At 49.0% G+C, this 144,179-nt stretch overlaps 1 protein-coding gene across 1 annotated transcript; it reads left to right on the plus strand.

Moving 5' to 3' along the window:
- Positions 1 to 52,643: 52,643 nt before the first annotated feature.
- On the plus strand, positions 52,644 to 115,187 carry TMEM86A (transmembrane protein 86A). Its single transcript, XM_063946356.1, has 3 exons — positions 52,644 to 52,733; positions 99,575 to 99,839; positions 105,990 to 115,187. Exons 1-3 carry the CDS (start codon positions 52,713 to 52,715, stop codon positions 106,415 to 106,417), a joined length of 714 nt encoding a protein of 237 aa, XP_063802426.1. The 5' UTR covers positions 52,644 to 52,712; the 3' UTR covers positions 106,418 to 115,187.
- Positions 115,188 to 144,179: the final 28,992 nt, after the last annotated feature.

Here is a 144,179-nt window from a genome sequence, read left to right on the forward strand (position 1 = left end):
AAGAAAAAAAAAACACCACAGGTATACAATGTAGATGGATGGATAGTATAGTATTATATTACTTATGGACGACGAGTGACGACACAGAGGTAGGTACAGCCGTGGCCTACCGTACTGCTGCTTATATATATAATATACTGTATAACGGACCTGGTGGACACTGTCAGCAGACTGCTAAGCTAGTATGAAGAAAAAAACAACAACACAGGTATACAATGTAGATGGATGGATAGTATAGTATTATATTACTTATGGACAACGAGTGCACTGACGACACAGAGGTAGGTACAGCCGTGGCCTACCGTACTGCTGCTTATATATATAATATACTGTATAACGGATCTGGTGGACACTGTCAGCAGACTGCTAAACTAGTATGAAGAAAAAAAAAACACCACAGGTATACAATGTAGATGGATGGATAGTATAGTATTATATTACTTATGGACGACGAGTGCACTGACGACACAGAGGTAGGTACAGCCGTGGCCTACCGTACTGCTGCTTATATATATAATATACTGTATAACGGACCTGGTGGACACTGTCAGCAGACTGCTAAACTAGTATGAAGAAAAAAACAAAACACAGGAGTGTTTTTCAGGCAGACAAACGTATACTGGACTGGTGGTCACTGTCAGCAAAACTGTGCACTGTACTCCTGCTATAACTGCTCCCTAGTCCCCACAATTAGGCAGTGTGAGCAGAGCAGTGCACTCAGCACAGATATATCATGCAGCAGTGCAGGACACTGAGTGAGCACAGATATGGTGGTCGGAGCGTTTTTTTCAGGCAGAGAAACAAAGGATTAAACTCACTGGTGGTATAATCAAAACCCTGCACTGTACTCCCTAACAGCTGCTCCCCGTCCCCAATCCTCCCCACAATTATAACTAAATAAGTCACTCTGTGTTCTACTATAACGGAGAGGACGCCAGCCACGTCCTCTACCTATCAATCTCAATGCACGTGTGAAAATGGCGGCGACGCGCGGCTCCTTATATAGAATCCGAGTCTCGCGAGAATCCGACAGCGGGATGATGACGTTCGGGCGCGCTCGGGTTAACCGAGCAAGGCGGGAGGATCCGAGTCGCTCAGACCCGTGTAAAAAAAAGGTGAAGTTCGGGCGGGTTGGATTCCGAGGATCCGAACCCGCTCATCACTAATAGAAACTAGGACCAACAGCTTAAACACTGCATCTCGGAATGCTGTACTGTAGGCTCTTTGTGGCCTTGTTGCCAACCAGTTTTAGGGTGCTGAGACCCCACCGTCAGGGTGAGATACATTATGATATATCTGCTGGTATAGCTTTCTTGACACTAAAACAGGGGTGGGGAACCTCAGGTCCGCGGGCCATGTAAGGCACGCAGAGCCACTTGATCCGGCCCAGCCAGGCTCACCTAACCGAGGGAGATGCCGGGTGCCAGCTGAGATTTTGTTACTAGCGGGTGCCTGGCTTCTTCCCCTCAGCAGCAGCCGGAGGTAGGAGCTTACACCTGAGCTCCGGCTTCCGGCTCTGGCAGTGTGCGTGTGTGGCCGTGCGGTGCTATGGAAGAGATGTCATGACGTCTCTCCCATAGTTCTGAGGAGCGGGCGGCCAAGTGGAGGGCAACGGTCCGGAAGCAGGAGCGGGGCTGGTGAGTATTGTGTTTTTTTTTTTCTTTTAATGGATGTGTGTAAGCGGCGCTACTAAGCGGCATATCTAATGGGGCATAACAAGTGACTGGGGGCATATCTAATGGGGCATAACAAGTGACTGGGGGCATATGTACTGGGGGCATATCTACTGGGGCATAACAACTGACGGGGTATATCTACTGGGGGCATAACTACTGACTGGAGGCATAACTACTGACTTGGGGCATAACTACTGGGGGCAGGCTAATTTTTAAGTTGATAATTTTTGTATGGCCCCCGAAGGATTTTATAAATATCCAAATGGCCCTTGGTAGAAAAAAGGTTCCCCGCCCCTGCACTAAAATAATAAAGAATCAATTGGTATACATTGGTCAGTTCTTCACACTTAGGGCCTAATTCAGACCTGATTGCAGTTGTGCGATTTCACGCGACGGGCGATTATCGAATGACTGCGCATGCGTATGGATTGCAATGCGCCAGGCAAAACTGCAAAAGAATGGTGTGAAATTTTGATCGCTAGGCGTACGCAAGGTGATTGACAGGAAGCGGATGTTTTTGTGGGTGGTAACCAGACGTTTTCTGGGAGTGTCAGGAAAAACGCAGGCGTTCCCAAGCGTTCTCCGGGTGAGTGTCTGACGTCATCTCCGGCCCCGATCAGCCTGATTCTCTCGCACTGGAGGAGTAAGTCCTGGGCTGCGCACCAACTGCACAGACTGGAAAAATCATTCGATGGTGAGTTGTGAACGGATTTGCAGCTGTCCGCTGTCTGGCGAAGTTTTTGCATGGTGTACGCATACATTCCACACTTGCACGGGGCGCGTTTTCACTCTCTATGGGCGGCGGCTGTCTGGTCGCAGTTTTTGCACTTATTCAGTCTTCTGCCTTGTGCTCCTGCAATACACCATTAGTGGCGCAGACCATTGCTACGAATCACCAGTAATGTAACACATATGGTACGGCGCCCTCGCTGCCGATGCCGGCTCTCCGTGTCAGCACATGTCCACTTCCCTTCTTGATTATCCTGTTGTGTATTCCGAGCGTATGGTCGATCATTGGCATTTAGATTCTTTACAGGAATACACAAGTCATGCACTGGCATCTCCTTCTAAAGACACAACTATCGACCTTCTGTTACCTCCCAAACCAAAACTCATTTGTTGATAGAAAAGAATCAAATCTATGCATCTAGCCAATAGCAATCTCCTGGTCATGTGTATCACCCATAAAGATGGGCTGAAGAAATCACAAGGTATTTACTAAAGAAGTGATGCAGAAATAGTGCGCCGCAGTGTGGTGAGCGCAGATTATGGAATCAACACCTTCAGGATTTGAAAAACTATTTATTAACCATTGAAAGGGTTAAAGCTCGTCTCTGCTTCACATGTCATAGAATTGTTTGTGTTACAGAACTGTTTGTTCCAGCACATTTTTGCTACTGTCTTTGTCTGTTATCTTTTTATACCGTGTGAATAACTTTTCTATTTGAGTACAAACTCGCCCATATATGTATATCCTTCCGCTGCGGCAGTTCCTAGCCAATCATGTTATGTTAACCCCCTTTTGTGTTCTGTCCAATTAGTTATTGACTTGGGACATACACGCCCTAAATCCTTTCTTTTATATACTTTTGTTAAACAAACAATAAACAGTGTGAATCTTTACTGCTTGTGTTTTGCATGTTACTTGTAGCATAAGGTTTACACTCACGGACGTCTAAGAGACTATCACATCGAGGGTTAAAGAATAGAGGAGTAATCCTTACAAGTGGGGGCTCGCCCGGGATTCAGTTGATCGTCCCCGGATCGGTAAGATAGAGAATTTATTGTCTGTCTTTGCCATACGGGATTGCGGTCATACACTGAAGCTGAATCCGTGTCAGTGTTCTGGGAACACGTGACCTAACATCTTTAATGTCTGGGACTTAAAGATACGTCTGAGAAGTGACCAGGGGTCCAAGCGCAATTCTCCAAAGACGTTAGTATCTGGGATACTTAAAATAGACCTGGGAGTCTATACATAACGTAGATTTTACCTCGATTTGATTGTCTACTTATTATGTTATGGCCATAACAGATATTAGAGTATAAGTTTCATGTATTCAGCTTGACGGGTGGTAAGTGCACGTCTGTTGAATACCCTTATAACTTTCTTGCTTCCTATCACAATACGCTGCATTTCCAAGTCCCTGTACGAGTGGTGAGTAAACGTACAGATTATTACTATCGATTGTTTTGTTAAAGTACTATGCAGATGATATTGTGATATTGTCAATAACTAATTAACTGGTTAGCTGATGCATGCATAGAAAGTTGTTGGAAACTGTGTTTTTACTATGGGCTCTGGTCAGAGTAAGAAAACTGTATACCCCCCTCCCCTACCCGGGGAGACATGTAAAGAATACGTGGCCCGTAATTCTACCTCTGATTATTATTTGATTGATCCCTGGGTGGATAATTTAGCAGGGTGGACAGAGAAAGCAGGACAGGACCCATTCCCACGGAAAGGCAGTAATTACCCTTTCTATATGGATATGGTTAAAGGTCTTTGTTTAGGGGACAGGGAAGCCTGGCCGTGGTATGATCATGATCCACAATGGGATATGACATATATGCGGGCCGGGGGTGAGCAGTGGCTGACCATAGCACCCTATTGGTATGATAAATCCATCAATAAGAAACAAAGGAGGATTAAAAATATCAGTTCCCAACAGCACAGAAAGGAGGAAGTGAGAACCTGTAAATCTTTGAAAACCCTCTCGCCTCCCCCTTACAGCCCAGTATATCCTGCTCTTAAAGACACAGATCTCTTAGCAGCAGTAACCCTTTCACAACAGATGGGATCGCCTCCACCTCCACTGCTAGAAAATGCGTCCACTAGCTCTATCCCTAACGCACCAGTAACCCAGAGTTTAGATAATAGTATAATAACCTCCCAGCCCACATCCCTTAAACAACCAGCCACCCGCCGCACAGCCGATTCCACTATCGCTGCCGAGGGCTCCTTCTCCCCCCATGTCACTCGAGGAGGAACTGAATTCTCTGACGGCGGTGAAGCTTCTTCCACCACCGTTGCCCTCCACTTACCCTTTATGACAGTGGGAGACCAAATGTTAATAAAACCCATTGAAATAGAAGATTTAGACAGGATAGTAAAACACTGTCCCAAGCCTACCGTTACCCCCGCTGGCTGTATATCTTATTTGCGCAAAGCTTGCAAAGGACGCAGCTATACACAAGAAGACATGAGGCTGATTATAGATGGTGTAACCGACCACTATAATGGATGGGATTGGACAAAGGTCCCTGCCATCCACACACCTGCTGCACAAAATAGTGCCGCTACCTACACCCTCAACACACAGACAGGTATCGAGAATATGTGGAAGGAAATTGATACACATATGAAGGAAGTCTTTAAAACCCGTGCTTCTTTGCCTGTCGCTGTAGCTTGTAAACAGAAGCCTTCAGAGTCTGTTACTGAGTTTTGGAAAAGGTTTAAGGACTGTTGGACAGATGACGCTGGCTTACCTTTGCTTAACTCGGAAAGCTTACTCATTTCCACCTTCATTAACAACCTTTTACCTTCTGTCATAGTTTCTGTTAAGCAAAGCGTCTCTTCCTGGACTTCTGATAGTACGAAAGATTTTGAAAAACATCTATATGAGAAAGAGGCTGCAGGGTGTTTTGATGTAAAGAAACCTGCACCCACTCATAACTATCAGAACTCCAGACGCTTTGACAGACAGAACCAACCTCGCAGTCAGGGAAGATTCCAAAGACCCCAACATAAATCACCTACAGGAGACATGGCCGGCAAACGGCACACCTCCTGTTACAACTGTGGCCAGGATGGTCACTGGGCAAGAGATTGCCCCCAGCCCCCTCAGACACCTCGACAGCCTGCTCTGAATCCTGCCCCCCAACAACACCCCCGCCCACGCCATGACAACCCTCTCTCTGATCATGTACGTTTCAGAGTTGACTGGCAAGACCCCGCGCACTGACGGGGCCCGGAGGAGGGTATCCCAGCCTTTATTCAACTCACCCGTCATTGGAAAGATTCACCTCTGCTGCCACTTATTATAAATGGAAGTAAAATTCCCTTTTTAGTGGACAGCGGTGCAACAACCAGTGTTTTGTGTTCTGACCTATATGATGGTGATTTGGAAAAGACTGCTCCTTCAATGGGAATCAATGGGATACCCACCAATGCCTACCTAACCAAGGCCCTCTCTGTCTCCACAACAAAGGGGTTGCGCATGGGCAAACATAGGTTCACAGTCATACCTGAGTGCCCCATCAACCTACTAGGTAGGGACCTGCTTAGCAAACTTTCCATCTCTATTCTGCCCTCACCTACTGGTACTGGGTTGGATATTGAATCCCCTCATTTTCCAATTTGGGAAATGACTACCAACATGCCAGACCTCGCCCAAGTAAACCCCGCTCTTTGGTCAGAAGGTCCATATGACACTGGCCTAATCTCATGCACACCATATAAGGCCAATCTCAAACCCGACTCACAACCTGTTTATCAAAAGCAGTATCCCCTCTCACCAGAAAAGATAGAAGGTCTCCGCCCCATGATACAGCAATTCTTACAACAGGGTATTCTCAGACATATTGTATCACCATACTGTACTCCTGTGAACCCTGTTGCCAAAGCTGATGGCAGTATAAGATTTGTACAGGATCTCAGAGCGATCAATCAGCTAATAGTCCCAATTGCACCAATTGTTCCAGACGTAAACTCACTCATTTCTGCAATCCCTGCAGATGCTGCGTTCTTCTCTGTAATTGATTTGAAGAATGCCTTTTTCAGCATACCTGTAGATTCACAGACACAATTACTTTTTGCCTTTTCTTTTGAGGGTAAACAACTTACCTGGTGCAGATTACCCATGGGCTATATTGACTCACCCGTTGTCTATAGCATTGTACTCCAGGCCACATTGAGGCCCTGGCAACCTCACCATGGTTCAGTCCTGCTACAGTATGCAGATGATCTGCTGCTCTGTAGTCAAACTGAGGAGGCCTGCCGAGAGGATGGTGTTTCATTACTAAACTGGCTTTGTGAATGTGGACACAAGGTGTCCAAAACAAAAATGCAATGGTGTAAAAAGCATGTTGATTACTTAGGTTTTGTGCTCACTCAGGGAGAGAGGAAAATCAGTCCACAACGCATACAGTCTGTATTGGGCCTGGTCACCCCAACTACCCAGAAGGAACTGCTGTCCTTCCTGGGTATGGTAAATTACTGCAGACAGTGGATATCTGATTGCTCCTATTATGATAACATTTTGAGACAAGCCACACTGAAGGACAAACCTAAAACTGTACAATGGTCACAAGAAATGTTAACTGCATATGAAAGTTTAAAATGTATATTGATAAAAAGTCCGGCACTTGGCCTCCCCAATTATGTACTACCTTTCCATCTATATGCAAGGGACAATTGTAAAACCATGGCGGGGGTGCTCACACAGTTTCATGGAGGGAAGTTGCGCCCCGTGGCATTTTTTTCCAAAGTCATGCCAGTGTCTGTGCAAGGTATGCCTGCCTGCCTCAGGGCTTTGGCAGCCTGTGCAATGGTTGCAGAAATGGCCACTACCCTCACTTTAGGCCACACCACAGTACTCCACACCACCCATGATGTCCTGGCAATACTTAAAGGCTTACACACACAGCACATGTCAGCACAACGCCTTAGTGGATATGAAGTACTTCTTTTGGGTAACCCTACCCTTACCATCAAGTACACTGCTAGTTCTTCTGGCCCTGCACCCATTCTCAATGCCCTTTTAGGCTTGAAAGGTCCCGAGGATGAACCACCCGACCTGCATGACTGTGCTGCTTCCATTGAAGCTGAAACCTCTCCCAGACTTGACATGTCTCCCGTTCCCATACCAGGCGCAGACATAGTTTTTGTTGACGGCTCCTGTAGTAGGCCCAATGACAATACATACCAAGCTGGCTATGCCATTGTCACCCTCCCTGACACTGTGTTGGAAGCCCTACCAATACCTTATCAGTCCGCGCAAGCTGCAGAACTCATTGCACTCACTAGAGCATGTCAGCTCTACCAGAACAAGCCTGTTACCATTTACACTGACTCCAGATACGCCCACGGCGTTGTTCATGACCATGGGGTCATTTGGCAACGCCGTGGCTTTCTCGGGGCAGATGGTAAGGGTATCTCGCATGCGCAGCTCATCTCTGATCTGTTACATGCCATTACCCTCCCTTCTGACATTGCCATTATCCACTGCAAGGCACATACTGGCGGCAAGGATAATATCTCCCTTGGCAACGCCCTTGCAGACACTACTGCTAAACAAGCGGCCCTACAGCCTACTGCCCATTCTCACATGGCAGTCATGGCCCCTCCCTCCCTTGACAACGTCCATCTGCTCACTCAACTTCAAGCTGCTGCGACTAATACTGATCTCTCCGACTGGACTTACCCAATTCTGCAGAAAAATCCTAAATCAGGATTAATCTGCAAAGAGGGGAAACCCTGTATACCCCAGTCCAGTGCCCCTTTGCTCATTGCCCATTACCATGGTGTTGGTCACCATAGTAAAGCCACAACACTCCTCCTACTAACCAAGGATTTTTATGTTACTAAGGCCAAAACACTTGTGGACCAATATGTTAACAGATGCATCACCTGCCTCAGGAACAACCCTAACAACCCTAATAAAGCGAAACACCAGCATCTTGAATACCCCACCACCCCTTTTACACACTTACAAATTGATTTTACCCATATCCCTGGCATAGGCAAACAAGAATATGCCCTGGTCATTGTAGATATGTTCTCTCGCTGGCCAGAAGTATTCCCAACTAAGTCAGAGGATGCTAAGACAGTAGCTAGAATCCTAACACAGGAAATCATCCCGAGATGGGGATGCCCATTGCAGATAAATAGCGACAAAGGCACAGCCTTTACAGCCAAAGTCACACAGGCCCTAGTGAAGGCCTTGCAAATAGAATGGAAGTTTCACATCCCGTACCACCCGCAGAGTTCAGGGGTCGTAGAAAGAATGAATAGGACCCTCAAAGACAAACTAAGGAAGGCCACAGGAGGTACCTTCCACAAATGGAAGCAAGTCCTCCCTATCATCCTAGCAGAAATTAGGATGACCCCACAGAAAACCCTAGGGTACTCCCCTTTTGAGATATTGATGGGTAGGCCTTTTCCCACCCCATGGGCAAAAAAACCGTTGATAATACAGGAAGGAGATCTAGAACTTATAAGGGAAGAGTATGTCAGGGCCCTCATAACCAAACTTGATGAGATTGAACATGATGTTGTTTGTAAAAATCCTTTGAACCCACAGGAACCAACACATCCTTTCAAAGTTGGAGACAGAGTCGTGGTAAAAGTACTCCCAAGGAACAAGAGCCCAGGAGACTTCACCTATGGTCCCGAGACAGAAGTCGTAGCAGTGACCAGAACAGCAGTCCTGACTGACGAGGGGCCCACTTGGATTCATGCATCCCGAGTAAAGAAAGTTCCCAGACCAGACCTTGAAGAAGAAGCAAGTGATTCCCGCGAGGTACTAACGGGGGCAGACAGCCCTGACCTCCAACAAGGAGAAGATGGAGGTCTAGAAGGAAACAATTAAATGAGAATCATATTATATAGATTAATGATTCTAAGAGGGGAATGAAAGGGTTAAAGCTCGTCTCTGCTTCACATGTCATAGAATTGTTTGTGTTACAGAACTGTTTGTTCCAGCACATTTTTGCTACTGTCTTTGTCTGTTATCTTTTTATACCGTGTGAATAACTTTTCTATTTGAGTACAAACTCGCCCATATATGTATATCCTTCCGCTGCGGCAGTTCCTAGCCAATCATGTTATGTTAACCCCCTTTTGTGTTCTGTCCAATTAGTTATTGACTTGGGACATACACGCCCTAAATCCTTTCTTTTATATACTTTTGTTAAACAAACAATAAACAGTGTGAATCTTTACTGCTTGTGTTTTGCATGTTACTTGTAGCATAAGGTTTACACTCACGGACGTCTAAGAGACTATCACATCGAGGGTTAAAGAATAGAGGAGTAATCCTTACAACCATCTTGCAGCAGAACCTTTGATGTTAGGCTTATGTGGAACTCCTTGGCCTTCAAGCAGAATTAAATCACTTTGTCTCTGGGGCTGAGCTGCCAAGACCCTCTTCTGGCTACACCACAAATTTTAAGAGATAGGCGACAAGGCTAAAACTAAATTACCTCACTCAAAAATTTAGCGGGCTCCCTAACATTCAATCCCCAGACCAGGGCTGATTGCCTTCTTGACTACTATTCTGATCTATAGAATCTCACCACCCCACCAATTTAACTCCAAAATATGAACGTACATATCCTTCTGTAATCTCCCCCAGCTCTAGAGTATGAGCGGAGTTCCTAAACAAAGTCATTTCCCCAGCAGAACTTTCTTCTCCCCAGGCCATGGTGTAATGTCAGTCACGTGCTACAAAAATTTGGACCCATTGTCTAGCCGATGCTCTTGGACCTTTTTAACACAATCTTATGGGACTATGCGTTTCCTGTGGTCACCACCGGAGCTTACATCATTGTAATTCCCCAAGAGGGACGTGACCATATATGGGGTATATTCAATTACAGTCGAAACTGCCGTCTTGTCGGAAAGACGGCAGTTATTGACTTTTATAGGTCGGAAGGGGTTCCGACCTATTCAATATACCCCATTTTTTTCCAACAAGTCGGGAAATTCGACCTGTCGGAAAGCACGTGGATCGGCGGAATAACCGCCGATCCGCGTGCTTCTGTTGGAAACGGGGCCAAATTCGACAGTTTTGGTCCCGTTTCCAACAATCTCAATCCGGCTGTAAAAAAAAGTCAGATTGAGGAGATGAGACGGGGGAGTGGTGTGGCGAGTTGTAGGGGCAGCAGGGCACAGGTACCTCTATAGCAGGGCATCCCCCCAGCCAGGCTCCTCACTCCCAGCAGCACACCCCGGACGCCGCTGACAGCAGCAGGACGGACACCGGGAACGGCCTAATCTAACAGTCGGATCTGGCTCAATTCTGACAGTCGGATTGGGTCGCTCATTGAATAGGGCTTGTCGGATCCATTCCGACAAATGCATGTCGGGAATGGATCCGACTTTAATTGAATATACCCCATAATGAAATAAACTGTACAGATGTTGTATGTTGTGAAGCATAAGGGGGTAATACATTTTAATACAGAGATACTGTAGCCATCACTAAATGCAAGCTAAAAATAAAGATCGTGAAACACATTTATAAGATAAAATATTGCCTCATACCATCATAAAAATCCCTCCCAAATAAACCTTAGAGGCACATTCCTAGCAAAAGATCATGGAGAGGAGGCGAAATGCGTTGGAATTTTACCCATAGATTTAGAAGCTTCTGTGGGGTTTGCCTGGGTGCTGCAACTTGTTGGTATCTTGCAGCAAATCTCATAAGTTCATTGTGGTGGCAGAATGCGGGGAATATGCGTCAAAGGGAGATTTTTTTGAGGATCGAGTCAGAATAAAGTTAAACCAGTCTAAGAGGGACATTTACTAAGCAGTGATTAGAGCGGAGAAGTGAGCCAGTGGAGAAGTTGCCCACGGCAACCAATCAGCACTGAAGTAACATCTATAATTTGCATACTATAGAATGATACAGAGCTGCTGATTGGTGATTGATGGGGCAACTTCTCTACTGGCTCACTTCTCCGCTCTTATCACTGCTTAGTAAATGTCCTCCTAAATATGATTTGAACAAAAGTGCTGAATAATAATTTGCATATTATAGCATTATCTACTGGGGAATATGTGGACTTGAAAGTTCTTTGAGGTTGCTGTAAATGTGTTTTCCTCAAAGCATCAGATTTTTGTTTTAAATGGTGCTGTGGAAATACCAGAATGTATTAGAAGACAAATGGTTTGGAAGCTGTTTTACCCCTGTGAGTTTTGGCCTTCTCAGAAGAATCATAAGTTTAAAAAAATAAAGTAATTGTTCTACACAAAGCATTGTTACTGTGCTCCGAGCCGACCTTCCAGCGCCCGCCGCCTGGCCCTGGAGACTTCCCTGTGCCCAGCTAATGTAATGTGTTTTGCCAATGAAAAGATGCAATGTGTGAAAACGGCACATTTGTCCCCACACATAGTGAAACATAACTGTGTACAGGGGCTGACTAGGCCTAAACCTAGCCGGGAGTTTCCCCAGTGGGCCGACCGACCACGGGGCCATTAAGACGTTTTATTTTCACCTAAAACATTTTTTTGTCTGGTTTCTCTTGAAAGGTGGTGACTCTGTCGGTGTGGGGCCAGGTCGATAAGGGGCTGACCCTACTTGATATTGCTTTGCTATCTGGTGGCACTTCTTGGTGGCTTGCACCTCCCCACAAGCTACCAACCTTATGACAAGTGTCATCTGGATCTACTTATCCGTTCCTCCCTCTCCCCGTCTCTGTCGCCCCATCTTCCCCACCCCACACAACATAAGGTTTGCATGCAAAGTGCCGCTTCTCATAACATGTTTTCTTAGCTCTGCTAGTGCAGATGGAACTCAGGCTGAGCTACACGCTAATCCCCAATGCAGTCAGCATGCAGCCTAGCTATTATAATGGGCAAAACCATGTGCACTGCAGGTGTGGCAGATGTAACGTGCAGAAAGAGTTCGATTTGTGTGGGTTATTTTGTTTCTGTGCAGGGTAAATACTGGCTGCTTTATTTTTACATTGCAATTTAGATTTCAGTTTGAACACACCCCACTCAAATCTAAAGGCCAGTACTGACGGGAGAGATGTGTGCTGAGCTATCTTAACACAGACCACTCAGCACACATCTCTCCCCCCCGCTCAGCACAGCGCAATGTGTGCTGAGCGAGGGGGGGGGGGGGGATACACGGGTGGCCGCTCACTTCACACAGTGCTGAAGTGAGCGACCTGCTAGATTGAGCCTGCATGCACGTGTGAGAGGGCAGCGGGACGCGGGGACGGGGGAAGTCGCTGGCCCCCGTTTCCCCCGGTCAGCGGCGGCGTTGCGGCGGGTCCCCAGTGCGGAGGGGCTTGCATCCGGTGGGATTCAAGCCCCTCCAATCGCGGGCGAGGATGGCGCCGGGCGGGAGCCAATCAGGGCTCGCGCCCGGTCAGCCAATCAGAGCATGCCGCGACGAGCCAATCAGGGCTCGCCGCGTCATAGCGCCGCCCCCTCCCAGCGTCTTATAACAGACGCGGCGGAGCGGGAGCGGCCAGTCGGCGCCGGGGACGGAGCAGAGAAGAGCTCCAGAAGAAGAAGAAGAAGAAGGAACAGAAGAAAGAAGGCGGCGGTGGTCCAGGAGAAGAGGCGGCGGCGACGGGAGCGGCCAGGAGGCAGAAGACAGAAGACGTCCCAGCGCGGAGAGCCTGTCGACGGCCGGGAAGAAGACGTCGGGACGACCGCGGAAGAGGAGCCCACCGGAAGTCCCGGAGGAGAGTGCCACGGTGTGTGGGAGGCAAAAGAGCTAACGAAGCTCCCCACCGCGGCCTCTCCCTACGGCCCGGTAAGCGGCCTCGTGCCGAGTCTCCAGCTTCCTCCTAGACCACCGGGTGATCGGGCGCTAGGCCCGTGGGCGTAGTCAGGCCCTCTCGGCCTGTGGGCAATTAGTCGGGCCCTTCCGGCCCGTGGACAATTAGATCGGGGCGTCTGGGCCTGTGAGGCCGCGTGCAGTCGGGGCTCCACCCGGCCCGCGGCCTGTAAGGCCAGACCCGGCCATTCTAAACTGTGGGGTGTTGGGCGTTAGGCCCGCACTCCTATCAGCCACCCAGTCAGGCTGGCATTAGGCCCGGGGCATAACGGGCCGTAGGCCTGCGGGCCATAGGAGCACCTAGCAAACCACGGGGGTAGGAGATCATAAGGTGACCCAGGGCATTACGTTCGGGTCATCCCACGGTACCCACTAAGGAGGGAAAGACCATCGGGGTGTTCTCAAACCAAGCGGGGCCCTGTCCTTTTGTGTACCTCTGCGAGCGAGCTGTGCGGCCGCTCGGGCGGGGTACATTGTAGGCTGGGCACGGAGGGTCGGCTGACCCTCACGCCTTGGGTACACTCCCAGGGTGGGGGAAGAGCCGTGGAGAGTTGGTCACCACTAGGGCGAGGTGGCAGAACCTGCGTCGGATCGGATGGTAAGGTACTCTCCATTTATATTGTACTCACATTACTTTTGTGCTTGCTTGACCTGTTGTTAGTGATTAGGTGAAGTAGCCGTCCCAGTAAATTGTTGCAGTTCATCATAGTAGTTAGGCTCCGTTTGTTGTTAGCCGTTGTTTAGTTGTAGGGAGGCTGCTGTCATTCTTTTCCCCAGGAGCGGAGTGGCGTATCAAGCAAGTTGACAAGAGTACCAACGTGAGTATTATTTGTGAGTGTGTGTCCTTGTCCGTGTTGAGCACCGGTCGCGGGATCCCGCTAGGCCTAGCGGGCTCGCTCCCACCTCGGTGCGCAAGTGCCAAATAGGTGACGATTGGGTAGCTGAGGCCCACGGGCCGATGATGACATTCACCTAATCGGTGAACGTCGCAGCCACCCCCGGTGTGCCCCTTATTCCCCAGGCAAAGAGGGAAGTGGGCCCGCAGTGAGAGCTTTTCTTGTCCCCTTTAGCCGGCAAGTTCCGAAGACACGTCCTCTGAAATCAACGCTGAGCGGGCGGAGTGTGTGCGCAGACGGAGGTAAGCAGTGATTCACTTACACGGCCGCTGGCTTCATACCACTTCAGCATCCTTACATTTGGCGTAGTCGGCAGGATCCTTAGAGAAGATGGATCGAGAAGTGGACAAGCCGGAGGACGACGGTAACGAGTCCCCCGAGGAGGTGAAGGACGCGACCAGCAATCCGCCTCGGGACAGGATACCCATCGGGGCGGCCCTCAACCACCTTGACAAGTTCGACGGGCAGAATATGCCCTTGACGGAGTGGATCGAGCAGTTGGAAACCACGATCGACCTCTACCAGATTCCGAGGCGGGTACAGGTGAATTTGGCGTTGAAAGTCCTGACTGGCGACGCCCGGAAGACCGTAAGAGTACGCCCCGAGCGGCTTCGTAAAAGCCTGGCTGACGTCTTCACCATCCTGAGGGGCGTGTATGGGGAGAAGGCCACCACCACCACGCTGAAGAAGCGTGTGTTCGCGCGGGTTCAAAGGGAAGATGAGACGATTTCTCAGTTCGCGAACGCGATCCAGGAATACATGGGTGAGATCCAAACGAGGGAAGATGAGGAGCTGATGACAGGAGACCCGGATTCCACCTTGAGAGGTATTTTGATTGGTGGACTGAGGAGCAGGTCCCTGCGGAACTACCTCCAGGATAAGGTCGATGGGGATGGCGAGCTCACCTTCTTCGAAGTGTTGGAGATGGCGCTGAAGAAAGAAGAAAACGCGGAGCTCAGTTCCAGCGCCGTGTCCACACCACCCACTCAACCGATAGATAGGGTCCGGGCGCCAGAAGTTAGTCCCTTGGAGGGATGCATCAAGGAGCTGACCACCACGCTTCTTCTTGTCCAGGACGAAGTGTCCCAGTTAAGGCAGAGGGTGGAACGGGCCGAAAGCCGTGACGCCGACCCCGAAAGGAGGGGTTGGGACAACGAGGATCGGGCCAAAGAAAAGAACCCTCGGAGGAAAAAGGAGACGGAGACCGCTGGACGTCGGGGAGGTGCGACCGAGGGGACCCCGCGAGTTGGTGTGTTGGGAATGTGAGGAGCCTGGACATTTCGCTCGGGATTGCCCGGGGCGCCGCTCCGGACGGGAGGGGCGTAGGAGACCTTTAAACTAAGGTCCCTCGCGGTAACGGGACAAACCGCGGGGGAAGGCGGCGCCCAAGTAGACGTCGTCAACTCATCGGACTTATTCGGTGAGTGTCCCACGGTAGTGGCGAGGTTAGGAGGGAGGGATCAACGTTGCCTTTTGGATACCGGATCGCAAGTGTCCACCATGTCCGAGAAGCGATTTAGGGAAGATTATGCCCATCTCACGACCACCAGTGTCGGGAATTGGGTAACCCTAGTGGCTGCAAACAACCTTCCCATTCCCGTAACAGGGGTCGTGTGGATTGAGGTGGAGGTGTATGGGCAGTCCCTTGGAAAGACGGGACCATCCGATTCTGCGTGGACTACCGGAGGTTGAACAGCTGCACCGTCCGGGACGCTTATCCGTTACCCCGCATTGAAGAGTCACTGGCGGCTTTAGGGAAGTCGCGCTTCTTCTCCACGTTGGATCTGGCCAGTGGGTACTGGCAGGTGCCCGTCGCGGAGAAGGATCAGGCGAAGACGGCATTCGTTACGCCCATGGGGCTTTTTGATTTCTGTCGAATGCCCTTCGGGCTCTCCAATGCACCGGCCACGTTCCAGCGCTTAATGGAGCGCTGTCTCGGGGACTTGAACTTCGAGGCAATCCTCATCTATTTGGACGACATCATAGTGTTCGCCCCCACCCTGGAGGAACACTTGCTTAGGTTGGAACAAGTGCTCCAGCGATTGGAACAATACGGCCTCAAATTGAAACCACGGAAGTGCCACCTCTTGAAGTCCAGCTTGGAATACCTGGGCCATGTAGTCTCAGAGGAAGGGGTGCGGCCCACTCCCGATAAGATTGCCGCAGTCCAGGAATGGAGGACCCCGGGCAATGTGACGGAGTTGAGGGCATTTCTGGGATTGGTAGGCTACTATCGGCGGTTCATTCGAGACTTTGCCAAGATTGCAGGCCCCCTGCATGGACTGTTGCGAGGTGTTGCCACAGATGTGCGGAATCGGGCAGTGGCGTGGGACCAAGCACAGGAGGTTGCCTTCACGGGGCTTAAACAAGCCCTCACCCAGGCCCCCGTGCTGGCTTATGCTGACTTTGACAAGCCATTTATATTGTACACCGACGGGAGCCACCAAGGCCTGGGGGCTGTACTCTCCCAGCTGCAGGAGGGCCAGGAGCGAGTTATCGCATATGGGAGTCGGAGTCTCCGAGAGTCGGAGCGGAACCCTGACAACTACAGCTCGTTCAAGCTGGAGTTGCTGGCAGTCGTCTGGGCGGTCACCGAGAAGTTTGCAGAGTACCTGACCGCCACCGACTTCGAAGTGGTCACAGATAACAATCCCCTGTCGCACCTGCATACGGCTAAGTTGGGCGCCCTGGAGCAGCGTTGGGTAGCACGCTTGGCCAAGTTCTCCATTAAGATCCGGTACCGGCCGGGTAAGGCGAATACCAATGCAGACGCCCTGTCCCGCTACCCGGTAGGGCTACCTACGGGGCCCACGGACGAAGAGAGAGAGGGTCAGGAGATCCCTGACCTTACCAGGATGACCCCCAGCCCGACCGGGCCCAGGGCAGCACGCGGGATCCTACTACAGAAGGCCTTGCCGGATTGGGCTGCGGCACAAGGGCAAGACCAGGAGGTGTGGTGTGTGCGAGGGTGGAAGGAGCGGGACCACTGGCCGTCCGCCGCGGAGAGACTGCAGCTTAGCCCGTGGGGCAAGAGGCTGGTACATCAGTGGGAATGATTGGCCGTACGAGGAGGGGTATTGTGCCGCCAGGCTTATCTCGAGCATGAGCTCCGGAAGGTGTGGCAGGTTGTTCTCCCCAGAGAGTTGGCCCGTGGTCTGGTGACAGAGGCCCACGAAGAAGGCGCACATTTTGGTACAGAGAAGACCCTGCAATGGGTCCGCCGGCAGTACTTCTTCCCGGGTTTACAGACCCTGGTGGAGAACGTGTGTCAGACATGTAGGAGGTGTGCTGTTACCAAAAGTGGCGAACAACGGGCACCAGTGCAGACCATTCGGACCACCAGACCCCTGGAGATCCTCATGGTGGACTATGTCTTGGTAGGGGAGTCGGTGCGTGGGTACCAGTATGCCATCGTGATGACCGACCATTTCACCAAATTTACAGTGGTTGTCCCTACCATGGACCAGACTGCCGACATGGCGGCTAAGGCCATTGTGGAGCACTTTATCCGAAGGTACGGCTGCCCGGAGCGCCTCCATTCGGATCAAGGTGCATGCTTCCAAGGTCGGGTGATGGAGCGGCTGTGTCGCACCTATGGCATGAATAAATCAAGGACCACCCCGTACCACCCCCAGGGGAATGGAGCCTGCGAGCGATTCAACCGGACGTTGCTACAAATGCTGAGGGTCTTGGAGGCTGACAAGAAGCGGCGCTGGCCCGACTTTGTTCCGGAGTTGGTGTGGGTATACAACAACAGAGTACACCGGACCACGGGGTTCTCGCCTTATTTTCTGCTGTTCGGCCGACCAGAGAAAGACCTACAGGACCTCGATCTGTCCCTACCGGCGGAGGAGGAAGAGTGGACGCACAGTGGGTGGATTGAGGAGCAGAGACGCCGACTGACGTTCGCCCGGGAGGTGGCAGCGGGGAACATCGGGTCCAACCTGCACCCTAGCCCCGGGAGGTCGTTAGGAGGACCATTCGCGGAGGGACAAAGAGTGTTAGTCCGAGAGAAACGTCCTGGAAACAAATTGAGCGAACGATGGGAGGTGATGCCATACATCGTGCAGCGGCGAGTGTCTCCTGACAACCCCGTTTACGAAGTAAAGGCGGAAGACGGGAGTGGGCGTGCCCGCACTTTACATAGGAACATGCTGCGTCCCTGCCTATTTGAGGACCTGCTCCCCATGGAGACAGTCCCAGGGGATACTCCGGGAACGGAGGAGGATGATTGGTGGATTCCGCCGCCTGAAGAGGCCTCGGACCCTCCGCCATCGGGAGAGTCAGCCGAGAGTGGTGAACTGGTGACTTCTGTGCCAGAGGTTCCCGTCCCCACCTCAGCAGCCCTACCCAGGCGTTCAACGCGAACTACCCTTGGGGTGCCGTCCCCCCGTTTCGCGGACCCAAACTTCGAGTGGGCCGCAGCTCGCATCTTTGTAGGGTCTACAAAGGAAACAGGGGGGGGAAATGTGAGAGGGCAGCGGGACGCGGGGACGGGGGAAGTCACTGGCCCCCGTTTCCCCCGGTCAGCGGCGGCGTTGCGGCGGGTCCTCAGTGCGGAGGGGCTTGCATCCGGTGGGATTCAAGCCCCTCCAATCGCGGGCGAGGATGGCGCCGGGCGGGAGCCAATCAGGGCTCGCGCCCGGTCAGCCAATCAGAGCATGCCGCGACGAGCCAATCAGGGCTCGCCGCGTCATAGCGCCGCCCCCTCCCAGCGTCTTATAACAGACGCGGCGGAGCGGGAGCGGCCAGTCGGCGCCGGGGACGGAGCAGAGACGAGCTCCAGAAGAAGAAGAAGAAGAAGGAACAGAAGAAAGAAGGCGGCGGTGGTCCAGGAGAAGAGGCGGCGGCGACGGGAGCGGCCAGGAGGCAGAAGACAGAAGACGTCCCAGCGCGGAGAGCCTGTCGACGGCCGGGAAGAAGACGTCGGGACGACCGCGGAAGAGGAGCCCACCGGAAGTCCCGGAGGAGAGTGCCACGGTGTGTGGGAGGCAAAAGAGCTAACGAAGCTCCCCACCGCGGCCTCTCCCTACGGCCCGGTAAGCGGCCTCGTGCCGAGTCTCCAGCTTCCTCCTAGACCACCGGGTGATCGGGCGCTAGGCCCGTGGGCGTAGTCAGGCCCTCTCGGCCTGTGGGCAATTAGTCGGGCCCTTCCGGTCCGTGGGCAATTAGATCGGGGCGTCTGGGCCTGTGAGGCCGCGTGCAGTCGGGGCTCCACCCGGCCCGCGGCCTGTAAGGCCAGACCCGGCCATTCTAAACTGTGGGGTGTTGGGCGTTAGGCCCGCACTCCTATCAGCCACCCAGTCAGGCGGGCATTAGGCCCGGGGCATAACGGGCCGTAGGCCTGCGGGCCATAGGAGCACCTAGCAAACCACGGGGGTAGGAGATCATAAGGTGACCCAGGGCATTACGTTCGGGTCATCCCACGGTACCCACTAAGGAGGGAAAGACCATCGGGGTGTTCTCAAACCAAGCGGGGCCCTGTCCTTTTGTGTACCTCTGCGAGCGAGCTGTGCGGCCGCTCGGGCGGGGTACATTGTAGGCTGGGCACGGAGGGTCGGCTGACCCTCACGCCTTGGGTATACTCCCAGGGTGGGGGAAGAGCCGTGGAGAGTTGGTCACCACTAGGGCGAGGTGGCAGAACCTGCGTCGGATCGGATGGTAAGGTACTCTCCATTTATATTGTACTCACATTACTTTTGTGCTTGCTTGACCTGTTGTTAGTGATTAGGTGAAGTAGCCGTCCCAGTAAATTGTTGCAGTTCATAGTAGTTAGGCTCAGTTTGTTGTTAGCCGTTGTTTAGTTGTAGGGAGGCTGCTGTCATTCTTTTCCCCAGGAGCGGAGTGGCGTATCAAGCAAGTTGACAAGAGTACCAACGTGAGTATTATTTGTGAGTGTGTGTCCTTGTCCGTGTTGAGCACCGGTCGCGGGATCCCGCTAGGCCTAGCGGGCTCGCTCCCACCTCGGTGCGCAAGTGCCAAATAGGTGACGATTGGGTAGCTGAGGCCCACGGGCCGATGATGACATTCACCTAATCGGTGAACGTCGCAGCCACCCCCGGTGTGCCCCTTATTCCCCAGGCAAAGAGGGAAGTGGGCCCGCAGTGAGAGCTTTTCTTGTCCCCTTTAGCCGGCAAGTTCCGGGCGGAGGTCCCGAAGACACGTCCTCTGAAATCAACGCTGAGCGGGCGGAGTGTGTGCGCAGACGGAGGTAAGCAGTGATTCACTTACACGGCCGCTGGCTTCATACCACTTCAGCATCCTTACACACGCTCAATCTAACACCGGCGATAGCGATGCGCGGGGCGGCGCATCACTATCGCTGTGGGGCATATACACGACAGATCTGTGCTTAAAATCTAAGCAATCTAGTCAGATTGTTTAGATTCTAAACACGGATCTCTCCGTGTGTACCCCCCTTAACTCTCTCTGCACATGTTATATCTTCCCCACCTGCACTGCACAGGTTTTTGCCCATTAGGGGAAAATTTTATTTTGCAATCAACTATGAATTAGGCCCTATGTGCGCAATGGACTGATTTAGGTGGTCATTCCGAGTTGTTCGCTCGCTAGCAGTTTTTAGCAGCCGTGCAAATGCTATGCCGCCTCCCACTGGGAGTGTGTTTTAGCTTAGCAGAAGTGCGAACGAAAGGATCGCAGAGAGGCTACAAAGTTTTTTTGTGCAGTTTCAGAGTAGCTCAAAACCTACTCAGCGCTTGCGATCACTTCAGACCATTAAGTTCTGGATTTGACGTCACAAACACGCCCTGCGTTCGCCAGCCACGCCTGCGTTTTTCCGAACACTCCCTGAAAACGGTCAGTTGACACCCAGAAACGCCCACTTCATGTCAATCACTCTGCGGCCAGCAGTGCGACTGAAATGCATCGTTCATTGTAACAGTACGTCGCGTGTGCGCATTGCGCCGCATACGCATGCGCAGAAGTACCTTTTTTTGCCTCAACGCTGCACAGCAAACGATTGCAGCTAGCGAACAACTCGGAATGACCACCTTATTTACTAAGGTATGGGCCACCTGGCTCTTTTGGGAGGGTCCTTCTTGCCCAGCCCCTGATTGGCTGCTGGAGTTCAGAGCACGGATGGAAATGACGCCATCCTCCGATAGAGACATGACTGCGTCCTCCGGTATAGCAGAGCAGCTGAACAGCACGTTCTATCACTATTGATTTTAATATATTCTCCCTCTCAGCTATATATAGTCATTAGTGTCTTGCCACAAACTATTTTTACAATGAGAGATCGGTGACCTGGAACATACTAAATAATGGATACATTCAATTTAAGTATGGACCAACTTCCTGGTGAATGAGGAGCGTTCGTATACTGCTTTCTCGTACAGGGAAGCTGAACCTGGGCAGGCGGATGAGTGGGAGGTAATCACACCATGGAGGGGCTTCTGTGTCATCTCAGTATCTCTATTGGAGGGTCACTGAGGAGATGGGCGCTGCCCCGGGGTTTGTGAACAGATTTGCCCTTAATTAGTGTAACCGTCTATTTGCCCACGGGTTACCCAGCTGGCTGTAGCCCAGTCCCTCACGCCTTAGGGCTGGAATCAGGAGGAGATGTACTAAGCAGTGATAAAAGTGGAGAAGTGAGCCAGTGGAGAAGTTGACCATGGCAACCAACCAGCATTGACGTAACATTTAGAATTTGCATAGTATAAAAGTATACAGAGCAGCTGATTGGTTGCCATGGACAACTTCTCCACTGTCTCACTTCTCCACTTTTATCATTGCTTACTACATGTCCCCCTCAGAATTGCACACTTGTCAGTATTCATGCAAATAGCCCGGATTTTTTTCTTCTGCGCTTGTGTCGGAGTTACACCGTGCATGCTTCCTGATTTTCGACCTGATTCATACCTGAATGCTGCTGTGCACAATGTACAAGGTGCACGTGCGTCGGACAACAACAAAGGGCGTCGCCGGTCACCGACAGGATGGTGCAAAAATCTGATTGCACGGGTGTTTGCAAGGTGATTGGCAGGAAGAGGCCGTTTGTGGGTGGTAACTGACCGTTTACTGGGAGTGTCTGGGAAAACGCAGGCGTGCCTAAGCGTTTTTAAGGACGGTGTCTGATGTCAGCTCCAGCCCCGATCAGCCTCTTCTCATCGCACTGGAGGATTAAGTCCTGGGCTGCGCACAGACTGCACAAAGTGGATTTTTGCAGCTCGGCGTACACATGCAATCGCACACTTACACAGCGAATTTACACTCCCCCTGGGGGTGGTGACTATCTGAACGCAGGACAGCAAATATTGGTGTCACAGCCAATGTGCGGTAGAAGAGCATATTGGCTGTATTAAATGGCAGGACTACTGGAAACCTGGCCTAGACAACGGTCCTGTAAGGATTCCCGTCTCTTGGATTGGGTTATTATTCCTTAGTTATGGCTGTCACTGGGACAGAGCGATAAGTGAGCGCTTAATTGGGGTTGGTGTACGTGACCCTTGCAATTTGGTTATCCATAAACTCTGGATTTTTGGAGCACTAATACCCCTTTTCCACTTCTGTAGCACGGGTCGCAGCCGTGTCGCCTGACACGGCTGCGACCCGTGCTACAGCCCCCTGCAGACAGCGCTCACCAACCCGCCAATTGCCGGGTTGGTGACGCGCTAGTGACGCGGCAGGGGTGGCGCTGGGAGATCAAATGATCTCCCAGCGCCGCCCTCCCTATACACTGTGAACTGGAGCCGTGTCGCCTCGACACGGCTCCCGTTCACACTGGACAGCTAGCCGGGTTGAACACGTGTTCAACCCGGCTAGCTACTAGGGTAGGATTCCCGGATCACTTGATCCGGGAATTTGCCGGGGGACCCGTTTCCACTAGGGAAAAACACGGGTAAATGCGCGCTCCTGCGCATTTACCCGTGTTTAAAAAAGCTAGTGGAAAAGGGGTATTAGTTACTCGTTATACCCCTCTCAAGGATAACATAAATACAGTCTGCGGTCATATTCTCAAAACTACAATGAAGCAGCGCTTAGCATAAATCCAATAAAAATGAATATCTAATTTCAATAAAAATGGCAAATGGAGATGGAAGGATTGAAAGGTCACATATAACAACCAAATTTATATAAAAAAAAACTCAGTAAAATGTATGCATGAAACTACACATAAATTAAAAATAAAAACAAACTCCGCCGCTGGAGGTGAAAGGTGAGTCACCTTTGAAAAAGCTGCAGGACCTGCAGCGAAACGCGTTATCTGCCACTTCAGATCACCCATTTTCCATTGGAAGCTGCTCATTGTCTGCCCGGACCTTTATTGGACTCCAACACGACTGTGCAGAATCAGCTGGTGAACGGATTTGCCATTGACAGCCATTTGCTTCCCTTTCCACTGAGGACACCGCACTCTAGTGAGGATTGAGGACCCAGCATCATCACCCATTTTAAGGGACTTTACTCAGCGGACTTTCATCTCCAGCGGCGGCTCTGTAGTAACGTTACATCAGGACTGTGCCATCAACCCTTACTATCCAATCCCCACACCTATCTGTAGTCCATGTTAAATAAGGAACGGACACCATTATTTAAGCAGCCCTATTGGTGATTCTGAAATGTTTTTATTTTTAATTTATGTGTAGTTTCATGCATACATTTTACTGGTTTTTTTTTAAATTAAATTTGGTGGTTATATTTGACCTTTCAATCCTTCCATCTCCATTTGAAATTTTTATTGAAATTACATATTAATTTTTATTGGATTTATGCTAAGTGCTGCGTCATTGTAGTCTTGTGCATTATTTCCATTATACAGGTGTGACTAATCCTGTCTTCATTGCAGCAGCTAAATTAGAACAGACCACTTTTGCGCCTGATCTTAACCTTGGTTAATCTTTTTCTGCGGTCATATTCTGTCCACTGCGCGGCGTCGTTCATTATGGGCTGACACTATGAGGATAACATTCAGTGCAGACGGGTGTGCTGGATCTGCAGGAGGCGCAGAATCATTTACAAACTGTCCTGATCAAAGCACTTTATCCAAGTACATGACCAGAAATCTCCCAGACTCTGCTGCTGATCTTTGTATAGATGGGAGTTCAAGGCACATTAGATTAGATTACATTTTCCATATGCTCTGTTTTTCATAGCTGATTTCTAGGTCTTATCCAACTACCATAGAACATGGTTTTGTTTTATTTTATCGTAGCCTGGATTGTGGCTGTCACAGAACACCGGAGCCCGGTGTTCCCCTACTAGGTCCACCGGCACTGATCCCCGCAGCCTGCCACTACCAAGCCAGAACCTTCCTCCCCTTGGCGCCATCCTACACACTCTGTTTCATGGACCTGGCACCTGGCTTCACATCTTGTACTCCTGCTCTCCATGTAACCTTGCCTATTAGTGGTTCCTCTGGACAGTTTCTGTCTACTCTCGTTGCTACCTTGGCACTGCTACAATGACGGCAACGCATGAAAGATGAGCTGGCATCCAAGGACCTACCGATCTGTGCTCAAGCATCTCTCTGTGCTCAAGTGGACTTTGGCTTCAAGGAATGGCCTCAATAAAATAAAGGAACACGCTCATCCGACCACTTTTAGACTAGCTCTGAGCGCTGGCAGGGAGCTACCGTCACCGCGGCCTGCCCCTCGCACGGTCCAGGCACGCCTGCGTTCCCCGAACCGTGCCAGCAAAATGGTGGCCAAACGCCGCCAGCCCGCCCTCTCCCGCCCAGCGACCACCTATGCCTGTCAATCAGGCAGAAGCGATCGCTGGGCTGAGATGCCGATCGTATCTCTGGCATGCGCCGGCGCACTGCGGCGCCTGCGCATGTGCAGTCCAGACATGATCGCCCGCTGTGAGAAAATGCACACCAGCGATCAGGTCTGGATTAGCCCCTATGTACTTTGTCTGCATGGCTCATATCTGACAATTGATGGTGTCTCCTTGACCCATGGGACCCCAGCACCCATCGTAAAACCGTGAGGGACACGGACAGGGCGCCATCATTGCGTTCACTATCAGAACAAATGTAACATTTTTTGCCTGTGCTCATGATATGGTTGGGGGCCCCTGTATCTGGACTAGCCACATTGGCAACTAGTCCTGGACTGGATACATTGCCTGACACTAGTAACTTAATATATGGGCGTAATTACACTACGTGTGTGTGTGTGTGTGTGTGTGTTGTATACAATGTCGGACTGGGGCGTGAAGGGCCCACCGGGGGAATGCAGTTATAGGGGCCCATGCTTAGGGGTGTGGCCAGCCTACAAAGAAGGGGGTGTGGCCAGCCTCCACAGAGGCTTGAAATGCACAATAGTCTAGTCAGGGCCGTTTCTAGCCAATTTGGCTCCCAGTGCGATTAAAAAATGCGCGCCCCCCCCCCATATTCACATAAGAAAAAATGCCCCCCCCCCCCATAGATATAAAGAGGAAAACCATGCGCGCGCCGAAGGCGCGTGCACTCCCGGCAAGGGGGCGTGGCCTCGTTAAAATGGGCATGGCTTTAAGATGGACGTGGCCTCATCTGATCTCATCATCATGGCCACCACAGGATTTAAAAAAAAAAAAGGCCTCATTTTACACAGCACGGCAGGCAAGTGTCCTTATTTTACACATTGCGGCAGGAAAGTGTCCCCATTTTACACATTGCGGCAGGCAAGTGTCCCCATTTTACACATTGCGGCAGGAAAGTGTCCCCATTTTACACATTGCGGCAGGAAAGTGCCCCCATTTTACACATTGCGGCAGGCACATGTCCCTATTTTACACATTGCGGCAGGAAAGTGTCCCCATTTTACACATTGCGGCAGGCACATGTCCCCATTTTACACATTGCGGCAGGCACGTGTCCCCATTTTACACATTGCGGCAGGAAAGTGTCCCCATTTTACACATTGCGGCAGGAAAGTGCCCCCATTTTACACATTGCGGCAGGCACATGTCCCCATTTTACACATTGCGGCAGGCACATGTCCCCATTTTACACATTGCGGCAGGAAAGTGTCCCCATTTTACACATTGCGGCAGGCACGTGTCCCCATTTTACACATTGCGGCAGGAAAGTGTCCCCATTTTACACATTGCGGCAGGAAAGTGCCCCCATTTTACACATTGCGGCAGGAAAGTGTCCCCATTTTACACATTGCGGCAGGAAAGTGCCCCCATTTTACACATTGCGGCAGGCACATGTCCCCATTTTACACATTGCGGCAGGAAAGTGTCCCCATTTTACACATTGCGGCAGGCACGTGTCCCCATTTTACACATTGCGGCAGGAAAGTGTCCCCATTTTACACATTGCGGCAGGAAAGTGCCCCCATTTTACACATTGCGGCAGGAAAGTGCCCCCATTTTACACATTGCGGCAGGCACATGTCCCCATTTTACACGGTACGGCAGGCAAGTGTCCCCATTTTACACATTGCGGCAGGCAAGTCTCCCCATTTTACACATTGCGGCAGGAAAGTGCCCCCATTTTACACATTGCGCAGGCACGTGTCCCCATTTTACACATCACGGCAAGCAAGAGTCCCCAATTTACACATTCCGGCAGACTGCGTCCCCATTTTACATATTACGGCAGGCAAGTGTCCCCATTTTACACATTCCGAAGACAGGTGTCCCCAATTTACACAGTACGGCAGGTGGTGGTGGTGAGGGGGGAGGGAGGGAGGGAGAGAGAGAGAGAGAGAGGGAGAGGGGCTGACTTACATTTGAAGCGGTTCTTCCCGCTCTTCAGCCGCCTCTCCCTCATCTGCGCGGCGCCGGCCGGCTTGGCTCCCCCTTCTCCCTCCTCCCGAGCGCCCAGCTCAGGGGGCGGGGTTTCGCGGAATGACGCAAGAAACGGCACTGAGTCTATTGCAGTGTAATGCAACATATCTACCATGTATAATACAAGTGCACAGTCTGGAACCTGATCCCTAGAGGAAGGAGTGGGCACTCAGGCAGTGGGGCCTACCGGTGGTTTCCCTGGTACCCCTGTGAGCCAGTCCCAGAGGCGTATCTAGGGTAGGGCGAGTGGGGCACGTGCCCTGGGCGCCTTGGCAGGCCCAGGAGAGGGGGGCACCGCCGGCGGCCAGGGCATCATGCCCCACTCGCCCCTGTCAACCCTAAATGTGAGCGGAGGAGAGCACAGCGTCTCTCCCTCCCCTCACCGCCGCTGCCAGCACTAGCAGCGCTGCCAGCAGCGCTGCTGTGTCCGGTCTCCGGCGTTAGCCAATCAGAGCTTGCGGACCGGCTCCTGATTAGCTGCCGGTCCGCGAGCTCTGATTGGCTAACGAACCGGCGCCAGACACAGCCGCCGGAGACGGGACGGGAGACCTGGACGGAGCGGTGAGGGGAAGGAGGCGCTGCACTCTCCTCCCCTCACATAAGCGGCCGGTGAGTGAGCGGGGGGGTGGGGGGGCACGGGCACAGTGGGGCATGTATCTGGCACATGTAACTGGCACTGTGGGGCATTGTATCTGACACTGTGGGGCAATGTAACTGGCACTGTGGGGCAATGTATCTGGAACTGTGGGGCAATGTAACTGGCACTGTGGGGCATGTATCCGGCACTGTGGGGCATTGTATCTGGCACAGTGGGGCAATGTAACTGGCACTGTGGGGCATGTATCTGGCACTGTGGGGCAATGTAACTGGCACTGTGGGACATGTATCTGGCACAGTGGGGCAATGTAACTGGCACTGTGGGGCATGTATCTGACACTGTGGGGCAATGTAACTGGCACTGTGGGGTAATGTATCTGGCACTGTGGGGCAATGTAACTGGCACTGTGGGGCATTGTATCTGGCACTGTGGGGTAATGTATCTGGCACTGTGGGGCAATGTAACTGGCACTGTGGGGCATTGTATCTGGCACTGTGGGGCATTGTATCTGGCACTGTGGGGTAATGTATCTGGCACTGTGGGGCAATGTAACTGGCACTGTGGGGCATTGTATCTGACACTGTGGGGCAATGTAACTGGCACTGTGGGGTAATGTATCTGGCACTGTGGGGCAATGTAACTGGCACTGTGGGGCATTGTATCTGGCACTGTGGGGTAATGTATCTGGCACTGTGGGGTAATGTATCTGGCACTGTGGGGCAATGTAACTGGCACTGTGGGGCATTGTATCTGGCACTGTGGGGCATTGTATCTGGCACTGTGGGGTAATGTATCTGGCACTGTGGGGCAATGTAACTGGCACTGTGGGGCATTGTATCTGGCACTGTGGGGCAATGTAACTGGCACTGTGGGCCATTTTCAGTGACCACACCCCTTCTGGAGTGCGGCCACACCCCTTCTGGAGTGTGGCCACGCCCATTTTTTCGCACGTGCACATGCTTCTTTTAGTGTGCTTTTTTTGGAGGGGGGGCGCCATTTTACATAGAATAGTCACTTTATTTAAAAGTTAAACGTTGAATACATATACATAAGTATATTCATTGAAAATCAGTAATGTCACTTTGTATTTTTCATTTAAGCTCTGTTAAGGGCCAGCCATACCCATTGTGCTATATGAAAGTAGGCGCTACATGATCTAGAGCCTAATTCAGACCTGATTGCTCCTCTGGGAATTTGCAGAGGTCTGGGATCGGATAGTCGCCGCCCGGTCAGAGTGAATAACCCCCCCGTGCACGTCTGTGTACGCCGTGCGAAAAGCTTTGCATACGCCTGTCAGCTACAAATCCGTTCGCCACTCACTCACCATCTAATGATTTTTCCAGTCTGTGCGCAGCCAGGACTTACTCCTCCAGTGCGATAGAAACAGGCTGATCGGGGCCGGAGCTGACGTCACACACCCGCTTGGGCACGCCTGCGTTTTTTCTGACACTCCCAGAAAACGACCAGTTACCACCCACAAACACCCGCTTTTTGTCTATCAACCTGCGTTTGCCTAACGATCAAAAAGGATCAGGATTTTTTCGCAGTTTGGACTTGCGCCGGCGCATTACGATCCGTACACATGCACAGTTGTTTGATAATCGCCCACTTTGCGATCAGGTCTAAATTAGGCCCCTAGACCAATACTGATGTCCCAGCTACAACTCAGAGGGAGATAACAAATAAACACATTCACAAGGCTGCGTGTTTCCCGGTGTAATCTGTAGCTATGTTCCGACACGCAGAGGAATGCAATGTATTGTCACACTATTTGCAACAAACGAGGTAAAGACACAAAGCAGCCGCTATGGTATTACTGACTAATTCAGATGCGGTTACAAAGCGGCTATTGTACGCAAATCCGTCCATGTTTTCTTATGGCGCATGCATCTGAGCCGCAGTGCGCACGCACAGTGAGTGAATTGTGATGGCGGTCACACCTGTAGTGTCAGGAAGACAGCGTTTGGGGGTGGTAACGGGGAGTGGTTGGGTAAACGCAGGCGTGTCATGGACGTTCAAATTTTTTTTATAAGTCTTCATAGGGTTGATTGCAAATTTCTCCTCACCATCTCTGAGCTGGGAATAAGTAGTGCAGAATCTCTATTTTAAGGTAAAAATGTTGGGACTTAGGTCCTAATTCAGACCTGATGGCTAGGGTGCGTTTATTGCATCCCTGCGATCAGGTAGTTGCCGCCTACAGAGGGAGGGGGAATTCGGGGTGCGATCGCATGTGCAGGAGAGCTGCACAAACATCAGTTTCTAATTTAAAAAACCTTATTTAGATCCCAACTGCATGACCAACCACAGACCGGTATCAAACCTTCCTTTTCTAGGAAAGGTTATTGAGAAAGTGGTTGCAAATCAACTGGAAACCTGCCTGACAACCCATGATATCTATGGGGGTCATTCCGAGTTGTTCGCTCGCAAGCTGCTTTTAGCAGCTTTGCACACGCTAAGCCGCCGCCTACTGGCAGTGAATCTTAGCTTCTTAAAATTGCGAACGAAAGATTCGCAATTTTGCGATAAGACATCTCTGTGCAGTTTCTGAGTAACTCGAGACTTACTCTGCATCTGCGATCAGTTCAGTGCTTGTCGTTCCTGGTTTGAAGTCACAAACACACCCAGCGTTCGCCCAGACACTCCTCCGTTTCTCCAGCCACTCCCGCGTTTTTCCCGGAAACGGTAGCGTTTTTTCACACACTCCCATAAAACGTCCAGTTTCCGCCCAGATACACCCACTTCCTGTCAATCACATTACGATCACCAGAACGAAGAAAAAACCGTGAGTAAAATTCCTAACTGCATAGCAAATTTACTTGGCGCAGTCGCAGTGCGGACATTGCGCATGCGCACTAAGCGGAAAATCGCTGCGATGCAAAGAAATTTACCAAGCGAACAACTCGGAATGACCCCCTATGATCCATTCCAATCAGGATTCAGGAGAAGACATAGCACTGACCAGCCCTGGTGTGTGTGTTAAATGATCTTCTGAGGGAAAGAGACAGAGGTGACTGTTCAATATTAATCCTTCTGGATCTCTCTGCAGCATTTGATGCCGTGGACCATGGGCTTCTGATTGAGCGACTGATACATTTCTGTGGTCTGGATGGCACAGTCCTAAGCTGGTTCAAATAATTTCTCACAGGCAGGTCACAGAGAGTATCGTCTGGAGTATACTCATCACCACCAGTGCCATTGCCATGTGGTGTCCCACAAGGTTCTATACTATCCCCCATGCTTTTTGCAGTATACATGCTCCCATTGGGTGAAATAATCAGGCGCCATGGCCTGGTCTTCCACTGCTATGCAGATGATACACAACTGTACTTGTCCTTTGCTCCGGGCACTGATAACCCAATAGCAACCCTAAATGGCTGTCTAGCTGAGCTCCAGGAGTGGATGAGCGCCAGTTGGCTGCGACTGAACCCGGATAAATCAGAGGTCCTTATGATAGGACCGCAACATCAAAGGACAAGACTGCAGCATAGCCAACCAACTGGACTTACACTCGGGGATTCAGAATTACAAACCACTGATCGTGTGCGGAATCTTGGCGTTGTCCTGGATGTTGGCATCTGACACTTAAACATCAGATATCAGCCACAATCAAATCCTCATTCACCTGAGGAACATAGCCAGAATCAAGCACTTAATTCCCTCAGATGATCTGCCAAAAGTCATACATGCATTTGTTTCATCTCAATTAGACTACTGTAATGCCCTCTACCTTGGTCTCCCAGCAAAAGAATTGCACCGCTTACAGCTGGTGCAAAACACAGCTGCCAGGCTATTAACCAACCAGCCCCGTTCAGGCCACATATCACCCATCCTCTACTCCCTTCACTGGCTGCCTGTACGATGGCGAATCATCTTCAAGATTGGCTTACTGAGTTTCAAAGCATTACATGACCAGGGCCCAAGGTACCTGAAACAGCTTCTGATCCCATACTGCCCCACTCGATTACTGCGATCTGTAGATGAAGGACTTTTAGCAGTACCTAGAATCTCCCGTAATTCATCTGGGGGTCGAGCTTTTAGTCATGCGGCTCCGACTCTATGGAACTCACTTCCCCGCACAGTGCGAGAGGCCCCAACTATAGAATCCTTCACACAGACTCAGGACTTTCCTGTTACTCAGCATTTCCATAATGTCCCTTTAGTAGCCACATGTTTCTGTATTTTATGAAAAGCTTAATTATATTCTGTACTATATTATGCTATGTATCTGTTACGCACCTTGAGTCCTACTGGAGAAAGAGCGCTATATAAATAAAATTATTATTATTATTATTATTATTGAGCTTGTGTAGTCTCTGCACAGCCCAGGACTTACTCTTCCAGTGTGATGATCGGGGCCGGAGCTGACGTCAGAAACCCTCCCTCCAAACGCCTGGTCCCTCCTGCATTTTTCCAGACACTCCCTGAAAACGGTCAGTTGCCACCCACAAACGCCTTCTTCCTGTCAATCTTCTTGCGATCGCCATTGCGATCGCTTTTCTCACACCATCCCGTTGCTGACCGGCGCTCCCCATCGCTGCGGACCAACGCGCCTGTGCATTGCGGTGCATACGCATGCGCAGTTCAGAGCTGATCGCAGGCTGTACAAAAACGCAGCCTAGCGATCAGGTCTGAATTAGGCCCTTAGTTCTGAACCCCTGGGACACCCCCCTGATGACTAATTAGGCACTTTGAAGTCTTTATTTTTAATTGACCAATAATGACGTGATTTGTGGGGTAAAAAAATGCAAAGTGATGGAAATTGGGGTACAAGGTGTGGGACAGGTATATTGGGGTGATTTACAAGTGGGGCAAGTGTTTTTAGACTTGCAGGTGGGAATAATCAATCTGTTTCCACTAAAATGACCCAAATATATACTTAATTACTTATACCCATTTTTATGTACCCCGAGTTTAATGAGAGCATTTACTTTGCTGGAAAAAAATAGCTTTCTAACATTTTTTGCACGTTTAAAAAAAAAAATGCATATAACAGCCATTTGACCCGATTTAATGACACCAAATAGTTTTATTATGGCCACTAATAAACTTCTGAAATGTTTACCTACATTAGTCTGGCTTTTTGGGGGTACAGGCAGATTTCCCCATTGTCTCCTATACTTATCTCTGGTTTTGCCTGCTACAATTATCGCGCAAATTCCTTTACCGCCATTTTGGAATAGGATAGGTGCGATAAACAGGGGCACGCAGGCTGCGATAAGCGGATTTTTCGGGAGATAGGTGCGATAACCTTAGCCGCGATAAGGCCAGAGAGGATTGGCGCACGTGGAGCCTACGCACCGTCCCTCTGCTCTCTTAACATGCCCCAGATACAAGGGAGAACAGCGTGTACGATTTATGGAAAGAACAGATAGGCGTCATCGAGCAGTGCATCGGTAGCAGGGTGGGTCTGGTACAGAAAAATGACCGAAGAGGAAGAATAGATATAAATCCAGTCTGGAGACTATGGGGGTCATTCCGAGTTGTTCGCTCGCAAGCGGATTTTAGCAGATTTGCTCATGCTAAGCCGCCGCCTACTGGGAGTGAATCTTAGCATCTTAAAATTGCTAACGATGTATTCGCAATATTGCGATTACACACCTCGTAGCAGTTTCTGAGTAGCTTCAGACTTACTCGGCATCTGCGATCAGTTCAGTGCTTGTCGTTCCTGGTTTGACGTCACAAACACACCCAGCGTTCGCCCAGACACTCCCCCGTTTCTCCGGCCACTCCTGCGTTTTTTCCGGAAACGGTAGCGTTTTTTCCCACACGCCCATAAAACGGCCTGTTTCCGCCCAGTAACACCCATTTCCTGTCAATCACATTACGATCGCCAGAACGATGAAAAAGCCGTGAGTAAAAATCCTAACTGCATAGCAAATTTACTTGGCGCAGTCGCAGTGCGGACATTGCGCATGCGCATTAAGCGGAAAATCGCTGCAATGCGAAGATTTTTACCGAGCGAACAACTCGGAATGACCCCCTTTATTTCTGCATTTTGTTCACTAGTGCCACAGTGTCACAATCCCATCACAAAGACGGATGTCATCGCAGACCTTAGCATCATCTGCGGCAGAGCGCACAGGTATAAAATGAGATGACAGACTTCTGCACCTGTGCCTTATACCTGCCAACGACTTTCCTGCAAAATAAGGATTTCCATTCCAAAAGACAACAGTAAAAATAATGACATCCTTTAGGTGAGACGGCGCAGACCCTGCAGTCAGCGCTCATCAAGGCTTTGCCGCGTCTGTGCCTCTTTGTTCTGTGTAACAGTAACGGAATCTGCAGATGAAAGATCAGAAAAAGGCCGAGTGTTAGATTTCAGCTGAACGCTGCTGTGAGAGGAACCTGCTAACACATAATGGGCCCTTGTTCTGCAGTCAGCGCACATTAATATCGCAGCCAACCGCTGTCATACGGGTGCAGAGAGACTCAAAGGGCAACTCCTGCAAATTGCACCTATTTGACTTTGAGCAGCATAAAAGTGGCAACAAGTCCGCCAATTGCTTGCGCTTTGCATTGGACATGAAGCTACAAAAGAAGCGTGCAGTGGCTGGTGCGGAGTAGTAAGTGTGCATGCAGAGTGGTAAAAGCTTGCAGGAAGCATGCATGTCTGCACCGGGTTATGTCACACGTACTGTATGTCGGATACAATTACAGCCAGGCTTTAAAATATTGGTTTTGAAATACAGATTTGCTATATGGAGTTCTGGGCCTGGTTACAATCAGATTGTGCCACAATACTAAGACCCTGAATTGTTATGCTGACAGGTGTAACAGCATCTCTGTGCTGGTCTGTATTTGTCCATAAATACCCTGCAGGTGGGGCAGATGTAACCTGTGCACCTGGGATACCCCATGCTACGATGCAGGTGGGGCAGATGTAACCTGTGCACCTGGGTAACACCATGCTACGCTGCAGGTGGGGCAGATGTTACCTGTGCACCTGGGTAACACCGTTCTGTGCTACAGGTGGGGCAGATGTAACCTGTGCACCTGGGTAACACCATGCTACGATGCAGGTGGGGCAGATGTAACCTGTGCACCTGGGATACACCATGCTACGCTGCAGGTGGGGCAGATGTAACCTGTGCACCTGGGTAACACCATGCTACGATGCAGGTGGGGCAGATGTAACCTGTGCACCTGGGATACACCATGCTACGCTGCAGGTGGGGCAGATGTAACCTGTGCACCTGGGTAACACCGTTCTGTGCTACAGGTGGGGCAGATGAAACCTGTGCACCTGGGATACACCATGCTACGCTGCAGGTGGGGCAGATGTAACCTGTGCACCTGGGTAACACCGTTCTGTGCTACAGGTGGGGCAGATGAAACCTGTGCACCTGGGATACACCATGCTACGCTGCAGGTGGGGCAGATGTAACCTGTGCACCTGGGTAACACCGTTCTGTGCTACAGGTGGGGCAGATGAAACCTGTGCACCTGGGTAACACCATGCTACGATGCAGGTGGGGCAGATAGAACCTGTGCATCTGGGTAACACCATGCTGCGCTACAGTTGGGCCCGGGGTAACCTGTGCACCTGGGTAACACCATGCTGGGCCGCAGGCGGGGCAGATGTCACATGTGCAGAGAGTTAGATGTGGGAGGGGTATGTCCAAACTCAGATCTAAATTGCAGTGTTAATATAAAGCTGTTCAGTATGTGTGGGCTACATGCAAAAGCAGACAGTATTTACCCTGCATGCAGAATAATAAATGTATTTGCTCCCCTTGCAGTGCAAGTGGTTTGTCCAGCTGCACAGTGACTTGCTGTTTTTTTCCCCAGTGGCTCCCACCTCAAATCAGCCCCTTAGCTGGCAGCTTTTATCATTGTGCCTTCAGCACAGTGCTCACTGAGCAGCCTAGGTGTGACCGCCTCATTGCTGGGCAGTTATGCCTCTTTAATCACAGGTGGAGTTGCAGCTGCGATGAATACTACTCGGAATTGCCCGTAGATGTGCTCACTCGGCTATGGAGCTTGCAAGATCCGTCTACAGAATGGCCATGCTTGCCACACCATATCAGCCCTCTAGGTGCATCATATAATCATACAGTATACAGCTGAAACTAACTGATATCTGTCCATCCTTTACCACTATTATAACTTAATCAAGTCTGCAATAGGAGGGGAGGTGCTCCAGCCAATCAGCTCCTAACTGTCATTTTTTCAAACACATGACAGTTAGGAGCTGAGCACATGACAGTTGGGAGCTGAGCACATGACAGTTGGGGGCTGATTGGCTGGAGAACCATTTCTCATACGCAGCGAGTTTCATCACTCGTTGATAAATTAGCCCCATAATTTCTTATTGCGGTGATAGGAAATTATTATCGGACCCTAAAGCCTGATAACAAATAAATATGCCCCATAATACAGTCTTGCTTGGTTGGTGATAATGCTCTTGCAATGCCAATCAGTGCTAGGCATACGATGGGCCGATGAGGGTAGCAGGAGATTGAGTTCTGTCGGCATGTTTATTTTGGGGGTGGTTGTGCTTATAAATAGCCTTATCTGTGTATTGTGACCAAATAAAACCCTTGACATTCCCCTCGCTATCATTGCTCCATGGGACGGTGACGGAAGCATACTGTAGTCTGTACTGTAGTCTGTAACCTGTGCAATGACTGTGCTTCCTATACTGGTGTGACTGGTACGTATTGGAAAGGAAACATCAGCAGAAAAGGTAGGAGACGAGTAACATATAGACATAGAAAAAATGCTGCAAGGATTATAGGGGCAGATGTATTAAGCCTGGAGAAGGGATAAGGAAGTGATAAGTGGAAGGTGATAACGCACCAGCCAATCAGCTCCTAACTGTCATTTTTCAAATCCGTAATGATTGGCTGGTGCGTTATCACCTTGCACTCATCACTGCTTTTTCACTTCTTTATGCCTTCTCCAGGTTAATACATCTGCCCCATAATTAGCTGCTGGGCCCAGGGCATACTTACCGACAATCTGGCTGCCCCTTCCGGGAGGAGACAGCCTGGTCGGAGCAGCAGGGGCGTGGCAATGCGGCTGGATGACGTTTAGGGGCGGGGTTGGGGGCGTGGCTGCACAATCACGTCATCGTGGCCCCGCCACCTGTCTAGCAATGCCGTTAATATTGACATTGCAAGGCAGGGGTCGGGGCCAGGATGATGCAAATCGCATCACCTGACTCCCAGACCGCGCACTTTGAACTGCGCCGCCGGGGGTTTGGTAGGTGATGCCGGTGGGGGGGGTGGGGGGTTTGCGGGTGGTGGTTTCGGGAGCCTCCCGGCCATTCCGGGAGAGTAGGCAAGTATGATGGCCCAGGGTTCTCTGCTGTTCGTAGCTGGATGTTACTGTGCATCGTTCTGTACTGTTGTAATGTAATGTATTGTTTTGCTGTATCCTGTGTGTGGTGCTGTGTGTGTTTTGCTGTATCCTCTGTGTGTGGTGCTGTGTGTGTTTTGCTGTATCCTCTGTGTGTGGTGCTGTGTGAGTTTTGCTGTATCCTCTGTGTGGTGCTGTGTGTGTTTTGCTGTATCCTCTGTGTGTGGTGCTGTGTGTGTTTTGCCGTATCCTCTGTGTGGTGCTGTGTGTGTGTTGCTGTATCCTCTGTGTGTGGTGCTGTGTGTGTTTTGCTGTATCCTCTGTGTGTGGTGCTGTGTGTGTTTTGCTGTATCCTCTGTGTGTGGTGCTGTGTGTGTTTTGCTGTATCCTCTGTGTGTGGTGCTGTGTGTGTTTTGCTGTATCCTCTGTGCGTGGTGCTGTGTGTGTTTTGCTGTATCCTCTGTGTGTGGTGCTGTGTGTGTTTTGCTGTATCCTCTGTGTGTGGTGCTGTGTGTGTTTTGCTGTATCCTCTGTGTGTGGTGCTGTGTGTTTTGCTGTATCCTCTGTGTGTGGTGCTGTGTGTGTTTTGCTGTATCCTCTGTGTGTGGTGCTGTGTGTGTTTTGCTGTATCCTCTGTGTGTGGTGCTGTATGTGTTTTGCTGTATCCTCTGTGTGTGGTGCTGTGTGTGTTTTGCTGTATCCTCTGTGTTTGGTGCTGTGTGTGTTTTGCTGTATCCTCTGTGTGGTGCTGTGTGTGTTTTGCTGTATCCTCTGTGTGTGGTGCTGTGTGTGTGTTTTGCTGTATCCTCTGTGTGTGGTGCTGTGTGTGTTTTGCTGTATCCTCTGTGTGTGGTGCTGTGTGTGTTTTGCTGTATCCTCTGTGTGTGGTGCTGTGTGTGTTTTGCTGTATCCTCTGTGTGTGGTGCTGTGTGTGTTTTGCTGTATCCTCTGTGTGTGGTGCTGTGTGTGTTTTGCTGTATCCTCTGTGTGTGGTGCTGTGTGTGTTTTGCTGTATCCTCTGTGTGTGGTGCTGTGTGTGTTTTGCTGTATCCTCTGTGTTTGGTGCTGTGTGTGTTTTGCTGTATCCTCTGTGTGGTGCTGTGTGTGTTTTGCTGTATCCTCTGTGTGTGGTGCTGTGTGTGTTTTGCTGTATCCTCTGTGTGTGGTGCTGTGTGTGTTTTGCTGTATCCTCTGTGTGTGGTGCTGTGTGTGTTTTGCTGTATCCTCTGTGTGTGGTGCTGTGTGTGTTTTGCTGTATCCTCTGTGTGTGGTGCTGTGTGTGTTTTGCTGTATCCTCTGTGTGTGGTGCTGTGTGTGTTTTCTGTATCCTCTGTGTGTGGTGCTGTATGTGTTTTGCTGTATCCTCTGTGTGTGGTGCTGTGTGTGTTTTGCTGTATCCTCTGTGTTTGGTGCTGTGTGTGTTTTGCTGTATCCTCTGTGTGGTGCTGTGTGTGTTTTGCTGTATCCTCTGTGTGTGGTGCTGTGTGTGTTTTGCTGTATCCTCTGTGTGTGGTGCTGTGTGTGTTTTGCTGTATCCTCTGTGTGTGGTGCTGTATGTGTTTTGCTGTATCCTCTGTGTGTGGTGCTGTGTGTGTTTTGCTGTATCCTCTGTGTTTGGTGCTGTGTGTGTTTTGCTGTATCCTCTGTGTGGTGCTGTGTGTGTTTTGCTGTATCCTCTGTGTGTGGTGCTGTGTGTGTTTTGCTGTATCCTCTGTGTGTGGTGCTGTGTGTGTTTTGCTGTATCCTCTGTGTGTGGTGCTGTGTGTGTTTTGCTGTATCCTCTGTGTGTGGTGCTGTGTGTGTTTTGCTGTATCCTCTGTGTGTGGTGCTGTGTGTGTTTTGCTGTATCCTCTGTGTGTGGTGCTGTGTGTGTTTTGCTGTATCCTCTGTGTGTGGTGCTGTGTGTGTTTTCTGTATCCTCTGTGTGTGGTGCTGTATGTGTTTTGCTGTATCCTCTGTGTGTGGTGCTGTGTGTGTTTTGCTGTATCCTCTGTGTTTGGTGCTGTGTGTGTTTTGCTGTATCCTCTGTGTGGTGCTGTGTGTGTTTTGCTGTATCCTCTGTGTGTGGTGCTGTGTGTGTTTTGCTGTATCCTCTGTGTGTGGTGCTGTGTGTGTTTTGCTGTATCCTCTGTGTGTGGTGCTGTGTGTGTTTTGCTGTATCCTCTGTGTGTGGTGCTGTGGACCCTTTTGTAAGTAAATATGGGGGTCATTCCGAGTTGATCACTAGCTGCATTTGTTCGCAGCGCAGCGTTCAGGCTAAAAAATGGCAGTTCTGCGCATGCGTATGCGGCGCAATGCGCACGCACGACGTATGGGTACAAAGCCCTTTGTGGTTGTGCTCAGGTTCTAGCGAAGTTTTTCTTCGCACTGGCGGCCGCAAGAAGATTGACAGGAAGGGGGCGTTTCTGGGTGTCAACTGGCCGTTTTCAGGGAGTGTTTGGAAAAACGCAGGCGTGTCTGAAAAAACGCAGGCGTGTCCGGGCGTTCGCTGGGCGGGTGTATGACGTCAAATCCGGACACGAATAGGCTGAAGTGATCGCAAGCGCTGAGTAGGTTCCAAGCTACTCTGAAACTGCACAAACTGTTTTTGCAGAGCTTGACTGCACAGGCGTTCGCACTTCTGCTAAGCTAAAATACACTCCCCAGTGGGCGGCGGCATAGCGTTTGCACGACTGCTAAAAACTGCTAGCGAGCGAATAACTCGGAATGACCCCCTATATCATTTCTGCAAATATCAAATGAAATCACTCAAAAAGCAAAACAGATTTTACCTGCAGCATAACAGGCATATACAGGCATACCTCCCAACTGTCCCGATTTTGGCGGGACAGTCCCGTTTTTCACGGTCTGTCCCGCTGTCCCACCCGCGGGTCGCAGTGTCCCGCGGGTGGGGGGGGGCAGTTGGGAGATCCCCCCCCTCGTCACTCGCTGTTCTGAGCAGAGCAGCGGTGAATAGATGCTGTGCGCATGCACTCAGCGTCTATTCACAGCAGAAAGGGACAGGGGGCATGACCAGCAGCTCTCACAGCGCTGTTCATGCCCCCATAATGACGAAAACAGGGGCGTGGCCTTTTCGTTAGGCCACGTCCCCTAAAATCGGGCGCGCGCCTTACGCTGGAGGCTGTACAGGTGTCAGGGAAGCACAATAATTATTCTTCCACCCCTGTCTCTATCCAACCCATGGTGCTTTCGTGCCTACTTTTGAAAAAGCATGTCAGGGAGATTGTGAAAGTAACACCTATCAGTGTGGACGTGTACTGCTACATCTCAGAGGCGTGTCATGAACATGACTTACATCCAAATGTAAATGAGCCCCAAAGCTTGTAAGATCTACTTGTTGAAGAAAAGACTCTTATATTTTTCAGGAATTGTTTGTGTATTGTGTTTTACAAGAGGTTCCATATTCTGTAAGTGGCCAAGAGAAACCTTATTTAAAATGCATGTAGCCATAGGGATCATTGTGCCTTATACTCAATGCAGGGAAATGGCGCTGATGATACCATTTGAATGTACAGTATATATCTCTGATTTATTTTTTTACCCCAAGAATGTAAAGTAAAATCAAGGAGATTGCTGATCTATTCAGGGAGTGAGGGAGATTGCTGCTATTTCAGGGGGTGTAGTACGGGGATCCCGGCAGCATACCGACACCGGGATCTCGGCGGGGAGGGGCGAGTACAGCAAGCCCCTTGCGGGCTCGCTGCGCTCGCCACGCTGCGGGCTCGGTGGCGACCTGCGGTCCCCACGGGTTCTATTCCCACTCTATGGGTGTCGTGGACACCCACGAGTGAAAATAGTCCCTGTTGGTCGGCATGCCGACCATCGGGATAGTGAGCCATCGGGCTCACGGAGGAGGTCATGTGACTGTCGGTCAGCCGACCGGCGGTCACATGACTACCACCCATTTCAGGAAGTCTCCTGCAGAATGAGGGAGTGTAGGCAACTCTGCCATGGTGTCATCACCAAGTTCTGCAACACAATACCTGGGGTGCAGAAAGAAGCAGTGATTCGCCCTGATCACTGGCTCTTCCTCCTGCAGTCGCTGTATTAGGAATGGGAGTCTGTAAGACTTGCCTACTCTCCCGGAATGGCCGGGAGGCTCCCGAAAATCGGGTGACCCTCCCGGCCCCCCGGAAGAGCAGGCAAGTCTCCTGATTACAGGGGTCCCCCCCTGCCCGGCCGCCCACTTAGCGAGTAAAGTGGGCGGTCCGGGCAGGCGATGACGCGATTCTCGTTGAATCGCGTCATCATAGCCACGCCCCCTGCTGTATAATGCCGGTAATAGCGGCATTACACAGCGGGGGGCGGGGCTTACACGGGACGATCCCGTAGTCACGCCCCCGGCCCGCATCCGACACACCCCTGGCCCGCCTATGCCACGCCTCCAGTCCGCCCCCCTCTGTACTCACATCGCAGCCCGCCTTCCTGCCGAACCGACCTGGCTGCTCTCTCCCGGAGAGAGCAGCCAAAAAGTCGGTAAGTATGGAGTCTGTACAGGTGTCAGGGAAGTACAATCATTGGGTGTGGTTCATCAAATCGACAGTGTCTAGGTCGACAATGTTTAGGTCGACCACTATAGGTCGACAGTCACTAGGTCGACATGGATGGAAGGTCGACAGGGTTTCTAGGTCGACATGTGCTAGGTCGACAGGTCTAAAGGTCGACATGAGGATTTTTTTTTTTTTTGGTGTCGTTTTCTTCGTAGAGTGACCGGGATCCCAAATTAGTGCACCGCGTCCCCTCGCATGGCTCGCTTCGCTCGCCATGCTTCGGGCATGGTGCCTTCGCTCCGCTACCGCTTCGCTCGGCACACTTTACCGTTCCAATCGTAGTCCACGTGGATCGTTAAGTATGAAAAAATAAAAAAAAATAAAAAAAATGTGAAAAACTCATGTCGACCTTTAGATCTGTCGACCTAGAAACCATGTCGACCTTCCATCCATGTCGACCTAGTGACTGTCGACCTATAGTAGTCGACCTAAACATTGTCGACCTAGACACTGTCGATCTTCAGACCGGATCCCCAATCATTATCCTTCCTCTCCTGTCTCTTCCAATACCACGATGCCATCACCAAGCCCCTAATTACTGCAGAGTGCAGTAACTGGAGGTACAGGGGTGAGGCTGGAGGTGGAGGGAGTGCTGGTGAAATGGGGCCTGCCTGGCATGGAAAGCACCAACTTGGAACATACTCTAGAAAGACCACCCATTACAATGATAGCTACCATTGCCACCTGGCTTCTGGTATTCATCAGGGTTTGGGTTTGGCAGAGAAAGCAATGTTTTCAGATATGTTGGGAAGTAACTCATGTACTGTACGCTCTGAGTCTCTCTCCTGATATGGCGGGCTGACAAAAGAAAATATGGAATTATCACAGGATGCCGCTAGAGCAGGGTTAGAATTTTAGGCTTCTCTGGCACCAATCAGGCACTAATAGAAACTATAATGATGTGCAATATACTACAATATACTCTCTCTCTCTCTCTCTCTCTCTCTCTGCCATATAACTATAGTGACTAGACAACGGCCCCTTGTTGAGCTGTCCCAGTACTGGGGGGTCCTAAAGTCTGTCTGATCCTTTCTATAAGGAAGCAACTATGGCGATTGTTACATAGATATAACATTGATGTCTCAGACAACTGCCTTAGCTTACCTCATTATAGGAGCACCCCTGTAGTCACCTATACACATAGGAACACCCCTATAGGCACCTATACACAATCAGCACACCTGAAGGAACCGCTGCAGAGCTGTATGTATGTTTATGTGCAGAGCGCACTGTCTCACATAGGCAGGGAGGGTGCGTTGATGGATCTGCGGGCTATGCAAAGTTGGACATAAACATAAATATACATTTCGAGGCAGGGCTGGCTCTACCATAGTGTTATACGGCGCCTAGGTGCACCAGCCCCTGGAGGGCGCCACTGAATTCATCTAGCAAAAAACTGAAGGATATATCTGTATTCTGCCTCCTCCTATTACACTGTACTGCTGCGGGTCTAATCAGGCTGTACCACATAGTGCCACAGCGCTTCCTCCGTGCTGACATGTGTAACCAGTGCCGTAACTAGACATTTTAGCGCTGTGTGCAAGAAACAGCATCGGCACCCCCCCCCCCCTTAACGTAAACCAACGGCAGTGAGCGCCGTAGGCGTGTGAGGAAAAAATAGGGGCGTGGCTTCACAGGAAAGGGGTGTGGCCACAAAATAATACCAATTCATACAATGGTGCACAGTAGTCTCCATTATTCAAATTACGCCGCACAGTAGCGCCACTACACCAGCTAGTGCCCCTTTCTCACATTACGGCAGACAGATTCCCCTTTTTACACATTACGGCAGACAGTGTCCCCTTTTTTACACATTACGGCAGACAGCGTCCCCTTTTTACACATTACGGCAGATAGCGTCCACCTTTTACACGTTACGGCAGGCAGAGTCCCTCTTTTACACGTTACGGCAGGATAGGTCCCCCTTTAACACAGTACGGCAGCCAGATTCCCCCTTACACCCCCTACCCTTAGAGTGTAGTGTAGTGTAGTGAAGTGTACTGTGGTGTACTGTAGTGAAGTGTAGTGTAATATAGTGTAGTGTAGTGTAGTGTCTGTGTAGGCACTTACGTGATGCGTACGCTCTTCCAGCGCTGTTGCCGGCTCCTGACTCCTGACAGAGTCAACTTCACAGGCAGAACTCAGCCGCAGCGCTGCCGGACCTCAGCAGCAGCGGCGGCTTCAGCGGGACACAGGTGCGCGGGCGGCCGCTTCAGATGGGGCGAGCGGGCGGCAGCGGCTTGGCTGGAAGAGGAGGCGAGCCAAATCCGTGCCTGAAAAGGGGGCATGGCCTCAGGGAAAGGGGCATGGCTTAGCGGGGGTGAGTCGTCCACAAGCCACGCCTCCCAGTTTTGTCAGTTAGGGGGCATGCCCAGCGCTCGGTGAGCTACTGGCCTGCCCCCAGCTCCTCTGTCTCCTGTGAATAGACGCTGTGCCTTCAAACTGCCCCCCTCCCCCCCACCGCGGGACACTTGGGAATGTCCCGCAAAAATCGGGACAGTTAGGAGGTGCGGGGTTCTGCGGGACCACAGACAGTACAGATCTTACAGCCCAATGCAGCATGATAAGGAAAATTCAGGCACTGGGGCACAATACAGTACATATGGAGGAGGGGGTCAGTCATGAACTTACAGATGGGGGGATGGAACACAATAAGGAGCATACAAATATATTAGAGATGAGCGGATTCGGTTTTACTCGGTTTTACTCGGTTCTCAAAACCGAATCTTATTGGCTATCCAAAACACATGACATCCGTGAGCCAATAAGATTCGGTTTTGAGAACCGAGTAAAACCGAGTAAAACCGAATCCGCTCATCTCTAAAATATATGTCTGTGCGTATATACGTTTATATACACATATAATTAAACTAGGTGCTTCATCGCGCCCTACGGGCGCTCTTCACACCGTGGCAAGGGGCTACGCCCCCTTAACCCTTGTGTAATATCTCTATAAAAGGGTTCGTACCTGAAACTCTGTCGGTCTCGTAATCGGCCGTATCCACTCTTCAACGATGTCTTGGCCAGCGTCTATTCTTCTCCTCACCTGTAAGGCTGGGGCAGAAGGACCAGGAGAACCCCGGAAGGGCAACCCAAACCCAATGTGCTCAAGGACCACGACACATGGAGACGGTGACAACCATTTATTGCACTGACGATATCAGTCACCGCTGTAACTCAATTTTCATTAAACACAGTTGCATAGGTTGAACATTATTACAATATCCTGAGTCTTTCCCTGTCTTATAACAGCATTCACAGTTTTAACACCTCGAAGGTATAACTTTGACCAAATCAAACAATCAAATACTTCACCCGTACTACCAATCATTTGGAGAATAATGTCCTATTAGGGTAAAGTATGTCCTGGCAGTAACGCGGGAGCCCTCCCTAAACTGTCCACGAGGGGGGCGTTTGCAGCCAATGTCTCTCTAATAGACTGCTTATACTGAAACAGAGGACTTCTAAGGAGGCGTCAGTGGACGCAAGGTAAACAGTTGTAAACAGGCATGCAAAACCACTTTCTCCATAATACAGAACAGCAGTAATGTCTCACGGTACCAACCGCATTTGTATCCACAGAAAGGTAAGTCAGTTATCATCCAGTGATATAAACTAGTAAACAGACCAGTTCTGGCTTGCACAGTAAGAACAGGGGTTTGCACAGTAAGAACAGGGGTTTGCACAGTCCTGTTACCTTTTGTTGAACTGTGTTGTAACAACCGGGTGCAGTATAAGTGTGAAGGTCATAACATGGACCCGTTAGGAGGCGCTATTACATAGGGCGAGTCTTTGACGGAGCTGTTTAGGGTTAGGGGCGTCCCCCTTTCTGACAGGCGGCAGTTAATGATAACCCTCTACTTTACGTGGAAACATCTATGAAGACCCAGGTACAGTACTTCTGTACTTGGGGTTCCTGTAACCCGGATAGCTGGGATATTGGGGATAAGTGAGAGTACCTGCGGTATATTCGTTGCTCCTGCTGTCTGCAGCCGTGCTCCCAGTCACTGCAGCCTCTCCCGTATGACTGTTATTAGGGGAATCCTCTTCCCACGCGATCTCCCCCCTTCCGGATCTCGAGCCCTTGTGCCGCGGCGTCTTTGATGTTGGGCAGGTGTCAGGAAGCCTCCGTGACCTGAGCCACCTCCCTCTCTTGTCCACGCGGCGGTGTTGTTCCTTCTCTCCGGCCGTGGCAGGCAGCAGCGATTCCAGCGGGTGGGCGCGCTCTCTTCGTTCCCCTCACACCGCGGTCCTCTCTCTCTCCGTCTTCCCGCCTCTGCCCCGATCTCCTCAGCTCACTGTTCTCTCAGTCTCCTCACTGCCTGCTCACTCTCCTCAGCTCACTGTTCTCCAGGCTGCTGCAGGACAACCCTTTTATAACTTTGCATTCCCAGGAACACATTCTATCTGGGATTTCCCGCTCTTAGTCTGCAAATGGGTGAGTCATGCACTTTGCATTTTGCAGACTGATCTGTATTGCTATGAGCTGTGCTGTTAACTCCCTCTGTGCTGCAAGCTGTATGCTGCTGGCACAGTGCTATGCAACTCCAGCAAACATTTTTTTTTTTTAAGTCATGCTGGCACCTGTAGTCAGAGCCGGCCCTAACCAATATGATGCCCTAGGCAAGATTTTGTCTGGTGCCCCCTAGCACCACCGCTAGTTCCGCCTCTGACCCTGCACCCCTTTCCCAGCACCATCACCCCCCACCCATAGCAGTCCTTTTTTTTCCCCTACCCCCTTTAATTTAAATAGGAACAGTGAGCACATTCGGCGCACAGCCCAAAAAGGTATGTGTTTTTGCTGGCAAGGGGCATGGCCACACAATAGTACCCCCAATTCAAATTATGCCTCACAGTAGTGCAACTTTATTCACAATTTATTATGCGATAGTGTCCCTTATTCACATTACATCACACAGTAGTACCACTTTACCTTATATACGTTACTCCTCACAGTAGTCTCCCTCATTCACATAACATCATACTGAATTGCTCCTTATTCACATTACACCACACCATATTGCTCTTTATTCGCATTAGACCACACAGTAGTGCCCTTTCTATACATTACGCCACAAAGTAGTGTCCTTTCTATTATTTCCTTATACACATAATGATACACATAATGTCCCTTACACATATGCCGCACATTATTAGTGCCCTTGTACACACAATGACACACAAAGTGCCCCTTCCACATATGTTACACATTATAAATGACCTTATACACATAATGACACATATAGTTACTGGCGTAAGTCAACTGGCAGCTCTGCTAATGTCAGGTGCCTGTTTTTTTTATGAAAATGCATCTTATTTGCATTGCTATGTGGCTAGGATGCACAAGCAGCTTCTGCTGATTAAGATGATATGCGGCATGCCTATATACTGTGTGCGACTGTGGCTGTATCTGCATACGAAATGCTATACACAGAATATAGGCATGCCGCATATCATTTGAATCAGCAGAAGCTGCTTGTGCCCCTAAGCATACCAGATGCCCTAGGCAATTGCCTAGTTTGCCTATGCCTAGGGCCGGCTCTGCCTGTAGTGCCACAGTTGATTTGGGCTGCAGTTTCAGGGTATCACATGCACCCCAGCTAAAATCTTGCGTGTCCTCACGCCTATGGCAGCAGGCCAAAGTCTCTAATATAAATCTCAATTTAAGCATAACAATAAACAGGTGTAAACAAATCGGATATAAGTATACAGTGGAAACGGTTAACAGTTTACTCCCTATACCTTAAAGGCGGGACGCCCTGGGTGCTGTGTCCCGACCTTCTGGTCTCAACCCCAGGGATGTCGCTCTCGTCAGGAGCGGTAATTAGGCTAGGCCGATCCTGGTCTTCAACAGGCCCATTGAACACCGGGTTTGGCGTTATGGGTGGGGCTGAATGCGGTGGTGGTAGTCCACCCATAAACACTAAGAGCTCCATGGGGTTCCTGTAACCCGGATAGCTGGGATATTGGGGATAAGTGAGAGTACCTGCGGTATATTCGTTGCTCCTGCTGTCTGCAGCCGTGCTCCCAATCACTGCAGCCTCTCCCGTATGACTGTTATTAGGGGAATCCTCTTCCCACGCGATCTCCCCCCTTCCGGATCTCGAGCCCTTGTGCCGCGGCGTCTTTGATGTTGGGCAGGTGTCAGGAAGCCTCCGTGACCTGAGCCACCTCCCTCTCTTGTCCACGCGGCGGTGTTGTTCCTTCTCTCCGGCCGTGGCAGGCAGCAGCGATTCCAGCGGGTGGGCGCGCTCTCTTCGTTCCCCTCACACCGCGGTCCTCTCTCTCTCCGTCTTCCCGCCTCTGCCCCGATCTCCTCAGCTCACTGTTCTCTCAGTCTCCTCACTGCCTGCTCACTCTCCTCAGCTCACTCTTCTCCAGGCTGCTGCAGGACAACCCTTTTATAACTTTGCATTCCCAGGAACACATTCTATCTGGGATTTCCCGCTCTTAGTCTGCAAATGGGTGAGTCATGCACTTTGCATTTTGCAGACTGATCTGTATTGCTATGAGCTGTGCTGTTAACTCCCTCTGTGCTGCAAGCTGTAGGCTGCTGGCACAGTGCTATGCAACTCCAGCAAACATTTTTTTTTTTTAAGTCATGCTGGCACCTGTAGTGCCACAGTTGATTTGGGCTGCAGTTTCAGGGTATCACACTTGCACGCCTTTCTGGGGTTCAATATTTGTATTATATGGAGTATTATCGGCATTCCTTTGTTAGTGGGTAAATATTGCACAATGAAAAGGCGTGCAATGGTGAAGGCCTCCCCATCTGCAGCCCCTTGCGACAGCGTGAAGTGCAGGGCACAATGTACAGAATGTAGCGGGTGCGGGGGGGAATGCGGATGGGGGAGGGTGTCTGTAGATGCTGCGGGTGGAGGAGGGGGCGGATGGGGAAGGGTCGGGAGGTGCTGTGGGTGGGGGAGGGGCAGAGGAGTGGGGGCTGCAGATGGGGGAGGGGTCCGGAGGCACTGCAGGTGGGGGAGGGGCAGGGGTTCCACGGGTGGGGCAGGTGCGAAGATGTTGCGGATGGGTGAAGGGTTCCGGAGGTGCTGTGGGATGGGAAGGGGCGGGGGTGCCGGGGGTGGGGTAGGGGTCCGGAGGTGCCGCGGGTGGGAGAGGGGCAGGTGCAGGTGGTGCGGCGGATGGGGAAGGGGGTCCGGAGGTGCTGCAGGTGGTGGAGGGGCGGATGCGGGGGTGCCGTGGGTGGGTGATGGGGGGGACCACAGATGGAGGAGGGCAAGCACAGGGGTGACAGGGCCAGGATAAGGGTGACAGGGCTAGGATAACGGTGACAGGGCTAGGATAAGGGTGACAGGGCAAGGCCAGGGGTGACAGGGACATGACAGAACACAGGGCACGGGAGAGATTGGTATTAGGGACAGAACAGTGGTGACAGACAGATGTGTCTTACCGGAGTCACTGCTGCTGGCTGCTGCTGTTCTACTCCAACCTGTTGGAATCTGCAGCTGGTGAGACTTGGCATGGCTGACTCTCTTAGGCTGGAGTCCTGCTTCCTCTGCCCGTCCGCATCCCTCCCCCCCTCCTCAGTCACACACCGGGCACTGTGGTAAGGGGAGACTGGGAGTGACTGGTTAGCCCCCAGGAGACGCTGCGGCTGGAGGGAGGAGGGGGTCATAGCATGCACGCGGCGCGGATCTCGCGGCTGCCGGGCACTGTGGTAAGGGGAGACTGGGAGTGACTGGTTAGCCCCCAGGAGACGCTGCGGCTGGAGGGAGGAGGGGGTCATAGCATGCACGCGGCGCGGACCTCACGGCTGCTGGGCACTGTAATAAGGGGAGACTGGCAGTGACTGGTTAGCCCCCAGGAGATGCTGCGGCTGGAGGGAGGAGGGGGTCTGAGCCTGCAAGCAGCGCGGACTTCTGCAGCGCTGCCCGCCGGCTAAAGTGTGTGAAGGAGCTGGGCGCACCTCACTGCGGGCGCAAGCGCTGCAGCTAGCGGTGGGGTTGCTGGGGCTGGAGATAACAGAGGCAGTACGGAACCTGCACAGCGGCAGGTGCCCCACAAAACTGCAGCTAAGAAGCGTGGAGTGTGCCAGAAAGTGACGCTCCTCCGCGCCAGAGAGACCCTGCTGAGTATGCTGATGTGGGGGGTCAAGCACGCAGTGAGCCGGTGCCTGTCTGTCTGTACGGCATACCCCCTCACACACCCCATACCTCCCAACTGTCCCGATTTTCGCGGGACAGTCCCATTTTTTCAGGTCTGTCCCACTGTCCCACCCTTGGGCCGCAGCGTCCCGCGGTGTGGGGGGGGGGGGGGGGGCAGTTGGGAAGCTCCTGTACTCACTGTTCTGCTTAGCACTATTTAGTGGAGACAGAGGGAGAGGGGGCATCAGGGGGTATGGATTAATGGGGGTCCACCAGCAGAGCCGGATTAAGGGGGGGCCCAGGGGGGATTAAGGGGGGGCTGGAGTAGCTCTGTCCCAGCTCTGAAGCTCCCCCGTACTGCCAGCAACAGCAGCAGCATTGTGCTACAGTCAGCACACGCTGCTGCATATTGGCAGGTCTGTGGTGTTGCAGGGAGGCAGCAGTCTCCCTGCTTTCTTCTGCCTGTGCGGGTGTGTAGGGGGGAGCGACCACCCCCTCTGGATTTAGCCCTAGCTGAGGGGCCAAAATCCCATTAAAAAAACCCAATTCCCGGAATTTGCATAAGGGGGCGTGGCCACACGTCCCACGATGAGGCCACGCCCCCAAACCCACAGCAGGCACAGCAATGAGATAGGGCCCCCCTGTCTCAAGTGCCCTGGGCCCCTCGGACTCATAATCCACCCCTGGGGGCATGCCAGCAGCTCACAGAGCGCTGGGCATGCCCCCTCACTGATGAAAACGGGGGCGTGGCTCGCATTAGCGGGTCCTCCCGCGAAACCACGCCCCTTTTCGTTGGACACGCCCCCTTTTCACCGCACGTGTGTCCCTCCTTCTGCCTGAAGAAAGCTGGGAGGTACGCACCCCTGTCTGCCTGAAGAAAGCTGGGAGGTATGCACCCCTGTCTGTGCCATGCCCATACAATCTGCTTCTGCTCCTAGATTTGCCCAGATCTGTGACTCATTTGACTAACTCCGCCCAGTGTTGTGACTCCCCCCAGCGTTAGCAAATGAGGTACAAAGTCACAGATCTGGGCTAATATATAGGAGATATCCCTACCAGACCCCATATGCAGATGCAGTATATATATATTATGGGTATGGGACTCAGGGTCGACAGTGTCTAGGTCGACACACATTAGGTCAACACCTGTTGGTCGACAGTGACTAGGTCGACACAGGAAATAGGTGGACACGACCATTATGTAGACCTAATGTGTGTCAACCTAGACAGTGTCGACCTAGAGTCCGGATACCATATATTATCCCGGCACTCAGCAACAATGTGAAATTGGCCTCAGTGTCCTATACAATTCCTAACATGCCAGCTAGCGGGTGTGGTATGGAAGGTAGATAGTAACTAGGTCGACAGGGTCTCTAGGTCAACAGGGTCTTTAGGTCGACATGGTCTAGGTCAACAGGTCAAAAGGTCGACATGAGTTTTTTATGTTTTTTTGGTGTTGTTTTCTTCGTGTGAGTGACCGGGAACCCCAATTAGTGCACCGTGTCCCCTCGCATGGCTCGTTTCGCTCGGCACAGATTACCGTTCCAATCGTAGTCCACGCGGATCGTTAAGTCTGAAAAGGTTCAAAAAGAAAAAAATCGTGAAAAACTCATGTTGACCTTTTGACCTGCTGACCTAGAACATGTCGACCTAGTTACTGTCGACCAATAGTGGTCGACCTAGTTACTGTCGACCTAGAGACCGGATCCCCCAGCTAGCGTGCATACATAGAGTGAAAGAATGGTCGTCCCTCAAGGATTTGAAAGTGGAAGAATATTGTGAACAAAGTTGCAAAATTTTGTGACTTTGTTTATAATATTCTTTTTCACTTTAAAAGTCCCTGAGAGTTGTCCCTTTTCTCTGTTTATGTATAATGACGCAATTCACCACCGCCCACCTAGTGGCCACCTGCATCTCCCCTCCGAGAGAGGGGGCGGTGGGATTGCAGTTTAGGGGGTGGTAGGGTGAACCTTTGCTAGGGTGCAGAGAGACCTAGCACCGGCCCTGATTCCACGTGTAACATTGGCACATATTATTGGTGGGTGTGTCAGGGCCATCTTAATGTATGGGCTTATTGGGCAGCTGACCAGGGCCTCACAATTCTAGGGGCCTTAAAGCAGGGCCAGGGTGGGATGGGGGACATCCCCCATCAGGTTGGTACATCCAGAGCTTCTTGGCCTTAGAGAATACCACCTAGTCCCTCTGGTTGTGAATTACACACAATCAGAGCAGCCAGGCAGCGTTTTCTACCTGGAGCCAGACAGTGAATGGCAGTCAGCATGCTGATTGGTGGATGGCTGGAACCATGTGGATGGATGGTGCAGGACCACAAGAGGGGTAAGTTATGTTTTTATTTTACTGTGAATTGGGGTATAGGGGCCCCAGTGCATTACTTTGCCCAGGGCGCTCAATGCTGTTAAGACGGCCCTGGTTGGCGTAAGTGTGCGCTGATCTAGATTAGTAGCAGCAAACCAATGGATCTATTCAATTATTATTATTATTATTATTATCAGGCGCAAATGATGTGCCTGACCACAATTCCACATCCTGGATTCTCGTTTCCTCCCCTGAAGGGGCCACATAAATCCCCAATTTTGCTGCAAGGCCTGGGAGTCCCATACATGGCAAATTTACGTGCACCTTGGCATCGCACCTTGTAATCGGATAGACCCCCAAATGTACACGTGGGGGCAGGTGAACCACAAGATGCGAACAATCCTATATAATAAAAGGCTAACGCTGCTCCTCGTCTCTATGGGGGGAATTCAAGTGTTCTGCGCGCTGGCGGACACTAGATGCCGCCTGACGGAGCAAATCAAATGTTGACCCGTTCGGGCACGCACAGCCGTCGGCGCTGACACTACTGTTACGATGTTCCGTCATTTTGATGGACTGGCAACTAGTTCTGCCTAATAGGCGTGAACATACATATTTGTTTCTATATTCAACAATAATAATAATAATAATAACAAGTAGTAATAATAATAATAATAATAATAATAATAACAAGTAGTAATAATAATAATAATAATAATAATAGTAGTAATAGTAGTAAGAATACTAATCCATTAGGCGCTGCAGGAAGAGTGCTGGCTCAGCAGAACACCATGGTAAGCCGCCTGTATCACTGCAGAGGCAGATGCGATCCAGCTGCAGAACACGAGGGGTTAAGCTAAAGGCTCTGCAGCTGGTGAGCTGAAGCAGCAAGCCCCGCCCCCAGTGACACCTAGCCCCGCCCGCCCTGACGTCACAGCATTCTGAAAGCAGATACAATAACAATCAGCCGTGGTCACAGGGATACATTGTGCGGGATCTGCAGACATGGTGTCACCCGTCACAGTGGTGAGTGGAGGCAATATGCATATATATATACATATATACATACATACATACATACATATATAACATGCGTGTCCTGTACATAGCTGTAGTGTGCTTCCTGTGCCTGTACACAGCTCTGTATAATATATATAATATACACTGTAACGGGGCTTACACCCCTATCCCCCCACCCCCTTCCATGGCACAGTGATAGCTGTACACTGTTGTTACATTGTTTATCTTGTGTGTTATGCTGTATGTGTGTCATATTGTACATCTTTGTGTTATATAGTATATCTGGTTTGTTGCATTGTACGTCTGGTGTGTTACTGTACACTGTGCATCTGGTGTGTTACTGTACATTGTCTATCTGAGTTATAGTGTATATCTGGTGTGTTACTGTACATTGTCTGTGTGTTACATTGTATATCTTGGGTGTTGCATTGTACATCTGGTGTGTTACTGTACATTGTACGTCTGGTGTGTTACTGTACATTGTACGTCTGGTGTGTTGCTGTACATTGTTCATCTGGTGTGTTACTGAACATTGTCTATCTGTGAGTTATAGTGTATATCTGGTGTGTTACTGTACATTGTCTGTGTGTTACATTGTATATCGTGGGTGTTGCATTGTACATCTAGTGTGTTATTGTACATTGTACATCTGGTGTGTTACTGTACATTGTCTATCTGAGTTATAGTGTATATCTGGTGTGTTACTGTACATTGTCTGTGTGTTACATTGTATATCGTGGGTGTTGCATTGTACATCTAGTGTGTTATTGTACATTGTACATCTGGTGTGTTACTGTACATTGTACGTCTCATGTGTTACATTGTACATCTGTGTGCTACATTGTATATCTGTGTGTACTACTTCTGTGTGTTACATTGTACATCTGTGTGTTACATTGTATATCTGTGTAGTACATTGTACATCTGGTGTGTTACTGTACATTGTCTATCTGTGAGTTATAGTGTATATCTTGTGTGTTACTGTACATTGTTTGTTACATTGTATAACTGGCGTGTTGCATTGTATGTCTTGTGTGTTACATTGTATATCTGTGTTTTACATTGTATATCTGTGTGTACATCTGTGTGTTACATTGTACATCTGTGTGTTACATTGTATATCTGTGTTTTACATTGTATATCTGGGTGTACATCTGTGTGTTACATTGTATATCTGTGTGTACATCTGTGTGTTACATTGTACATCTGTGTGTTACATTGTATATCTGTGTTTTACATTGTATATCTGTGTGTACATCTGTTTGTTACATTGTACATCTGTGTGTTACATTGTATATCTGGGTTTTACATTGTATATCTGGGTGTACATCTGTGTGTTACATTGTATATCTGTGTGTACATCTGTGTGTTACATTGTACATCTGTGTGTTACATTGTATATCTGTGTTTTACATTGTATATCTGTGTGTACATCTGTGTGTTACATTGTACATCTGTGTGTTACATTGTATATCTGTGTTTTACATTGTATATCTGTGTGTACATCTGTGTGTTACATTGCATATCTGTGTGTACATCTGTGTGTTACATTGTATATCTGTGTTTTACATTGTATATCTGTGTGTACATCTGTGTGTTACATTGTACATCTGTGTGTTACATTGTATATCTGTGTTTTACATTGTATATCTGTGTGTACATCTGTGTGTTACATTGCATATCTGTGTGTACATCTGTGTGTTACATTGTACATCTGTGTGTTACATTGTATATCTGTGTTTTACATTGTATATCTGTGTAGTACATTGTACATATGCAGGTTGTGTATTGTGTGTCACAGGACGGTGCTGTGAGCTTCGGGGGTGGTGTGTCTGTGTGTGTGTGTGTGGGGGAAGGGGGCTCTAATCCCCCCCCCCCCCCCCCCCAATCCCTGTACTCTACAACCCAACCACAGCTGCCACCGCAGTGCCCCCACCATTAACCCCAGCAGTGCCAGCCAGGCTGTCAGAGCACAGCCCCCCCCCCAGGTGGTGACACAGTTACAGAGCTGCACCATTGCTGCAACACACAGTGTTTACCATCCAGGGCAGGGGCTGTGTGTACTACTCTGGCTGCACTGCTCTGGCACCCAAACACAGGGCTCAGCTTCCTTGTGTGACACATTGCACAATACGCTCCCCTGAGGACATGGTGTATATATATATATTCCCAGCAGCATGTGTGCTTGTCGGCTATTGTCAGCTCTCCGTCTCATTCATCACATCCTGGGAGCTCTGAGGACTGTAGGCCAGGATGTGTACAGGGATGGCTGACAGTCATAATGCAGCTGCCGGTGTTTGCTGGAGTGGATGAGCGTTATATGCACAATACACAACGGGGTCTATTTACTAAGCTTTGGATGGAGATAAAGTGGACGGAGATAAAGTACCAGCTAATCAGCTCCTAACTGTCATGTCACAGGCTGGGTTTGAAAAATGACAATTAGGAGCTTAGTAAATAGACCCCACAGTCAGTCTGTGTGATAACGCTAGATACTGTATCATGCAATCACTGTAACCATTGCCGACGGTGTAACGTGTGTCGGCTGCCTCTGCTTGCTGCCGATTGCGCCGGGTAGCCAGAATATCAGGCTGGGGGTCAGTATTCTTACACCGGCTACAGAGTCATCATCTGAATTTCATAATCAGATTTAAAAAGAACGCTAGTAAAAACTATGACTGTAAGGCTGAGCTGCATTGCCGAGTGCAGCGCCCCCATTAGGCAGGTTGGCGCTACTGACGCAGGGCTCTGGGCTGCTGCCTGTGCTGTAGAGAATGGGCCATTATCTGTGATTTACTCTGGGACTGCGGCAAAGGAGGTAACAGATTTAGATGCAATCCTGATATAAGTGGACTGGTGCCAGCACCCACCACATCCACTGTCTGTGCGGAGGTCTATTTACTAAGCCCTGGATGGATATAAAGCACACTGGAGATAAAGTACCAGCCAACCAGCTCCTAACGGTCATGTCACAGGCTGTGTTTGATAAATGACAGTTAGGAGCTGATTGGCTTCTACTTTATTTCCGGCCACTTTTTCTCCATCCAGGGCTTAGTAAATAGATCCCTAACTTACTAATATACCTGCGGAAGTCACCTGTAATGAGTCCCAGCCACTGTTGGGTTTACAAAGTAGATTGTAAGCTCTTGTGAGCAGGGCCCTCCTCAACTCATGCGCAAGAGCACCAGAGCTTTGTGTTCTGCTAGCCCTGCTGCTGATTTGGGCGATATGACGGCTGCTGCAGTGATGTTTATACCGTGTCCTGCAGTGCTCTGTGCTGTAAGTCACTTTTTCCTTGTTCCGCTCATAGGCCCTCATTCCGAGTTGTTCGCTCGTTCTTTTTCTTCGCATCGCAGCGATTTTCCGCAAACTGCGCATGCGCAATGTTCGCACCGCGCCTGCGTCAAGTAAATTTGCTAAGAAGTTTGGTATTTTACTCACGGCTTAACGAAGAAATTTCTTCGTTCTGGTGATCGTAGTGTGATTGACAGGAAGTGGGTGTTTCTGGGCGGAAACTGGCCGTTTTATGGGTGTGTGTGAGAAAACGCTGCCGTTTCTGGGAAAAACGCGGGAGTGTCTGGAGAAATGGGGGAGTGTCTGGGCGAACGCTGGGCGTGTGTGTGACGTCAAACCAGGAACGAAAAGGACTGAACTGATCGCAGTGGCAGAGTAAGTGTCGAGCTACTCAGAAACTGCAAAGAAATTTCTGATCGCTATTCTATTCGCAATTTTGCGAATCTTTCGTTCGCTGTTCTGCAAAGCTAAGATTCACTCCCAGTAGGCGGCGGCTTAGCGTGTGCAATGCTGCTAAAAGCAGCTAGCGAGCGAACAACTCGGAATGAGGGCCATAGGTGGTCATTCCGAATTGATCGCTAGCTGCATTTGTTCGCAGCGCAGCGATCAGGCAAAAAAACGGCTGTTCTGCGCATGCGTATGCGGTGCAATGCGCACACGCGTCATACAAACACAACGAACGATGTGGTTTTGCACAGGGTCTAGCGAAGCTTTTCAGTCGCACTGGTGGCTGCAGAGTGATTGACATGAAGTGGGCGTTTCTGGGTGTCAACTGACCGTTTTCAGGGAGTGTTCGGAAAAACGCAGACGTGCCAGGAAAAACGCAGGCGTGGCTGGGCGAACTCAGGGCGAGTTTGTGACGTCAAATCAGGAACTGAACAGTCTGAAGTGATCGCAAGCGCTGAGTAGGTTTTTCAGCTACTCTGGAACTGCATGAAAAAAAATTTGCCGCCACTCTGCGATCCTTTCGTTCGCACTTCTGCTAAGCTAAAATACACTCCCAGTGGGCGGCGGCATAGCGTTTGCACGGCTGCTAAAAACAGCTAGCGAGCGAACAACTCGGAGTGACCACCATACTGTCTCTGTTTACGTTCTCTGTAAGGCGCTGCAGACCCCTTGTGGCGCCATGTGCATAACGGCGAATGATGATATAATACAGCTGGAAATAATGTGTAGTGACCCAGCTGTCCCTAATTTCCAGGAACATTCCCGGATTTGAAATACGTGACCCTGGAAATATTTATGGCACATGATGTCCCTGTTTTTTTTTTTTTTTAATTTATGACCAACTCTACTGTGCAGCTTCTATTATTCTGTATATATGTTACGCTACTGATATTGTATTCTGATTCTCTGGGTGTTAAGGCTAACACTCTATACATCAGCTTCCAACTGTTATGTCGCCCCAATATAGATGTTTGGGTGGCAGTTTCATACAGAGCTTATCCCTCATCCAGCAGTCTCTATAGGAGGAATGGGGCCACTAGGATAGATACAAGGGTATGGTGTCACCCTTCAGCCCGGTTAGGGCGATACCATGGCCAACCATACATGTTCTGCTCTCACTTTGGGCTAGTGGGGGTACAGAGACCCCGTAAGAGTATTCTGAGTATTGTATTTACAAGTGATGACTGTGAGTGATGTAGAGTTGGGCGCCAGTCAGTTTTGCAGATGTACTTTGCGCACGTGCTCCTGACCCCAGCGTATGCAACTACAGGCGATGATGAGTCGTACCCAACTCCGACATGTCTCTGCTTGTGGCTGTAGGGGTGTAGCTGGGCGGTATTGGGCCGGCACACGCAGACAGAGCTTAGTGATGGCGCGTAGATGATTTGCGGCCTATGCAGAGCGAAGGATAAAAGTTTACACCGAGGAAAGGGAGGTGAAGGCAGTCTCTGATACTGGCGACGGGTGTCCAATAATGTGTTCAGATAGATGTGTGGCGCTCCGCATGCTCTGCAATACCTGCATTCAGCTCTCTGCGCTCGATGCGCGTGCAGTTACGTCGAAATTGCGTTTTACTCTGCATCATCTCCTCTGTAAGTCACCCCAAATCCTAGTGTGCCCTCTCGTGTCCTCTTCCTCAGATTATAGCAGATTTAGGGGGTTAATCAGGTCGCATCGCTAATCGATGAGACCGCAATAACTGCGGCTGCAGTGCGCATCGCAGCTCCCGTCCTGCGCCTGCACTACCATCCAATGCGATGTGATCGCATTGATTGTGAATGCCTCTGCCTGTTGACAGGCAGAGGCATTTGCGGGGGGTGGCAATGGAGCGTTGCGGTGAGTGCATCAAAAATGGGGGCGGTTTGGCGGTGTTTTCGGTGCGACTACGTGATGTCAAGAAAATGGCGGCGGGCAGTCTGTTTACGCTGCCTAGCTGCGCCTGCAGGGGGTCGTCCACAGTTTCTGCAATTGCAGTTAAATTGCGGTCGCAGCCGCTGGGCAGGCCATTTAGCATGCTGGGCGGCCTTGTCCTGCGATGGGCGGCCTTGTCCTGCGATGGGCGGCCTTGTCCTGCGATGGGCGGCCTTGTCCTGCGATGGACGGCCTTGTCCTGCGACGGGCGGACTTGTCCTGCGAAGTGCGGCCTTGTCCTGCGAAGTGCAGCCTTGTCCTGCGATGTGCGGCCTTGTCCTGCGAAGTGCGGCCTTGTCCTGCGAAGTGCGGCCTTGTCCTGCGAAGTGCGGCCTTGTCCTGCGACGGGCGGCCTTGTCCTGCGACATGCGGCCTTGTCCTGCGACGGGCGGCCTTGTCCTGCGAGGGGCGGCCTTGTCCTGCGACGTGCGGCCTTGTCCTGCGACGTGCGGCCTTGTCCTGCGACGGGCGGCCTTGTCCTGCGATGGGCGGCCTTGTCCTGCGATGGGCGGCCTTGTCCTGCGACGGACGGCCTTGTCCTGCGACGGGCGGACTTGTCCTGCGAAGTGCGGCCTTGTCCTGCGAAGTGCGGCCTTGTCCTGCGAAGTGCGGCCTTGTCCTGCAAAGTGCGGCCTTGTCCTGCGAAGTGCGGCCTTGTCCTGCGACGGGCGGCCTTGTCCTGCGACGTGCGGCCTTGTCCTGCGACGTGCGGCCTTGTCCTGCGACGTGCGGCCTTGTCCTGCGACGGGCGGCCTTGTCCTGCGACGTGCGGCCTTGTCCTGCGACGGGCGGCCTTGTCCTGCGACGGGCGGCCTTGTCCTGCGACGGGCGGCCTTGTCCTGCGATGGGCGGCCCCCAGCATGTGAAAGAACATATTTTAAGCAGAATTTGCAATCCGCACTGAATAACCCCCTTAGGTCCTTACTCAGGTCGCATTGCAAAAGCGATGTGACTGCAATTTTGGCGATCGGGCTGCAGTGCGCACACGCAGGTACCATCCTGTGTGTGCGCGCGCAGTTAATGCTGTCAGGCCGCATTATCTGTGAACTCCTCTTCCTGATTGGCAGACAGAGGCATTCGCAGGGCAGGTGGGGGGCGGTGGTGGACTGTTGCGGGGGTGATATGTTGAAAACGGGGGCGGGTCAGCGGTTTTCGGGGTAGCTGCTCCAAGCTAAAAGATGGCAGTGGGACTCCTGTCGTCGCAGCCAGGCTGCGCCGGCAGGAGGCTTCCCTAGTTTCTGCGACCGTGCACTATTTGCAATGCGATCGCAATTAGAGCGCAATCGCCGTTGGTGGCCGGTGGGTAGCAAGCTGGACGGCCTTGTCCTGCGATGGGCGGCCTACAGAATGTGAAAGAAGGGATTGCAAATTCTGCTCCGTTCTGAATAACCCCCCACAGTACACTAATGACTTTACTATAATGTACTGGAAGTAACTTATAATTGGTGTGTTCTGATGTCATCACTTATGAGTGGTGTGTTCTGATGTCATCACTTATAATTGGTGTGCTCTGATGTCATCACTTATAATTGGTGTGCTCTGATGTCATCACTTATGAGTGGTGTGTTCTGATGTCATCACTTATAATTGGTGTGCTCTGATGTCATCACTTATGAGTGGTGTGTTCTGATGTCATCACTTATAATTGGTGTGCTCTGATGTCATCACTTATAATTGGTGTGCTCTGATGTCATCACTTATGTGTGGTGTGTTCTGATGTCATCACTTATAATTGGTGTGTTCTGATGTCATCACTTATTGGTGTGCTCTGATGTCATCACTTATAATTGGTGTGTTCTGATGTCATCACTTAAATTGGTGTGTTCTGATGTCATCACTTATTGGTGTGCTCTGATGTCATCACTTATTGGTGTGCTCTGATGTCATCACTTATTGGTGTGCTCTGATGTCATCACTTATAATTGGTGTGCTATGATGTCATCACTTATAATTGGTGTGTTCTGATGTCATCACTTATTGGTGTGCTCTGATGTCATCACTTATAATTGGTGTGTTCTGATGTCATCACTTATTGGTGTGCTCTGATGTCATCACTTAAATTGGTGTGTTCTGATGTCATCACTTATTGGTGTGCTCTGATGTCATCACTTATTGGTGTGCTCTGATGTCATCACTTATTGGTGTGCTCTGATGTCATCACCTATAATTGGTGTGCTCTGATGTCATCGCTTATAATTGGTGTGCTCTGATGTGGTGACTTTGGGGTTCATAGGGAAAGCTGTGCACTTTATAGGGAATATTGTACCGGGATCCGGAGTGTTGGTTGACATGTATTAGGTCGGCAGTCATTAGGTCAAGACCATATGGTTGACAGGCACTAGGTCAACATATGAAAGGTCGACACTGGAAAAGATCAACGGGTTCATATGGTCGACGTGACAATGGTCAACACAAATGTCAACACTTTTTGTTGTTGGGTTTTTTTTACGTTTTCCTTCCTTGGCTATCCATGTCACACACATAACCTTTAGCAACCTTGTGGCCAGCGGAGCGGAGTGAGACACCGCGACCGAAGCATGGCGAGTGAAGTGAGCCCGCGAGGGAACGCGTTTCAACAATTGGTGGTTCTAGATGCCAAAACTAGCCACACTAACCCCAAAAATGAAAAAAAAAAAGGGTGTTGACCATTTGTATGCTGAATAATGTCATGTCGACCTTTTGACCCTGTTGATCTTTCGTAACGGTTGACCTTTTCCAATGTCGACCTTTTGTCCAAGTTGACCTAGTGCCTGTCGGCCATATGGTGTTGACGTAATGTCTGTAGACCTAATGATGTTGATCTTGTATATCACACCCCTTGTCCCTGCTACTGTAACGGATTATGTATATTAGATTACTGGTGACGTTACGTGTATATGGTGACAGAGCACCTCGGTGACCTCTAATACCAATATAACGTACAGCTGGGAGCGCAGCACATTGATCTAGTGTAACGGATTATGTATATTAGATTACTGGTGACGTTACTTGTATATGGTGATAGAGCACCTCGGTGACCTGTAATACCAATATAACGTACAGCTGGGAGCGCAGCATCCCATACGTTATATAATCAATACTGAGCTATACGCGGATATTGATTATCCTCCTCTATAAGTGCTACGCACATTGATCTAGTGTAGACGCTGGGCCATACAGTAATACCTATGTTCTATTCTCAGAGCCTGTCTTTACACGTGTACCGGTTTACAGATGAATCATACTGAAATGTTTGTTTCATCTATTCATTGGGATTTATGTAGCAGAACCTCTCGCGTCACACTCAGACGCCACTATCAGCCTCACAGAAACCATCACCCGATCCTTTATTTTATTTTTATAAAGACTCTGTTTCTGCAGATAATTTTCCACGGGACATTTGTCCGTATTTACTCTGACGACGCTGATGACGTATAGATAAGGGGCAGTGTTTAACCGGGTCTTCTCGGGGCATTTCTAATCAATGGCTGCCCCCAGGGGCGGATTGGGATGGAAAATCAGCCCAGAAAATTTATGGAAGCAGCCCTAATGGGGGTGTGGTCTGATGAGGGGGTGGGGTCTGTTGAGGGGGGGCGGGATCGCTCTTCATAGGTCCTAATTGTACGCAATTGCGGCTTTTATTGTGCTCTTTGCTGCAGTTGTTTCTGAGACGGGTATAGGACTCAAGGTCGACAGTGTCTAGGTCGACACCTATTGGTCGACACTATAAATAGGTCGACATGGCCATTAGGTCGACTTGAACAATGTCAACATGAATAAAGGTCGACATGTGTTTTTCATGGGTTTTTTTGTGTCGTTTGTGTCGTTTTCTTCGTAAAATGTGAAAAACTCATGTTGACCCTTTTCCATGTCGGCCTTGTTCTTGTCGACCTAATGGTCGAGTCGACCTATTGGTCGAGTCGACCTATTTCTAGTGTTGACCTATTCAGTGTCGACCAGTGGGCGGTGACCTAATGGGTGTCGATCCTAAGTGGTGTCGACCCAGAGTCTGGATACCGTCTAAGACCAGGGGTGGGTTGGGAACTAAAAGTGGCCCTGTACTATTTTGTGGAAGTGGCCTGACGTGGGCAGTGCACGAGGTATAACATACCGTGTCGCCATGGCGGCATCACTGGCTGGCAGAGTCGCTGTACTGCAGATATGGAGTAACAGAATGAATGGGGACAGTGCAGTGTACTGAGTGCGGTGGGCCGCCTGTCATGTGTGGGCTGGGGCCACATGACAACACACAAAACAGACCCCACAGACACGTCGCCCTACCAGGAGTCTTCATGGTGAGCCCTATGGCCAATCCGCCCCTGGCTGCGCCACTCGGGGACAATCAATCTGTCTGAAGGCCTGATCTGTGGGTGACCAGATGGCTAAATTCCCTTGTGGCCCGAACAGCACGAGGTGTAATGGGCGGAGATTCTATCCTTGATCCAACATTGCGCACACACATCAAATATGGGAGGGCCCAGCCGCGGGAAACGCCCATTTTCTGACGCCAAGAGGTCTCCCGCCAAGAAGACTCAGCTGGCCTATAGCACTGCAACAGGGATCATGATTTGGGGTGACCCAGCATTCCGCGTCATCAATGTGAGATTTATGGGACACCTACTGTTTGCTGTAGGTAATTAAAGAGACGGATGACCACAAATGAATAAACCCTTTAACTAGGAATGTCCAGTGAGCGTAGTGGTGGGCCTGTGACTGGTGACTGCGTACACATAATGACCACATTAGGTGGAACTCCCAATCCAATTCAGATCTGTGCCCGACGCATTTCGATCAGGAGCACCGGTTGTTCTGGGTCCAGGCACAGAATGATGTCTGCGCAATTCAAGGGTCGAAGGTCCATTTCTAGTAAATATTGGTCAGTGTATGAGCCGCTTTAATAAAGTGCCTGAGCATTTATTATTATTTTATTATGATTATTCTCATTATGTATGATGCAGGGGCTCATTTGCAATGGAATGCGATAGCGTTGCAGTCTTGCTGTATTATTGTCCTATTCACCGATTGTAGAGCGCAGCAGAATTTGCTGGTGCTATATAAGTAAACATTCAGAAATAATAATGACTGCAGGTGGCTAATGATAAATGCGCAGAACGGTGCAGGACATTGCTATTGCAGGACACACTTACTGAGATATGGCAGGACATACTGACCCAAAAACAGCTGGGAAGTCCAATGGAAAATTGATCAGATCATACATGATAGGTCATGACGGTAAATGCAGGCAGACGATGATCAGCGCTATTGATCTCTATGTGCGGCCCATAGCACTAGCAGGCTCAGTCTTGTCTGATGAGACCATGGCCGATTGGACCAGAGGTGAGGGTTGAGGGACATCTGATCTTGGCTTCACCATGTTGGGCATTGATCCTGTCCCTTGATACTTTTGCTAAGCGACAGGATCATGCGGAGGCCTGTGGTACATTTCTAGCCTGCGGGTAACAGAACGCCCACTCATTATGAGACTCACTGGTCTGGTTACTATTTGTCACAGGTAAGAAGTATATCTGCGCATATGCATTGCGGCACGATGACTCATGCGTGCGCAATGGAACTGGAATCTTGAACACAAGTTAAACTTCCACTTTTGAAAAAAAAAATGATAAAAATATTAAAATCATAAAAAAAATTCTATAAAAAATAGTTACATTTAGGCCATTCAGAGTCAAAGGTTTTATTTAAACAAATAAAGGTGCCCTCCTGCCATCACCGTGCTGAGATGGCCCAAGCGATTTAAAGGACTGCGGTGACACGTACTGCTGCGGCCCTTCAGAAATGGGCTTCCTAATACTTTGGTAAAAGAGTGGTAGCCAGCGATGCACTTTTTGATTCCCCTTAATAGGCCCCAGGGGGCTTATATAACAAAGATTAGCGCATCCTAAAGGACAGAATTAAATGTTGCTTTACTGAGCAATGCAGGTCTCTTGCTGTCCTGCTTTCCGGCCGCCAGCTCTCGTAAAGCGTTGTTCTCCGGATCTCGCAGACGTGCGCTAACGCCCTTTTCAGATGGTGTTATCCCGTTACATTCAGTGGAGCCGGAGATGGATTCTGCATTAAGGGGGTCATTCCGAGTTGATCGCTCGCTAGCTGTTTTTAGCAGCCGTGCAAACGCTAAGCCGCCGCCCACTGGGAGTGTATCTTTGCTTAGCAGAAGTGCGAACGAAAAGATCTCAGAGCGACTACGAAAAAAAAGTGTGTAGTTTCAGAGTAGCTCCAGACCTACTCAGCGCTTGCGATCACTTCAGACTGTTTAGTTCCGGATTTGACGTCACAAACACGCCCTGCGTTCGGCCAGCCACGCCCGCATTTTTCCTGGCACGCCTGCATTTTTCAGCACACTCCCTGAAAACGGTCAGTTACCTCCCAGAAACGCCCACTTCCTGTCAATCACTCTGCGGCCAGCAGTGCGACTGAAAAGCTTCGCTAGACCCTGTGTGAAACTACTTCGGCCGTTGTGAAAGTACATCGTGCGTGCGCATTGCGCCACCTACGCATGCGCAGAAGGGCCATTTTTTTGCATCATCGCTGCGCAGCGAACATTTTCAGCTAGCGATCAACTCGGAATGACGGTGACCCCTAAATTTAGAGTGAGTCCGATGCCCACCGCATTGAATAGACACCCTTTCTGCCTGATTCCATCAGCCGACGCAGCGGCGGACCCCTGGAAACGCGGAGGATAGTCCTTGAAATATAATCAATCATGTTCTTATTTTTCTTATTTAAGGCTCCCACCTCTACCCAAGAACAAGGAATTGAGAATTATCCTTTAAATAATAGAATAATCTCCTGCAAACTACTTGTTTCATCTGCTCGCAGAACTTCCATTTTAAACCTGTTGTCAAAATGGGCATCATTCAATCAGACAGTAAGTGACTAGAAAGCGTCGGCAGCTGCTGACACAGATTCTGTGGGTGGCCCAGCGCTGTCCGCTTTCACCTTTCTCTCCTGAGCCTTCCCTTGCTGCATTGAACATTTTCTCGATTGAGCCAGGGACAAAGGAAGTACAGAGAAAGCTCTGACAAACAGCTGTATCATGTGCCCGGCCGCAGCCAAACTGAGCATGCAGAAAGACTACAGAGAGCAATATCAGGAGACGCAGGCTATAATAGCAATAGGAAGCAAGCAGGTATAACGTTGCAATGCTGCTGCTGCAGATTTTCATCCCTTTTCCAGGCCGGGTGGTGGATGCGGAGAGAGACAGTTTATTCCACCCCCTCTCCTCTTATCTCCCCGTGTAACTGGCACCAAGAAAGAGAACGTAAGCTGAGCAGCTATGTGGCTAGTGGAGCCAATATTCATTTACTCTGATCAACCCTGCCCCGTGTACTACATTAGAGTGAATGAATATTTGCGTGCAGTGTGCGGCTGTGTCGACTGCCAGAACGCTCTAGTTTCATACTGACCTAAATTCCATGGCTGGACCGTGTCCTAGTTGGAATGACCTGGGTATGACTTTGCTGAACCAGGATTTATGAAAATGCATCCTAACTAGAGATAAGCAGTTCGGATTACTTGGAATTCGAGCCACTCCGAACTTCCGGGATCCGAGTCACTACGATAGGCGGCTCAGGTGTTCTCGCCAGACTTGGATTCCAGATTGAGGCAAACCGCCATCCTTCCGGCATTGTATTCTCGCAATTTGGATTCGATATAAGGGGCTGCGGCAGTGACTCAGCGCCATTTCAGTTCAATCCAGGCACGCTGCTGTATGCTGCGCTCTGCTCTGCTGATTTAAATGTCCAGAAGAGAGTGACTAATACAAGTGGCTGTTCTTAACATATACAAGGTATGCTGCTGTATGCTGCGCTCTGCTGATTTACGTGGCTGTGTGGTGTCCAGACAGAGTGACAAATATTCCCCAGGTCCCACCCACTGTGTTCACATAAGCAATAAGCAAAGTAAAAAATAAATAAAAAAAGTAAAAAAAATGGCATAACTTCTTTGTACTGTTCTGCGCACTGCAACCCCGTATGCGGCACCCCATTACACTGTACCCCGGTGCGAGTGCGGAAAAGCGGTCTGACTTCACACCGTGTGAGCCGGGTTGCCAGTTAAAAAAATAATTTTATATATATATATATATATATATATATATATATATATAGTTGTATAATTTGTTTGTACTGTTCTGCGCACTCTACCCCACTACGTTGTATCCCAATGGATAATTCCAAATTGCACCACTTTTCATTTCTGCCACTGTTGTATGGCAATGCTTCTTAGTGCTATAAACTGCTGTGTGTTTGTGCTGCTGCTCTGTCGCTAATACCCCTTTCAGACCGCAATAGGTAGGTCGCACCCAGGAGCCATACACGGGTGCTTCCCCGGTGCAACCTGTCTAAGCCCCTTTCACACCGCTGTCCCCAGCTGGCACATTGCTGAGTTGGTGACGTCAGCGCTGTCTGTCCATACAGTGTGAATGGGAAATGGGTCGCATCGACTCGGCTTACCCGTTCACACTGCACAGCGACCCGTGTTGAAGCCGTATTCAACCCTGGTCGCTACAAGGGTTGAAAGGGTCACTCGATCTGGGATATTTCCACTGGGCCTTTTCAGACCGCACAGCAACCCGAGTAATTGCGCGCTTTTGTGCAATAACCCGTGTTACAAGCTGGCGGTCTGAAAGGGGTATTAGTAAACCTGGCCAGCTTGCTGCAGCCTTTGGCCTAAAGCGGACAAACACAATATTGTGAGCTGTGAGGTGGTCAGAATTGACTGGAAATGAATGTTATTGAGGTTAATAATACTGTAGGAACAAAAAAAGTCCCAAATTATGTTATTTTAGTTATTTTTTGTAAATTTTTGTAAAAAAATACAAAAACAAAACCAGTTACTGCTGAAATCCAAAACCGAATCCAAAACCAAATGACGAATTAGAACCAAAAACATCAAATATAGTGCTATGGATTGATGAAAGAGGGGGTCCCCAAACCGGTATCTTGCCTAGGGCCCCACGAAGTCTAAATCCGGCTCTGGTTCTTGGTACACCCCCGAGCATGTTCTTGGTACACCCCCGAGCATGTTTGTGTTACAATCCCCAGCATGTTCGTGGTCCCCAATTTGCAGTTGGAAATTGGATGCTTATGGGGGTAGTACGTCCTTACAGCACATTGAGGGTCATTCCGAGTTGATCGCTGGCTGCCGTTTTTCGCAGCGCAACACACAGGTTACTACTGTGCATACATATGCACCGCAATGCGCAGGCGTGTCGTATGGCTACAAAGCAGATCGTTGCTGAGTGATGGATTTAACGAAGAATCTATTCGCACAGCCGATCGCAAGGAGATTGACAGGAAAAGGGCGTTTGTGGGTGTCAACTGACCATTTTCTGGGAGTGGTGCGGTGAACGCAGGCGTGTCCAAGCGCTCGGAAGGTGGATGTCTTGACCAGTAGCGGATCTTGCCACGGGCAAGCAGGACTTTTGCCCGGGGCGCCGCCTTCCGGAGGGCGCTGGCGCCATCTGGAGGGCGCCGCACCGTGGCAAGATCCGCCACTGCTGCCCGCTGTGTCCCCCGTCCGCCTCCGCTGCCTGCTGCCGTCCCCGTCCGCCTCCTGTGAAGGGAACTAGACGCTATGCGTCTAGTTTCCCTTCGTGGAGAGTAACTTTGCTGAGCGGTGCGCGATGACGTCATCGCGCACCGCACAGCACAGGTCCTCTCCACGAAGGGAACTAGACGCATAGCGTCTAGTTTCCCTTCGTGGAGAGGACCTTTTGCTGTGCGGTGCGCAATGACGTCATCGCGCACCGCTCAGCATTCAAGCGGCGCTAGCAATGTACAGGGGGCGTAACTGACCACGCCCCCTGTATTAGGCCACACCCCTTTTCCTGCCCGGGGCGCAGAGCGCCCTTGAACCGGCCCTGGTCTTGACGTCAATTCCGGGACCTGCAACACTGGATTCATCGCACAGGGTAAGTAACTTTTACCCTGATCTTGTTCTACACAAGACTTTTTTTGCATAGCAGGGCTGCACAAGCGATCGCAGCCCTGCTATGCAAAAAAACAGTCCCCCATAGGCGGCGTCTAGTTGATCGCACGGACAGCAAAAAGTTGCAGCGTGCGATCAACTCGGAATGACCCCCATTATGTGCACAGTAAATGACCAGTTCAATTATTAAATATCTACACAATTACTGTATATGTGTCAACAACATTTGTGGAAGACAAGTTACAACCTGCTAATTGCTGATTTAATTCTCTTTTCTGCTGACCAAGAAGAGGTCAATGAAAAATACAAGGTCTTTAGAGTTCTCTCATTAAGGGACAAATTCCTTAGAGAACGGCAATTGGAATTCTCCCCGGATTAACATTCCTCTTGCTTTTAAATTCATCTTCTGGTTCCTGTTTCCTAAAAGACATGCAATTAGGCAACCTGTCATGCTACAGTTATTGTGGAACTACAAGTCTCAGGAATGTGAAGTTAATCTAGTGTTTTTGTAATGTTAGATGGGATTTTAGCAACATCTTTACCGATTTGTGTATATCAGGAGGTTCTACCAGCTGCAAAAGTAAGGAGCATGGCCCTCATTCCGAGTTGTTCGCTCGCAAGGCGAATGTAGCAGAGTTACACACGCTAAGCCGCCGCCTACTGGGAGTGAATCTTAGCTTCTTAAAATTGCGACCGACGTACGCGCAATATTGCGATTACAAACGAGTTAGCAGTTTCAGAGTAGCTCCAGACTTACTCTGCCTGTGCGATCATTTCAGTGCTTGTCGTTCCTGGTTGACGTCACAAACACACCCAGCGTTCGCCCAGGCACTCCCACCGTTTCCCCGGCCACTCCTGCGTTTTTTCCGGAAACGGTAGCGTTTTCAGCCACACGCCCCTGAAACGCCGTGTATCCGCCCAGTAACACCCATTTCCTGTCAATCACATTACGATCGCCGGAGCGAAGAAAAAGCCGTGAGTAAAAATACTTTCATCATAGTAAAGTTACTTGGCGCAGTCGCAGTGCGAACATTGCGCATGCGTACTAAGCGGATTTTCACTGCGATGCGATGAAAAATACCGAGCGAACAACTCGGAATGAGGGCCCATGTTCCCTGTTTTATTGGGGCAGTTCCCAGGATTGGGAAATGGGTGTACAAACGTGGGGCGGACTCTCATGGAAATATTTCGGCACAAGCAGCGAGTTACTACTTATTAATTATCCCTCAAACGAAAGCTTTTAAAACATTCCAGGACAGATTGTACAATACAACCTACCTACATATACGTCACACAGTGGGGTCTATTTACTAAGCCTTGGAGAGAGATAAAGTGACTAGCGATAAAGGGCCCCATTTATCAACAAATCTTAATACCTGCGGCATATTTAGTTTAGTGTCACTGCGTTACTAATGGATGTGCAGATGGTATTCAGCATTACTTACCTCTCTGCGCGGTCCAGCAATGTACCAAAGTACCGGCCAATCAGCTCCTAACTGTCATTTTTTAAATACAGCCTGTACCATGACAGTTAGGAGCTGTTTGGCTGGTACTTTATTTCTCTCCACTTTATCTCTCTCCAAAGCTTAGTAAATAGACCCCAGGATTTCTCCCAAACACACCTGATTTCAGGAGTTACTAAGGAACCCATAGATTGATGTAGGGGAGACGGCAGCAGGTATTGGGATACTGTTTTCGATCACAGAAAGCAGCCCCCCCCCCGTAGGTTTCTGTGGGGGCTGATGAAATGAATGTCAGCTGCTGATGTGCCCTTTACACTACGCACCTCAATGTGTGACCATGTGTCCGCCAGCCCCGCCATCTTATACCTGATGTTTGGACAGTATGACTGGTATGATGCGCAGTCTAATGGCTGTGAGGGGAAGCAGTGGTCTACCTGCTCTGGCCTGGCGGGGAATTAGACTGACATAGAGAACATTACACGTATAACACCCTCATATATTAATATATTATTATATTCTATTGCTGGCTATGCCCACGATGTGCCACTGCACTGGCACAATAACTCGTCACCATTACGTCCTGATTTCACCCTGAAATCACAGATTTTTGTAATCAGCCCTTGGGCGATTTGGGATATATGCAAGCACTCACATATCTTATTGAACCCTAAGAGTAACTTCTCTTCCACGTATGCCTGTACAGGCAAATAAGCATTAAGCGTTACATGTGTATACAGCCAAAAGACAGAAGTGTTAGATGACGTCGGACAGGAGGCAGATTGATGTGAACCAGGTAGTACGTCCCAAGAAAGGGAGTCCAGCCGCTAGGACTCTTACTGCGTGTTGGGGCTGGTCGCCGGCTTCTGGAGGTAGATAAGGGCTGTTAGCTGCAGTGATAAGACGTCTGTTCACCTACCTGGGTTACCTATCCATATATTATGTGAAGGACAAACTGGTAAAGTGAGCTCTATATCTAGAGCTCTGCACAGCCGACCTGGATCACATAGCTTATCACAATGGTGTGTTTTATATTTGTCCAGGAAAACAAAGTAGCCGATGTATGACGCCTGTTCTGTATCACTTCGCATTGCGCACGTGTATGCGCCAATGCGGAGTCGTGTAATTCTGCTACTGAGCAGGGGGTCCTGATGCAGGAGAGGTACAGCAAGAATGTAGAAGACACATTTACACCTGTGAAAGTCGTAATATTTATGAATAGATACGGACATCCTCAGGGATAGACGAAACGCATTGTACGCCGATAACATACAGACTATGGGGGTGATTCCGAGTTGTTCGCTCGCTAGCTGCTTTTAGCAGCATTGCACACGCTAAGCCGCCGCCCTCTGGGAGTGTATCTTAGCTTCACAGAATTGCGAACGAAAGATTAGCAGAATTGCAAATAGAAATTTCTTAGCAGTTTTTGAGTAGCTCGAGACTTACTCCTACACTGCGATCAGTTCAGTCAGTTTCGTTCCTGGTTTGATGTCACACACACGCCCAGCGTTCGCCTAGCCACTCCCCCGTTTCTCCAGACACTCCCGCGTTTTTCCCTGACACGCCTGCGTTTTTCCGCACACTCCCAGAAAACGGTCAGTTTCTGCCCAGAAACACCCACTTCCTGTCAATCACACTACGATCAGCAGAACGATGAAAAAACTTTGTTATGCCGTGAGTAAAATACCAAACTTTTGTGCTAATATACTTGGCGCAGGCGCGCTGCGTACATTGCGCATGCGCAGTTTGCGACTAATCGCTCCGTAGCGAAAAAAAAAATAACGAGCGAACAACTCGGAATGACCCCCTATGTATCAGTGCTGCCGGTTGGGAATAAAATCCTAATTTGGCCCAGGGTGGAGCGGTACAACCAGGCCCTGAAACAGTCCTATTGGCTGCAATTTTTATTATTATACAGTATTTATATGGAATACATATGTTTTTAATTTTTTTAGCATTTTATAATATTGTATTCAGGTTTGTCCCAGAAATGAGGCCCACCAATAATAAGCCAATTTAAACTTAATAGCTCTTTATCAGGCATGTTGGGAAATGCAGTCAGAAGATTACATTAAATGACCACTATGGGGCTGTGTTTTGGTCACTATACAACTGCATTACCAGTCCACAGTCAGTGGCCCTAGACCCAGGAGGGCTGGACAGGGTCATCTTAAAGTATAGGCACCCTGGGCAACTGCCTGGGACCCCACAATCCTAAGGGCCTTTGGGCAAGGGTGTTTGGTGGTCATGCAATCAAAGTAGCAAGGCAGCGTTCTCTAACGGCCTCCCACCCTGCTGCCAGACAGTGAATGGCTGTCAGCGTGCTGATTGGTGGATGGCTGGATCTATTCACCAATCAGAGTGCAGCATTCTCTACATGCCTCCCACCCTGCAGCCAGACAGTGAATGGCTGTCAGTGTGCTGATTGGTGGATGGCTGGATCTATTCACCAATCAGAGTGCAGCATTCTCTACATGCCTCCCACCCTGCAGCCAGACAGTGAACGGCTGTCAGTATGCTGATTGGTGGATGGCTAGATCTATTCACCAATCAGAGTGCAGCATTCTCTACATGCCTCCCACCCTGCAGCCAGACAGTGAATGACTGTCAGCATGCTGATTGGTGGATGGCTGGGTTTATTCACCAATCAGAGTGCAGCATTCTCTACATGCCTCCCACCCTGCAGCCAGACAGTGAATGGCTGTCAGCATGCTGGTTGGTAGATGGCTGGAGCTATCCTCCAATCAGTGCTGACTTTGTCACTTTACGTGTAGCACATGACACATTGGGGGCTTCCGCTTTACAGCAAAATCATCAATGTGTGTGGGCGGTGTACTTACCTATTCGTCACTGCCGGTATCGCTGTCCGTAGAGGTGTCTGTGATTACCGGCTCGGCGCAGAGAGCAGAATAGTTAATAGGAGGGTTATCAGCATGAAACACAGAATAGAAACGCCGCTATGTCAATATCTCCAGCAAAATAAATTGGAAGCAGAAATGTATCTGACAGTGTAAACCAATGTATCCTGATCGTTCTCCTGCAGTGACCCTTACGCGACATTCTAAATCCGTCAGCCGGCCGGATGTGATTTCCCTGTGCCAGGCTGGGATTACTGGTATCAGGCCGGGGATAATGTCTGTGACTTGTGCCCTCTTAATACGTGTACTAATGATACAGTGGCCGCTAATGCTGGTTAGAGGGAACGGGAGGACGGTGACTCATCCTTTCGCTGTAGTGAGAATGACGCAGAACTGGCCGCAGCATCAGCCCCCATCTGGTTTGGAGACTGTGTTAGGAAACCCACAGCCTTCAGAGGCCACAGTGCAATAGATCACTCATCCAGCTCCTCTATGACAGAAAATGATCAGTTCCGTTTCTCTATTGGGTCGATCCAATTACCCGGGAAGGGTGCGAAGTGTCGCTGCTTCTGCGTTTCAATGCCGGCAACAGAACCCGATCTCGCACCCTTCGTGGGCAGAAATCAGACGCAATTCGTACAAAATCGCTCGGACCTCAATGGGGTGGCGGGCACTTTTGTACAAATTTGGGCTGGTGTAAAGTGCGACCGCTGCTGCGATGACTCACACCCGCGAGATCATCGTGGTTACTTGTATTGACCCCTGTTACTCCCAAGGTCAAACTTGTCATCAGGAAACAAGGACCTTGACTAAAGAAAAAGAGTGATTAACCCTACGAGTTACGCCCGGTGTATATAGGGACACTTCATATATTCATAAATTACATATAGACCCAGATTTATCAAGCCTTGGAGAGTGGTAAATTGCACGGTGATAAAGTACCAGCCAATCAGCTACTCACTGTCATTTTTGAAATACAGCCTGTGACATGGCAGTTAGGTGCTGGTTGGTTGGTGCAATTTATCGCTCTCCAAGGCCTGATAAATCAATAATAATCTGGATCGCGAGACATTGTACCGTGCAGGCCCAAAAGATTATAGAGACAAATCCTTAAATCCTGGAACTGTGGCAGTTGTGCAGGATATAGGGATATAAATCTGAATGTAATTGACATTGTTTAATTCTACACTAAGCAAACTCGACATTACTGTAATGATCTTAGGGGCCTATTTATCACCATCCGCATCGGATGTGAGGTAATAAAATCACCAGAATCCGCACTGCGAAAATTGAGTACATCGCACGGATATCTTAATTATCGCATGCAGGGACAGAGCTTGCGAGCAAGCTCTGTCCCTGCAATACCTGTCCGCAGCATCATGGGGGTATTTTTTGTAAAAAATACCCCGATGTTCTGCTTTGCATGCGCTGCCACCGCCGACATCGCCGCTACCACCCGCCGCCGGGTCGATCCCCCTCCCCCCATCGTGACTACCCCCCCCCCCCCCCCCCCCGCACGGTAAATAATACTCACCAGTCCAGGGAGCTGGCCATCACAGCTCCTGCTGGTCTGCCGTGCGCCGGATCCTGTGCGCCGCTGTGACACCCGGTGCTGTAAAGTGAGCTGCCGTTTTACAGCGTCACTTTACTGCACCGGCGGTCACAACGCAGCACATGGAGGACCCGGAAGCCTGCACCGAAGCACCGATCACCGGCTCCTGGACTAGTAAGTGTGTTTTTTCTTTATTTTTCCCTTTTACCAGTGATCAGACAAACATAGCTGATCACCGGAGCCCGGTCCCGCACAGCTATCTCTGCCAGGGGGCAGAGAAAGCTGGGCAGAAGGCAGCTTATCACAGGGCTCGCTGCAATTTTTTTTCACGTTTTTTTTCCCCACTAAAGTCGGCCCAGATCGCATTTCCCATTATAAGTATGGAGAATGCGATGTGGGTTACTAGAAAAAAAGTGAGTTAAAGGATTTTGAGCAGTTTTTCATGAAAAAAACATTTAAGTGATACTAAAATAATGTGAAAAATATTATCACATTTTTTTAGTTAAAATATTGTTAAAAAAATAGGCCTTTTAGTATCTTCAATTTACTGTGTGCGCTATTTCACTTCTGCGTGCTCGTCGTCAGGTGTTGCCTCCATGAGCGGTTAATGAACGCTGCAGACACACACAGTACTTGTACTATTAATGCTCAGTGTGTGGGAGTGGCTACAAGTGGGCGGGGTCTATGCCGCTGTTGTTTTTATTCCGGCATCTGGGAAACGGTCCAGAAATGATATTTCCTGCACTGGGACATTTAGAGAAATTTGCCTTTCTTACATAAACACAAGCAAAGAAATGCCGGGTTATCAGCAGCTAATGCTCTGGCGCTTCCTGGTGGTTACAATCTCTCTTATGCTGAAAAACCACTTCCAAATTCTGTATCTACTGCTTTCAAAGCAAAAGTTCCTGGAAAGTAAAAAGAAAAAGTTCGGAATTCCTGGTAGGCCGCAGTCATTTCCGCACATTGTGATGACATTCTGGGCCAGAGGCAAGCAACAAACAGAAGTGCTTCTTTGTACCTGGACAAACCATGTTGCAATACAAGGGTTCCATATTAATACATTCATTGTTTCACATACAGAGACACGTTCAAGGCCACTGAGAGGACTCTTGCCTCCCAGTTTGGCAATAGCCACCCCTAAACAATAGATATAGGCTACATGGGGAGGCGGACTGGCCGCATCTGGGCCCACATGTTCCTCAGTACTCTGACAAGGGGGGATGTATCATAGCAACCAGATTGTAGTTATTTCTTACCATGTACATGACAGCAAGAACCTGATTGGTAGCTTTGGGCTGATGGAGGACAGGAACTGGAGGTGTAAATGATGGGGGACAGGTACTGGAGGTGTAAATGATGGGGGACAGGTACTGGAGGTGTAAATGATGGGGGACAGGAACTGGAGGTGTAAATGATGGAGGACAAGAACTGGAGGTGTAAATGATGTGGGACAGGTACTGGAGGTGTAAATGATGGAGGACAGGTACTGGAGGTGTAAATGATGTGGGGCAGGTATTGGAGGTGTAAATGATGTGGGGCAGGCATTGGAGGTGTAAATGATGGGGGACAGGTACTGCAGGTGTAAATGAAGTGGGGCAGGTATTGGAGGTGTAAATGATGTGGGACAGGTACTGGAGGTGTAAATGATGGGGGACAGGTACTGCAGGTGTAAATGATGTGGGGCAGGTATTGGAGGTGTAAATGATGGGGGACAGGTACTGGAGGTGTAAATGATGTAGGACAGGTGGGTGGAGGTATAAATGATGCAGGACAGGTAGGTGGAGGTCTAAATGATGCAGGACAGGTGGGTAGAGGTGTAAATTATGTGGGGACAGGTACTGGAGGTGTAAATGATGGGGGACAGGTACTGGAGGTATAAATGATGAGGGACAGGTACTGGAGGTGTAAATGATGAGGGACAGGTACTGGAGATGTAAATGATGGGGGACAGGTACTGGAGGTGTAAATGATGTGGGACAGGTACTGGAGGTGTATATGATGGGGGACAGGTACTGGAGGTGTAAATGATGAGGGACAGGTACTGGAGGTGTAAATGTTGTGAGACAGGTACTGGAGGTGTAAATGATGGGAGACAGGTACTGGAGGTGTAAATGATGAGGGACAGGTACGTGGAGGTATAAATGATGGGGGACAGGTACTGGAGGTGTACATGATGAGGGACAGGTACGTGGAGGTATAAATGATGGAGGACAGGTACTGGAGGTGTACATGATGGAGGACAGGTACTGGAGGTGTAAATGATGGGGGACAGGTACGTGGAGGTATAAATGATGGGGGACAGGTACTGGAGGTGTACATGATGAGGGACAGGTACGTGGAGGTGTAAATGATGGAGGACAGGTACTGGAGGTGTAAATGATGAGGGACAGGTATGTGGAGGTGTAAATGATGGGGGACAGGTACTGGAGGTATAAATGATGAGGGACAGGTACTGGAGGTGTACATGATGTGGGGTAGGTACTGGAGGTGTAAATGATGGGGGACAGGTACTGGAGGTGTAAATGATGGGGGACAGGTATGTGGAGGTGTAAATGATGGAGGACAGGTACTGGAGGTGTAAATGATGGAGGACAGGTACTGGAGGTGTAAATGATGTGGGGCAGGTATTGGAGGTGTAAATGATGGGGGACATGTACAGAATGTGTAGGTTTAAATGATGTGGGGCAGGTACTGGAGGTGTAAATGATGTGGGGACAGGTACGTGGAGGTATAAATGATGTGGGGCAGGTATTGGAGGTGTAAATGATGGGGGACAGGAACTGGAGGTGTAAATTATGAGGGACAGGTACTGGAGGTGTAAATAATGAGGGATAGGTATTGGAGGTGAAAATTATGTGGGGCAGGTACTGGAGGTGTAAATGATGGGGGACAGGTACTGGAGGTGTAAATGATGAGGGGCAGGTACTGGAGGTGTAAATGATGAGGGACAGGTACTGGAGGTATAAATGATGAGGGACAGGTACGTGGAGGTATAAATGATGCAGGACAGGTACTGAAGGTGTACATGATGAGGGACAGGTACGTGGAGGTATAAATGATGGAGGACAGGTACTGGAGGTGTACATGATGGAGGACAGGTACTGGAGGTGTAAATGATGAGGGACAGGTACGTGAAGGTGTAAATGATGGGGGACAGGTACTGGAGGTGTAAATGATGAGGGACAGGTACTGGAGGTGTACATGATGTGGGGTAGGTACTGGAGGTGTAAATGATGGGGGACAGGTACTGGAGGTGTAAATGATGGGGGACAGGTATGTGGAGGTGTAAATGATGGAGGACAGGTACTGGAGGTGTAAATGATGGAGGACAGGTACTGGAGGTGTAAATGATGTGGGGCAGGTATTGGAGGTGTAAATGATGGGGGACAGGTACTGGAGGTGTAAATGATGAGGGACATGTACAGAATGTGTAGGTTTAAATTATGTGGGGCAGGTACTGGAGGTGTAAATGATGGGGGACAGGTACTGGAGGTGTAAATGATGGGGGACAGGTACTGGAGGTGTAAATCATGGGGGACTGGTACTGGAAGTGTAAATGATGAGCGATAGGTACTGGAGGTATAAATGATAGGGGACAGGTACTGGAGGTGTAAATGGTGTGGGGCAGGTACTGGAGGTGTAAATAATGAGGGATAGGTATTGGAGGTGTAAATGATGTGGGGCAGGTACTGGAGGTTTAAGTGATGTGGGACAGGTATTGGAGGTGTAAATGATGTGGGACAGGTACTGGAGGTATAAATGATGAGGGACAGGTACTGGAGGTGTAAATGATAGGGGACAGGTACTGGAGGTGTAAATGATGGGGGACAGGTACTGGAGGTGTAAATGATGGGGGACAGGTACTGGAGGTGTAAATGATGTGGGACAGGTATTGGAGGTGTAAATGATGAGGGATAGGTATTGGAGGTGTAAATGATGGGGGACAGGTACTGAAGGTGTAAATGATGAGGGACAGGTACTGGAGGTGTAAATGATGAGGGACAGGTACTGGAGGTGTAAATGATGTGGGACAGGTATTGGAGGTGTAAATGATGGAGGACAGGTACTGGAGGTGTAAATGATGGGGGACAGGTACTGGTGGTGTAAATGATGGGGGACAGGTACTGGAGGTGTAAATGATGTGTGACAGGTATTGGAGGTGTAAATGATGAGGGACAGGTACTGCAGGTGTAAATGATGGGAGACAGGTACTGGAGGTGTAAATGATGAGGGACAGATACATGGAGGTATAAATGATGGGGGACAGGTACTGGAGGTGTACATGATGAGGGACAGGTACGTGGAGGTATAAATGATGGTGGACAGGTACTGGAGGTGTACATGATGGAGGACAGGTACTGGAGGTGTTAATGATGGGTGACAGGTACGTGGAGGTATGAATGATGGGGGACAGGTACTGGAGGTGTAAATGATGGGGGACAGGTACGTGGAGGTATAAATGATGGTGGACAGGTACTGGAGGTGTAAATGATGAGGGACAGGTACTGGAGGTATAAATGATGGGGGACAGGTACGTGGAGGTATTAATGATGGGGGACAGGTACTGGAGGTGTACATGATGAGGGACAGGTACGTGGAGGTATAAATAATGGAGGACAGGTACTGGAGGTGTACATGATGGAGGACAGGTACTGGAGGTGTAAATGATGGGGGACAGGTACGTGGAGGTATAAATGATGGGGGACAGGTACTGGAGGTGTACATGATGAGGGACAGGTACGTGTAGGTATAAATGATGGAAGACAGGTACTGGAGGTGTAAATGATGAGGGACAGGTATGTGGAGGTGTAAATGATGGGGGACAGGTACTGGAGGTATAAATGATGAGGGACAGGTACTGGAGGTGTACATGATGTGGGGTAGGTACTGGAGGTGTAAATGATGGGGGACAGGTACTGGAGGTGTAAATGATGGGGGACAGGTATGTGGAGGTGTAAATGATGGAGGACAGGTACTGGAGGTGTAAATGATGGAGGACAGGTACTGGAGGTGTAAATGATGTGGGGCAGGTATTGGAGGTGTAAATGATGTGAGGACAGGTACTGGAGGTGTAAATGATGAGGGACAGGTACGTGGAGGTGTAAATGATGGGGGACAGGTACTGGAGGTGTAAATGATGAGGGACAGGTACTGGAGGTGTACATGATGTGGGGTAGGTACTGGAGGTGTAAATGATGGGGGACAGGTACTGGAGGTGTAAATGATGGGGGACAGGTATGTGGAGGTGTAAATGATGGAGGACAGGTACTGGAGGTGTAAATGATGTGGGGCAGGTTTTGGAGGTGTAAATGATGAGGGACAGGTACTGGAGGTGTAAATGATGTGGGGACAGGTACGTGGAGGTATAAATGATGTGGGGCAGGTATTGGAGGTGTAAATGATGGGGGACAGGAACTGGAGGTGTAAATTATGAGGGACAGGTACTGGAGGTGTAAATAATGAGGGATAGGTATTGGAGGTGAAAATGATGTGGGGCAGGTACTGGAGGTGTAAATGATGGGGGACAGGTACTGGAGGTGTAAATGATGAGGGGCAGGTACTGGAGGTGTAAATGATGAGGGACAGGTACTGGAGGTATAAATGATGAGGGACAGGTACGTGGAGGTATAAATGATGGGGGACAGGTACTGGAGGTGTACATGATGAGGGACAGGTACGTGGAGGTATAAATGATGGAGGACAGGTACCGGAGGTGTACATGATGGAGGACAGGTACTGGAGGTGTAAATGATGAGGGACAGGTACGTGGAGGTGTAAATGATGGGGGACAGGTACTGGAGGTGTAAATGATGAGGGACAGGTACTGGAGGTGTACATGATGTGGGGTAGGTACTGGAGGTGTAAATGATGGGGGACAGGTACTGGAGGTGTAAATGATGGGGGACAAGTATGTGGAGGTGTAAATGATGGAGGACAGGTACTGGAGGTGTAAATGATGTGGGGCAGGTTTTGGAGGTGTAAATGATGAGGGACAGGTACTGGAGGTGTAAATGATGAGGGACAGGTACTGGAGGTGTAAATGATGTGGGACAGGTATTGGAGGTGTAAATGATGGAGGACAGGTACTGGAGGTGTAAATGATGGGGGACAGGTACTGGAGGTGTAAATGATGGGGGACAGGTACTGGAGGTGTAAATGATGTGTGACAGGTATTGGAGGTGTAAATGATGAGGGACAGGTACTGCAGGTGTAAATGATGGGAGACAGGTACTGGAGGTGTAAATGATGAGGGACAGATACGTGGAGGTATAAATGATGGGGGACAGGTACTGGAGGTGTACATGATGAGGGACAGGTACGTGGAGGTATAAATGATGGAGGACAGGTACTGGAGGTGTACATGATGGAGGACAGGTACTGGAGGTGTTAATGATGGGTGACAGGTACGTGGAGGTATGAATGATGGGGGACAGGTACTGGAGGTGTAAATGATGGGGGACAGGTACGTGGAGGTATAAATGATGGGGGACAGGTACTGGAGGTGTAAATGATGAGGGACAGGTACTGGAGGTATAAATGATGGGGGACAGGTACGTGGAGGTATTAATGATGGGGGACAGGTACTGGAGGTGTACATGATGAGGGACAGGTACGTGGAGGTATAAATAATGGAGGACAGGTACTGGAGGTGTACATGATGGAGGACAGGTACTGGAGGTGTAAATGATGGGGGACAGGTACGTGGAGGTATAAATGATGGGGGACAGGTACTGGAGGTGTACATGATGAGGGACAGGTACGTGGAGGAATAAATGATGGAGGACAGGTACTGGAGGTGTAAATGATGAGGGACAGGTATGTGGAGGTGTAAATGATGGGGGACAGGTACTGGAGGTATAAATGATGAGGGACAGGTACTGGAGGTGTACATGATGTGGGGTAGGTACTGGAGGTGTAAATGATGGGGGACAGGTACTGGAGGTGTAAATGATGGGGGACAGGTATGTGGAGGTGTAAATGATGGAGGACAGGTACTGGAGGTGTAAATGATGGAGGACAGGTACTGGAGGTGTAAATGATGTGGGGCAGGTATTGGAGGTGTAAATGATGGAGGACATGTACAGAATGTGTAGGTGTAAATGATGTGGGGACAGGTACGTGGAGGTATAAATGATGTGGGGCAGGTATTGGAGGTGTAAATGATGGGGGACAGGAACTGGAGGTGTAAATTATGATGGACAGGTACTGGAGGTGTAAATAATGAGGGATAGGTATTGGAGGTGAAAATGATGTGGGGCAGGTACTGGAGGTGTAAATGATGGGGGACAGGTACTGGAGGTGTAAATGATGAGGGGCAGGTACTGGAGGTGTAAATGATGAGGGACAGGTACTGGAGGTATAAATGATGAGGGACAGGTACGTGGAGGTATAAATGATGGGGGACAGGTACTGGAGGTGTACATGATGAGGGACAGGTACGTGGAGGTATAAATGATGGAGGACAGGTACTGGAGGTGTACATGATGGAGGACAGGTACTGGAGGTGTAAATGATGAGGGACAGGTACGTGGAGGTGTAAATGATGGGGGACAGGTACTGGAGGTGTAAATGATGAGGGACAGGTACTGGAGGTGTAAATGATGGGGGACAGGTATGTGGAGGTGTAAATGATGGAGGACAGGTACTGGAGGTGTAAATGATGTGGGGCAGGTATTGGAGGTGTAAATGATGGGGGACAGGTACTGGAGGTGTAAATGATGAGGGACATGTACAGAATGTGTAGGTTTAAATGATGTGGGGCAGGTACTGGAGGTGTAAATGATGGGGGACAGGTACTGGAGGTGTATATGATGGGGGACAGGTACTGCAGGTGTAAATCATGGGGGACTGGTACTGGAAGTGTAAATGATGAGCGATAGGTACTGGAGGTGTAAATGATAGGGGACAGGTACTGGAGGTGTAAATGATGGGGGACAGGTACTGGAGGTGTAAATGATGTGGGACAGGTATTGGATGTGTAAATGATGAGGGATAGGCATTGGAGGTGTAAATGATGGGGGACAGGTACTGAAGGTGTAAATGATGAGGGACAGGTACTGGAGGTGTAAATGATGAGGGACAGGTACTGGAGGTGTAAATGATGTGGGACAAGTATTGGAGGTGTAAATGATGGAGGACAGGTACTGGAGGTGTACATGATGGAGGACAGGTACTGGAGGTGTAAAGGATGAGGGATAGGTACGTGGAGGTGTAAATGATGGGGGACAGGTACTGGAGGTGTAAATGATGAGGGACAGGTACTGGAGGTGTACATGATGTGGGGTAGGTACTGGAGGTGGGTATGATGGGGGACAGGTACTGGAGGTGTAAATGATGGGGGACAGGTATGTGGAGGTGTAAATGATGGAGGACAGGTACTGGAGGTGTAAATGATGTGGGGCAGGTATTGGAGGTGTAAATGATGAGGGACAGGTACTGGAGGTGTAAATGATGAGGGACAGGTACTGGAGGTGTAAATGATATGGGACAGGTATTGGAGGTGTAAATGATGGAGGACAGGTACTGGAGGTGTAAATGATGGGGGACAGGTACTGGAGGTGTAAATGATGGGGGACAGGTACTGGAGGTGTAAATGATGTGTGACAGGTATTGGAGGTGTAAATGATGAGGGACAGATACGTGGAGGTATAAATGATGGGGGACAGGTACTGGAGGTGTACATGATGAGGGACAGGTACGTGGAGGTATAAATGATGGAGGACAGGTACTGGAGGTGTACATGATGGAGGACAGGTACTGGAGGTGTTAATGATGGGTGACAGGTACGTGGAGGTATGAATGATGGGGGACAGGTACTGGAGGTGTAAATGATGGGGGACAGGTACGTGGAGGTATAAATGATGGGGGACAGGTACTGGAGGTGTAAATGATGAGGGACAGGTACTGGAGGTATAAATGATGGGGGACAGGTACGTGGAGGTATTAATGATGGGGGACAGGTCCTGGAGGTGTACATGATGAGGGACAGGTACGTGGAGGTATAAATAATGGAGGACAGGTACTGGAGGTGTACATGATGGAGGACAGGTACTGGAGGTGTAAATGATGGGGGGCAGGTACTGGAGGTGTAAATAATGAGGGATAGGTATTGGAGGTGTAAATGATGTGGGGCAGGTACTGGAGGTTTAAATGATGTGGGACAGGTATTGGAGGTGTAAATGATGAGGGACAGGTACTGGAGGTATAAATGATGAGGGACAGGTACTGGAGGTGTAAATGATGGGGGACAGGTACTGGAGGTGTAAATGATGGGGGACAGGTACTGGAGGTGTAAATGATGGGGGACAGGTACTGGAGGTGTAAATGATGTGGGACAGGTATTGGATGTGTAAATGATGAGGGATAGGCATTGGAGGTGTAAATGATGGGGGACAGGTATGTGGAGGTGTAAATGATGGAGGACAGGTATTGGAGGTGTAAATGATGTGGGGCAGGTATTGGAGGTGTAAATGATGGGGGACAGGTACTGGAGGTGTAAATGATGAGGGACATGTACAGAATGTGTAGGTTTAAATGATGTGGGGCAGGTACTGGAGGTGTAAATGATGGGGGACAGGTACTGGAGGTGTAAATGATGGGGGACAGGTACTGCAGGTGTAAATCATGGGGGACTGGTACTGGAAGTGTAAATGATGAGCGATAGGTACTGGAGGTGTAAATGATAGGGGACAGGTACTGGAGGTGTAAATGGTGTGGGGCAGGTACTGGAGGTGTAAATAATGAGGGATAGGTATTGGAGGTGTAAATGATGTGGGGCAGGTTCTGGAGGTTTAAATGATGTGGGACAGGTATTGGAGGTGTAAATGATGAGGGACAGGTACTGGAGGTATAAATGATGAGGGACAGGTACTGGAGGTGTAAATGATGGGGGACAGGTACTGGAGGTGTAAATGATGGGGGACAGGTACTGGAGGTGTAAATGATGGGGGACAGGTACTGGAGGTGTAAATGATGTGGGACAGGTATTGGATGTGTAAATGATGAGGGATAGGCATTGGAGGTGTAAATGATGGGGGACAGGTACTGAAGGTGTAAATGATGAGGGACAGGTACTGGAGGTGTAAATGATGAGGGACAGGTACTGGAGGTGTAAATGATGTGGGACAAGTATTGGAGGTGTAAATGATGGAGGACAGGTACTGAAGGTGTAAATGATGGGGGACAGGTACTGGAGGTGTAAATGATGTGGGACAGGTATTGGAGGTGTAAATGATGAGGGACAGGTACTGCATGTGTAAATGATGTGGGACAGGTACTGAAGGTGTAAATGATGACGGACAGGTACTGGAGGTATAAATGATGAGGGACAGGTACTGCAGGTGTAAATGATGTGGGGCAGGTACTGGCGGTGTAAATGATGAGGGACAGGTACTGGAGGTGTAAATGATGAGGGACAGGTACTGGAGGTCTAAATGATGCAAGACAGGTACTGGAGGTGTAAATGATGCAGGACAGGTAGGTGGAGGTCTAAATGATGCAGGACAGGTGGGTGGAGGTGTAAATGATGTGGGGCAGGTACTGGAGGTGTAAATGATGCAGGACAGGTACTGGAGGTCTAAATGATGCAGGACAGGTACTGGAGGTGTAAATGATGTAGGACAGGTGGGTGGAGGTGTAAATGATGCAGGACAGGTATGTGGAGGTCTAAATGATGCAGGACAGGTGGGTGGAGGTGTAAATGATGTGGGACAGGTACGTGGACAGGTACGGCCACTGAACTCAGAGTTCATTACATCCCGGCCAAATTTTGACATAAATATCTATAAAAAAGAAATCTTTAGTAGTAAACCATATTACATGCATAATTATATTGGGTATATATCTGTGTCCACTATGGGAATGCATGAGAGGGGACACAGGGGGTAATTCTGAGTTGATCGCAGCAGCAAGTTTGTTAGCAATTGGGCAAAACCATGGTGGTCATTCCGAGTTGTTTGCTCGTTGCCGATTTTCGCAATGGAGCGATTAGGTGAAAAACCGGCAAAAATGCGCATGCGCATGGTACGCATCGCGCATGCGCTAAGTACTTTCACACAAAACTATTCAGTTTTACACAAGGTCGAACAACGTTTTTTCAACGCTCGAGTGTTCGTAGTGTGATTGACAGGAAGTGGGTGTTTCTGGGCGGAAACTGAGCGTTTTCCGGGAGTGTGCTAAAAAACGCAAGCGTGCCAGCCGAAAACGCAGGAGTGGCTGGAGAAACGGGGGAGTTGCTGGCCGAACGCAGGGCGTGTTTGTGACGTCAAACCAGGAACCAAACAGTCTGCAGTGATCGCAATCTAGGAGTAGGTCTGGAGCTACTCAGAAACTGCAGGAAATTATTTAGTAGCAGAACTGCTAACCTTTCGTTCGCTATTCTGCTAAGCTAAGATACACTCCCAGAGGGCGGCGGCCTAGCGTATTAGATTTCAGTTTGAACACACCCCACCCAAATCTAACTCTCTCTGCACATATTACATCTGCCCCACCTGCAGTGCACATGGTTTTGCCCAACTGCTAACAAATTTGCTGCTGCGATCAACTCAGAATTAGGCCCACAGAGCCTAGGGCTGTGTTTTTCCCAGAAATTAATCAATCAGATTGGGCTGAATCTGTCTCTGGCAAAGGGGGTCATTCTAACCCGATCGCATGCTGCAGTTTATCGCAGTGGTGCGATCGGGTCAGAACTGCACATGCACCAGCGCCACATTGCGCCGGCGCATGCCAGATGGCCGAAGGCCGTTGGGCCGCTACGATCGCCTCTGCCCCCCCCCCCCGCATGTCAGTGTGAATGATCGGAGCTGTGCTAAATTTAGCACAGCTACGATCTTTTCGGAATGACTCCCAAAGGACAGAGAGAAGCTATAGAGTATGAAGCCATTGGGAGGGGGTAAGAGAGGCCAGTCCGGAGCAATGGGTTAGTATTGAAAAACCTGTGGTTGGGATCCCGACGGTCAGGATCGCGACAGTAGAATCCCAACGCTTAGAATGGCGACAGAGCCCGGTAAGTATTTTAACCCTAAACCACTCCTGCCGCTACCTAAACCTAACCCTTCCCATAGTGCGTAGCCCTAACCCTAATACTCACCCTGGGCATCTGTTGGTATTGTGGGGGGTCATTCCGACCTGAACCTATAGCAGGCTACTTTTAGCACTGCGGCGATCAGGTAGTCGCTGCTTACAGGGGAGGGGGGAATCGCTGTGCAGGGCTGCGCTCGCTCGTGCAGAGAGCTGCAGAAACAAAAGATTGTGCACTTTCTGCACGGCTCAGGACTTACTCACCCGCTGCAATCATCCAGGACGGAGCTGACGTCAGGATCCCTCCCTGGAAACGGCTGGGCACGCCTGCATTCGGATGGACACTCCCTGAAAACGGTCCGTGTGATCGCTTTCTTCGTTAGTTCTGTCCCTTCCTGGCGACGCGCCTGCGCATTGTGATCCATGCAATCAGGTCGGAATAACCCCCTGTGAGCGTCAGGATTCTAGTGTCTGGATTCTGACCATTGGGATTCTGACTACATACTGGAGCAATTACATGTGTCCTCATACAGGTGCCGGGAGTATTATTATTATTATTACTATTATTATTATTATTATTATTTATTATTATTATTATTATTATTATTATTACTATTATTATTATTACTATTTATTATTATTGTTATTACTACTACTATTATTATTATTATTATGTATTATTATTATTATTAATACTATTATTACTATTTATTATTATTGTTATTACTACTATTATTATTATTATTATTATTATGTATTATTATTATTACTATTATTATTATTATGTATTATTATTATTATTACTATTATTATTATTAGTATTATTAGTATTATTACTATTATTATTATTATTATTTATTATTATTATTATTATTATTATTATTATTATTATTACTATTTATTATTATTATTATTTATTATTATTGCTATTACTACTATTATTATTATTATTATTATGTATTATTATTATTATTATTACTATTATTACTATTTATTATTATTGTTATTACTACTATTATTGTTATTATGTATTATTATTATTACTATTATTATTATGTATTATTATTATTATTATTACTATTATTATTATTATTATTATTATTACTATTATTATTTTTTATTATTATTATTATTATTATTATTATTATTTTTTACAGTTCATATATTCTCATGGTCTCTATGAAGGGGTGTGGTTCATCAAATCAACATTGTCTATGTCGACAATGTTTAGGTCGACCACTATAGGTCGACATTCACTAGGTCGACATGGATGGAAGGTCGACAGGGTTTCTAGGTCGACATGTGCTAAGTCGACAGGTCTAAAGGTCGACATGAGGATATTTTTTGTGTGTCGTTTTCTTCGTAGAGTGACCGGGATCCCAAATTAGTGCACCGCGTCCCCTCGCATGGCTCGCTTCGCTCGCCATGCTTCGGGCATGGTGCCTTCGCTTCGCTCGGCACACTTTACCGTTCCAATCGTAGTCCACATGGATCGTTAAGTATGAAAAAATCCCCCCCCCCCAAAAAAATGTGAAAAACTCATGTCGACCTTTAGACCTGTCGATCTAGCACATGTCGACCTAGAAACCCTGTCGACCTTCCATCCATGTCGACCTAGTGACTGTCGACCTATAGTGGTCGACCTGAACATTGTCGACCTAGACACTGTCGATCTTCAGACCGGATCCCTCTATGAAGACCTATGTTCATGTTCTCATTAGTAAGATAACAATTCTGTGTGTTTGGGTGAACGCTGATATAAGAGCCGTATCTTGGTAATAACTTTAAAAGCCAATTTTTATTTTGGTGAAAGTGTTTTAGGGGTGCTGAGAGGAAACGGAATGTTAAGTATTAGAATTCCAGCAGCTGAGAACACAAAACAGTGATATAAAAGGATAATTAAACTCAGAGAGCATCTACAAATACAGACGGATGGGAACTGTTATAGCGGAAGTTTGTAGAGGTCGCATACCGCGTCCAGAAGCTTGTCCCTCCTGTGCGGCCTCTTTACGCAAATGCGCTCTGTTCTCCGCCGTGACTCATTGCTTTGTGAAGCAAAATGGCCAAAGCTGTGAAATAGCAAAGGAGATGCGGTCAATTTACCTTCAATCAAAATCCCGACGGTCAAATCTCGACAACCATTGAGCGACGGTTAAAATCTCGACATTTAAAACACCGACAAGGTAAAAATACCGACATTTAAAATTTCGACAGGTCACAAAGTCGACATGACCCTGTCGACCTTTTGTGCTGTCTACCTTTTTCATGTAGACCTTTTGACCCTGTCGACCTAATGCCTGTCTAACATATGGTGTCTATCTATTGACTGTGTAACTAGACACTATCTATCTATCAACCGGATACCGGGATAAATGGTGTTAGGGATCTGACCATGGAATTTGAGTAGGGCTTAATAACCCCCCAGGAACCACCTGCCATGTTCTAAACCAATTAACAGCAACCAATTAAAAAAAAATCCTAACTTACCCCTCCTGTGGTCCTGCACCGTCTCTTCACATGCTTCCATACAGTGGCTAGCTGTCAGCTCTCTGATTGGTGGATAGGTCCTGCCATCTACCAGTCAGCATGTTGACAGCCATTCACTGTCTGGCTGCTTGCTGGGAGGCAGGTAGAGAATACTGCCTCACCGCTCTGATTGTGTGGCCATCACTTGCCCCTGCTCGGAGCCCCTTAGAATTGTGGGGCCCTGGGCAGCTGCCCAGTGTGCCTGTACGGTAAGATGGCCCTGTCTGAGGAGCATGTACAGTCCAATGGGGAAAGGATGCCGGGACCTTAGTGGAGTGGGTGGACAACCTGACATTGCTGTGCCCCACCAACACCTATATTGTCTTATTCAATATATAAATGATACACAACGTGGGTGAGTGTTACAGACTTCTTTCTGAGCATTCCCTGCCAACGCCAGACCCTTGTATTCTTCCATTCAGTTATAGAGGCACAGACGTCTTAATTTGCTTTATGAGAATTCCACACGGCTTTCAGACCAAGAGTTACTATGGTTTTAAGCCTTCTGAGTATGCAGCGGATTATTATGAATTTTATTTTTTTTATCTTGGATTAATGTTATTGATTTCAGTCATGATTTCATAGTGTCCTGATAGAACACGTCTCTTCTAGAAAGTAATTACATCATTCCACTCAGCCATTGCTCTCAGTGCAAGCCAAATGCATTATGACATTTGTGACTGTAATCAATTATTAATCACGTCCCAGCAATTAATCCTGAGTACAGCGTCATCCCTCCCGCCAGATTCACTCAGAGATCCAGCCGCTCGTCTGGGTGAAACGCGCTGTCCGTCTGCCTTTTTGTCTTTGAACCTTATTGATGGCGTTGATGTGCAGACAGGACACGTCCTGAAATTCTCTCTGGTTGTTTTTTTAAAGTTTTTAAATTTCCATTTGTCTCAGTCTATTGTTATTCTTTTTATTTGATGTAAGCATTGCTTTATCTCACTTGGACGCCTTAGGGGGGGTGCTGGGATGCCCATCGAATGTTTGATGATCTGGATTAGCTGCAATGTGAAGTTTTGTATCAAATTTTAAATATATACATAGCCCAATATTGCCGCGTCCATTGGTTAAAGCTACGATTGTTCCATCGATGTGGATCTACAATGTCTCGGTCGACCACATATGGTTGACATGCATTATGTCGAAACTGGCAAAAATGTTGACTCAGGAACCGGTCAACTCATGAAAAGATCAACACGGAAAATGGTCGACACAAAAAAAGGTTGAAACAACTTTCTTTATTTGTTTTTTTTGTGTCGTTTTCACAATCAGAGCACAGGGAACCCCAATTAGTGTACCGCGTCCCTTTGCATGGCGAGCGAGCTGTGGGCAAGGTTATTATTCCCGATCGTACTCCACGTGGATGGTAAAGTATGAAAAAGGTGTCAAATATAATGCAAAAAAAACATTTAAAAAGCTGTGTCAGCACGTGCCGGCCATATGTGTCAACCGTTGCCATGTCGACCATTTGAGCCTGTCGGCCTTTTGTTCCCATCAACCTTTTCCAGTGTCGACCTTTTGTCAGCCAACCCAATGCATGTCGAACTTTTGCCTTCGGCTGCATGTCCCTGACTGGCGATATCACCCGTCGGACATGCATACACGGCCGACAGGCGTTGTTGCTGACAACGCGCGGGAGCGCACATCATCAGCGACATAGTGCATACTCACTGGACGATATCGTGAATGATGTGTCGTTATTGGCCACATCGTCCACTCTAATGTCTAGTGTGTACCCGTTGGCAGTCTAATACCCCTTTCAGACCGCCAGCTATGAACACGGGTTATTGGCACATGAGCGCGCATAACCCGTGTTCATGTGCGGTCTGAAAGGTGCCAGGGGAAAAATACCATGTTGAGCGACTCGGTATTTCAACCCTGGTAGCGAGCAGGGTTAAACTCGTGTTCAACCCGGCTTGCTGTGCGATGTGAACGGGAGCCGGGTCGATATGACCCGTTTACCGTTCACTCTCTATGTACGTGCTGCACTTGTAGATCATGTGATCTCCAAGCGCCGCCCCCCGCTGCGTCACTGCTGATGCCACCAACCTGGCAATATGCCGGGTTGCAGACAGTGGTGGCGGGGCACCTGAGGCGGGTCGCACACTGGGAGCTCCCGTGTCAAGTTCCCGGGTGCCACCCGCCTCAAGCGCTGTGAAAGGGGTATTAGTAACATGCACCAAGGGTTCTAGAAATATAGAGAATCCCCCCCCCCTTCCCCAGCACACTAGGGAATCTGTTTTAAGGGGGTATGTATCAAGCAGCAATATCTGGGACATGCGCCCAGTGATCAGTAGGAGGTAAAGTGTTTGCTCTGGGTTCACACTTTGCAGCTCTACTGCACAAGCGTAGGGCAAAAAATTGCGACGGGCATCAGGAACATAAACTGTCCCACTTTTTTGCGGGACAGTCCCGCTTTCTAGGCACCATCCCACCCACAGGGGTTCGGGGAGCGCTCATCACCATGCCACTTCCTGACAGACCATGCCTCTGTTTTTGGACGCAGACAGGGGGGTCCCGCTTCCATACCCCCATATGTTGGAAGGTGTGGGATAATCTGTAACCCAACGGTGAGGGATCCTCTATCTCCTGGGGGTATATTTACTAAAATGGGAGTTCTATTTAAGATGGGATGTTGCCCGTAGCAACCAATCAGATTCCAGGGCCAGTATTTACTAAGAATCCGAGTTTGTCCGATTTGTGGGTTTTTTTCTAAGTCCCAACCCGGGAATTTACTAAGCACAAATTTCGGCAGTGTTTGGACTATTCGTAATGGTTTGAATGACAACATTCACAAATACGAATGAATAGACCATCGGTCAAACGCGGCTGTTATTACATAGAATACGGGAATTCACTATTCATTCGTATTTGGGTGTTAGTCTCTGAGTGCTCAAATGCGGTCGTATTTTTTTGCGATTCGTAAAAAAAAGCGGCAAAAAAATAGACCTGCTTTTTTCAGTCGTGTTTACATGTGTTGCAAATAAAAAATCACTCACACCTGAATTAGGATGCCTATAAAAGGATGTTAGGCCCATTTCAATACACCTACACTCAGAAATGGCAGCAGGACTGTGGGCCAGTGATCTTTTGTGTGCTGTGGGATTCCTCAGACTCAGACATCAGCCTGTAAGTACCCAGGGCCAAGAAACTGAACATGGTCAGCAGGTTGTACAGGTTCCGCGGAGGCTGCGCAGGCCTCGTTTTTTTAGGGGGCGTTTAAACTTGAACGCATTGTCCGATGATAAGGTCATACAGATGTTCCATCTAAATCGTAACAACATTTTCCGTCTGTATGACCTTGTCAAACTGGGCCTAGACCCTGAGACAGCACGCTCTCGCTCTGTCTCAGGCCTGCACAAACTCCTGGCTGTGTTGCACTTTCTGGCTACTGGCAGCTTTCAGGCTGTGTCTGGGGATGTCATAGGAATCTCACAGCCCTCATTTTCCAGAATCTTAACGCAGGTGATGTATACCTAACTACCTCTTCTGTTTTGTGTTTGTTTTAATTTATTGGTGGCCAGTTCTGTCCTAAAATCTCATGTTTATTGTTCTTTAAAATATACACACAGGTGTTGGCTGTTTTGCAGCCCCACATCGAGGCCTCAATCTGCTTCCCTACCCAGGAGTCTCAGTGGCATGCCGTCAGGGTAGCTTTCTATGAGCTGGCTGGCATGCCCAATGTGCTTGGAGCCATAGATTGCACACACATTCAGCTGAGACCACCTAGGGGCAGGCAGCACATATATACAAACCGCCATTTTGAACACTCCACAAATGTGCAGGTGGTTTGTGATGCAAATCTCAAAATAATGAGTGTTGTTGCTGGTTACCCTGGGGGCTGCCATGACTCCTTCATCCTCAGTCAGTCATCCCTCTTTGATAAGTTTGAGGATGGACAAATGCCAGATGGATGGCTGCTGGGTATGTAATTTGATATGTGTAGGCCTGCGTATACTTTGTCCAAATACAGGGGCAGATGTATTAACCTGTAGAAGGCATAAGGAAGTGAGAAACCAGTGATCTGTGCAAGGTGATAAAGGCACCAGCCAATCAGCTCCAATATGTAAATGAACATTTAGGAACAGATTGTCTGCTGCCTTTATTACCTTGCACATATCACTGGTTTATCACTTCCTTATGCCTTCTACAGGTTAATACATCTGCCCCACAGTGTGTTACTTATGTGTTGCTGTATCTCAACATGAATCACGTTACTATATCTGTCTTTTAGGTGATGGAGGATATGGCTGTTTCTCTTGGCTTCTAACTCCATTGTCCCGACCTGATACCCCTGCTGAACACAATTACAATCATGCACATAAGTCCACGCGGAATGTGATAGAAAGATGTTTTGGTGTGCTGAAATCTAGGTTTCGGTGTCTGGATAAGTCTGGTGGCCTTTTGTTGTATAGTCCCTCCAAGGTGACTCAAATTGTGTTCTGCTGCTGCTTTCTTCATAATATGTGTTTGCAACAACATCTGCCACATGTTGAGGAGGAGGAGGAGGAGGAAGAAAGCAGCCAGCAAGCAGAGGAATTAGAGACATCTGGTGATACTTGGAGTACTGATGTAGGGATGCAGGTTAGGCAAGAGATCATCAATCGCTATTTCTAAGGTAAGCTTGGTTTGCTTATTTCATTTGTTGTGTAATCATAAATAGATGTTTTGCCTTTTTTCCCCAAAACCATTACTCAGAATGTGTCTGTCTCCTTGACACATACAAACATACCCTCGCTATATGAAAAACAAATGTCGCATGTGTATTGTGTGTATTTTTATTCTCAAAACAACAGATTATGAGTGGCATGCATTAAGTCTGGATAAGTGATCGTAAACTTGCAGTGCTAATTTCTTACAAGCCAACATCATCCATTTAGTATTTCACTTTATCATTGTGTGTAACGTCCTAATGCACAGGTTCACAAACTCGGCCCTCAGGACCACACACAGTGCATGTTTTTCACATAACCCAGTAGAAGCACAGGTGTATGAATTACTCACAGACATATGTTAAAAGGTTCACAGGTGGAGCTAATTATGTCACTTGTGATTCTGTGAGGAGACCTGCAAAACATGCACTGTGTGGGTTCCTGAGGGCCGAGTTTGAGAACCTGTGTTCCCAAAAAACACTCCTCAACATATAATATGTTAGCCTTGAGGAATACATGTGTCCCTATGTGTGATGCACCATCATATTTAAGACACACAAACTTACTGTAATCAGTATTAATTTATTTCCTAATGTTTGATGCTGTAAACTTGATGATGTGTAAGTAAATACACAGTTTGCCACACATATACATTATTATACACATTTTTTGATTTTTGTTGTAAAAGTACATATTTGTTTGTTTCAGCATCATGTGTAAAAACATTCTTACTAATTTTTAACACACACAAACATGTCCCAACAATACTGACATTCATTTTGACAATGTTTTTAAAACAAAACAAAGCCAACATATTACAAGCTTTTTACGCAACTCAATTGTGTTCTTCTTGTAATGTTGTATAGATAAGAAAGCTAAAATATGTATCAATAACATTGTAATTTGGATTATCTGCAGGAAAAGAGAATGATTGGAATCTAGAAAGAGTAATGATTAGAAAAAAATCAAGTGGTCAATTTACTTCCTGCTAAAGACATTCTGCCTGGCTGGCAATTATTGTATCTGCATGAAAAGAGAATGATTAGAATCTAGAAAGAGTAATGATTAGAAAAAAATCAAGTGGTCAGTTTACTTCCTGCTAAAGACATTCTGCCTGGCTGGCAATTATTGTATCTGCAGGAAAAGAGAATGATTGGAATCTAGAAAGAGTAATGTTTTGAAAAAAATCAAGTGGTCAGTTTACTTCCTGCTAACATGTATGTGTGGCTCCATCAACATTTCCCTCCTCAAATACAAAAAAAAAATGGTAAAGAATAAATGTGCGTACAAGTTTTATGTTTTTGTTTGTGCCACTTGTAATTAATGATGTAGAAAAAAGTGTCAAGGAGCTAAGTGTTATATTTTTTTAACAAAAAATACACTTGCTAACTATTTTGAGTTACTTATCACAAATGTCTAACTTGTATTTTTTTCACTTTTTTTCCGGTGGCTGCTTGTCCTGCCCTTTGCCTTTAGCACTGTCATGTTGTCGTGCTCTGGTGGAGCGTCTTGGTGGGGATGAGACTGGCGTGATATTTGGAGTAGTCGTACCAGAACTGCTGCTTGTTTGCTGTTGGTGCATGCATCTGAGTGTTTCATTCAGGTTAGTGAGGGTGGCATTGAGTTCACGTGTAGCAGCATTTTGATTGTCTACTATTCGGAATAAACTTTCATTAATCTTTTGATTGTTTTGAAATATGCTCATATAACTTTGCTATTGTCTGTGCTGTTCTTCCATTATGCGCTGTAAGTTGCCCATGACCTGTGTAATGTCTGTACGCATGAGTTCCATGGTATTGCCTATTCTGGTTGTTTGTTCATTTTGTCTACTCAGATTTCTTGATATTCTTCTGAGGTGAGATGGTAGGCTTGCAAACATTTGTGTCTGCTTACGCAGGCAATCTTCATTAGTGGCCTGCTGTCTAGCCCAAATAGTCCAAAACACCTGATCAGGGCCTTGTGTTCCTGGTGTTGTTGGGCTGTGTTGTGGTGGTGGTGTGCTTTGCTGTGGTGGTGTACTCACAGGTGCTGGGGGGCTCATTCCTTGCATTAATGGCTGCATTTCTAAGATGTTTGTCTCCTCCATGTCACTGTGTTGCTGTTGTTGCGGAGGGATGCTGTTCCCAGGACTAAAAGCTGAAATGTTAAACAAATCTCCGTTAGCTATCCATATGTTTGAGAAATGTAAACAAATCACTACACATGGAACAACATGTCATTCACTGTTGCTTTCAACTATTCTGGCTAGCAACATCATCACTCATAGCTTAAATACATACATATGCCTGTTTGTGGCAAATGTGTCTGGTTACTTAATTGTGAAAGCAAACACTTTAGTTTTATTGTAGCTCACACATACTCCACCATAAAAACACATTGGAATACATAATGTGTTACCTTATAGCTTTGTTCAAACAAACATAGTAATGTTTTTATTTGTATTTTGCAATGTTACCTCAAGCACACATGTGAAATTTGGAAAAACAACCTTACTTTTTGCAAAATAAACAACATGCTTTTTTGTTGCAACATCTTACACACAATGTCATACTGCATGGCTCAAGTGGACATACATATCTTTACTTGATGTGGACAAGGCCATTTAGCTTGGATTCCATTTCAGCTTTTACTTACTGCGGTAAGTATATCAGTTTTTGATGTGTTTTGACTTAATGCGGTTATGAAAGATTTTGATTACGTTCTGACATTTTTCCCTTTTTTTTTAGTTTGATACTCACAATCAAGATGAGGGGAGTGTGGATGACGTCTTGGAGGTGTGTCCAAAATTTGGAGTGGGGGTACAGAACATACGGACGATAATCTTCGTGGCGGGGTAGCCTGCTGTGTTTGTGCCGGGACATACGACCTTGCTTTCTTTTCGGCCACAGGTTTTTTGTGGTGATGTCTTACAGAAGAGCCACTTCTGCTGCTCCATACTTCTTTTGATGGACCTTTTAATGAAAGTGCAATTTTGTTATGGCCATTCCTTTACAAGCATACCCTATACTACAATGGACACTTTACCGGCTTCCGCAGCGTCATCATCATCAGATGTGATAGGAGTTACTGGCCGACGAGTAGTACTGCTTTTTTCTAACACTGTATAAAATAAATAAAAAAAAAACAAATCATGCTATTGTGTATACATCCACCCATTATGCTTATAAACATTTATTCTTTTAGAAATGTTTGGTTTTTATTTAAAACAAACATAAGGACCAGAAATAAAAAAAATAAAAAAATAAAAAATAAAAACATTGACCAAAACACATATGCACTATGGTAACATCAACACAGGAAAACATGTACAGGACACTGACATAGGCCACAAGTAAAAAAAACAAAAAACACACACATCTTCATTTTGTATTGAAAGGATAAATATTACAGATGCAATATATAAATTGCTCTGTGATGTGGCACTCCAAAGACACATTACCACTATATGAGCAAAAACAAAATGCAGCAATTTATATAAAAATTACACTGCAGTGTGGTGTCACGGTACAAATACAAGCAAAAAAAACAAACAAAAAAATATTGTTTTTTAAATTAAATAATTAACATTATCTAAAAATGACATTACACATGTAAGTGGCTTCCAAACCACTTCCCAGTACTCCAGCCTCTAACATGACAACCACTGTTTTTTAAACATTGCACATGGATCACTTAAATATAAAACATAGTCACAATTTTAAATGAAAAAACGGCCAAAAGGAAAACATTATTGCAGGACAATTCAGAGACACACCAAGTCCAAACTACACATGCAAAATATCTGACAGAAAAACACATGACATACAATAAAGTAAGCTGTTACATTGGCTTTTGTATAAAACATTAACCAAAACAATGTATTTGCTGACACACACTTGAAGATGGGAGTAATATGCAACGTCACATGACACACATTTAAAAAAAAAAAATAGAATGTAAATGCAAATACACATGCTCACAATTCTTCCTGGGCCTATCTGAATCCCGGACATGGGTTGCAGAGACAACTTCTGGAGGGATTACACTCCGCATGGGCTCCTCATACTCCAGATAACTTGCAATATAGGGCTGCCCACCACCGGTTTTCCGAGCCGACTTGGCCTCCTTGGCCATTTTGGACTTGACACGTCGCTTTATGTCATAGTACCGTTTGCGGCACGTGTCCTCCGTCCGCTTGACCACCCCCTCACTGTTGACAGCAGCAACAACTTTCGCCCACAACACCGTCTTCCTCCGTGTTGGCACCTTGGCGGACTCAGGGCCAAATAGCTGCCTCTGATACTTCATCAGCTCACGCACCAATGCCACATTTTCAGCAAAACTAAACTTTACATTCCGCCCAGTCTTAGTAGTGGTGCGTGGCTGCGGAGCACTCTGACTGTCACTATCACTTGAGGCTGCTGCAGCAACCTCACCCACCTCCTCCACCTCACTAACCTCACTAACACTCACCTCCTCCACCTGACCAACCTCCTCCCCCTCACTCACACCCTCCACCTCACCCACCTCTGAGTCACACATAATTGTGTGTCTAAACAGTTAACACAGGAAAAAAAAAGACAAACAACACACTCCTCCACTACCACTACACAACACACACACACACACACACACACACACACACACACACACACACACACACACACACACTGACAAGGGACTATAAAGAAAAATAACTGGGACTAAAAATGAGACAAAACCACAAAATACAAGACAACAAGAATGACAATACGACTTTCAAACACAATACCACACTCAGAAATCGCTACTAACACTCCTCACCAAACCACAAATTCACCTACCTCCACAGCACAACCTCCCTCCTCCTCACCACTAACTAAACCCACGAGGTGCGGACGGTTTGGGGCGTATTTATATGGTTGCGCACAGACACTCCTACCATCTGAAACACAACCAATCACGAACGGGGATGAAAATCGAAACTGAAAGTGAAAATGCGGCCGCTGGAAAAAAAAACCCTGCCGCGTTTAACTTAGGAAAAAAACCAGCAAATACAACAAAAACACGAACGCAAACGACAATGACGGCCGTAAATGTGCCCAAAAAAACCGACTGGCATCGGAAAACACGACAACCATAAAGTCGACTGCTTCGTAACTTTGCGTATATGGATTCAAAAAGTTGCATGAAAATGCACCCGATACAAAACGAGTTTAAACACTACACAAACCGACTCAAACACGAATATTAGTAAATATTGCCCCAGGTATTATCTTCTAGAAGGTGCTAAATAAATGAGAAGTAAAATCTGATTGGTTGCTATGGGCAACATCCCATTTTAAATAGAACTCCCATCTTAGTAAATTTACCCCTTGCTGTCTTTGTTGGTACAGATTCTAGTGATACTTCATTCTGTTTTATGGGAAGAATTAGCTTGATAAATATGCCTTATAGTTACATACATATACAGATATATGATAAGCCACTCGCCGGCCACTGACGGCAGGCCACTCCTAACTGAGTCTAAATAAAACATTTCTTTTATGGACTGGCCGTGGTGGGGTGACCCGCTCTTCCAGGAGTCTGGGGTCACTCCTCAATATGTGGGCATCTCTCAAACATCCTGGGACTGTAGATAACTATGGGGGTAATTCCAAGTTGATCGCAGCAGGAAATTTTTTAGCAGTTGGGCAAAACCATGTGCACTGCAGGGGAGGCAGATATAACATGTGCAGAGAGAGTAAGATTTGGGTGTGGTGTGTTCAATCTGCAATCTAAATTGCAGTGTAAAAATAAAGCAGCCAGTATTTACCCTGCACAGAAACAAAATAACCCACCAAAATCTAACTCTCTCTGCAAATGTTATATCTGCCCCCCCTGCACTGCACATGGTTTTGCCCAACTGCTAAAAAATTTCCTGCTGCGATCAACTTGGAATTACCCCCTATGCTTGCCAATAAGCCACGCCCCTTGTGGTCCCAGTCCAGTCAGAACCAGGACTGGTGTGAGGTACACAATGAGGTGTAGAGGAGGTGGATTAGGTGGGGCTGAAGACACCTGTAGGACGGAGTGCGGTAAATCTGTTTGTACGAGTCGCAAAATGTACATTTGGAATATGTTTCCGAGTAATATTTGACGTGTAACGTTTCGGTCTGCGGTGTGTAGAGACGGCGATACATTCTGATATACTGAGAAATTATTACATGACTGTCTTCTGCTTTATCTACTGTATCTACAGGTCAAGTGTGAGGGGCCGAAGCTGGTTCCATTTTTCAAGGCCACCTGTGTTTATTTTGTACTGTGGTTACCAACCTCCAGCCCGTCCTGGTTCAGCGCCCTGATAAAGTGTCTGCCTATCTTCTGCCTGTGGGTATTCCTGCTGGCCCACGGTGTCAGTTTCCTAGTCAGTCACAGCAGTGCCAAGAGGATCTTTGCAGGATTAATATTCTCAGCCGTCGGAGATGCCTTTCTCATCTGGCAGGAACAGGGATACTTTGTTCACGGTGAGTGGAGCAGAGTGGACGCCCTTTGTGAGCGGCATAAGCTAAGCCACAATGTGCCGGAACTACAGTAGTGCGCCACTATCTGCAATACTGGGCTACAAAGAGTGAAATGTACTGTATGCAGGGGAATTGAACTTGCAGCCCTCTACCTGATGTGGAACTACACTTCCCAGCATGCACTGCCACAGTTTTGCTCCCAACATTTGGACACTCCCAAAACGGTCCCCGTGCGCCGACGAAAAAGGGGGCATGACATCGGGTGGATAGGGGCGTGGCTTCAGGTGGGAGCACGTGGCTTAGCGACACGTTCCCAGTGATCTTCATTTAGGGGTCGTGCCCAGGGATCCCCAATCAGCCGGGCTGCCCCCAGGCTCGCCTCAATGTGGATCACCCACTCGCGGGACACTGCGGCGCGTGGGTGGGACAGCGGGACAGTCTCTGAAAAACAGGACTGTCCCGCTGGAATAAGGACGGTTGGGAGGTATGCTATTAGGGCATGCTAAAACTGTGGCAAGGCATGCTGGGGTGTGTAGTTCCACAGCAGCTTGAGGGCCCGCATGTTGAATACCCTTGATGTAAATGTTCCCATACCTTTGACAAAAGTTATATTCTCTGACTTTGTACTTAGGGGCAGACTCAGACCTGATCGCGGCTGTGCGTTTTCGCGTATGCACCTCATTGCGCACACCCGTCGGCAAACAACAACGGCATCGCCAGTCAGCGACGGGATGGTGCGAAAAATACGATCGCACGGTATTTGCAAGGTGATTGTCAGGAGTTGGCCGTTTGTGGGTGGTAACTGACCGTTTTCTGGGAGTGTCAGGGAATACGCAGGCGTGCCCAAACGTTTTCAGGGAGGGTGTCTGACGTCGGCTCTGGCCCCGATCAGCCTGTTCTCATCGCACTGTAAGTCCTGGGCTGCGTAGAGACTGCACACACTGGAAAAAGCATTAGATGGATTTGCAGCTGTCCGCTGACTGAGAGACATTTGTAGCACGGTGTACACATGCGATCGCACACTTGCATGGCGAATGTACACTCCCCCTTGGGCGGCGACGATCTGATAGCAGGACAACAAAATTAGCAGCCCAGCAATCAGATCTGAATGACCCCCTTAGTTTGTTGTGTAGAAAATCACAAACTATTATTCTCTGTTATCAGCCACTTCACAATCTTCCGTTCATTAGACACAAGAGAAAAATATGAGCTTCCTGTGATTGCAGCTTTATCTTAAACATTTCATTCTCATCACCTCATGGAAATGTTTTTGTAATTTTTCCATGTTTTCCCTTTCAATTTGCTCTCTCCCGTTGCTAATAGATATGCAGTCAGTGCAAAATGGACGTTTTATCTCAACTGCTCCGGAGTGCTAAGGGTTAACTCAGAGTACAGGAACGTTGCCTAAAGCGTCATCCCATCTCCTCTTACAGCTATGCACCTTTGTCGCTCCTGCGCAAATAATAATAATAAGAATAATAACAATAATGTTTGATGTAAAATTTTGTTGTGATCGCCTCAAACTTTTTCCCCCCTCTCCATGTGAATTAAAATAGCAATAACATTTACACATATTACCGCCCACATGCCAGTAACTCGCAGCTTCTCTGAGTCACACAGGTTTCATTCTTTAATGATGAATATGTTCTGCGCAAACAGTTGGGTTGATTAAGCTGCAGAAATGCAAAAAACAAATAAAGAACCAGAAAGGTGTTTATGGAGCAGGAAAATGATCCTCCATGGTATGCCCCTCCAGGCTAAAAAGTCTCCATCCCTAAATTGCACAGCCCTGCCCCTGAATTGCAAAGCCCCACCCTTGAATTGCACAGCTCCACCCCTGAATTGCACAGCCCGGCCCCTGAATTGCACAGCCCCATCCCTGAATTGCACAGCCCTGCCCCTGAAATGCACAACCCCACCCCTGAATTGCACAGCTCCACCCCTGAAATGCACAGCCCCATCCCTGAATTGCACAGCTCCACCCCTGAATTGCACAGCTCCACCCCTGAATTGCACAGACCCACCCATGAATTGCACAGCCCCACCCCTGAATTGCACAGACCCACCGCTGAATTGCACAGCTCCACTCCTGAATTGCACAGCCCTGCCCCTGAAGTACACAGAGCCACCCCTGAATTGCACTGCCCTATCCCTGAATTGCACTGCCTCATCCCTGAATTGCACAGCCCCGCCCCTGAATTGTACAGCCCCACCCATTTGCCCACAAGATCAGAATTCAACTTAAGAAGAGTTAAACTTCATGTATTCCCTAAAGTTATATTCTCTATAGTTCCACCAGCAAATTCACCAGATGTTTCCTCTGCACTCACAACTTTCTGACCATAACTTTTCTTTCAGGGCTGGTTCCCGTATGTCAGTATTTTCCCAAGCCCTTTCCGGTGGCGATATTATAATGTCACATAAATATCTATTCTGCTCTGTATGCATCTAGATGCTTGCCCATTCCCCGCTCCCGGGAGATGCCACTGCAGGCTAGACGTGCTCCTTGGCGTGCGGAGAGGTGGAGAAATGTGAGGGAGACGCACTGCGCAAAAGTGCAAATGTCACATGAAAAGCCTGCCTTCCTGACACTGTATTAACCCCTATTTCATTTAATTATATCAGTTTATCCTCAGTATGGCCCAAATGAATCACGAGAGAGCGGACTTAGGGATGTCGCTGTTACATGTGGCACGTTGGTGTGTTCAGAGCTCTGTATTAGATAGGTCAGATGCACAATGAGCGGCATTCTGCAGATCTCTGAGGGTCCTGGGACACGGGTCCTCCTTGGAGTGCGCAGGCTGCGTTACACCGCGCTGGGAGAGCTGCAATGAACATCAGTCCCATAGTCTGTAAACCACAAAGGCCTCATTCACTATCCCCAGACAGCAAATCCCTTTCCCACATTCCTATTTTTCCCTTGTTGCCACTCGGGGGAGTCAGGGGACGTTGGGGGCTCAGCAGCTGTAATTACTGGCAGCCTGTTTCCGTGCTCTGTATTGTAAACGGAGAGTTCCTAGCCCCCCGCCTCCGTTACCCTTGAATGAGATCCTGTGTACATCCCAGGGTTCTAGAGTTCATTGTCTCACTTTGCTTCTATGCGCAGGGTGACCACAATACTGGGATGGTGAAATAAAGGGCCCTGTATACACTGCAGCCAGTGTTCAGGCTGGGAACTAACTTCTTACTAAAAATTACACTTAGGGACTATTTGTTTTGTGCATTTAAACATTATTTCTAATGAGATAAATGAAAGATGGAATCGGTTGTGTTTGCCGTGGCGTTCTGCAGCACAGACCCACAGCGCTCTGCAGGCTATGCCAGGTAGGGAGACTGGCGGCCCCTCTTAGAGACAATTCTGTGCACAGCCAAGCGGCGTGAGATGCGCAGCACCGCTGAGGCTCTCAGGGAAGAGTAACGTACCGCATTTCTCTTTACGTTCCGCATCTTATTTGCATTGCAGACACAGCGAAAACACTAGAGACGCCGGGGTGCGACTTAGGGCCTAATTCAGACCTGATCACTAGGCTGCATTTTCGTACAGCCTGCGGTCAGGTCTAAACTGCGCATGCATGTACACCACAATGCGCAGGCGCAGCGCATTGCACGGGTACAAAGCGGATCGCCGCTCATTGATGGGTTTGTGCGAAGAATCCATTCGCACGGCTGTTCGCAAGGAGATTGACAGGAAGAGGGCGTTTGTGGGTGTCAACTGACCGTTTTCTGGGAGTGTCTGGAAAAACGCAGGCGTGTCCAAGCATTTGCAGGGAGGGTTCCTGACGTCAATTCCGGTCCCGGACAGGCTGAAGTGATCGCAGCGGCTGAGTAAGTCCTGGGCTGCGCAGAGACTGCACAGAATCAGTTTGTACAGCTCGGCTACACATGCGATCGCACACTTGCGCAGCGAAAATACCCTCCCCCTGTAGGCAGCGACTATCTGATCGCAGCAGTGCAAAAATCACCTGCTAGTAATCAGGTCTGAATTAGGCCCCAAATCCGCGCAGGAAATAGCGTTAAATATGTGAAAGTCGCAGATGAAGCAGAACGGAATTTGGTGTGAGAAAAAGCGGCAGATGCCACATCGCAGCACTTTGTGTACAGATTCAGACTCAGCCGCACACAGATATACAAGTGTCGCATATCAAATTGATCAGAGTAATCTAGAAATCTAGATTTATATCTCCCCATTGCTTATTCATACGATAAAGATTCTCAATATGGGACCAACAGTGTACGAGGACACGTCTGTACCTGCGTTTCTATAATACATGCTGAGTAATTGCTCATTTAATTGCTCATTTGAGATTAAACAAATGAAGAAACACTGTATGTGAACCAGAGGATAATAAGAGCCAATTCCAGAGAGGTGAAGATACTTCTGCAGCGCAAATCCTGTGTTGTGACAGAAGTTTCCTTTTCTGATGTAATGGATTGAATGAAGCGCTGACTGGACAGCCTGCATTCTCAGTGATGTCACTGGCTCCGAGTGACTGGATAGGCTGCATTCTCAGTGATGTCACTGGCTCCTAGTGACTGGATAGGCTGCATTCTCAGTTATGTCACTGGCTCCTAGTGACTGGATAGGCTGCATTCTCAGTGATGTCACTGGCTCCGAGTGACTGGATAGGCTGCATTCTCAGTGATGTCACTGGCTCCTAGTGACTGGATAGGCTGCATTCTCAGTGATGTCACTGGCTCCTAGTGACTGGATAGGCTGCATTCTCAGTGATGTCACTGGCTCCTAGTGACTGGATAGGCTGCATTCTCAGTGATGTCACTGGCTCCTGGTGACTGGATAGGCTGCACTCTGTGATGTCACTGGCTCCTAGTGAGTGTATAGGCTGCATTCTCAGTGATGTCACTGGCTCCTGGTGACTAGATAGGCTGCACTCTCAGTGATGTCACTGGCTCCTGGTGACTGGATAGGCTGCACTCTCAGTGATGTCACTGGCTCCTAGTGACAGGATAGGCTGCACTTTCAGTGATGTCACTGGCTCCTAGTGACTGGATAGGCTGCGCTCTCAGTGATGTCACTGGCTCCTAGCGACTGGATAGGCTGCGCTCTCAGTGATGTCACTGGCTCCTAGTGACTGGATAGGCTGCATTCTCAGTGATGTCACTGGCTCCTAGTGACTGGATAGGCTGCATTCTCAGTGATGTCACTGGCTCCTAGTGACTGGATAGGCTGCATTCTCAGTGATGTCACTGGCTCCTGGTGACTGGATAGGCTGCACTCTGTGATGTCACTGGCTCCTAGTGAGTGGATAGGCTGCATTCTCAGTGATGTCACTGGCTCCTGGTGACTGGATAGGCTGCACTCTCAGTGATGTCACTGGCTCCTAGTGACAGGATAGGCTGCACTTTCAGTGATGTCACTGGCTCCTAGTGACTGGATAGGCTGCGCTCTCAGTGATGTCACTGGCTCCTAGCGACTGGATAGGCTGCGCTCTCAGTGATGTCACTGGCTCCTAGTGACTGGATAGGCTGCATTCTCAGTGATGTCACTGGCTCCTGGTGACTAGATAGGCTGCACTCTCAGTGATGTCACTGGCTCCTAGTGACTGGATAGGCTGCATTCTCAGTGATGTCACTGGCTCCTAGTGACTGGATAGGCTGCATTCTCAGTGATGTCACTGGCTCCTAGTGACTGGATAGGCTGCATTCTCAGTGATGTCACTAGATCCTGGTTGGTGGATAGGCTGCATTCTCAGTGATGTCACTAGATCCTGGTTAGTGGATAGGCTGCACTGTCAGTGATGTCACTGGCTCCTAGTGACTGGATAGGCTGTACTCTCAGTGATGCCACTGGCTCCTAGTGACTGGATAGGCTGCACTCTCAGTGATGTCACTGGCTCCTGGTGATTGGATAGGCTGCACTCTCAGTGATGTCACTGGCTCCTAGTGACTGGATAGTCTGCACTCTCAGTGATGTCACTGGCTCCTAGTGACTGGATAGGCTGCAATACATAAATATTAATGAAGCTCACAAAGGGCCAACACAACTTCATGTACATGATAGCTGCTCTTTAAATGCAATAGACATTTTTAATGACCCTGTAAATGAATCTCTGGAGTCCTTATGTATTATAATTTCTGCATACATTCCGGTATCTCCGTATATGTCACCGCTGCTTGTGTTCTGTCTTCCCACAGGTTTGCTGATGTTTGCGATCACCCACATCCTCTACTCTGCTGCCTTCGGGATGAAACCCCTGGACCTCCGGACCGGCGCTGTGATTGGCCTCATATCCAGCTTCCTATACACGTTTCTGTATTCTTACCTCTCCGGCCCTTTTACTTACTTGGTAGCTGTGTACACAGGCCTCATCGCTTTCATGGGATGGCGGGCCGTGGCCGGAGTGCAGCTGTGCAATGACCTATGGACATGGACCAAGCTGTCGGCATGTATCGGCGCTGTGCTCTTCATCGTGTCCGACCTCACTATCGCCGTCAACAAGTTCTGCTTCCCCGTCCCCTGCTCCAGATCCATCATTATGGCGACTTACTATGCAGCCCAGATGCTGATTGCCTTGTCAGCCGTGGAGTGTAGAGATGATGACGATTATAGGAAGAAAAAGTAGGAGAACCCTGGACTAGTTTGGAGAATTGGGCACATCCCCCCCTCCCCCCCAGAGATCTGTCGTCTCCAGTGCATTGATTGTGATTTTGCTTCTTGGAAGCAGTGGCACCTGCTTTAACTCTGGTTTGTTGGTCGTATGTGGTTAACTGACCGATGCCGGTAACGCCAACCAGGAAAGGTCCTGCTCATTACATTGCTTGAGGCTGGGTCTGTGTGATGCTTCTCCGCACTATGTTCTGTATGTGATGCACATCCTATAACATGTATGTACTCTAGAGGGCTGTATACAGCAGTAGGAGCTGTGTGACGGGTACCAGTCACTATACACGGTGCCATTCCTGTAGTGAGGTCTCACCCACTGCCCACTGTCTATTTATAGAACGCACCCCGCCATCTGCAGGAAATGGCGCTCGCTGCTTCCCCAATATAGATTTCACTGGCTGGCTGTCTTGTAGGCCTTGGCGTCTGTCTGTCTGCGGCTTGGGACGGCCTGGGAGTATTAATGACAGAGGTCACCTCTATACTGCGCTTACACATATAACTCTGGTGCTTTTTGGTGCAGTCTGGAAACTGCGCTCGGGAGTTTGTTCCTATTATGCAGGGACTGGTTCCATGTGCTGTGATGGTTTGAAGATCGGGGTCAGTAAGCTACTCGTGAGATCACTACAGGGTACCTGAATAGAGATGGTTGGCTTTGATGCCATCGGTGGCTGCTGGTCTGTGTGGGACTACAAAGCACAGCATACCCTGCCAGCACTACGTGCGTTGCGGAACCACAGTCTCAACCAGCGTCCTCACTCCATGCGCATGCCATACATTCTGGCAATGGTAATATCCAGATCATTATACTCATCGACAGTATCTCTCATAACACATGGGGGGGCGCTGCTGCTTCTCCCGCCTGCGGCCCATTTTATTTCACACAATTGCCATTCCTTTATTTCAGAACGCAAATGACGCTTCTCCTGATTCCGTCACGTAAAAAAGAAAAATATAATGAAATCATTGTCATTGTAAATATATTCCTTTGAAGTTGGTGGACTTCAATTCCTACGTAACTATACTATATTATACAGTACAGTGAGGATACAGCTTCACAATGGACATTTCCCCTAATTGGGTGACCTCTTATATACTTTCCTTTTTTTTTTTTTTTTAGACTTTAGTGTTTATTACTTAGATATTATTTCATGGTTTGAACTATTATCTTTAGACCTCTGAAATGTGCAAAAATGGCCATAAACTTCCATCAAATAGTATTCAGCACCTAGGATCTGACATACATATATATATATATATATATATATATATATATATACATATATATATTAAGTATGATTCTGCTTTAATCAGTATTTGGAATTGGAATCCATTTGATGATAAATCTGTGTTTCGCAGGATAATGTGAAAGGTTTGTACCTTGCATGGTCCGTAAGCCAAAATTGTACGTAATTAATGAGGTCGTTACTTCTAGAAAACCTGCAACGTATTACTCGGACTTCCTGCAATGTATTCTTACATCTGGTGCTGCATTTGGCTTCTGCTGCAAACATATAGAAATTCCAATAGGTTTAAGTATTGATTTTAAGAAGCAGCAGAGACATGGTCAGTTGTACAGACACATGTAAAGGTCTTTCTTCTCTGCAGTGGAGAAAGCCATTTTGGGGGCTAGCCCACATGCCTCCAAACTGCCCTGATTTAGGCAGCAAGAGAGCCCCTGTTCCAGAAGGTGGGAGGTGGGTCACGCTAAGTCGATTCCCAGAGCCAATCCCATCGCTGGTACCTTCCGCAAAGTCGGCGACTGTGAGGTGTGTGTGACATTGAAGGGTATTTTTTTGGGGGGTGAGTTAGGGGTGGTCTTTAGAAGAGGAATGTGGCATGCCCCAAAACTGACGTGGCCATGCTTCCATGTTGCACATTGCACATGCTGATTGTCACCATTACTGGGTATTAGGACGAATGGTATTACTGGGAATGCAGCCTATCAATTCACAGCTGGTTCCTAGTGACCTGATAGGCTGATTCAGCTCACAAAATGGCTGCTGCAGTTTTGTGCAGGTGAGTGACAGTCTTCATGGCGCAAGTAACCCACAATAAACCAGTCAGTCTTTATTCTCATTTCATTAGTCTTAGCCGCACAAGATCAAACCTGACGTCTGATTGGTCTTTGTGGGTGTGACAGGCCTCACGTTATTGAGTAATACGTGTCTCCTTTTATGAGTGTCTTAATGAATCACTAGCTTGGACTCTTAAAAAGTTACTTGAGATCTTATTGTGACATTATAACTGCAGTACTGATTGTTATATATTGCTTTTTACCACTCTTGTGTTTCTTTGTCATTGATATATATATATATATATTTGTTCATTTGTATGACACAGTTATTTATACATGTGTCATCGCTATTCGTGGCATCACAAGGCTTGCTTAGTCATGTGATCCTCCGCACCATGCCATATTCCAGAAATGTATCTCTTAACTACTGAAAAGGATTAGAGGTCAGTAATAATGACGCTGACAATGTGGCTGTAAATACCATTATATCATGGCATGATTGCTGCTTAGGCCTAGATGCCCCTGGCAGCACATGCAGCACCATGTAACTAGGGCAGGCCCTACTCAGGTGTAGTATAACGGTCGTCACAGGCAATCTTCATTTATGTCAATAAAGTTGGGGAGATTTTGATTTCCTTATGCAGAGCGGTAACTAGGGCGTAATTATAACATCTATGTAAACGAGTGACTTTGTTTTTCGTGATACATTACGAAAGCTTAAAAAGAAGTTTCCATTTGGTTTTTATAATGATGTTTTGTCACATTTATTCCTGTCTGCTCTCTGGCTCTGTTTGCTATCTCCGTTGCATATATCGGGGATGGGGGAAGGAGGGGGCTCAATTATAAGTGGAAGCTGCCGGATCGGGTCCCGCTGGCTTCCACATGTGATTTACAGGAGGTAGGTCGTGCTTGCAGCCTATAGACGCAATAAGTGTCAGATAAAGCGCACCACTGCTGAATCAGCTCCTGACGGCCATGTTACAGGCTGTGTTTGAAAAATGACATTTGGGAGCTGATTGGTTGGTACTTTATCTCCGTCCACTTTATCTCTCTCCGCAGCTTAATACATCTGCCGGTGTTTAGGCCCCCCCAACCAGCTAGGATTGCCTAGTGGTAGCTCCGGCCTGTCTCGCTTGTAAGTCACCGATATAACAGCGCCCTCTCGCTTTCTCCTTTCTGAGGCTCATTTATGCCTGTGCAAGACAGGGAAAGCCACGGTAAATGCTCTCTGGTGACAAATTGCTACTTTTCTTGATTTTCTCGAACCCGCATAAAAATGGCGGCCTCAAACCAATGGGCAAATCGGGATGGGCCAGTGTAGCAACCAAGTGGGCAAAATTAGATTTCATTCTGTGGAACGGGAACATGTAACTGAGCCAGTGGGGATGGAGAAGGCGCAGATTTTCCAGGTGTCCCGGCCATAACGTGGGGACGTTACAACGTTACAGGAGGCTGCTCTGCTACTGTAAGGCTGTATTTACAGAAGCAGGAGAGTGGCGAAGGGAGCGCAGTAGGGAATGGCCATCAGAAATGGATGGCACGCAATCCTCAATGATTCCGATTGGATGGAAATGATTATACCATTAGATTCCAGGGTTGTGGTGGGTACAGATTGCCCAGGCCCGGACTGTCTGAGGGGCTTATCTAAACCTGGGAGGAGTAGCATAACCCCCTGTCACACGCACATTACTATCAATATGTAGTATTGTGAGAGGGGGGAATAGCCACGCCTCCAGGATCGGCCACACCCCAACATCAGCATTAGCAAATGAATCAGCTACAGAGACAAGAAGCAAAACAACAAATAGAAATGAAATGTCAAATGGTTTATTCCAAATTACGTCACAGATTAGAGATATTCCTTTTTTTATTACATCTGTTGCCCTGGAAATCAGCATTGGGGAAATTGGTCCTCCCATTGTGCCAGACACAGTGTGATTTATTACAAATGTTTTATTACCGCTTGGAATGAGAAAAAAAAAGAAGTAATTTAAAAGGATGTTTTAAGGCTATGAAAGAACATTACAATGCATTATGGAAAGTCATTTTAAATAATTAAACTTTAATAGACCGTTGTGTTTTCCGAATCATCAGCTTCGTTCAGCTCGGCCTCTGAAAACTGTGAAACGCTGGAATTATGGTGGCAACTAACTTTGCTGACACGTTCACCTCACCTCCGGCGGTTCCGCTGCGCAGTTATTGCCGCATTATTCTGTATGTGTCGCAGTATTAAACTTTTCTATTCTTCTTTATTGGGTTTTACATTTCCAACTTATATAAATGACTGTGTGTAATATTAAGAATTCTTGAGTTTCAAGTATGTTTTATATTCTCGTATTATCTATCCCTGAACAGCGCAGACATTTATGGATTAAAATATGACGCAAGTCAATCATTGAAGGTGATGGTGGGTTAATAAACAACTCAGTATTTATTGTAGGGTTTCTAAGACATATTAGATAGATGGACGGACGGACAGACAGATAGAAAACTGGGCATTTGAAAACCCAGTCCCACAAATGCACCATCAGAGGACGCCCTGTTCCTCACTGCCGCCCTGTGCGCTGCCAATAAATAAGGGCACACACAATGCAATACATAAATGAACGTTATTTTCCTAAAAAAATCATTGGTGGGTTTATTGTATGTGAGGGAAGCTGGGCCTTTGAGATGGATATTAGGGTTGAATTGCATTTCTCAATTACTTTATTTTTGCTCATTTTAACCTTGGCAGCTGCTGGCGCCGCTCGCTCTCTGCGACTCCGGTTTCAGGGTTAAGCACTTTTTCCACAGAAGAGTTTAGATAAGTTTAAAGCAGGACAGGCTCAATAGCTCTATGGTGTTGGGTGTCAGGTCAGAGACATTACTTTCATCCAATGCTACCGTGTCATTGAGACGCACTAATATAAGCTATAAAAAGAGAATATAAATCCCTCTTACTTAAGAAACCGTTGCTGTAAACGTGTAAGTAAAAGTGATAGGTGCCCCACTGTGAGCGTAAACAGGCGGCTGCCCCATGCGTACTCAGTTATTACGTTACAGTCACCTGTTCCACCAGCGGATTATTGCAGCAAGTGCAGAACACGTGGTGCAACGCTGTGATCAGTCACCATCCCTCCTCCTAAACAGTGGCGACACGCCTCCGTTTCCTACCCCAAACCCCCGAAACAGAATCAGAATGTCAATCACCGGCAGTCTGATGCCGGGCTGCGTATTACGTCGCAGGACTCGTTCACAAATGCGCAGAACAGCTCCTGCGCGTGCGCAAAATACCGATAGCCTGTATTTTGTGCATAATATCACGCCTCTAACCACATCTGAATAACCCCCAATCTGCTCCCAAAATCACAGATGTTACATACATGCTGTAGCCGTGTCAAAATTTCCACCGCGGCAGTTCTGCCACTCAAGAGTTAATAGTAAAAGCCAGAGTCGCATTTTGAAGATGAAAGCTAATGAAATGCAAACAAAGTTGCAAATTAAATTATATTACTGTAGATTATATGACCGTAAATGACGACCAAGTTCAATTAAGTCACATCTGTTGTTTTCAACCTTAAAAATGAAACGGGAATCTTTTTCTGCCTGCAGTAGTCCGAATGGAAATGTCTGTTCAGTCTATTTAATAGATGGCCGCAGCGTCGTATAATATAGCTGTCAGAGGCGATCGCACAAGTGAGATGCCTTCTCATCTCACTGCGGCTGCTGCGCATGCGCACACCTCACTGGGCTACAGCGTTTGACCGCTGCCGCTGCAGCGTCCAGGTCTGAATTAGGCCTTAGGATAGCCGGGCTGTTCCGCCTCTTCGCTCACCAGTTCCATCACTTTGCAAGGAGTAAATCAGAGTGAATATAGACTTGTGTCCAGTATTATTGGTACACTTGTGAAGTACGGAAATACATGTAATGCGCAATAATAGATACGTATGTCTTACTCTACATGGACCTATCTGCCGGTTATGACAAGACAAGAGGGACCTCTTCCTAAGGATCCACAAACATTTACAGTAGCAGAGCACAGGGTTTGCTTTCCCGGATTTTGGAAGTAAAGTGTGAATATGACAATTTTGTACAGTTTGTATCTTTACAGCTATATGCCTGGACAGGTTATGGCAGTAGTGCTCTAACTAAGGTCAGAAAAGACACGCAAGCTTCCCATAGACAACTACAGCACCAGCACTACAGCTATAGTAAGCAGAAGAGCACTGCTTCTATCTATAAATATATGCATTGCAAACTATTATAGGGTGTGCATTTTGGGGTTAGTGGGGCGACAGGAGGAGTCCATCGCAATTGTTTTAGTGGTTTGAAGAGAGGGTCATAGTTGAATAGTAACAAGCTCTGGAATTAACATGTGATAAGTTTATTAGAAGACCCTGAACAATTCCGTGACCACTTACAGACACAGCGCACCATTCAACAGGGAACTGTAATAGCTGTATAATATAATGTATAATAGTGTTATGTTTTTTCTCTTAATGTTTCATAATAAATATTGCAGAGATGTCATCACTAAATAACATTTACGCAGCTCTATCTTACAGGAGGTGCATTCCTCTGATATGCCTATCTCAGGGTCACTGGTGGTGTTACTATATTTTACTATACACAGTTTTAGCTGGAGCGTATTCTGTACTGTCTGGCATTCTAATTGATCAATAGCTCAAATCTGCTGCAAGGACCAGTATCAGGAAAATTCATGTGTGATCTGTGGTTTTATTATGTGAAATCCGCTGAATGTGACTACACAGTAATTCACTAAGCTGTTGGCTAACTTAACACAGGACCATAATTGCAGCAGACTATGATGGTCATTCCGAGTTGCGAAGCTTTTCAGCCGCACTGCTGGCCGCAGAGTGATTGACAGGAAGTGGGCGTCTCTGGGTGGCAACTGACCATTTTCAGGGAGTGTTCGAAAAAAAAACGCAGGCGTGCCAGGAAAAACGCAGGGCGTGTTTGTGACGTCAAAACAGGAACTGTATGGTCTGAAGTGATCGCAAGCGCTGAGTAGGTTTTGAGCTACTCTAAAACTGCACAAAAAAATTATGCCGCCGCTCTGCGATCCTTTCGTTCGCACTTCTGCTAAGCTAAAATACACTCCCAGTGGGCGGCGGCATAGCATTTGCACGGCTGCTAAAAACTGCTAGCGAGCGATCAACTGGGAATGACCACTTATGGGAGTAATTCAGAGTTGATCGCAGCAGCAAATTTGTTAGCAGTTGGGCAAAACCGTGTGCACTGTGCACAAATCTAACTCTCTCTGTAAATGTTATATATTGCCACACCTGCAGTGCACATGGGGGGTAATTCAGACATGATCACTAGTCCGAACCTGCCACGTCGCTCAAGTACAAAAGCATCACACGGCGGCGATGCTTTTGTACTTGAAGAGTAGCTCCCCACCAGCAAAGCTCCAGCGCGCTGGCAGGGAGCTACCCGTCGCTGTGACGGTTGCAGCTGCTGCATTTGACGCCACACAGCCGCCGTGGCCCGGCCCCCCAACAGTCCAGGCACGCCTGCGCTGCCCAGACCGCGCCCCCAAAACGGCAGCCAAACTCCGCCGGCCTGCCCCCTCCCACCCAGCGACCGCCTCTGCCTGATTGCAGTGCTGAGACAGCCGTCGGCTGTCTGGCATGCGCTGGCACACTGCGGCGTCGGCGCATGCACAGTTCAGACCTGATCTCGAAAACGCACAGCAGCGTTCAGGTCTGAATTAGGCCCACGGTTTTGCCCAACTGCTAACAAATTTGCTGCTGCGATCAACTCTGAATTACCCTTTATCTTAGGTAGAAGGACGAAACCGGACACACGCCATCAGGCCTAACAACATAATTAACTGACGGTGCACACGTTTACTTACAGTTAGTAAATAGCTTTAAACATTGACAAAATGTAACATTACATACAGTCGGGATCAGTTACAAATGGAATCATTTCGAATTACTTTCTTAAGAAGAGCATGTAAAATGCTCCAGGCCTTTAACATTGTAAACTGAAGCATAAATAGACAGTATTGACCTTATGTAACAGCCTATGAGATGCCAGCAAAATCCATGCGAGTAAGCCCATCTTTTTAAAGTGGCAATAATGTAAATGACAAAACCAAGCTGCTTTAGCCTTTTAAATTGCTGGCGCTTTAAAAATATGGGCATAAGGCCTTACTGTATATAGGTTTCCTACACGCACTGGCGACAGCCTTCAGGTTTCTTAGAACCAATGTCTACAATGAGGCACGAGGCACCGTATGACTCATACTTCTGTGATGTACAGTAACTGGTTGCTAGTGATTGATGGGCTGCTTTCTCGGGAACGTCCAGCCCACAGACATGTCTGCCTCCGCTGTGCGCAGGAACGCGTATTATTCAGCGCTGGCATTTACATATTCATGGGGAATTCACCACAACCTTTCATTTTCTTATTAAATGCTGTATATAAATGACTTCTGAGCCTGTCAGATTTTCTTATATTGGGGTTAGAAGTGGGATTAATGGTACTGTTTGAAAATAGGGATCATCTGGTGATTTTTTTGTACTGCACAAAGATCAGGGATATCCTGGGCAATACAGTTTATATGGAAACAAAAGGCAAAATGCAATGCAACTTTATGTGTTATTCATTTCTGATTATATCTGCAGTGTGTTGTTTTATCTGCCAGACGTGTATTCATGAATGTGATACTAATGCAAAATACTGAATAAAGATTCCTGCTTTCTGATTGGCTAGTACCTTGCACATCAAGCGACTGAATGGATCCTTGGGGTAACTATGCTTTATGGTCATATTATGGGTATATAACATTGTGGCCTGGCCTGGTGTGGCCAAAACTGACGTTACTCAGAATGCGTTAACAGAAGTGTTACATGTCAGGTAGTAGAGTGTAGAAATTTCTATATTGCTATGGACAACGTCACTCCTTGATACATCTCCCCCTCTGAGTGAAGCACGGCTTCCTGTAAACTCCCTGCGGTATTATGAATGGGTTCTTTGAGAACCTCTCAGATTGGGATATCTCTAGTGTACAGCCATACATATAAGGGCTACTACTGCGCACCCTACCTCCCAACAGTGGCGCACATAGGGGGGAGTTTCTGAGTACCCAAAAATATTCCCTGATGAACCAAATGTTTGCTCCGGCTCCGATCAGCCTAATTCTATAGCTCTGTAGGAGTAGGTCCTGGGCTACGCACAAACTGCACAGACTGGAAAAATCATTCGGTGGTGAGTGAGTTGCGAACGGATTTGCAGCTGACCGGCGTTTGCAGAGATTTTTGCAAGGTGTACGCAGACTTGAACGGGGAGGGTTTTCACTTTGTCTAGACTATCTGATCGCAAACCTCTGCAAATTCACAGAGGAGCGATCAGGTCTGAACTAGGCCTTTAGTCTTCCACATCTAAAAAGGCTATGTTTGGATAAAATGTCCAACCTGAAATAATGTGACGTGGAAAAGGGTAATAATTAATATACAGTAAACAAAGAGGACATGTGTCAGTCTTAAAAAGACCCAGAGGTGATGTTCATACATACCAAATATATGGAAAAAGAATTAGCCACAAGCTCAAAAAGGATATGATGTGATATGATATGCCGGCAGTCAAAAGGCCGACGCAGTATCCTGATGGAGACAATCCCGACAAGGGCTTGGTAAGTATACTTACCCTCCCCCAATACCCCCTAACCCTAACCTTCCCTACCCGCAACCTAAACCTACCCCCCCCCCCCCCCCCCCTTGCAACCTAAACCTAACCCTCCCTTCCCCACAGCCTAAACCAAACCCTCCTCGGGGATGCCTAAACCAAGTGGCGCAACCAGGGGGGGTTTCCGAGCACCCAGAACCCCCCTCCATGAGTATGAGTAATATTAATGTCTGTCTAGCGTCCTCTGCAGCCTGCTGTCTTCCTGGTGGCACTTGTAAGTGCTTAATAAAAGTTTACTTTATTTTAATTATAGTACATACAGTATATATCCATGTGCATGCATATATATACACATGTATATACATATACATACATATAAACACACACACACATGATATATATACATGTGTATATATACGTGTACTGTATGTATATATATATATATATATGTATGCATAAACACACACACACATAATATATATACATGTGTATATATACGTGTACTGTATATATATATATATATATATATATGTATGCATGTTTAATATGCTATGTATATGTGTGTATATATATATATATATATATATATATATAGGTGTATATACGGGTGTAGTATGGTATGCCGGCGGCCAGGCTCCCAGCGACCAGCATACCGGCGCCGGGAGCCCGACTGCCGGCATACCGACAGCATGGTGAGCGCAAATGAGCCCCTTGCGGGCACGGTGGCGCGCTATGCACGCCACGCTATTTATTCTCCCTCCAGGGGGGTCGTGGACCCCCACGAGGGAGAAAATATGTCGGTATGCCGGCTGTCGGGATTCCGGGACCGGTATACTGTGCGCCAGGATCCCGATAGTAGGTATACTGAAGACCACCCGTATATACGGTATATATATATGTGTAGATATGTGTGTATGTAATGTATATATATATATATATACTAGGTGATTCATCGCGCCCTACGGGCGCTCTTCACACCGTCGTTAGGGGCTACGCCCCGTTAACCTCTGCACGGCTTTGAACATACGCAGGGCGGTAGATAACAGAATCAGAAACGCAGGGCAGTATAGAGGGCATACAGAAATGGTGTCCGGTTGAGATAAGATAGAGGGGCGTAGTGGGGGAGAAAGGGAATGTACAGACACGCTGTGCGATCGGTAAAGGATAGGGAGAGTCAGGGTGGTAGGGAGAGGATAAAGAGAGGCAAGGGGTTAGAGAGAAAATACCGTTGCAAGAGGCTACGACCCATTATCCCCTGCACGGGCTTCAGCTGTGCTATAATTGTTATTACATGGAGTATTACCTGATTTTTTTTTTATGGCAGTGGGTAAATATTGTAAGGGGGGAGGACGTGCGATTGTCAAGGGGGCGTAGGCCTTTGTGAGGGCGTGCAGAGTGGCCGCAGGGCACAATGAATAACATAGTGTAGTATATACTGCTAGTGTCTGCATTATGAAGTACCAGATGAGTAACAGCAATGCACTGTAGATAAGATACCAAGGTGCTGTGGCCACAGGTAGCAGAGCCGCTTATACACACAATGGCCACAGGTAGCAGAGCCGCTTATACACACAATACCCACAGGTAGCAGAGCCGCTTATACACACAATACCCACAGGTAGCAGAGGCGCTTATACACAGTGGCTACAGGTAGCAGAGCCACTTATACACACTATGGCCACAGGTAGCAGAGCCGCTTATACACACAATACCCACATGTAGCAGAACCGCTTATACACACAATACCCACAGGTAGCAGAGACGCTTATACACACATTACCCACAGGTAGCAGAACCGCTTATACACACAATACCCACAGGGGGCAGAGGTGCTTATACACACAGTGCCCACAGGTAGCAGAGCCGTTTATACACACAATACCCCCAGGTAGCAGAGGCGCTTATACACACAGTGCCCACAGGTAGCAGAGGCGCTTATACACACAATACCCACAGGTAGCAGAGCCACTTATACACACAGTGCCCACAAGTAGCAGAGCCGCTTATACACATAATGGCCACAGGTAGCAGAGCCGCTTATACACACAATGGCCACAGGTAGCAGAGCCGCTTATACACTCAATACCCACAGGTAGCAGAGCCGCTTATACACACAGTGGCCACAGGTAGCAGAGCCACTTATACACACAATACCCACAGGTAGCAGAGCCGCTTATACACACAATGGCCACAGGAAGCAGAGCAGCTTATACACTCAATACCCACAGGTAGCAGAGCCGTTTATACACACAGTGGCCACAGGTAGCAGAGCCGCTTGTACACACAATACCCACAGGGGGCAGAGGCGCTAATACACACAGTGGCCACAGGTAGCAGAGCCGCTTATACACACAATACCCAGAGGTAGCAGAACCGCTTATACACACAATACCCACAGGTAGCAGAGCCGCTTATACACACATTACCCACAGGTAGCAGAACCGCTTATACACACAATACCCACAGGGGGCAGAGCCGCTTATACACACAGTGCCCACAGCTAGCAGAGCCGCTTATACACACAATACCCCCAGGTAGCAGAGGCGCTTATACACAGTGCCCACAGGTAGCAGAGGTGCTTATACACACAATGGGCACAGGTAGCAGAGCCACGTGTACACACAATACCCACAGGTAGCAGAGCGGCGTATACACACAATACCCACAGGTAGCAAAGCCGCTTATACACACAGTGCCCACAGGTAGCAGAGCCGCTTATACACACAGTGTGCACAGGTAGCAGCGCCACTTATACACAATGGGCTGGTGCGGGGTTAACGCAGTTGGGGAGGGCCGGCTGTGGTGGTGTTGCGGGTGGTGGAGGGGCAGGTGCGTGGGTGTTGGGGGGGGAGGGGCGGGTGCAGGGGTGCTGTGGGTGGGGGAGGGGGCTATTTGGCGGGGTGGTGCGGTTTGGTGGGTGTGAGGGTGCCACGGTTGCGGGGGCGGGTGGTGCTGCAGGAAGGGGAGGGATGGGGGTGGGGGAGCAGGGGTCCTGTGCGTAGGGGAGGGGCGGGGTGCCATGGGTGGAGGGTTGGGAGCAGGGGTGATATGGGTGTGGGAGGGGTTGTGGAAGAAGCTGGTGTGGGAGTGCCGTGGGTGGGGGAGTGGGGGGCTGCGGGTGGGAGTGTGGTGCCATGGGTGTCGGGACAGGTGCGGGGGGCAGGGACGGGTGCAGTAGTGCTGCGGTTGGGGTGTGGGAGGCGGCTGCGGGGGTTTCCGAGGGTTGGCGCTGGTGGGGGAGGGGGTGCGGGAGCAGGGGTGTTGCGGATTGGGGAGGGGCGGGTGCAGGAGGGGCAAATGCGGTGGTGGTGGTGCGGGTGGGGTGGAGGGGTGTAGCGGGGGAGAGGTGGGTATGGGGGTGGAGTGGGGGAGGGGCGGGGTGCCGCGGGTGGGGGAGGGGGCAGTTAGCCGGGGTGGTGCGGTTGGGGGTGGGTGGGGGTGAGGGTGCTATGGTTGCTGTGCGTAGTGGAGGGTCGGGGTGCCATGGGTGGGGAGTTGGGAGCAGGGGTGATGTGGGTTCGGGAGGGTTGGGGGGGCCGTGGGAGAAGCTGGTGTGGGAGTGCCGTGGGTAGGGGAGGGGGGGGGGTTCTGGGCGTGGGGGCGTTGTGCCATGGCTGGGGGACAGGTGTGGGGGGGCAGTGGCGGGTGCAGTGGTGGTGCGGATGGGGGGAGGAAGGCGGCTGCGGGGGTTCCGAGGGTTGGGGGTGTGGCGTGGGTGGGGGAGGGGGTGCAGGAGCAGGGGTGTTGCGGATGGGGGAGGGGTGGGTGCAGGAGGGGCAGATGCGTTGGTGGTGCGGGTGGAGTGGAGGATGCAGGGGTGTAGCGGGGGGAGAGGTGGGTATGGGGGTGGAGTGGGGGGGTGCCAAGGGTGGGGGAGGGGGTGGTTTGCCGGTGTGGTGCATTTGGGGGGGTGGTGGGTTTGAGTGTGCCACGGCTGCAGGGGCGGGTGCTACAGGTAGGGGAGGGGTGGGGGTGCCGGGAGCAGGAGTGCTGTGCGTAGGAGAGTAGCAGGGGTGCCATGGGTGGGGGGTTGGGAGCAGGGGTGATGTGGGTGTGGGAGAAGCTGGTGTGGGAGTGCCGTGGATGGGGGAGGGGGGGTGCTGGGGGTGGGGGCGTGGTGCCATGGGTGGGGGTACAAGTGCGGAGGGGGGCAGGGGCTGGAGCAGTGGTGGTGCAGTTGGGTGGTGGGAGGCAGCTGCTGGGATTCCGAGGGTTGGGGGGGGGGGGGGTGCAGGAGGGGCAGATGCGGTGGTGGTGCGGATTGGGTGAAGGGTGCAGCGGGGGGGAGAGGTGGGTATGGGGAGGGGCAGGGTTGCAGCGGGTGGGGCGGTGCGGGGGGTGCTGCAGGTGTGGGAGCTACGGGTGGGGGCGGGAGTGCCGCGGGTGGGATCGGATGTGGGGGATGCGTTGGGTGCCGCAGGGGGGGGGGGGGGGGGGGGGGCAGTGGGTGTTGGTGCTGTGGGTGGGGGAGGGGGCAGAGTGCCACGGGTGATGCGGGTGTTGGTGCTGCGGGTGGGGGAGGGGGTGGAGTGCCACTGGTGGTGGGTGGATGCGGTGGGTGCCGCGGGTAGGAGGCGCGGGTGTTGGTGCTGCGGGTGGGGGAGAGGGTGGGTATGGGGGAGGGGCAGGGTTGCAGCGGGTGTGGGAGCTACGGGTGGGGGCGGGAGTGCCGCGGGTGGGAGCGGATGTGGGGGATGCGTTGGGTGCCGCAGGGGGGGGGGCAGCGGGTGTTAGTGCTGTGGGTGGGGGAGGGGGGCAGAGTGCCACGGGTGCTGCGGGTGTTGGTGCTGCGGGTGGGGGAGGGGGTGGAGTGCCACGGGTGGTGGGTGGATGTGGTGGGTGCCGCGGGTAGGTGGCGCGGGTGTTGGTGCTGCGGGTGGGGGAGAGGGTGGGAGTGCCGAGGGTGGGGGGCGAATGCGGTTGGTTGCCACGGGTGTTGGTGCTCTGAGCGGGGGAGGGGGCGGAAGTGCCGCGGGTGGTGGGTGGATGTGGCGGGTGTTTGTGCTACGGGTGGGGGAGGGGGCAGGAGCAGTGGCGCCACAACGTGGGTGCGGGCCGCACCCGGGTGTTACCCTCTGAGGGGTGACACCAAAGTGCCGGCTCCTGTCACAGCGCAGAAGCCAGCACTGCAGATTCAGCAGTGTCCGGGTGAAGGCCGTATCCCCCGACCCACAATGTGCCGAAAACGGGGGTCGGGACGCGAAGCCACGCCCCTTCCGTGAAGCCACGCCCCCTTTTCACCCGACCGCACCGGGTGTTATAACAGTAAGTGACGCCTCTGAGCGGGAGTGCCGCGGATGTTGGTTCTGCGGGAGGGGGAGAGGGCGGGAGGAGTGCCGCGGGTGGGGGGCAGATGCGGGTGGTTGCCGCGGGTGGGAGGGGGGAGCGAGTGCGGCTGTCAGTGTCAGCATGTCCCCCTGAACTCTGCAGCAGCCGCTAGTCTGTGAGGCGGGTAGTGTGAGTACCGCTCACAGACAGCGGCTGCTCTGTCACCAGAGAGTGTACGGGGAGAAGGGAGGGAGGGGATTGGGCGGAGATAGGGAGGGGACTGGGCGGAGATGGGGAGGGGACTGGGCGGAGATGGGGAGGGGACTGTTCCTGGCCAGATCTGTGCCTGTGACTCCGCCCAGCGTTTCGGCCAGGCACAGAATCACAGAGTTGGGCAAATATATAGGAGATATATATATATATATATATATATATATATATACAGACACACTAGTTTTACGGACCAGCATATACTGGGTCACCTCAGTCCCCACCCCCGTGATTGGCTCCACCCAGTTCTGGAACCCCCCCCATGCAAATCCTGCGTTTGCCACTGCCTAAACCTATCCCTCCCCCTCCCTGCAGCCTAAACCTAACACTCCCTTTCGCGTTAACCTAACCTCCCCCCTCCCTCCCCACAGCCTAACCCTCCCTTCCCGGCAGCCTAACCTCCCCTCCCCCCAGACTAACCCTCCCTTCCCCGCAGCCTAACCCTAACCTCCCCTCCCCCAGACTAACCCTCCATTCCCCGCAGCCTAACCTCCCATCCCCCAGTCTAACCCTCCCTTACACACAGCCTAACCCTAACCCTCCTCGGTGCTGCCTAAACCTAGTCCTAGGCCTCTCCCTTAGCCTAAACCTAAGAATCCCCAGCATACTTACGTTCGGGACATCGGTGGTTGGGATTTCATCCAAATTCGGAGTTCCTGTGTCGGCATTATGGCTGCGTATTGGGATTCCAGCGCCGGGTTTCTGACTGCCGGCATCCCTACCCCTGGCCAGTGGTGCAAGTATAAAAAATGTCTTCAGCTACTGTGTGCGTGCGACGAAGGGGCGCGCATCAAAAATGGGTGTGGCCAAATGCCATATGGGGCGTGGTCAATGAAAATGTGGGCGTGAGGGGCAGATACACATATGACCCCCACAGTGCCAGATACACGTTGCTCCACAGTGCCAGATACACGAATGCCCCACAGTGCCAGATACACGAATGCCCCACAGTGCCAGATACACGAATGCCCCACAGTGCCAGATACACGAATGCCCCACAGTGCCAGATACACGTTGCCCCACAGTGCCAGATACACGTTGCCCCACAGTGCCAGATACACGAATGCCCCACAGTGCCAGATACACGTTGCCCCACAGTGCCAGATACACGTTGCCCCACAGTGCCAGATACACGAATGCCCCACAGTGCCAGATACACGTTGTCCCACAGTGCCAGATACACGAATGCCCCACAGTGCCAGATACACATTGCCCCACAGTGCCAGATACACGTTGCCCCACAGTGCCAGATACACGTTGCCCCACAGTGCCAGATACACGAATGCCCCAGTGCCAGATACACGAATGCCCCACAGTGCCAGATACACGTTGCTCCACAGTGCCAGATACACGTTGCTCCAAAGTGCCAGATACACGAATGCCCCACAGTGCCAGATACACGTTGCCCCACAGTGCCAGATACACGTTGCCCCATACTGCCAGATACATGTTGCCCCACAGTGCTAGATACACGAATGCCCCACAGTGCCAGATACACGTTGCCCCACAGTGCCAGATACACGTTGCCCCACAGTGCCAGATACACGAATGCCCCACAGTGCCAGATACACGAATGCCCCACAGTGCCAGATACACGTTGCCCCACAGTGCCAGATACACGTTGCCCCACAGTGCCAGATACACGAATGCCCCACAGTGCCAGATACACGTTGCCCCACAGTGCCAGATACACGTTGCCCCACAGTGCCAGATACACGAATGCCCCACAGTGCCAGATACACGTTGCCCCACAGTGCCAGATACACGTTGCCCCACAGTGCCAGATACACGAATGCCCCACAGTGCCAGATACACATTGCCCCACAGTGCCAGATACACGTTGCCCCACAGTGCCAGATACACGTTGCCCCACAGTGCCAGATACACGAATGCCCCACAGTGCCAGATACACGAATGCCCCACAGTGCCAGATACACGTTGCTCCACAGTGCCAGATACACGTTGCCCCAAAGTGCCAGATACACGAATGCCCCACAGTGCCAGATACACGTTGCCCCACAGTGCCAGATACACGTTGCCCCATACTGCCAGATACACGTTGCCCCACAGTGCCAGATACACGAATGCCCCACAGTGCCAGATACACGAATGCCCCACAGTGCCAGATACACGTACCCCACAGTGCCAGATATACGTTGCCCCACAGTGCCAGATACACGTTGCCCCACAGTGCCAGATACACGAATGCCCCACAGTGCCAGATACACGAATGCCCCACAGTGCCAGATACAAGAATGCCCCACAGTGCCAGATACACGTTGCCCCACAGTGCCAGATACACGTTGCCCCACAGTGCCAGATACACGAATGCCCCACAGTGCCAGATACATGAATGCCCCACAGTGCCAGATACACGTTGCCCCACAGTGCCAGATACACGAATGCCCCACAGTGCCAGATACACAAATGCCCCACAATGCCAGATACACGTTGCCCCACAGTGCCAGATACACGTTGCCCCACAGTGCCAGATACACGTTGCCCCACAGTGCCAGATACACGTCCCACAGTGCCAGATACACAAATGCCACACAGTGCCAGATACATGTTGCCCCACAGTGCCAGATACACGTTGCCCCACAGTGCCAGATACACGTTGCCCCACAGTGCCAGATACACGAATGCCCCACAGTGCCAGATACACAAATGCCCCACAATGCCAGATACACGTTGCCCCACAGTGCCAGATACACGTTGCCCCACAGTGCCAGATACACGTTGCCCCACAGTGCCAGATACACGTCCCACAGTGCCAGATACACAAATGCCACACAGTGCCAGATACATGTTGCCCCACAGTGCCAGATACACGTTGCCCCACAGTGCCAGATACACGTTGCCCCACAGTGCCAGATACACGAATGCCCCACAGTGCCAGATACACGAATGCCCCACAGTGCCAGATACACGAATGCCCCACAGTGCCAGATACACGTTGCCCCACAGTGCCAGATACACATTGCCCCACAGTGCCAGATACACGAATGCCCCACAGTGCCAGATACACGTTGCCCCACAGTGCCAGATACACGAATGCCCCACAGTGCCAGATACACGTTGCCCCACAGTGCCAGATACACGTTGTCCCACAGTGCCAGATACACGTTGTCCCACAGTGCCAGATACACGAATGCCCCACAGTGCCAGATACACATTGCCCCACAGTGCCAGATACACGAATGCCCCACAGTGCCAGATACACGTTGCCCCACAGTGCCAGATACACGTTGCCCCACAGTGCCAGATACACGTTGCCCCTCAGTGACGGATACACGTTGCCCCACAGTGCCAGATACACGTTGCCCCACAGTGCCAGATACACGTTGCCCCACAGTGCCAGATACACAAATGCCCCACAGTGCCAGATACACGAATACCCCACAGTGCCAGATACACGTACCCCACAGTGCCAGATACACGTTGCCCCACAGTGCCAGATACACGTTGCCCCACAGTGCCAGATACACGAATGCCCCACAGTGCCAGATACAAGAATGCCCCACAGTGCCAGATACACATTGCCCCACAGTGCCAGATACACGTTGCCCCACAGTGCCAGATACACGAATGCCCCACAGTGCCAGATACACGAATGCCCCACAGTGCCAGATACACGTTGCCCCACAGTGCCAGATACACGTTGCCCCACAGTGCCAGATACACGTTGCCCCACAGTGCCAGATACACAAATGCCCCACAGTGCCAGATACACGAGTACCCCACAGTGCCAGATACACGTACCCCACAGTGCCAGATACACGTTGCTCCACAGTGCCAGATACACGTTGCCCCACAGTGCCAGATACACGAATGCCCCACAGTGCCAGATACACGAATGCCCCACAGTGCCAGATACACGAATGCCCCACAGTGCCAGATACACGAGTACCCCACAGTGCCAGATACACGTACCCCACAGTGCCAGATACACGTTGCCCCACAGTGCCAGATACACGTTGCCCCACAGTGCCAGATACACGAATGCCCCACAGTGCCAGATACACGAATGCCCCACAGTGCCAGATACACATTGCCCCACAGTGCCAGATACACGAATGCCCCACAGTGCCAGATACACAAATGCCCCACAATGCCAGATACACGTTGCCCCACAGTGCCAGATACATGTTGCCCCACAATGCCAGATACACGTTGCCCCACAGTGCCAGATACACGTCCCACAGTGCCAGATACACAAATGCCACACAGTGCCAGATACATGTTGCCCCACAGTGCCAGATACACGTTGCCCCACAGTGCCAGATACACGAATGCCCCACAGTGCCAGATACACGAATGCCCCACAGTGCCAGATACACGAATGCCCCACAGTGCCAGATACACGTTGCCCCACAGTGCCAGATACACGAATGCCCCACAGTGCCAGATACACGTTGCCCCACAGTGCCAGATACACGAATGCCCCACAGTGCCAGATACACGTTGCCCCACAGTGCCAGATACACGTTGTCCCACAGTGCCAGATACACGAATGCCCCACAGTGCCAGATACACATTGCCCCACAGTGCCAGATACACGAATGCCCCACAGTGCCAGATACACGTTGCCCCACAGTGCCAGATACACGTTGCCCCAAAGTGCCAGATACACGAATGCCCCACAGTGCCAGATACACGTTGCCCCTCAGTGACGGATACACGTTGCCCCACAGTGCCAGATACACGTTGCCCCACAGTGCCAGATACACAAATGCCCCACAGTGCCAGATACACGAATACCCCACAGTGCCAGATACACGTACCCCACAGTGCCAGATACACGTTGCCCCACAGTGCCAGATACACGTTGCCCCACAGTGCCAGATACACGAATGCCCCACAGTGCCAGATACAAGAATGCCCCACAGTGCCAGATACACATTGCCCCACAGTGCCAGATACACGTTGCCCCACAGTGCCAGATACACGAATGCCCCACAGTGCCAGATACACGAATGCCCCACGGTGCCAGATACACGTTGCCCCACAGTGCCAGATACACGTTGCCCCAGTGCCAGATACACGTTGCCCCACAGTGCCAGATACACAAATGCCCCACAGTGCCAGATACACGAGTACCCCACAGTGCCAGATACACGTACCCCACAGTGCCAAATACACGTTGCCCCACAGTGCCAGATACACGTTGCCCCACAGTGCCAGATACACGAATGCCCCACAGTGCCAGATACAAGAATGCCCCACAGTGCCAGATACACATTGCCCCACAGTGCCAGATACACGTTGCCCCACAGTGCCAGATACACGAATGCCCCACAGTGCCAAATACACGAATGCCCCACAGTACCAGATACACGTTGCCCCACAGTGCCAGATACACGTTGCCCCACAGTGCCAGATACACGAATGCCCCACAGTGCCAGATACACGAATGCCTCACAGTGCCAGATACACGTTGCCCCACAGTGCCAGATACACGTTGCCCCCACAGTGCCAGATACACGTTGCCCCCACAGTGCCAGATATACGTTGCCCCCCACAGTGCCAGATATACGTTGCCCCCTACAGTGCCAGATATACATTGCCCCCCTCAGTGCCAGGTATACATTGCCCCCCACAGTGCCAGATATACATTGCCCCCCACAGTGCAAGGTATTCATGAAGCAGCAGCCCCCCCCCCTTCCCCTGCTCACCGCTGCTGTCTTGTCTCCCGTGTGTGAGGGGAGGAGAGCGCAGCCTGCGCCTCTCCTTCCCCTCAGTCTCCGGCGGGTGAGTTCAATTCAGCGCCGATCCGTAAGCCAATCAAAGCTCCGCTAGCTCTGATTGGCTCACGGGCGGCGCTGATTTGAACGAAGACATTGAGGGGCAGGAGAGGCGCAGGCTGCGCTCTCCTCCCCTCACATCAGCGGTAGCGAGCGGCGGCCCGTCGGTGTGGGTACGGCGTACCCACGGCGAAATTCTTAAGGGTAAGCCGTACCCACCCGTACCCGCATACTTGCACCGCTGCCCCTGGCATCGTAACCGCATCCCGTTCAAAAACTCTGGTGAGCAGTCTAGAAATGAGGACCACTGCAAAACACTATGCAACCTAAAACATTAAAATACACTTATCTGGTCTTATACTGTAGGTGACTACTAAGATGAATTTTAATTTATGTATATTGGAAAGTAAAATGTATTCCTCTAACATACTATAGTAAATTGGTCTTTTAATACAATTATCTTAAAGTGCAAATACATTTTTTTTTTAAATCCAATACTTTTTTTTAATTGTTTTTCAGTTTCGCAAAAAAACAAATAAAAAGAAAAACAAAAAAAAACAGAACAGTAGTCGTAACTTTTCCCAACTCAAGGGAATACGCAGATTTCCAACTCTAACTAGTATCAAATATAGCATTAGCGATATGCAGGCTTAAATTCCAAAAACATGCATCTATAAATTCGGAGAAGTGTTACAGATCGTCAAATATTAATCAGATACTGTCACAACTGAGGGCCTGAGCTGACGGAAGGCAGCCTCAGTTGTAGGGGCTGAGGTGTACCGGAACCTGGGAGGTTGTATCAGACCCCTGGACATGTAAATAACATGAAGAGAAACCGCCCGAAGGCGTGACCACGACAACTTGAGTAATAGTCAATGATATTTATTTATGACAAACTCCATGCATCACAGTAGCAGTAAAAGAAACATAAAAATCAGCAGAGAAATAATAATACAGTTCCTGGGTACTACAGGGTGGCAGGGGCCACAGAGCTCTGGTGGTATGAGACAGTTCTTATTATCTGCAAGTTGGAAAGTCCTTACCAGGCTCAACTGTAGCAATGGGGAAAGCCCAGGGTCGTACCAGCTGGTGTTCCAGGGAAAGCTGGACTGCTGTAGATAAAATGCTGCTGTGGGTACTGGTTAGAACCAGACAGGTGTTGGCACGGAGTGGATACTGGCTGGAACCAGTTAAATAATAAATAAAGCTTGAGAGCGATGCAATATAGATGAAATGTAGAATTTGAGAGCGGAGAAATAATAATACCGGTGGAGAGTGGTAAACTGCAGAAAGGACACCGGCCCTTTAAGAGAAGCTGTACACTGCTGGAAGCTGAGCTGGAAGCAGGTGATGTTGTAGCTGGAAACAGGTGAGTCCAGAATGGATCGGAGAGTCAGGCTACACCGCAGATGGAATGCTGGTGCGGGTCTCTATAGCAGAAGTCTGGAGACAGGAGCTGGAACCTGGAAGACATTCACAGAAGAGAGACAAACTGGAACTAGGTTTGACAACCAAAGCACTGACGCCTTCCTTGCTCAGGCACAACCTATTTATACCTGCAGCAAGGAAGGCATTGGCTAGGCAATTATGCAAATTAATAATACTGACAACGGATTGGTAGGAAAGATCAGCTGACAGAATCCAAGATGGCTGCGCCCATGCAGACACTTGGAGGGAAGTTTGGATTGTAATCCATGTGGTCTGGAAAACAGTAATGGCGGCGCCGGCCACCGGAGACAGGAGACGCCAGGCTGACAGATGCACATCCGACCACGCGGACACAGCGGAGGCCGCGGCTGACGTAATCGCCACTCTGAATGCAGAAGCTCAGGGACGGCGGCGGAGGCCGCGGGAGACGCCATGCCAGATGTATAAGGCGTTACTGTGACTGCGTCCAGAGAGACAGGCGAGGATGCGGGAATGTGCACATCAGGATGACAGATGGGATCCGGTCCTGGAGCGCTGAGCCAGCCTTAGGAGGCATCTGATAGGTAAGAAATGGCGTCCAGATACCCGGATCGTGACAGCACCCCCCCTTTAGGAGTGGCCCCAGGACACTTCTTTGGCTTTTGAGGAAACTTGGAATGGAATCTCCGGACCAAGGCAGGAGCATGGACATCAGAAGCATTGGTCCATGAACGTTCCTCAGGGCCATAACCCTTCCAGTCAATAAGATACTGAAGTTGACCGTAACGGTGACGTGAGTCCAGGATCTTGGCCACTTCATACTCAACGCCTCGTTGAGTTTGGACTTTCGGAGTTGGAGGAAGTGAGGAATGAAACCGATTCAAGATTAACGGTTTCAACAGGGAAACATGGAATGTTCTGGGTATTTTTAAGAAAGGAGGTAACTGGAGTCTGTAAGCAACAGGATTGATGACTTGATCAATTTTAAAAGGACCGATGAAGCGAGGTGCAAACTTCATACTGGGAACTCTCAACCTCAAATTCTTCGTGGATAACCATACCCGATCACCCACCTTGAGAGCAGGAACTGCTCGACGCTTCTTATCCGCAAACTTCTTGTACCTGAACGATGCCTTGAGCAGAGCTGATCGTACGCTCTTCCAGATATTGGCAAACTGATGCAAGGTGATATCCACTGCGGGAACAGAAGTTGCTGGAAGCGGTTGGAACTCAGGGACTTTAGGGTGGAATCCAAAGTTGGTGAAGAATGGTGTTGAAGAAGATGAAGAATGATACTGGTTGTTATGACAGAACTCGGCCCAGGGAAGTAATTGAACCCAGTCATCTTGAGAGGAGGACACATAGATGCGGAGGAAGGACTCCAAGTCCTGATTCACCCTCTCAGTTTGACCATTGGTCTGAGGATGGTAAGCCGTGGAAAACTTTAGCTTGACTTGGAGGACTTGACATAAACTTCGCCAGAATTTGGCTGTGAATTGAACTCCTCGATCTGAGATAATTTCTCCTGGAAGACCGTGGAGTCGGAAGATCTCTTGTATAAATACTTGAGCCAACTTGGAAGCTGACGGAAGACCGGTGAGAGGAATGAAGTGTGCCATCTTGGTGAACCGGTCAACTACCACCCAGATGGTATTGAACTTGTTGCACATGGGCAAATCTGTAATAAAATCCATCGACAAATGGGTCCATGGTCGACGGGGAACAGATAGTGGAACCAGTTGCCCCGCAGGCGACTGGCGGGATACTTTATGTTGGGCACACTTTGGGCAAGATGCAATAAACTCCAAAACGTCCTTTTTCAGAGTTGTCCACCAATAGGACCTAGAGATAAACTCCAGGGTTTTTTGGATACCTGTATGTCCGGCAAAGCGGGAAGCATGGGCCCAATGCATGAGCTTCTTCCTTAGTGTCGGCTTCACAAAACTTTTCCCTGATGGGGGCGTAGAGTCCATCCCTACCGTGGAGAATGCCAACGGATTTATAATAGGATGCTTGTCTGAAGACTCTGACTCATTTTCTTGCTCCCATGAGCGGGAAAGGGCATCGGCCTTGCGATTCTGAGAGCCCGGACAGAACTGGAGTTTAAAGTCGAATCTGGAAAAGAAAAGTGCCCATCTGGCCTGACGAGGGTTGAGACATTGTGCGCCTTTTAGATATAGAAGGTTCTTGTGGTCTGTAAGTATAGTAATTGAATGGGAAGTTCCCTCCAACAGATATCTCCACTCCTCTAGAGCGAGCTTGATGGCTAGCAACTCCTGGTCGCCAATGGCATAGTTGCGCTCTGCTGGGGAGAACTTCCGGGAGAAGAAACTGCAAGGATGTAAATGGCCATCTTTAGCCCTCTGGGATAACACCGCTCCTACTCCAACGGAGGAGGCATCCACCTCTAAGATGAAAGGAGAGTCGATGTCAGGCTGTTTCAGGACAGGCGCAGAGATGAACCTCTGTTTCAAAAGATGAAAAGCTTGCATGGCTTCTTCAGACCACTTGGACGGGTTAGCACCCTTCTTGGTGAAAGCAGTAATAGGCGCCACAATGGTGGAAAAGTCTCGTATAAACTTTCGGTAATAATTGGCGAACCCTAAGAACCTCTGGACCCCTTTGAGGGTTAAGGGTACCGGCCAATTCTGGATTGCTTGTAGTTTCTCAGGATCCATCTCTAGTCCGGAACCGGACACAATGTACCCTAGAAACGGAATGGACTTGACTTCAAAGACGCATTTCTCTAATTTGCAGTAGAGATGATTGACACGGAGACGGGACAGAACCTCCTTTACCCAAAAACGATGTTCCTCTAAATTGTTGGCAAAAATGAGGATATCATCTAGATAGACCACGACATGACGGTATAGAATGTCTCTGAAGATCTCATTGACGAAATGCTGGAAGACAGCTGGAGCATTGCTCAATCCGAAGGGCATGACGAGGTACTCATAATGTCCGTCACGGGTGTTAAATGCGGTCTTCCACTCGTCACCCTCACGGATCCGGATGAGATTGTATGCACCTCTCAAGTCCAGCTTTGTAAAGATGGTAGCTCCGCTAACTCTGTCAAAGAGCTCAGTAATCAGGGGTAAAGGATAGCGGTTCTTGATGGTAATGTCGTTCAAACCTCTGTAGTCGATGCACGGCCGCAGACCACCATCTTTCTTTTTTACAAAGAAGAAGCCTGCGCCGGCTGGAGAAGAAGAAGGTCGAATGAACCCCTTTGCTAGGTTCTCTTTAATGTATTCCTCCATAGAATGCGTCTCAGGCAGAGACAACGGATAAGTTCGGCCTCGAGGTGGAACCTTCCCTGGAACGAGATCAATCGGGCAGTCCCATTCTCTATGAGGAGGAAGGATATCAGCAGAAGCTTTACTGAACACATCCGTGAAATCTTGATATGGTGGAACATCAGACGACCTGGGGGAGGAAGAACAGACAGGCTACACTTTAAACAAACATGTCTCAGCACAGGAGGGACCCCATGCCAGGATTTGCGTAGTCGTCCAATCAATTGTAGGATTGTGAAGACGGAGCCATGGAAGGCCCAGGACCACAGGATGTGTGGCTCTTGGAATCACTAAAAGTGAAATAAGTTCGGAATGAAGAACTCCCACTCTCAGACGAACTGGTAGAGTCCTTAGAGCAATAACTGTATCAAACATTTTACTGCCATCCACGGCAGTTAAGGAAAAGGAGGAAGGAAGTCTCTCGGTGGGTAGGGACCACCGTTTAACATAGGCTTCGGTAATAAAGTTCCCAGCTGCTCCGGAATCAAGGAGGGCAGTGACGTTCCGATAACGTTGAGCAACTTGAAGCAAGACTGGGAGATTACAATCTTGAGGAGATGGAGAGGAGATCATTACTCCTAGCCGGCCCTCTCCTTGGCGAGCTAGGATTTGGAGTTTCCCGGACGTTTGGGACAGGCATTAATAGTGTGAGACGGAGCTGCACAATACAGACAGAGAGACTCAGAGAGACGTCTTCGGCGCTCAGCAGGAGTTAAACGGGAACGGCCAATTTGCATGGGTTCATCTTTAGTTGGTGACAGTTGGTGAGGAGGAGGAGCAGAAGATTTTGGAGCAGATGATCTTCCACGCTCAGTTGCTCTCTCTCTGAAACGTAAGTCAACTTTCGTACAAAGTGAGATTAGCTCATCTAACTTGGAGGGTAAGTCTCTGGTAGCTAACTCATCTTTAATACGCTCGGATAAACCATGCCAGAATGCAGCATACAGGGCCTCGTCGTTCCATGCCAGTTCAGATGCCAGGATCTGGAACTGTATAAGATATTGTCCTACAGTACGTGATCCCTGGCGTAAACGGAGAATCTCAGACGAAGCTGAAGTTACCCGGCCTGGCTCGTCGAAGATGCGCCTGAATGTTGACACGAATGCAGTGTAAGAAGATAGCAGGGTGTCGGACCTCTCCCATAACGGTGATGCCCAGTCAAGGGCTGAGCCACTGAGAAGAGAGATGATGTAGGCAATTTTTGTACGGTCACTGGGAAAATTGCCTGGTTGTAGCTCAAACTGAATCTCACACTGGTTGAGAAATCCCCTGCAGAATCTTGGAGATCCGTCAAATTTTGCTGGCGTTGGAAGATGAAGACGTGGAGCAGAAACGGGTAAGGTGGGTGGGGTTATAGTTGGAGTCACTGTGGTTGACGCCCCAGATGCGCCTGATCCACGGAGAGTTGTCTGAATCCCATCCAGCCGAGTAGAGAGATCCTGGAGACAGCGGATGATGTGGCCCTGTGCAGCCTCCTGATGTTCAAGTCGGGCTGCCAGTTCTTGCATCGGCCTGGCCGCTTGATCCTGGTCTCCGGCTGGATTCATTAGGTCAGTGCTTACTGTCACAACTGAGGGCCTGAGCTGACGGAAGGCAGCCTCAGTTGTAGGGGCTGAGGTGTACCGGAACCTGGGAGGTTGTATCAGACCCCTGGACATGTAAGTAACATGAAGAGAAACCGCCCGAAGGCGTGACCACGACAACTTGAGTAAAAGTCAATGATATTTATTTATGACAAACTCCATGCATCACAGTAGCAGTAAAAGAAACATAAAAATCAGCAGAGAAATAATAATACAGTTCCTGGGTACTACAGGGTGGCAGGGGCCACAGAGCTCTGGTGGTATGAGACAGTTCTTATTATCTGCAAGTTGGAAAGTCCTTACCAGGCTCAACTGTAGCAATGGGGAAAGCCCAGGGTCGTACCAGCTGGTGTTCCAGGGAAAGCTGGACTGCTGTAGATAAAATGCTGCTGTGGGTACTGGTTAGAACCAGACAGGTGTTGGCACGGAGTGGATACTGGCTGGAACCAGTTAAATAATAAATAAAGCTTGAGAGCGATGCAATATAGATGAAATGTAGAATTTGAGAGCGGAGAAATAATAATACCGGTGGAGAGTGGTAAACTGCAGAAAGGACACCGGCCCTTTAAGAGAAGCTGTACACTGCTGGAAGCTGAGCTGGAAGCAGGTGATGTTGTAGCTGGAAACAGGTGAGTCCAGAATGGATCGGAGAGTCAGGCTACACCGCAGATGGAATGCTGGTGCGGGTCTGTATAGCAGAAGTCTGGAGACAGGAGCTGGAACCTGGAAGACATTCACAGAAGAGAGACAAACTGGAACTAGGTTTGACAACCAAAGCACTGACGCCTTCCTTGCTCAGGCACAACCTATTTATACCTGCAGCAAGGAAGGCATTGGCTAGGCAATTATGCAAATTAATAATACTGACAACGGATTGGTAGGAAAGATCAGCTGACAGAATCCAAGATGGCTGCGCCCATGCAGACACTTGGAGGGAAGTTTGGATTGTAATCCATGTGGTCTGGAAAACAGTAATGGCGGCGCCGGCCACCGAAGACAGGAGACGCCAGGCTGACAGATGCACATCCGACCACGCGGACACAGCGGAGGCCGCGGCTGACGTAATCGCCACTCTGAATGCAGAAGCTCAGGGACGGCGGCGGAGGCCGCGGGAGATGCCATGCCAGATGTATAAGGCGTTACTGTGACTGCGTCCAGAGAGACAGGCGAGGATGCGGGAATGTGCACATCAGGATGACAGATGGGATCCGGTCCTGGAGCGCTGAGCCAGCCTTAGGAGGCATCTGATAGGTAAGAAATGGCGTCCAGATACCCGGATCGTGACAGATACATTACATAAAATCGCTTATGACAAAAAAAAAGAACAAGGTTAAGCATCACAACACACAACATAAAACGCGGGCGGGGGAGTGGCTGGCGCAGGCGCCCATAAAGGCGACACATAGGAAGGAGAGACAGCTCTCCCGATGCAGATCTATTTCCGACAGTTTCACTCAGGCCACCTGGCAGATGTCCTAATCTTCTATACACCTAGAAATCGGACGCGCAGTGGCAGACGCTCAAGCACTGCGGTACAGTGATTGCGGGGACTCGAGCCATCTACCCCACAGGTCTTGATATTTTTTCCTTGCTTTCCTGGCTAAGTAAATATACATATTTCTCGTGGGCGGCCGTATCATTAACAAGTGAGACCCAGGACTGGAATGTGGGAGCATCTTTAGCTAACCAGAGTCTGGCTATACACACCTTAGCCAAGCCACAAAGATTAATTACATATCGTTTGGCAGGAGGATCCAGGGCATCCTCCACCATAGCTGATAACACACATGTCACCGGGGAACATATAGAAGCTGGGATTCCAGTCGACACCAGGGCGTTGATAACACCAGACCAGAATATAGCCATTTTAGGGCAAAGCCAGAGAATGTGCCAGAAATCTGCATCTAAATTGTCACATTTAGGACATCTGGTGGAGTGAGTACCCCCCCATACAGCACAATCGCACTGGTGTCATATATACTCTGTGTATAATAAATAGTTGGATTTGTTGATATCTAGTGGTGGTGGTGGATAATCGTGGGGAGCCTAGAGCACCCTCCCATATCTCATCAGAAATTGAACCCAGGTCAGATTCCCACTTAGTCCTAAGAAAGGATAGAGGGTCAGAGTAGTGAGGCCGAAGTATAGTTGTATAAATATTGGATACCAAATGTCCATTCCCCAAGTTTTGTAAAAGGGACTTAACTGGAGAGTCGATAATCATTGGAGGGGTATCGGGAAACTGTGCGTTAATCTCATGTCTCAATTGCAGGCAACGGTAGAATTGAGAAGAGGGTATATTGTAGTCCTATTGGAGCTGCAGGAAGTTTCAATATATCATCATTATACAAGTGTCCCAGGGATGTCACACCTCATCTCCCCCCAAACTGCCCCAGGTTGCAGCGAGGCCAATTCTGGGAAACCAAGGACATTGGGGGTGATTCCGAGTTGATCGCTCATTGTCGATTTTCGTAACGGAGCGATTAATGCGAAAATGCGCATGCGCATGGTACGCAGGGCGCATGCGCTAAGTATTTTAGCTCAAAACTTAGTAGATTTACTCACGGCAGAACGAAGAATTTTCATCGTTGAAGTGATCGGAGTGTGATTGACAGGAAGTGGGCTTTTCTATGCGGAAACTGACCGTTTTCAGGGGGTGTGCGGAAAAACGCAGGTGTGCCAGGATAAAACGCGGGAGTGTCTGGAGAAACGGGGGAGTGGCTGTCCAAACGCGGGGCGTGTTTGTGACGTCAAACCAGGAACGAAATGGCCTGAGCTGATCGCAGTGTAGGAGTAAGTCTCGAGCTACTCAGAAACTGCTAAGAATTTTCTATTCGCAATTCTGCTAATCTTTCGTTCGCAATTCTGCTAAGCGAAGATACACTCCCAGAGGGCGGCGGCCTAGCGTGTGCAATGCTGCTAAAGGCAGCTAGCGAGCGAACAACTCAGAATCACCCCCATTGTCCAAAGGAGTATCTGGGTCTATACCTTGGCCTAATAAGAGAATATGTACCTGTTTCCATACAAGAATGGCCTGTTTTATTATAGGGACCTTGGACAATTTAGAGTACCCACAGAAAAGCATCTGTAAGGGAGTGCCACCAGGGTACTTCTGTAGTAGCATTTGTGAATGTATAGTGAGGGTATCGGAGTCAGTCACCAACTCCCACATGTGTGCCAACTGCGCAGCGTAGTGATAGAATTTAAAGATAGGGAGAGCCAAGCCACCCAGCAATCTTGGTCTGGACAAGATGTCAAGCTTCAACCGTGCTCTCCTGCTAGCCCAGAACAAGGAAGATAGCAGACTATCAATCTGTCTGAATAATTTTAAGACAATATATATAGGGGATTGCTGGAGGACGTAAAGAAGATTAGGCAAATACACCATTTTCACCAAGTTGACCCTACCAGTAACCGTCAGAGGCAAAGTCCCCCAGACCTTGACCTTTGTGCGAAGATACACAATCTACGGCATAATATTAAGAGAAACGTAGGTGCAGGGATCATTCGACACCCATATGCCCAGGTATTTGAAGGAATCTACCCATTTAAGCGGGGTATGGATCAATGGGGCTACCGGAATTGGGCCCCTAAGTGGAGTAATGGTGGACTTATACCAGATAATTTTGAGCCCAGAGAAGCGTCCGTAGGTAGTTATTAAATCAAGGAGTTTAGGCATAGAGGAAACATAATCATCAACAAATAATAAAAGGTCATCAGCGTATAATGCTATTCTTTCCGCTCTTGCGCCCACCCTAATACCAACAATATCTTGAGAAGCTCTAATTAAACATGCCACAGGCTCAATAGCAATGGCGAACAGGGTTGTGGACAGAGGGCTGCCTTGTCTCGTTCCCCTAGACAGGGGAAAGGAGTGGGACACACACCCGTTCACGGAGACTCTGGCCATAGGCAGGGAATACAGTAATTTAACATAGCTGATAAAGTTGGGGCCCAGGCCAAATCTACTCATAGTTTCCCATAGGAAGGCCCACTCCACCGAGTCAAAGGCCTTTGCGGCATCTAAAGAGGCTACAACGGAAGAGCAGGCCTCCCCCCGAGAAACCTGGAAATGAGTGAATAGACGTCTTAAATTAACAGCAGTGGACTTACCAGGCATAAAGCCCGTTTGGTCAGGGTGAATAATTTGAGTTATAGCCTAATTAAGCCTGGAGGCCAGAACTTTGGCCAGGACTTTAATATCCGTGGGCAGCAGGGAGATAGGACGGTAAGATTCAACCCTCTTGCGGTCTTTATCTGGTTTAGGAATCACTATGATTAATGCCTCCGCCATAGACGGGGAAAGCACGTTTTGGGCAAAGATTGTGTTAAATAAGGTAAGCAATTGTGGGGCAAAAAATTTAGCGTGTTTCTTATACAATTCCGATGGAATGCCATCAAGGCCTGAGGCCTTACCATCAGGGGAAGCAGAGATCCTCCAATGATAAAGGAGCATCAAGAAGCGCTCTGGCTTCACTGGAAATACAGGGCAGTTGAATTCCATTTAAATAATCACACAGTTCTAGCGGGGAACAGGTCAATTTGGAACTATACAGTGCCTGATAGTATGAAACAAATTCAGCTACGATCTGGGGGGTACGGTCCAGCACCGTCCCGGCCGAATTCAAAACCTCCGCTTCTGTATGAGAGGATCGATCTTCTCTTGCAAGATTAGCCAAATAGGAGCTTGGTCTGTCCCCAGTAGCATAGTGGACATGCGAGGAGAAGAGAAGGCTGTGTTGGGTTTTCCCCCACAGATATTCCTCACATTTATCCCTAGCATGGAGCCAATCCAGCTTGGAGGTATCCAAGCCATCCTGTAAATATGCCAACTCTGAAGCATCAACCCGAGCCTCCAACTCAGCTTCATGTTTTCTAAAGGAGGATTTAAGACTTCCCACCCTCTTGATCAAAGTCCCTCTCAGAAAAGCCTTAAAGGTTTCCCAGAGCAGAGAAACATCGGTGGTGTCTTTATGCAAAGCAAAAAATTCTAGCCAGCTAGCCTCCAGTTCTGATCCCTCACCTATATGCGTCAGCCAGAAAGAGTTAAATCGCCACACTGCTTGTCCTCGCTGACAGTCTAAGTCAATATGTAGCGATATAGGGGAGTGATCCGAAATACCCCATGTCTCATATTTAACATTATGAACTTTAGGCAAAAGCTCCCGGGAAATGAGGGCCATCTCTATCCTAGAGAAGGAGGAGTGAGAGTGTGAAAAACACGAATATTGCCTCAAATCGGGGTACCGCAATCTCCAGGGATCAACCAAACCCAGCTCAGAGACAGTGTCTGCAAACGGAGACCGCTTTGGCTGTGGGTTGCAGGATGCCGCAGAAAGCCTATCCATCTCATAATTTAAAACATTATTAAAGTCACCCATACAGATAGCGGCTACCCCAGGGGATGCAGCCATAAAAGCAGACGCCTTTTTAAGCACGTCGTGCGAATATGGAGGGGGCACATATATAGCCAGCAACAATAGGGGGACGGAATGAATTTTACCTTTTAGAAACACATATCTACCCCATTGATCTGTTTGCACATTATCAAGCGAGAAGGGAACAGATTTCTTAATTAGGATTGACACTCCCCGGGACGCTGCGGTATGCATGGAATGGAAAGCCCAGCCCACCCACGGCCTTTTAAGAGACATAATTTTAGTACCCACTAAGTGAGTTTCCATCAAGCAGGTTATATCCGATGCATAATGCTTGATCTGTCGAAGTACTAGGGAGCGCTTGATTTTATCCTTGATCCCCCGCACATTCCACGACAGAAATGTAACCAAAGCCATAGCAAAGCATCATTTTAATAAGGCAGACTACCCGCGACCAGCCGACTCCAACACATATAAAGGAAAATAAGCCCGTTAGCATTTGTGACACAAGCATATCATGAACAAGCACTTTGCACATCAGGAAATGGAAACAATACAATAACAATATTCTAAAATAACTCCCACCCCCACCCCGTATACCACTTAAAACTTGCAGCATACCTGGTTCCCTAACAAACAAAACTCCCTAAACACTAACAGTAATTAACCAAGGCAGAAAATACCTTTACATATTGTTCTAATAAAAACCAAAACCAAAATGCACTATCCAAAAATCCAAAAAAGGGGCCAAGAATTTAATGACCTTAAGGCAGGAGAAACTCCCAGCTAAGTTCAAATCCCCCCCTAGGCCACTGCAACAACCCCAACTGAATAGGATTTCTGGGACTATGCAGCAGAACCAGTAGCGGATCTTCCGGAGGGCGCCGCACAATGGCAAGATCCACTACTGCTGTGCCCTCCGCTACCCGCTGTGTCCCCCGGCTGTGTCCCCCTGTGAAGGGAACTAGACGCGTAGCGTCTAGTTTCCCTTCATGGAGAGGACCTTTGCTGTGCGGTGCGCGATGACGTCATCGCGCACCGCACAGCAAAGGTCCTCTCCACGAAGGGAACTAGACGCTACGCATCTAGTTTCCCTTTGTGGAGAGGACCTTTGCTGTGCGGTGCGCGATGATGTCATCGCGCACCGCTCAGCATTTCAGCGGCGCTACTACTGTACAGGGGGCGTAACTGACCACGCCCCCTGTACGAAGCCATGCCCACATGCACTGCCCGGGGCGCAAAAAGGGCTCGAACCGGCCCTGAGCAGAACAAACACCCATAATATAGAACATAACAGCAGTACAGGAGTATCAATTAGTACTCTCCCCGTCTACACATGGCCACATGACTAGAGATGAGCGGGTTCGGTTCCTCGGAATCCGAACCCGCCCGAACTTCAGTTTTTTTTACACGGGGCCGAGCGACTCGGATCTTCCCGCCTTGCTCGGTTAACCCGAACGCGCCCGAACGTCATCATCCCGCTGTCGGATTCTCGCGAGGCTCGGATTCTATCGCGAGACTCGGATTCTATATAAGGAGCCGCGCGTCGCCGCCATTTTCACACGTGCATTGAGATTGATAGGGAGAGGACGTGGCTGGCGTCCTCTCCGTTTAGACTAGAGTACTAGAGAGAGACACAAATTTTGGGGAGCATATTATTAGGAGGAGTACTACTTGCTGCTGATAGTGTGACCAGTGACCACCAGTTTAATTAATCCGTTCTCTGCCTGATAAAAAACGATACACAGTGTGACACAGTCACATACCATATCTGTGCTCAGCCCAGTGTGCTGCATCACATGTAATACTGTATATCATTATCTGACTGTGCTGAGTGCTCACTGCTCACACAGCTTAATTGTGGGGGAGACTGGGGAGCAGTTATAGCAGGAGTACATATTTTAAGTACAGTGCACACTTTTGCTGCCAGAGTGCCACTGCCAGTGTGACTGACCAGTGACCACTGACCACCAGTATTGTGATTGTCTGCTGACCACCAGTATAATTGTGATTGTCTGCCTGAAAAAGTTAAACACTCGTCGTGTGGTGTTTTTATAAACGCATTCTGCAGACAGTGTCCAGCAGGTCCGTCATTACATAATATATACCTGTCCGGCTGCAGTGCTAGTGTGATATATATATATATTTTAATTTTATCTCATTATCATCCAGTCTATATTAGCAGCAGACACAGTACGGTAGTCCACGGCTGTAGCTACCTCTGTGTCGGCAGTCGCTCGTCCATCCATAATTGTATACCACCTACCCGTGTTTTTTTTTTCTTTCTATCTTCTTGATACTAGTAGCTTACTTTAGGAGTCTGCAGTGCTGACAGACAGTGTCCAGCAGGTCCGTCATTACATAATATATACCTGTCCGGCTGCAGTACTAGTGTGATATATATATATATATATATTTTAATTTTATCTCATTATCATCCAGTCTATATTAGCAGCAGACACAGTACGGTAGTCCACGGCTGTAGCTACCTCTGTGTCGGCAGTCGCTCGTCCATCCATAATTGTATACCACCTACCCGTGTTTTTTTTTTCTTTCTATCTTCTTGATACTAGTAGCTTACTTTAGGAGTCTGCAGTGCTGACAGACAGTGTCCAGCAGGTCCGTCATTACATAATATATACCTGTCCGGCTGCAGTACTAGTGTGATATATATATATATATTTTAATTTTATCTCATTATCATCCAGTCTATATTAGCAGCAGACACAGTACGGTAGTCCACGGCTGTAGCTACCTCTGTGTCGGCAGTCGCTCGTCCATCCATAATTGTATACCACCTACCCGTGGTTTTTTTTTTTTCTATCTTCTTGATACTAGTAGCTTACTTTAGGAGTCTGCAGTGCTGACAGACAGTGTCCAGCAGGTCCGTCATTACATAATGTATACCTGTCCGGCTGCAGTACTAGTGTGATATATATATATATTTTAATTTTATCTCATTATCATCCAGTCTATATTAGCAGCAGACACAGTACGGTAGTCCACGGCTGTAGCTACCTCTGTGTCGGCAGTCGCTCGTCCATCCATAATTGTATACCACCTACCCGTGTTTTTTTTTTCTCTATCTTCTTGATACTAGTAGCTTACTTTAGGAGTCTGCAGTGCTGACAGACAGTGTCCAGCAGGTCCGTCATTACATAATATATACCTGTCCGGCTGCAGTACTAGTGTGATATATATATATATATATATATTTTAATTTTATCTCATTATCATCCAGTCTATATTAGCAGCAGACACAGTACGGTAGTCCACGGCTGTAGCTACCTCCCTGTCGGCAGTCGCTCGTCCATCCATAATTGTATACCACCTACCCGTGGTTTTTTTTTTTCTATCTTCTTGATACTAGTAGCTTACTTTAGGAGTCTGCAGTGCTGACAGACAGTGTCCAGCAGGTCCGTCATTACATAATATATACCTGTCCGGCTGCAGTACTAGTGTGATATATATATATATTTTAATTTTATCTCATTATCATCCAGTCTATATTAGCAGCAGACACAGTACGGTAGTCCACAGCTGTAGCTACCTCTGTGTCGGCAGTCGCTCGTCCATCCATAATTGTATACCACCTACCCGTGGTTTTTTTTTTTTTCTATCTTCTTGATACTAGTAGCTTACTTTAGGAGTCTGCAGTGCTGACAGACAGTGTCCAGCAGGTCCGTCATTACATAATATATACCTGTCCGGCTGCAGTACTAGTGTGATATATATATATATTTTAATTTTATCTCATTATCATCCAGTCTATATTAGCAGCAGACACAGTACGGTAGTCCACGGCTGTAGCTATCTCTGTGTCGGCAGTCGCCGGGGAGTGTTTTTTGGAAGGGCCATCCTGCGTGACACTGCAGTGACACTCCTAGATGGGCCAGGTGTTTGTGTCGGCCACTAGGGTCGCTTATCTTACTCACACAGCTACCTCATTGCGCCTCTTTTTTTCTTTGCGTCATGTGCTGTTTGGGGAGTGTTTTTTGGAAGGGCCATCCTGCGTGACACTGCAGTGCCACTCCTAGATGGGCCAGGTGTTTGTGTCGGCCACTAGGGTCGCTTAGCTTACTCACACAGCTACCTCATTGCGCCTCTTTTTTTCTTTGCGTCATGTGCTGTTTGGGGAGTGTTTTTTGGAAGGGCCATCCTGCGTGACACTGCAGTGCCACTCCTAGATGGGCCAGGTGTTTGTGTCGGCCACTAGGGTCGCTTAGCTTACTCACACAGCTACCTCATTGCGCCTCTTTTTTTCTTTGCGTCATGTGCTGTTTGGGGAGTGTTTTTTGGAAGGGCCATCCTGCGTGACACTGCAGTGCCACTCCTAGATGGGCCAGGTGTTTGTGTCGGCCACTAGGGTCGCTTAGCTTAGTCATCCAGCGACCTCGGTGCAAATTTTAGGACTAAAAATAATATTGTGAGGTGTGAGGTGTTCAGAATAGACTGAAAATGAGTGGAAATTATGGTTTTTGAGGTTAATAATACTTTGGGATCAAAATGACCCCCAAATTCTATGATTTAAGCTGTTTTTTAGTGTTTTTTAAAAAAAACACCCGAATCCAAAACACACCCGAATCCGACAAAAAAAATTCGGTGAGGTTTTGCCAAAACGCGGTCGAACCCAAAACACGGCCGCGGAACCGAACCCAAAACCAAAACACAAAACCCGAAAAATTTCAAGTGCACATCTCTACACATGACCCCAACGATATCCTGTATTAAGCCGCAGAGAGCCTTTGTAGACCTGGCAAAGCAACTCAACACAAAACACCAACATAGAAACCCCCCCCCCCCTCCAGAGGCCACCTTCATATATGACACAACAGGTAGTCAAGAAGCAGTATACTTGCTAGTAGAGAAACTGAGTGCAGGAGTTCAATCAGCGGGTAACGCCCGCCGTGCCGGAAAGTGTCTGTCTAGCCAGACTGATGCTTCGCGGGGAGTCATGAAGAAGGGTTCAATCAGCGGCCAACGCCCGCCGTGCCAGAAAGTGTCTGTCTAGCCAGACTGATGCTTCGCGGGGAGTCATGAAGAAGGGTTCAATCAGCGGCCAAAGCCCGCCGTGCCGGAAAGTGTCTGTCTAGCCAGACTGATGCTTCGCGGGGAGTCATGAAGAA

The sequence above is a fragment of the Pseudophryne corroboree genome, chromosome 11 (assembly GCF_028390025.1).
Source record: "Pseudophryne corroboree isolate aPseCor3 chromosome 11, aPseCor3.hap2, whole genome shotgun sequence".
Taxonomy (NCBI): Eukaryota; Metazoa; Chordata; class Amphibia; order Anura; family Myobatrachidae; genus Pseudophryne; species Pseudophryne corroboree.

Excerpts from the sequence above, each read along its gene's own strand:
- TMEM86A (XM_063946356.1), top strand. The coding sequence starts at position 52,713 with ATGGTGTCACCCGTCACAGTG. Across the intron at positions 52,734-99,574 it reads TGGTGTCACCCGTCACAGTG|GTCAAGTGTGAGGGGCCGAA; the intron begins GTGAGTGGAGGC and ends CTGTATCTACAG. Across the intron at positions 99,840-105,989 it reads ACAGGGATACTTTGTTCACG|GTTTGCTGATGTTTGCGATC; the intron begins GTGAGTGGAGCA and ends GTCTTCCCACAG.